A 144,179-nucleotide genomic window follows, 5' to 3' on the forward strand; every position below is an offset into this window, starting at 1 on the left:
AATATCCACCAAATCTAGTTTTTCTATTGTAGTATTTAATTTCTCTGTTGCCTTGTTTATTTTCTGTCTGGAAGATTTGTCTAGTGATGTTAATGCAGTGTTAAAATCTCCAACTATGATTGTATTCCCATCACTATCCCCCTTTATCTCTGTTAGTAATTCTTGTATGAACTTAGGTGCTCCTATATTGGGTGTATATATATTGATGTGTGTAATATCTTCATCTTGTATCACTCCTTTAATCAGTATTAAATGTCCTTCTTTATCTTTCTTTATGGCCTTTGATTTAAAGTTTATTTTGTCTGAAATTAGTACTGCAACACCTGCTTTTTTGGCTTTTCCATTTGCATGGAATATTCTTTACCATCCTTTCACTCTCAATCTATATGTGTCCTTCTCCCTAAATTGGGTTTCTTGTAGGCAGCATTTTGAAGGTTCTTGCTTTATTATCCAGTCTGCCACTCTATATCTTTTGACTGGAGCATTTAGTCCATTAACATTTGCAGTAATTAATGATAGATGTGTGTTTATTGCCATTTTGAACTTATCTTTGCAGTTGAATTGGTATATCCTCTTTGTTCCTTTCTTCTTCCTTTTGTGGTTTGGTAATTTTCCTTTGTATTATCATGGATTTTATTTAATTTTTGTGACTCCCTTGTAAATTTTTGACTTGTGGTTACCCTTTTTTATAAATCTATTAACCTATTATTATAACTGTTTTTATTAAACTGATAGTAACATGATCTCAATCCCATCTTACGCTTTAGAAAATTTAAATAAGAAAGAAAAAATATTCTATATTTCCCTGCCTCTCTCTTCCACTCTCAGTGATTTGTATGTTTTCTTTATTTGTAATTCATGAATTATTACCTTTCCAGTGGTGAGTTTCTCATTTCTGTAGCATCCTGCTGCTTTCCTATTTAGAATAGCCCTTTCAATATTTCTTTTAACGTGGGTTTAGTGTTGCTAAACTCCTGCAGCTTTTTTTTTTTTTTTGTCTGTGAAACTCTTTATTTCTCCTTCTATCCTAAAGGATACCCTTGCTGGATAAAGTATCCTAGACTGCATCATTTTTTCATTCAGGGCTTTGAATATATCTTCCACTCCTTTCTGGCCTGTAGTGTTTTTGTAGAGAAATTAGCTGAGAGCCTTTTGGGGGTTCCCTTGTAATTCACTCTTTGCTTTTCTCTTCCTGCCTTAAGAATCATTTCTTTAACCTTGACTCTGGCCATCTTGATTATGAAATGTCTTGGTGTGGGTCTATTTGGATTCTTCCTCTTTGGGACCCTCTGTGCTTCCTGTACTTGGATATCTGATTCCTTCTTTAAGTTTGGGAAGTTTTCAGTCATGATTTCTTCAAAAACCTTTTCTATCCCCTTTGATTCTTCTTCCCCTTCTGGGAACCCTCTTATGTGAAGATTGGGATTGTTTATATTATCCCATAGGTCCCTTATGCTATTATCATTATTTTTTTTTTTTTGCTTATCTAGTAGTTCTTCTGAATGGGTGCTTTCTATTGCTCTGTCTTCTAGATCACTAATTCGTCCCTCTGCATTAACTACTCAGCATTGCACAGCTATTAGGTCATTCTTTGTCTCTGTCAATGAGTTTACCTATTCTTCTTGGCTCTTCTTTATAGCTTCAATTTCATTTTTGACATATTTTATATCTCTAAACACTATCTCTTTTTATTCCTTCAGCAATTTGATCAATCCTTTTTTGAAATCTTGATCTAGTTGGCTATCAATGTCTAGTTCATTGATCTTTCTTTCAGGGGATTCCTCTTGTTCTTTTAATTGGGAAAGGTTTCTCTGCTTTTTAATCTTGCTCATACCTCTCTGGTATTGTGCTTTATGGAGTATCAGTTGTCTATTTTGGATCTTAAGGATTTTATCTGTCTAGTGCCTATTTAGGAATAGAACTTAGAAAAAAAGAAAAAAAATAAGAGAGAGAGAGAGAAAGATTTTTAAAAGAAGGGAGAGAGAGGGTTTGAAAACAGTGTATAATGAATAATAGAAGAGCAAGGTGAAGAAGAGTATTAATCGGGTTGAGACGTCCTTTTAAAACCTAAAAAAAAAAAAAAGAAGCGGTGGGGAAATGAATAGATGTATTTGAAACCTGTGTCTAATCAATAACAGGACATCAAAACCCAAGAGAAATAGAAATGAATTAAGAAGTAAAAATTAAGGGTGTAATTGAAAATAGAACAGGTAAAAACAGATTTAAAAAAAAGGGGGTTGTCGGTGTTCTCCTGGAGTCTGTGTGCTTTTAATGTGAAGTCTTTCTGTCTTCGTCCTGTTTTGGTAGCTCAGCTTGTTTTCATAAACCCTCTGTTGGCGCCCTCATCTGTGCTGCTCCCAGCACCTGTCAGCAAGCAGATCGCTCCTCCTCCTAACCCAGGGTCAGATGCAGCTTTCCTCTGCTGTGGGCGGGCGGGTCACTGCCCCTCCGGATGCCATAGTCAGATGTTGTAGACAGGACAGGTAGGAGGGCGGGTCGTGCCCCCTCCCAGCACTTCAGTCAGGGGCTGTGTTCTTGCCCGACAGGCGGGGGCTGCTCTCCCTCTACCTGCGCCGCTGGTAGCTCCGCTCCTCTGTGCGGCTGCGCGCTCCGCCCTGGTCGGCGCTCCGTGGGTGGCTCAGGGAAGACTGAGGGACAGCCTCATCCCTGCTCCGAGCCAAGACCCAGCTCCTTGTTTGTCTTTGTGGAGCAAGTTCTCTGAGGGTCCAGGATGGAAGGATCCTATCTGCCCCGGGCTGTAGGCGAGTCTCAGTCTGGCCTTTGAGGCTGCTAAACCCTTCAATGCGGATGAAGGTTTCGCCCCCGCCCCCGCCTGAGGGTTCAGCACCGGAGAATTTGGCGGCTGTGCCTGAGCCCCACCTCTCTTCCCCTGAAAACTTTCTGCGGGTTTTCAGAGATGGGGGTAGGCACCCTTCCCCCGAGAACACATCAATCTTGCCCTTTTAGAGGGCCCAGGTTTTTCTGTCCTGTACACCCACAGCCACGGCCCCCAGCCCCTTGCAGTTCCCAGGGGCTGCCTCCGTGCAGCCGCCCCCGTCCTCCGCCCGGCTTGTGCAGCCTGGCCCTGCCCACCGCTGCCTGCCCGCGTCTCAGGCTGGGTGTCGGGAGAACGCTTTGTGCCCGTTTAACTTAGTTCTGTCAGACAAGGTCTACTCTGTACAGGTCCGAGCCTCAGAGGCTCCCCCTCCGTCCCGCTGGCCTCTCAGTTGGAGAGGGGAGACCCAGTGAGCGAGCTCCTGCCCTCCTTTGCCGCTCCCTCCCCGCGGGACCCGTCCCGTGCTGCTTTGCCTTTTGTTCTTTCTTTTTTCCTTTTCCCCTACCAGATTTTTGGCGTCTATATCTTTTGAAGAGGGCGATGTTCTGTCAGATTTCCTCAGGCACTCTGGTTGGTTGAGTGGGTCTGTAGATGTGGGTATTGCTGTATTTGTGGGAGATGGTGACTTACGAGCGTCCTTCTACTCCGCCATCTTGCCTCTTCTGGGAGTGTTCTAATTTCATTGATTTACATGTAGCTGTCTAGCTTTCTTAACATCACTTGATGATGACTGTCTTTTAGGCATTGTATAATTTTGTTTCCTTTGTCATAGTTTAGTTGACCATAGGTGTGATTTTTATTTCTGTCTCTGTGTTCCATTCCAGTGATATAGATATTTCTTTGTTTTCCAGCATTGTGCTCTTTTGATTACTGTATTTTTGTAATATAGTCTGAGATCTGGGAGGGTTATGGGCTATGCCTCCAACTTTGTTCTTTTCCCTCATTGTTACTTTTGCAGTTCTGGTTCTTTTGCAGTTCCATACAAATCATAGGACTGTTTTTAGTTCTGTGGAAAATATCATGTAGTTCAATCTGAATCTCTATATATGTAGACATCTTTTGTAGTATGAATATTTTAACAATATAAATTCCTTTAAACTAAGACCATGAGATTTTTTTACATTTCTTTGCATCATCTTCAAATTTCTTTATCAGTGTCCTATTGATTTTATTATCTTGGTTTTTTCATAGGTTTATCATTTTTTGATCTGATTTCATATGGATTTTTTAAAATTATGGAATATTTCATTCTTAGTGTAAAGAAATGTGACAGTTATTGTATATTAATCATGAATCATGCTACTTTGCTAAATGTCTTTATTAGTTTTAGTTGTTTTGGTGTGGAGAATCTTTAGGGTTCTCTATATAGATTATCATGTCATCTAAAATAATAACAGACTTACGACATTGAATCCAACATGAATAACTTTTTTTCTTGTCCGAATTCTGTTGCTAGGTCTTCACGTACTGTGTTTAATACAAATGGTGAGAGTGGGCATCCTTATCTTATTCCTTAATTTGGCTTCCAGTATTTCACTTTTGCATGTTATGTTGTCTGTGGGTCTGTAATTAATGACTTTAGTTATGTTGACATATATTTCCTGAATCCTAATTTGCTAAGAGGATTCTGTCGTTTTTAATGTTGTTCTTGTCGTTGTTGGTGTGAGGTGATACCTCACTGTAGTTTTGATTTTCATTTCTCTGATAATCAGTGATATTGAGCATTTTTTGATGTGCCTTTTGATTATTTGTATGTCTTCCTTGGAGAATTGCTTGTTTAGGTTTTCTGCCCATTTTGATTGTTTTTTTTATTTTTTCTTATTCAGTTGGATGAGCTGCATATATACTCTAAAGATCAAGCCTTTGTTGGTTTCATATGCAAATTTTATTTCCCATTCCGTAGGTTGTGTTTTTGTTTTACTTCTGGTTTCATTACTGTGCAGAAGCTTGTAAGTTTCATTAGGTCTCATTTGATTATTCTTGCTTTTATTTTTTCTATGAGAAAATTTTCGAGACTTATATCAGATAGTGTTTTGCCTATATTTCCCTCTAGGAAGTTTATTTATTTAGTCTTATGTTTAAGTCTTTGATCCATTCTGAGATTTTTGTGTATGGTGTTCTAGCTTCATTGAGAGTGTTCTAGCTTCATTGATTTACATACTGCTGTCCAGTTTTCCCAACATCATTTGCTGAAGAGTCTGTCTCCTTTCCATTGTATTTTCTTGCCTCCTTTGTCAAAGATTAATTGACCAAAATTTTGTGGGTTTATTTCTGGACTCTCTGTTCTATTCCATTGGCCTATATGTCTGTTTTCCTACCAATACAGTGCTGTCATGTTGACTGTAGCTCTATAGTATTATCTGAATCATTAGCATAAAGAAATATCACTGATTTTTGAACCTTAATCTTGTAACCTGCTACCTTGCTGAATTATTCCATCAGTTGTAGTAATTTTTGTCTGGATCTTGCAGGGTTTTCGATATATAATAACATATTATCTGCATATAGTTATAATTTTACCACTTCCCTTCCAATTTGCATCCCTTTTACTTCTCTCTCTAGTTTGATTGCTGTGGCTAGGTCTTCCAAGTTTATATTGAGTTGGAGTGGTGTTACTGTGCATCCTTGTCCCAGATTTTAGTGGGAAGTTTTTAACTTTCTCATCATTGAGTACTATACTAGCTGTAGGTTTGTTATCTATAGCTTTCATGATGCTGGGTTATGTTGCCTCTATGCCCACTTTGGTGAGAGTTTTTATCATAAGTGTGTGTTGAATCCTATCAAATGATTTTCCTGCATCTATTGAGATGATCATGTGGATTTGCTACTTTCTTTTGTTGATGCGCTGTGTTCATTGATTAATTTGCATATGTTGAACCACCCCTGTGTCCCTGGCATGATCCCAACTTGGTCATGATGTATAATCTTTTTTCTGTGTTGTTGGATTCTGCTTGCTACTATTTTGGTGAGGATTTTGGTGTCTGTGTTCATCAGTGATATTGACCTATAATTCTCTTGTTTGGTAGTGTCTTTGCCTTGTTGTGGTATCAGGGTGATTGTGGCTTCACAGAATGACTTTGGGTGTACTCCTTCTTTTTCATTATTCTGGAAGAGTTTGGGAAAAACTGGTATGAGTTCTTCTTTCTATATTTGGTAGAATTCCTCGGTGAAGCCATCCGGTCCTGGACTGTTATTTTTAGGGAGGCTTTATATTGCTATTTTGATTTAATTTCTAGTTCTCTGCATTTTCAAGGGATCAGTTATGTCTTGAATCAGTCTTGGTGGACAGTATGTTTCCAGAAAACTTTCCATCTCCTCTAGGTTATCCAGTTTGTTTCCATAAACTTTTCATAATATTCTCGTATGACATACTGTATTTGTATTTTATTTGTTGTAATTTCTCCATTCTATCTTATTTTGATAATTTGTGCTCCCTCTCTTTTCTTCTATTTGAGTTTGGACAGAGGATTGTTGCTTTTACTTACTTTTTCAAAAAACCAGCTTTTGGAATGGTTGATTTTTTTCCAATTATTTTTCGAATCTCTATTTTGTTTATTTCCTCCCTAATATTTATGATTTCCTTCCTTCTGCTGCCCTTTGGGGTTTCTTGTTCTTCTTTTTCTAGTTCATTCTGCTGGTGGGTTAAATTGTTAATTTGTGATTGTTCTTCTTTTTTGAGGAAGGCCTGTATGGCTATAAACTCCCCTCTCAGCACTGCTTCTGCTGTGTCCCATAAATTTTGTGTGGTATTGCTTTCCTTTTCTTTTGTCTCAAGGTTCTTTTTCATTTCAGCTTTGATTTCTTCTTTGACTCATTCGTTTTTTAGTAACATATTGTTAACTCCCCATGTTTTCCGTTTGTTCTCATTTGTTTCTCTGTTGTTGATTTCTAGCTTCATGGCATTGTGTTCAGAAAAGATGCTTGAGGTAATTTCTATCTTCTTAAAATTGCTGAGGATTCTTTTGTGCCCAAGTACATCATGAATCCTGGAATATGTCCCATGTGTACTTGAAAAGATTGTATATACTAATTTGTGGGGGGGCAATGCTCTGAAAATATCCACAAAGTGTAATATTTCTATTGTATTTTTTAACTTCTCTGTTGCCTTATTCATTTTCTGTCTCAGTGATAGGTCCAGTGATGTTAATTCAGTGTTGTAAATTCCAACTATGATTAGATTCCCATCACAATCCCCCTTTACATCTGTTAGTAATTATTTTATGTACTTAGGTGCTCTTCTATTTGGTGCATATGTATTAACGGGTGTGCTATCCTCATCTTGTATCACTCCTTCAATCATTATAAAATGTCCTACTTTATCTTTCTTTATGGCCTATGTTTTAAAGACTCTTTTGTCAGAAATCAGTACTGCAACACCTGCTTTTTTGGCTTTTCCATTTGTATGGAATACCCTTTTCCATCCTTTCACTCTCAATCTATATGTATACTTCTCCCTGAAGTGGGTCTCTTGTATGCAGCATATTGAAGGTTCTTGCTTTATTATGCAGCCTGCCACTCAATGACATTTGACTCGAGCATTTAGTCCATTAAATTTACAATAATCGATGATATGTTTTTATTTATTGCCATTTTGACCTTATCTTTGCAGTTGATTTGATATTTCCTCTTTGTTCGTTTCATCTTCCTTTTATGGTTTGGTCATTTTCCTTTGAATTATCATGAATTTTATTTAGTTTCACTGACTCCCTGATATGTTTTTGTCTTGTTGTTACCCTTTTATAGAAGTCTTTTATACCATTATTATAACTGCTTTTATTAAACTGATAGTAACAAGATCTCAAACCCATTCTACTGAGAAAGAAAAATTTTAAAAGAAAGACAAAAAATTCTTTATTTTCCTGCCTCTCTCTCCCACTCTCAATTATTTATATGTCTTTTTTAAAAATTTTATGTTTAATTTAGTTATGATTAATGAGTTATCACCTTTCCAGCTGTGTGTTTAACATTCCTGCAGTATCCTACTTCTTTTGATTTTAGAGTATACCTTTCAATATTTCTTTTAGCATGGGTCTAGTATTGCTAAAATCTTGTAGCTTTTTCTTGTCTGTGAAATCTTTATATCTCCTTCTACCAGGAAGGATACCATTGCTGGTTAAAGTAGCCTACAATATATCATTTTTTTCATTCAGGACTATGAATATATCTTGCCAGTACCTTCTGGCCTGTAGTATTTCTGTAGTGAAATCAGCTGGGAGCCTTATGGGGATTCCCTTGTAACTCACTCTTTGCTATTCTCTTACTGCCTTTAGGATCATTCCTTTATCCTTTTCTATGGCCAACTTAATTATATGTCTTGGTGTGGGTGTATTTGGGTTCTTCCTTTTTGGGACACTCTGAGCTTCCTATACTTGGATATCTGATTCCTTATTTAAATTTGGGAAGTTCTCGGTCATTATTTCTATGAACACCTTAGCAATACCCTTTAATCTTTCCCCCATTCTGGAACTTGTATCATGCCAAGATTGGCATGCTTTCTATTATCCCATATATTCCTTATGCGTTTTTCATTTTTTTCTCATTGTTTCTCTTGTAGCTCTTCTAATTGGGTGCTGTCAATTGTCCTGTCCTCTAAGTCACTAATTCTTTCCTCTGCATTATCTAGTCAACATTGCAACACCTTTAGATCAATCCTCATCTCAGTCAATGAGTTTACCTATTCTACTCATTTCTTCTTTATAGCTTCCATTTCATTTTTGACATATTTTGTATCTCTAAATACTTTATTTCCTTCAGTCATTTGATCACTCCTCTTCTGAACTCCTGATCTAGTAGGATATCGATGTCTATTTCACTGATCATTCTTTCAGGGAATTTCTTTTGTTCTTTTAATTGGGAATGGTTTCTCTGCTTGTTCATCTTGCTCCTACCTCTCTGGCACTGTGGTGTATGGAGTATCAGTTATCTAATGTGGTCTTAAAGGAGTTTGTCTACCTAATGTCTATGTGGTAATACAACTTAGAAAAAAAAGAGAGAGAGAGACAGAGAATTTTAAAGAAGGGATAAACAAAAGTTTGAAGACATTGTATAATTCATAATAGAAGATCAAGTTGAAGCAGAGTTTTGAAAAACAATAATAATAAAATTATTTTTTAAAAATTTCAAAGGGATTAAAATGGGTGTGTATATAATTGCCTTAGAAGTAAAAATTAAGAGGTTAATAAAAAATGGAACAGTTAAAAACAGATTAAAACTTTGGAGTGGTCCGTGTCCTCCTGGTGACTGTGTATATTTAATGTGAAATCTTTCTGTATTCATCCTGTTTTGGAATCTCATCTTCATTTTATCAGAGGCCCTCCATTGGAGCCCTCACTCTGCTGCTACCAGTGTCTGTCGGCAAGCTGATCGCTCTTACCCCCAACATTGCATCTGGAGCAGCTCTCTTTGACTTGGGCTTGTTTGTCACTCTCCTGCCGGATGCTGCAGTCAGCTGTTCCAGACTGACCAGGCAGAAGTGGGCATCACACCATCTCCTGGCACCATGTTCAGGGGCTGCGGTCCAGCCCAAAAAGTGAGGGGCCACACTCCCCCTCAGGGTGCTGGTCACTTCACTGCTCTGTGTCACTGTACTGTCTGCCTCGGGTTTGCACACCAGAAGTTGGCTCCAGGAAGACAGAGGAACAGCCCTGTCCCTGGTCTGGCCCAAATCCCAGCTCCTTGTTTGTCTTGGTGAATCAAGTTTTCTGAGGAACCAGGACAGGAGTGTCCTATCTGCCTCAGGCTGTAAAGAAGTCTCCGTCTGGCCCTTAAGGTTGCTATGTCCTCAGAGGTGCATGCAGATTTTTCCCCCACTGCTGCCTGGGTGCAAAGTACCAGAGGGTATGGTGGCTGTATCTGATCCCCAGTTATCTTCACCTAGAAACTTTTGTGGGTTTTCAGACATGGTTATGCACCCTTCCCCACACAGGGCACATCTGCCCTATTGTTTTATGGAGGGCCCAGATTTTTCTGCCCTGTGCACCCACAGCCATGGCACACAGCCCCCTCCATTTCCCCTGGCTGCCACAGTGCAGCCATTCCCATCTACCACCCAGCTTGTGCAGCATGGCCCTGCCCGCAGCTTCCGGGCTGCATTTTGATCTGGGTGTCTCTGCTTGTTTAACTTAGTTCTGTCAGCCTACTTATACTCTGTACAGACCCAAGCCTTGGAGGCTCACCCTCCATCCTTCCGAATTCTCAGTTGGAGAGGGGAGACCCAGTGAATGAGCACCAGCCCTTCTTTGCAGCTCCCTCCCTGGGGGACCTGACCCCCTCTGTTTTGCCTTTTCTTCTTTCTTTCTTCCTTTTCTCCTACCAGCTTTTCCACATGTTTACATAGTGAAGAGGACAATGTTCTGGCAGAGTTCTGCATGTTCTCTGCTTAGCTGAGTAGGTCTGTGTGTGTGAGTCTTGGTGCATTTGTGGGAAATGGTGAGTAACGAGCATCCTTCTAATCCACCATCTTGGCCTCTGCCCCCAAAAAGTTTCACTTTATGGTGGAAGATAAACACAGCCTGGAAATAGATGGAAGAGATATTTCATGGAAATTACAAGAAAGTGCATATTGCAATGATAAACTCATACAAAATACGTTTCAAAATAAGGGCCACAATGAAAGATAAATATGAGATTATATAATGAAAAAGAGATCAATATTAAAATAGGGTATTACACTCATTAAATTATATATGGACCCAACACCACAGATCCAAATTATATAAAGACATATTAGTAGACATGAAGGAATTAACTGATTATAAAACAATAATAGTAGATGAATTTAACACCTCTTTATTCTGAAGGCCATTTCAACCAGAAAGAATATCTGTAAGGAAACAGAGGTCTTAATAGTATATTAGATCATTTGAACCTAACTGGTTTATTGGTCATAGCATCAGAAAATCAGAACACATAAACTTTTCAAGTGTGCACAGGATGTTATCTAAGGAATTAACCACAAATTATGTCATGAAAAGTGCCTCAGGAACTTTAAGCAAATATAGATTACAGCAAGTATTTTTTCATACTCATAATTATGAAAAAATGCATCAACTCTAGAAAGAAGAACAGGAAAAGCACAAACATGAGATTAAACCACACCCTTTAAAAAAATAAAACAACGTCAATTATGAAATCAAAGGGGTAATAAAATCATACCTAGAGACAAATTACAATGAAAACACAGCTTCATAAAATGTATGGGATGCAGCAAAGACAAATCTATCAAGTAAGTTTAGAACAATTAAGGCCTTTTACAAGGAACAAGAAAAACCTGACACAAAGGACCAAGCATAACACCCAAAATTACTTGATATAAAAACAAGCAAAACCCAAAGGCATTAGAATAAGAATTCTTTAATGAGTACTTTGAAAATAAATGAAATAAAAATCAAAAAATAAATTAAATGTCCTAAAATCAAGAGTTTTTTTCTTAAAAATATTAACAACCTGGTAAGCATTTAGCCAGGCTTATCAAGAAATACACAGAATGGACCCAAACAAAATAAGAAATGAAAGAGTAGAAATAACATTTGATATTACAGAAATACAAAAAAAGATTATGAAAGCACTGTGAGAAGTTATGTGACAAAAACTGGACGACCTTAAAGAAATGGATACATTTCTAGAAACGTGTAGCCTACAAACACTTTATAAAGACAAAAAAGAAAACTTGAAAAGCAGAATCAGTATAAGTTAAATAAAATCTTTAATTTTAAAAACACCCCTTGAACAAAATGCCTGGGTGCCTTCACTGAAACCTCTTTCCCACCAACTCTTTCAAAAAATGCAGGAGGAAGGAAAATTCCCAGATTTATTCTAAAAGGCCACCATTACCCTGATAACAAAACCAAAGACACTACCAAAAAAAAAATGAAAATCCAATATCCTTGATGAATATACATTCAAAAATCCTCAAAAGAACATCAACAAATTAATCCAGCAATACATAGAAAGGATTATACATGATGATCAGTTGGATTCCTTCCAGAATCACAAGGATGGTTCAACATACACAGGTCAATCAGCATGACACATATCTAACAAAAGAAGGACAAAATTCACAGGACCATGTCAATACACACAGAAAAAGCATTTGACAAATTTCAACATACATTCATGATCAGAACTCTCATGGATGTGAGTATAATGGGAACATCTCCCAGCATAATAAAGGCCATTTAAAACAATTTATAATTCTCAGGGGGAAAAGCTGAAAGCCTTCTGGGTAAATTAGGGTAAAATATAAGGGCTCCTACTCTCACCATTTCTGTTCCACAGTAAAACAATAAAGGAAGAGGAAAAGAAAAGGAAGTAAAAGAAATGCAAAATGGAAAGAAAGAGGCAAAACTGTCGCCAGTACTGATGACATAACAATCTGCATAGAGAGTCCTAATGGATCCACACTGCCAATTATGAATAATAAATAATTTCAACAAAGGAGCAGGGTACAAGATTAATGTAAAGAAGTCTCTTGCATTTCTACACATTAATCATGAGATACCCTAAAATGGACGTTGAAAGCAATACTATTTAAAATCCATCCCCTCGAATATCTTGGAATAAATGTAACCACATATGGGAAAGGTCTACACACTGAAAATTATAAAACATTGACAAAGAAATTAAAAATTATTCAAAGAAATGGAAATATGTCTTGTGCTCTTGGATTGAAAGAGTTTGTATTGTTAACATAGTCGTACTACACAAAGAAACCTGCAGATTTAAGCAAATTCCTGTTAGATAGCTATAGTGTTTTCCGTAGAAGTAGAAAAAAATAACTGTTTTACATGAAACCATTAAAAAATTGCCAAAATGATCTTGAGAAAAACAACAAATCTGTAGATATTACCCTCCAAGATACCTTACTATACTACAAACCTACAGGAATAAAAACAGCATGGAATTGGCACAGAGATATAATCAATAAAAACAGTCTAGAAATAATTCAACACACCTATGAGTAATGAATCTATGATAAAAGAGGCAAGAGTACACAATGGATAAAATGTCACGTCAATGGATGGTGTTGGGAAAGCTGGACATCTACATGTAAAACAGTGAAATTAGAGCATTCCCTGACATCATAAACAAAAATATACTCCAAGTGTATTAAGGACCTAAATATAAGACCTGATACTATAAAACTGCTAGAAGGGAATATAGGTGATACCCTATTGGATATATATCATAGGAATATTTTCTTATATCAGTCTCCATAGGTAAAAGAAATAAAAGCAAACATAAGCAAGTGGGACCTAAACAAACTTGAAAACTTCTGCACAGCTAAGGACACAATCAATGAAATGAAAACGCTGCCTGTGTAATTGGAGAACATATCGGTAAACAATGCAAATGACCAGGGTTTAATAGATGTAGGTAAATAGATGCAACATACATTTAGGTTACACAACTCAATGTGAAAGGCAAAAACCCAATCAAAAACAAGGGCAGAGTAACTGAGCTAATATTTTTCCAATGAAAACATAAAGATGAGCAACAAGCAAGTGATAAAATTGCTCAACATTACTAATTATTAGGTAATTACAAAACAAAACAACAAAGAGGTATCACTTCACACTTCTCAAATGGCTATTATCTAAAAGTCTACAAATAGAAAGTGTTGGAGACCATGTGGAAGTAAGAATTCTCTTGAATTCTCTTGGTAGGAATGTAAATTTGAACAACTTCTATGGAAAACAATAGTCAGATTTCTTTAAACCTAAAAGACAAATACCATATGAAACATTAATAACTCTCCTCAGAAAAATCTGGGGAAAACACCATAAATTGAGAAGAATCAATGTTCAAAACAGCACTGTTTATTATATGCAAGACAGGGAAGCAATCCAAGTGTCCACAGTAGACTATGGAATTAAGAAGATATGATATTTCTATAAATATGCAATGGTATAAAATGCAGCCATGAAATAGTATAACACATTGCTATTTCAACGTCATGAAAGGACCTAGTAAATAATGTGCTTAGTGAAGTAACTTATACAAAGACAAAACTATATAATATAATTTATGTTTGGAATCTAAAGAATAACAGATATCTATGTAAATCTATCTATAGCTATCTATTGATAGATGGCAGATAAATAGATAGAAGGATAATAAATGATAGAGAGATAGATATATAGATAGATGATAGATAGAAAGATAGATAGATAGATAGATAGATAGATAGATAGATAGACAGATAGACAGATTGATTGATTGATTGAATGATTGATAGAGATATGGTAGAAAGAAAGAGAGATTAGATAGACAAGACTGAAGCAGACTGAAATATATGGGAAAACATTTATCTTTACCAAAGTGGAAGGGAAGTGCAATTTTATGGTATGATATTGAGGGATATAATGTAGAATACATAAAGGAGAGAAGCAACAAGATAATCTGTATAGATCAGGGAATTATACACAATAACTTAGAATAATTTAATGTTAAAAATATTGTCATAATTTATAATGCAATATTATCCACAAAGAGGTTGGTATCCCTTAACTGTACATCTGAAACTGCACAATATACTACATCAACTGTACTTCAATTAAAAATAAAACATCTCATGTATAATTTAGCCCTTTTTCCGCTGATAGCAGCTCCTTTAATATTGATTTATTTTTACTCTTTAACTTTTAATATTACTGTCTCAAATTAGTTCATTTATTCTTGTGAAGTTGTTACCAGATTGATGTATATATATTTATTGCCCCTGATTTCCTATTTTTCTTTCTTGAATACATATAGTAGAGAAGCTTTTAAAAACATACCCAAAGAAACAGTTGCAAATTTCTCATGGTGTCTACTTAGCATTTTGTTCAATGTTTTGCATATTTTTGCTCTCTTATTTTTCTTAGTAGAGCTCTTTTCTGCACCCCGTATAAGGTGTCTCAGTTTTGTTTTTTCATCTCATTCAGGTTTTTTTTGTCTGGTAAAGACTTTATTTTCACTTTATACCTAAGTGATAACTGTGCAAGGTAGGGTATTCTTGGGTGAGAGGTTTATTATTTCAGGAGTTTGAAAATGTCATTTTATTTACCCTTGGCCAATGTTTTCTGCTGAGAAATCTGCTGAAAGCCTAATGAGGTTCCTTTGTAGATTATTATAATAATTTTTGGCTGCGTTTAAAATTTTCCTCTGTCATTGAGTTGTCAATTTGCATCTGACGTATCTTGAATGTCTCTTTGCCTTAAAGTTATTGGTGTTTTGTTGGCTCACGGACTTGTATATCAGTTCCTTACACAGGTTTGGGAAGTTATCAACTATTACTTCTTTAAATAAACCATCAGCTACATTCTAACTTTCTTCTCCCTCCAGGATGTCACACTAAAGTGCATTTCCTGAAGAAGTCTGATGGCTATTGTAGAATTTCCTCACTTTTTAATATCTTGTATCTCTGCCCTCTTCTATCATTTCTAGTTTTGTATTGGTCAGCTTGGTAAATTCTCTTCCACATAGGCAGTCTGCTTCCAGTGCTTTCTGTTGCATTCTTCGTCTCAGTTTTTGAGTTCATCTCATCCTCCAATTATGTTTGGTTATTTTATAGTTTCAGTCTCTTTGGTAATGTATTGCTTATCAGCATTTAATTTATTCCTAAGCTCATTAAACTTATATCTGAGTTTTGTTTTATGTATTGAGATTCTGTATGACACCTATTTGGAGTCTAAATTATATGGCAATATACCATGACTTTAAGTTTGCTGCAGGGTTGACATTGTGTGTGTGTGCGTGTGTGTGCTCGTGTGTGACTGTGTCTGTTTTGGTGTCTGTGTCTGTGTATCTGTATGTTACCATGCCCTATAATTTTACTGTGATTGGTCATGGTCTTGGTAATTTACTGCTCTGATGACACTAAATAACAGATTGGGAGTTGAAGACCTTGCTTTTGTTTTCTGGTAGTTTGCAATATTGCACAATTTTTGGTTTTACTTACCTGAGCTACCTCTGATAATATTTCAAAATGGCACTTTCCAGTCGTTACTGTCTGGATAAAAGATGTGCTTTCATTGTCACTTCTTAGAATTCTCCGGTAGTTAATGCCACTCTTGTCACTGGTATGGTGAACACTTCCTTTTATCTGATATGCCTTGAGACTCAGTGTACACATTGAGGAAACATGCAAAGACAGGTGGGTAATTGGAATCAGGCAAGTGCCTTTCCCATGACAAGTTTTGCAAGGTAACTTGTCTCCACCAATATGAATTGGGAGTTAGGACAATGTCATGAATGTCTGAGTGTCTGAAGGATGGAATTCCTGTCTCCATTATGGCTCCCTCCTAGTTACCTGTGACCATGAGTACTGGTGCAGTTTGAGGCTGAAGCTGTGTGAACCACTGAGACCCTGTTTCTACTGGGTTCTCTGAACCTGTAGGCTCAGATACCCTAGTCAGTGGTCCTTGGTTGCAGGCACCAAATCTTCTCTTCCCTCAGTAGAGCCTCCTTTATGTGTTTTAGCCCACCAAACGTCAGCTGTACATATGCGTTCTGGAGTATTGTTTTGTGTTGTAGTTATTTTTGTTGAGATGTGAACCTTTTACTGACTGTAGATTTAAGGGGAGAGACAGAAATAATTTAAACTTATGTCACTTTTTTCAAAGTATATACTTTTTCATTTAAATGCTTAAATTATAATAAGGACATTATAAGAAGAATAAAGAAATTGAACAAATCACCCCCCTTAATGTCATAGTACTACAAAATATTTTATTTTCCTGGGTTCTTTTCTTCAATATTTTTCCCACATACACGCACATTTTACTAAAATATATGCCTATAATTTCTTTAAAATCATTTAAATTATTAAAATATTTCTGTGCTGTAAATATAGCACTGTTGCTCCTCTAATTTATAACTAGTAGCTTGCATATTTCTGTCTTCCCCATCCTTCTTGTCTGTCCCCAAAGGAAACCACTACTTGGAACAGTACACATATATATGTGATTATGTTACTGTTTCTTTATGATTATTACACTTATATCTTTAATTTTCTCATGTAAGTTATAACTTAAAGTGTTTTTGTCTGTATGATTTATTTTCATATATACAACACTCTCTGGGTCCAGTCACATTGTTCCAATTTGAAGAATTTTATTTTTTGATATGGCAATGACTATTTATTATGTTACCTATATCTCACATCTACTTCAGCCAATCATCTCTTGATGGGAAGTTGATTTGTGCATCTATCCTTGGCTATTATAAATGATGATGTAAAGAACATTGGGGGTAAAATATCCTTTAAAGTTAATGTTTTCATGTTTTTACAGATTTATACCAAAAACTGGAATTGCTGCAACATATAATGCTTCTATTTCTAGTTATTTGTGCACTGTTTATACTTTTATATAAGTGGATGCATCAATTTTTATTTCCACCAACAGTGTACCTGGGCTCCATTTTATCCTTTGATGGTTGTCATTTGAAGACTTTTCTAATAGCCATTTTGGTTGCTGTGAGATTATATTTCATTCTGGTTTTGATTTATGATTCCCTTATGAATAGCAAAATTATGTTTCTTTTTATGTGCATGAAAATCATCCACATGTCTGTTTTTGAAAAGTTTACATGAAGACCCTTAAAGTGTTTTTAAGATGGGGCATGTGTTTTAAAATATTGGGTCTAATATGCTACATATATATTATGGCTATTAACACCATCTTGGTCTCATTGTCTGAAGTTTTTCCTTCTATTCTATGTGTTGTCATATTTCTTGTAGAAGGTTTCCTTTGCTCTGAAAACGGTTTTGCACTTCACACTTATACAAGAATTAGAATCCCTGTATCACGTAGAAAATCTAATTTTTCCTTAGTAAACTTAAAACTATTATTAATTTTCCTTTTTTTAATTAGGAGACATATCAAAAATAAATATTGCTATGATTTATCTCAAAGTCAGTTCTCCTCATGTTCTTGGTCAGAAATTGTATAGTTTCAGGTTTTACATTAAGGAAATTAATCCTTTTTTTTGTATTCTATGGAAGGAAATGCTCATACATCTTCTTTTTACATGTACTGTCCTGTTTTCCCAGAACTACTTGTTGAAGGGATTGCCAATTTTCCATTGTATACTCTTGCCTCCTTCATTGTGGACTAATTGACCATATGTGTGTGGGTTTATTTCTGGACTTTTTATATTGTTCCATTGATCTATGTGTGTCTTTTAGTGATAAATTTTGATGTTTTGAATACTGTAGCTTTGTAATATGTTCTAAAGTCAGGGAGGGTAATACCCACAGCTTTGTTCATTTTTCAAAAATAATTTTAGGAAATTTGTGTCTTCTGATTTTGAATATTATTATTTTTCTCCTTGTTTTGTGAAGAAACATATGGATTCTGGGAGAATAGAAATTTTCTAAAGGAAAAAACAAAAGAAAAATACTAAAATTTAGATTATAAATCATACAATATTAAACAACCAATGGATTGCTGTATAAATCAAAGGAAATATATATAAAGAAAATGACAACAAAAACAAAGTCCATGGGGTATAGCAAAAGCAGTATTAATAGGGATGAATATAGCAAAATAATCCCACTTATTCAAATAAGAAATATCTCTCTCTTATAACATAATCGTACAAACAGATGATGTAGCAAAATATGAAACAAACTTGTTAGTAGAAGGAAAGACAGCTGAAAGATCATAAGATACACGAATAAAAAGATTAAAAATAGAACCATTCAATCATACTAAATAATGGCTATTGAAAGATAGATAAAATTGATAAAATTTAACCAGACTCATGAGTAAAACCAGAATACAGATAAATAAGCTCATAAATAAATGGAAGTTACAGTTTATATCAAAGAAATACAAAACATTATAAGAAGATACAACAAATTATATGTCAATAAAATGGAAACCCAAGAAGAAATGGACAATTTCTTAAAAAGACATAATCTCCAGGATGGAATGAGAAAGAGAAAATATGAACAGATTATCACTAATGAATTTGAATAAGTTATTAAACAAAATCTTCCAAGAAACAAAATTCCAGGCCTAGACAGCTTCACAGGTGAATTCTGACAAACAATTAGAGAAGAGCTATCACCTATACTTCTCAGAGAATTCCAAAAATTTGCAGAGGAAGGAAGGCTTCCTACCCCAACTTTCTGTATCACACTACTATTAAAACTGGAACAAATACCTCAAAAAATTACAGGTTAAATACTACTGATAAGCATAGGTGTAAAAATCATCACTAAAATGTTAGCAATGAAAAAAATACAGTAAAAGGATTATACAGTATGATTAGTCCATTTTATTCAAGGGATGCAAAAGCGATTCATTACCCACAAATTAATTAATATGATACACCACACTAACAAATTGAAGAAAAAAATAATATGCTCACATCAAAAGAGTCATAAAATGTTTTGAAATATTCAGTATCTATTTATGAGTAAGTTTCTCCTCAAATTGGGCATGAGGAAACATACCTCAACACAGATAAGATCATATATTACAAGAACTCAGCTAACATGACACTCACTGATTAAAAGCTGAAATCATCTCCTTTATGGACAGGAAAAAGACAAGAATGCACACTCTTTCAACTTTTATTCTGAATAGTATTGGAAATTCTAGCCATAGTTATCCAAAATAAATGTAAATAAAATATGGCTAATTTAGAATAGGAATAAAAGTATCTGATTGCAGATGACATACTTTAAACAGAAATCCTTAAGATGGCACCTCAAAACTACTAGGGCTTATCAATGCATTTGATAAAATTTCATATTGTAAAATTAACATACAGAAATCTTGCATTTCTGCACACTAACAACAAGCTAACAGATAGAGAAAGTGAGGGAACTGTCTCACTTATAGTTGCATTACAAAAAAAAATAAACCTGGAAATATATCCAATCAAGGAGGTAAAAGAACTGTACACAGAAAACTATGAAATATTTATAAAAGAAATTGAAGATAATGCAAACAGATGAAAGTATATATTGTGTTCATTGATGAGGTAATAATATTGTTTCAATGACAGTATTAGCAAAGAAAATACACTAATTAAATTCAGTGCCTATCAAAATACCAAGGGCATTTTCATAATTTACAATAAATAATTCTAAAATTTACATGTAAACACAAAATTGTTGAAATCACTAAAACAAATAACAAAAGAAAAAAACAAACCATAAATACAAATTTATTTTATAAACAACAAAGAGGATGTATCACTTTCCCTGATTTAAAACTATAATACAAAGCTACAGTAATAAAAAGAATTTGGTAGTGGCACAGAACAAAGGGAATAATGGCACACAAAGAATGCCTAAAAATGAAATCAGACAGTTATGGTCATTTAGACCATTACAAAAAATGAATATACAGTGGGGAAAAGGTAACCAACAGGCATATGAAACCGGTCAACATCACTAATCATCAGAAGAATGCAAGTCCAAAACACAATGAGAGTTTATGTCAGCCCTGTCAGAAAGAATATAATCAAAAAGATAACAAATATAAGTGTTGGTGAGTATGTAAGAAAAACAAACCTGATGCACTGCTGGAGTGAATGTAAATTTGTGCTGCCACTGTGGAAAACAGTATGCAGTTTTCTTGAAAAATTAAAAATGAAATATAATCCAACATTTCCATATCTGGATACTTATTCCAAGAAAATAAAAACACTAACCAGAAAAGATAAATTCAAACATATATTCCCTGCAGCATTATATACAATAGACAGGATATAGAAGCAAATTAATTGCTCATCAATAGATGATGGATAAAGATAATGTGTGTTTATAATATATATATCTACACAGCTATATTTTTATCTTTGATTTTATTGATTAATCTATATTTACATGTATATATAAATATATATGTATATATATATGCACACACACAGATAAAATTCCAATGGGTTATTACTCAGCTATAAAAAGAATAATTTTTTCATTTGCAACAAATTTGTAGACCAAAAGGGTAATATGTTAAGTGAAATAATTCAGAAATAGAATGACATATGATATATGATTTTACTCATATTTGTAATTTAAAACAAATGAAAATAACACAGCAGAAAAGGAGATATAGATATACAAAGAAACAGGTTGTTCACAAGAATGGGGGAAATGGGGTGAGGAAAAAGAAATATTTCATGAAAATTAAGAGAGAAAATTTTCCAGTTGCAAATTAAATGAGTCAGGGTCAAGAAATGTGCTGTATGGGGAATAGTAAATAACTACGAAATATCTTTAAATAGCAACATATCATATCTAGATATATTCTGGTTATCAGTTTGAAGTGTACTAAAAGTTGCAAAGAGTTTGATGTTTAAGAGATACTAACACAGTTTATAAATTAATGTTCACTTCGTAAAGAAACATACATTTAGAAAGAAATTAGATTTGTAGTTAACAGGGGCAGGGGTTGGGAAAGGAGAATTTGATTAATGCACTCAAATGCTATAAACCTCCAGCCATAAAATAAACGTGTTCAAGGGATGCCCCGTAGTAATATGAAAATTACAATAAATACTGCTTTATGTTATATATGAATGTTGTTAAGGAAGTAGACAATAAGGTTTTATATCACAACCAAAAGGCAAATCGTATTTCTTTAATATTGAATCTAAATGAGATAATGAATTCTCCCTAATGTTGCTATGATATTTGTTTCAAGATACTTGTTAATCAAGCCAATATCCTGGACACCTAAACTTACACAATGTTCTATGCCATTTATATCTCAATAGATGCAGAAGGAAAAATGGAAAGACAATATTCATTTTTCCCATGATATTTCTCATGATTGTTTCTGCAGCAAGTAAATTTGAGTTATGATATACTTATCCTAGGTAAAGATACTAATAAATATGTGATTCTAATAAATAATACATAAAGATACTAATATAATTAGTTTTACCATGCCTTAAACATTGTTCATGTTAACAGCCCACTGCTTCTGTAGGCATCAAAATTTCACTCTGTGTATTCATCTGAGATTAGGAAATGGATGCTCTTCTGCTGAGTGATAAAGTTCACTGTCTCTGACCAATGGTCTCATCTCCATGACAGCATCAGTAAGAAAGGAACATGCTAGGTTGCTAAAAATCTCAGCATGGGAAAATCTCAGAACCCCTACAATTCTTAACTGTTTTGCAATGGGAAGTCAATACTGACAAAGACTTGATTTTGGATAACAATGTGGTGTTTTCTCATGGTTGCATTAGAGAATGTGAGGATAATCATTGAGACCCACAACAAATATTCTCGCTCAAGAGCTGGGCAAAGAACTGTAAATGTTCTGCATTATTAGGACTGAGGACTGCTTTCAAAATGATGACAATGCAAACTCTACTCCATGTAGTCCAAGGAAAGAAAGATTATTGCAATTTCTAGGTGAACAGGAATAAGTCAGTGGTTCAGTCTCTATAAATTAGTCAACGGGTGTTCAAAGCCAAAATAAGTTGTGACAACAATGAGAATTAAAAGAAAAATAACTTAGATGTAAGCTTAAATTAAAAAGGAGACACAATCCTGTTCTGGGCTCTGTGGACTGAAGAATGTACCTGCCTCAGTCCAATTCAAGGGTTCAGAGGCTTGGCCCTAGCTTCAGCTCGGGATTCAATGAACAGTTAACAATTAGTATACTGGAAGAAATATAATCTACCTCTCCCTGATCGGTAGAAAATCTGGTGGCTCAATGAAACTCTTAATACACAGATATTCTGCCAAATGCAGAGGAATATTTCACTGATGACTCAGCTAAGACAAACTTAACAATCCATCTTCACACACACACAGTGGTAGACAGATTTGTAGTATTTACTGGGAAGAATTCAGTGGGCAGTGCACAGAGAATAGTTTTCAAAGCACCAGCCAACTTTTGTACTTTTGCCAATGGTCTAGATTTTACCAGGGAGAAAACTACAGATGGACAAACAAACAATATTCTTCTTTAGGATTTTGAATTTTGAAAGTAAACTGTAGCTTTTGGCTTATAAGTATAGAACCTTGTTAAGATGATTACGGTAAGACCCACTGTCTGATAAGAGAGCTGGAAACTAGCTGCTGAACCAGCCCATCTGAACCCCAGACTGCTAATGTAAGCAAAAACATAGCCACCATCAGATTTGAGCTGACAAACTTAAAAGCGTGATGTTTCTGTTGTAGGAAAAACCACTGCTGTCAATACACAGATCTCCTACTGCAAGTGGTCTCTTTCTTCTCTTGATAAAGGTCATATTGGTGGGATGTTCCAAGAGCTTACCCTGGACCATTTGCCCATTCTCCAGATAATCAAATACTTTCTTCACAACTGGTGACACATTTTCAGGACTCAATTTTACCATTCCAGTCTTATCAGCTGACACTGGCTGCATGATTATGACCAGAAGCCTTAGACACCCTGACCTTGCCTACAATTTTTCCAGCCTTTCAGGGCATTTCACATTCTGAAAATGCTTCACCTTTTATTTTAAATAAATGGGAAATACTCAAAGTCTTCCAGGAATATATTATATTTCCTAATATCTGCAGAAATTTGGTAATCTTGCAGTTGGACAAATTTTAATTCCACCACCCTCACCTCCTACTATTCCACACATATTAGATTGCAATTTCGTTACTGAATATGACCACCACAACCAAGGGTCTAGTACCTCTTAGATACTTCCTGTGTTAAGGTTAGAAGGGGCACAAATTTTGTGGGGTGTATAAATCTACATTAAAAGTTTGAAATGGCACTGTCTCTTCTGGACAAAGCTCTGATTCTAAGAAGTAAATTAATTAGAAGGCAGTATAGTTATTGGTATGGGGAAGAGAATCAGCTATTTTGGGTGGGTGTGTGATGAAGAGATAGGAAGAAATCCAGCAAATGAGAATGGAATACTTTATGCCTCTTGAGGCATGAATTAAGAAGAAAATAATACTTTGTCTACTTTACCTACTTCCACTTACTGTTTTGAGTGACTAGTCCTTGGGCTATGAAAAGAGCTAGTTTGTGGGGAAGAGTAAACACCATAACGAAATAGTTTGAAAAGCATGAGAGATTTGTTGTTTCAGGAAAGTAGATTTTCCTTAAAGTCAACATGTATCTTTCATTCACTAAATATTAAATTGCATCCTGTGGCATGTGCTGTGCTTACAGTGCTGGTATCCAAGTTAGACAATGAAAGGGGGATAGACAGAAAACATCTGGAGGAGGTGGTTTCATGCTGAGACTGGGAAAGTCTAAGAAGGTAAAAGGAGGATACCTAAAGTTCATGGATGAGCTGGAACAAAAGTGGTAAGGTTGGAGCTTACATTGTTGACAAGCATTTGCCTGGATATATCTCCAGATACTGTGAAACATAAAGATATTCCAAGGAAGTCAGATACCAGATTTATTAAGGAATGACTAAACTAAGTTGAGTTTCTGGGCTTAGAGATGGATAGGCATTAAGTGCCAACCTGAGGACATAAGCTTGTCTTTAGCTGGAACCTAAAAGCAACATAAATTATTGACTTGTTAATATACTGTAGACTCTTTAGTTCAGGAAATGAAACCACCAATTGGAATGTTTTGAGAACAGCACAAAGAAGACCATAGATAAAATTGCTTCTTAAATTCTACCACATGCTTAATATGCCATCTGAGACTACATTATGTGAACTTTATGGTTCCAGGAGTGACACAATAGAGACCATGATCCCTGGGCTTGTCCTACATTTACCTTCTGTTCCAACCTATCCTAACTTAACACTATTAATACTTTCAAGGATGAACCAGAAACCATTTAGTACATTTGTCTCTCTCCATGTGTTAGATTTTTTCCAAATTCTTCCATTTTCTCTTCTTCCTTACAAGAAATTATTTAAATTTACTTACATATTGTTCCATCAAATGATCAAATCAATCAAATATTTTTTTTCTTAAATGGTTACTTAGTCTCACATTTAAATTTTAACTCCATTTAAAACAAATAAGGAAAATACAGGTACAAATCTATGTTTATTGTTCAAATAAGAAATTTGCAGATATTTGTGGACATTTGACAACATCAATTTTAATCTTTGTTATCTTGCATAATCTGGTAGTCCTCTGGTAGATCAGTTTTAATTAGGATGACGTTGATAAACTGAAGATGGTTGATGAGTTGGCTTTGAAAGAGAGGTAGATGATGTATCAGCTATCCCTGGCACTGGAAACCGTGGGTTGCTCCCTGGTTGAAGTTTAGAAAAACGACCTTCACTGGCAGATTTGTTGTGATATCTATTTGGAAAAGTAGAAGGCTCCAACATCAGTCCATAACAATTGCTCTGTATGGGAGACAAGATGCTGTATTGAGAATTAGAAGTTGTAGTTGTAATGAAGTTCACAACAGTGTCATTTGCTTCATTGAAGCTGCTTTGAGAGTGCCCGTGGACAGTGGTAAACTGACTTAAAATAGCACGTTGATCCACTGCAATTTGCACTCGTGGTCTAACTGATATTGATGATGGAGGAGAAAAATCACCTCTGATCGGGGTATTTGTATCACCAATAATGTGGCTAGTAGGGGGCTTACTTATTAGATTCATATTTAAATTTGCAGGAGATAAAAATGGACTTTCTCCACTAGTGTCATCCACAAAACCAGAATTAAGATTATCCACATTACCACCTGATTTAAAGTGCTTCTTTTTGAAATCTTCATCCAATGAAGATACCAGAGAGGCATTTTTAATCCCAACTCTTCTTTTTATTCTCACTAAAAGCTGGGGACAGACTCGTTTAAAATTTGGATAATGATAGAATTGCAGCTACAACCAAAGGAGAAAAATTTTAGTAATATTTTAAACCAAAATACAAGACTACAATAAGCCTAACTAATAAAACCTCAGATTTCACGTTTACTGTGCATAGAAAATATCATCAAAATATAAACAATGCTGATGATATTTTGAAGTTCCTTATTTGGAAAATACAAATTTAAATTTTGTAGTCATCAAATTTAAGAAGTTAACGTTTGCAGCAACGGTGAATTCCAATTTTTAAAGCAACTTTAATACCTTTATTTAGATTTCTGGTGTGATTCATAGTTGCAAGCAAAGTTTCTCATAATCTTGACTACTTAAGGCACTGTCCTCATTTTTTTGAAAAACTAAAGGATTTTAGTCTTAGTAGTTCTATACAATTTTCAAAATCTAGCTTTACATTTATATTACCATAGATTGATGTACAAAATAAACTTTTATATATAAGTTACCAAGTCGTAACTAATATTTCTGAATATCTTGCTTAAAACAGAGACTAATTTTTCTTCTGCCAGAATGTCAGCTAGACAAGCAGATCTTTGAAAATTCTGCCACTCTTTACTAAACCCATAAAGCTTAAGCTCTCTAACTAAACTTTTCATACTTCCAGTTTCAAATATAGTGAAAGGGGACTTTCTTTCCAAAACTTCCTTCTTAAAGACATCTTCATCAATCACTACAGAGGTTCCATTATCATCCCAACAGATGGATTTAAATTGGTCACTCCCAGTCATTTTCCAGAGTATTCTGGGAAATGTCAGAGAACGAAAATTATTATCTTCATCTGGTTCAGAGACACAATGTGTGTAACATGGTCTTTTTATCATGGATTCTTCAGAGAAAGTCTGGAAAATATTTTCCTCAATCATAGACCTCAAGTCCAAGTCCCCAGAGAATGTTTGATCACACAATAGAGATCTACCGGGGTTTCCTGAACCAGTTTGTTCATCTTTATGAGACACATCTTGAATTTCTGAAGAAACATGTGCCATCTCAAATAAATTTTTCCACAGCTACTTTTCTAATCAGCATGATTTTGAGCACTGCAGCTACAAATGCAGCTTTGGCAGTCTTGCACAGATAAACTGCTAGGCCATCACAATGGTTCTCAACCTGAGTAGCTGTCACATCACAAAGCGACTGATCTCCTACCAACCCAAGAGTAACATTCAGCCACTGTTTACTTCTCATTCATCCAGTTAAAATGAAACATATAGGATGCTTATGTTTATAGTGTTATCTGCAAATCTTATTCCCACAAAATCTTTTTAAATAATTTAATTTTGGGGTCTATGAAATAAAACCAATCTCCATCCTTTTGTACACAAATTTATACCAGATTGGTGAACAGAGTATAAATAATGCACAAAATATCTATAGTAATTTTAAAGTTTTGGAATTTAAAGTGAAATTTGTGTAAAAACTGTAAAGAAATGGTATAATGATTTCATCATCATTTGTAATTAAAGTGAAACTTAGTTTGATTTGGAAATGGAAGTAGTTATTTATCTGTGTACTTTACAATATGTATCTCTATATTCAAAACATGTGAAGAATAAATATGTTTATTTTTTATGTTTATAAATAAATGATAAATATTTATGAAATAAAATTAGATTAAAATAATCATTAAAATTTAAGAAATCCCAAAGGGTGGCATTTTTGTTTTAAATTGTAATTCAGTGCTATAAGTAAAACAAATGTAATTTAATATACTACTTTAAAATTACAAGAGAGACAATCTTATTGTATATTTACAAATGTTTGTTTTTGCCATTCTTTCACTCAGAGGTTTCTCAGTGCATAGAACTAATAAATTTTCTTGTCATCTATATAATACATACCCTTGGGGCTTCTGTTATGTGTTCCAAAATGATGTTGATTAATACTCTTATGCACAATATCCTGGGTTCAATAAATGTGCCTCCATTAAGGGGGAAACAAACAATCAAAAAACAAAGAAATAACAGTGTATGTGGGTTGGGGTGGAAAAGACCAGGTAATGCATTTTAGGAAGCAACATATTTCTCAGTCCTGAAACATTTGTCATTGTAAGTATAATACGGCATTTTAAGGCAAGTGTCTTGTGAACTAATTGTAATAATAGCTATGTTCTGTATCAGTAAACTGTAGTAAATCCAGTTCTACCAATACTTATATACTTATTTAGAAATAAATTCCGTTAAACATAAGCCAAATTCAAAATGGGAGATAAAATTTTTAAATAAATAAATGTACCCTCAAGCTACAATGTAAAATTTTCCTTCAGTATCTGTAAATTCCATTCTAAATAAATAATAGCAACCTGAATTTATTGCACGTTATAAGTATTAGAAATTATAGTTAAGTTGGGTTTAGTCCTCATTCATAAATATTACTTAACATATGTAAATGAATATATGTGATACCGTCCATTAGAAAACAAAGAATTCAAAAATAACAATCTGAAAATATGTAGGAAAATTATTCACAGATTGGATATTACCTTTTTTTATAAAAATATTCTTAACAAATTTGCTCTAGATTGAATGTAACTAAACATAATAAAAGCCATATATGGGAAACCCATGACTAACATCAAGTTCAATATTAACATACAGTAATGTTTTCATCTGGCCCAGTAATAAGAAGAAGTAGCTCATTTTCAGAAGTCCTAAATTACAGTACTAGATGTCCTAGCCAGAACAAGTAGTCAAGAAAAATTATAAAAGGCATCCAACTTGTAAAAATGCAGTAAAATTTTTACAGATGACATAATTATGCATAGATAGAAAACTCCATATACTCCTCCAGTGACTGTTAGAAATAATGAACAAACTTAGTAAACTTGCAGAATACAAAATCAATATACAAATATCCGTTGCATTTATGTATACTAAAAACACATTATCAGAAAGAGAAATTAGGGAAACAATTGTGTGTAAATTAATACCAAAAATATTAAAATACGAATAAATTTGATAAGTGAAATAAAAGATCTAAGCATAGATGTATAAATTACAGGTGCAAGAAATAAAAGCAAACAAAATAAATACAAAGATATTCTGTGCTCATGGATTGTATACATTGTGAGGAAATATTCTAATCTATCTTTTACATGTTCAATCTCCCAGCACTAATTATTGAGGAGAATGTCTTTTCTTCATTTTATACTCTTGCTTCCTTTATCATGGGTTAAAAGATCATAGGTGTGAGGGATTATATTTGGTTGCTCTATTCTCTTCAATTCATTGGTGTCTGTTTTTGAGCCAGTATCATGTTGTTTTAAATACTAAAGCTTTGTAGGACTATTTAACGTCAGAGAACTTTACACCATTATATTTAATACACTTTTTGAAGATTATTTTGGCAACTCATGATCTTTGTGGTTACATATAAATTTTGAAATTATTTGTTCTATTAAATGGAAAAATATCATGGGTATTTTGACATGAATCACACTAAATGTAGATTGCTTTGGGTAGTATGGTTGTTGCAACCACATTGTTTCACATTATTAACACAAGAGATTTTTTTCATTTCTTTGGACCAGTTTTAATTTCATTCATCAATATTTTCTGTTTTTTAATGTATAGGTTTTCTCCTTATTTGTTAACTTATTTGTAGGTTTTCTTTACATATATATAATTAAATACATTGTATTTGTGAATACATTTCCTGCACAAATGCAACAGGCAGAAGGCAGTGGCAAGTCATATTCAAAGTCCTGAATGAAAATAGCTGTAATCTAAGATACTTTATCAAGCAAGGATACCTTTTAGTGTAGAAGGCGAGATAAATAGCTTCCACACAAGCAAATACTAAAAGAATTAAGCAAGAGAAAAAGAAATAATGAAAGATCTACTCTAAATAAAAAACAAGCAGGAAGCTATAGAAAAGAGAAAGGTATAATTAGAAAGGAAATAGCTACAATGACTTACAACAGAATAAATATGATGTTGTAAAACAGGACGTCAAAATTTTATGCGTCACTGACTGAAACATGAAAATACAGAGTGTTTTCTTCTTGTTTCTCTTCTCTGCAGGATGGGTTTGAGTTATATTCTTATCAGTTAAAATAAACAGAAATATCATAGGTCAATATAAATATAAAACAATGTAATAATAAGTCAAAAGCTTACAATGAATTCACAAAGCAAAAAAGAAACCAAGATTATAAAAGAATACTTATCAAGCCACAAAAAGAAAAAGAAATGAACATAAAGGAAATACCAATCAACTGGAAAATGAAGTTAAAAATGGAAATAAACACTAGTCTATTAATAATTATCGCAAATGTTAATGGATTTAGTACTTCAATCAAAAGATATATATTGTCAGATGGGATAATATAACAAGACCCTACATTATGACAAATACAAGAGAACCACTTTTGCGAGAGGAACACACATCAAATTTATGTCAGAAGATGGAAAAATATATTCCATTCAAATGTACATATGAAGAATGCAGGACTAGCAGTACTGACTTCACACAATAGAGACTTTACAAGAAAGGCCATAGAGAAAGATAAACAAGGACATGATATAATGATTAAAGGAACAATGCAAAATGGGGGTATTATACTCATTAATGTATATGCACTCAATATAGTAGCCCCTAAATATATAAAGCAAATACAAATAGATAAAAAGACAGAAATCCCTGGGAACACAATCAGAGTTGGAGACTATAACTCCCCATTACATCACTGGACTGGTCTTTCACACAGAAAATTAATAAGGGAACAAAGATACTAAAAGACATTATAAAATAATTGGAGATGGTTGATATTTTTAAAACAGTAATTCTCCCCAAAACAGAATATGCACTCTTTTCTGTGCACATGGAACATCTTCTAGGAAAGATTATGAACTCAGGCTCTGAAAAAGCCTCAACAAATTTAAGAAGATAAAAAATATTTCAAGCATCTTTTCTGAGTATAATACCATGAAACAGAAAAACAGGGAGAAAAAATGACACCATCCAGAATAAAAAACATGGTACTAAAACAAGGGGGAGAGTTGATGAAGTAAAAGAAGAAATTACAAAATATCTTGAGAAATATGACAAAACACAGCAGAAATTCTATGGAAAACTTAAAGCAGGCTTAAGAGGGAAGTTCATAGTGAAAAGGCCTTCGTCAAAGAAGAAGAACAATTTCAAATAAATAATCTAACATTCTATGTAAACTAATCAAGAAAAGAAGAGCAAACAAAACCAAAAGTCAACAGAATGATGTAAAAAATAAAGACCATGGAAGGAAGATTTGGAATAGAGATTAAAAAATAGAAAAAAATTAATCTAATTATTTTTTAAAATAGTAAACAAAATTGACAAATCTCTGTACAGGCTCACCAACAAGAAAAGAGAGAGAACACAAATAATATAAGAAATGAAAATGGAGAAAATACAAAGAGTACAACAAATTTGCAAAATATCATAAGGGATTACCATGAGCAACTGTATGTAAACAAACTGGGCAACCAGGAAGAAATGGAGAAGTTTTTGGAAACATTCAGCCCACCAATATTGCATCAAGAAGAAATTAACCATTTGAACAGACAGATCACCAGAAATCGAATAGAAATATCAATAAAATAAAATTCTCTGCAAACAAAATCCAGACCCCATTACCTTCACTGGGGAATTTGATAAAACATACAAAGAAAAATCCATACCAGTCCTCCTCAAACTCTTCCAAAAGATTGATATGGAGAGAGTACTCCCAAACTGACACCATAGGCCAATATCAAACTGATACCAAAAGCAGAAAAAGACACTACCCCAAAAAGAAAACTATAGGCCAATATCATTGATAAACATAGATGTAAATGTCCTTAAGAAATTATTAATAAACAGAATCCAACAGCATGTAAAAAAAGATCATGCACCATTTACACTTTAGGTTCATCCCAGGAACACAAGGATGGTTTACCATTTGCAAATCAATCAAACAATTGTGATACACCATATCAACAAAAGAGAAGACAAAAATGATATGATCATCTCAGTAGATGCAGAAAAAGCATTTGATAAAATTTAACACCTATTTGTGATAAAAGTTCTTATCACAGTGGGCATAGAAGGACCATATCTCAACATAATGGAAGCTATTTATGACAAATATTTAGCCAGCAAATACTCAATGGTGAAAAACTGGAACCCTTTCCACAAAAACCTGAGACAATACAAGGATGCACATTCTCACAATTTCAATATAGTCTTGGAATTCCTAGCCACAACGATCAAGCAAGAAAAATAAATAAAATGATTCAGACTGTAAAAGAAGAGTTAAAACTGTCATGATATGCAGATATGACACTATATATAGAAAACTGTAAAAGCTTCACAAAAAATACTTAGGGTAAAAAAGGAATTGGGCAAGGTAGCCAGTGTAATGTACAAAAACCAATTAGATTTCATTACACTACCATTGAATCAACAGGAAAAAAAAAGTATAGAAACAACCCCTTTTATAACTGCACCCAAAACTATAAAATGCTTAAAAAAAACTCTGACCAAGTAGGTGAATGACTTATACATGGAGAACAGGAAATCATTGTTTCAGGAAATCAAAAAGGATTTTAAGAATTGAAAAGATAACCAATGGTCTTGTAATGGAAGAAATAATATTGTTAAAATGGCCATACTGCCCAAGGCAATCCCCAGGCTTAATGTGATTTCCTATCAAATTATTCAAAACATTTCTTTTTAGGACTGAAACAAATGATCATAAGAATTATATAGATACACTAAAGATCTATAATTTTCCAAACAATATTGAAGACAAAGAAAGAGGCTGGAGGAATAACCCTCCTGGTCTCCATACACTATTGCAGACCTACAATAATGAAAACGACATGATATTGGTACAGAAACAGACATATGGCCAATGCAACAGAATTGAGAGACTAGGAATAAATCTACAGGCCTATGTTCAATTAATCTTTGACAGAGTAGCCAAGAATATGACTGAGAAAAGACCATCTCTTCACCAACTGGTGTTGGGAAAACAGGATAGCAGCAAGCAGGGCAATGGAGTTAGAACACTCCTTCGCTCCATACACAAGAATAAACTCAAAATGGCTTGAATACTTAAATGTAAGGCAAGACAGAGTAAATCTCCAAGAAGAAAACATAGGCAAAACACTCTGAGATAAATCTCAGCAATGATCTCCTAGTACAGTCTACCCAAGTAATGGATGTAAGAGCAAAATTATTAAAATTGGACCTAATTAAACTTATAAGCTTTTGCACAGCAAAGGGAACCATAAACAAAGCAAAATGACTAACTACAGGATTAAGGAAAATATTTAGAAATGATGCAACTGACAAAGGCTAAATTTCCAAAATATAGAGTTCATACAACCTAATAATAATACAAAACAAAAGAAACCCAATCTGAAAATGCACAGAAGCCCTAAACAATACATTATCCATTAGAGACATACAAATGCCACATAGAAATATGAAAAAAAAATTGCTAACTCTCATTATCAGAGAAGGGCAATTCAAAACTATAATGAATTATCACCTCACATTAGTCACAATGGCCGTCAATAAAAAGTCCAAAAACAATAAATGCTGGGGAAGCTATGATGAAATGGAACCCTCTTACACTGTTGGTAGGAATGTAGTTTGTTGAAGTCATTGTGGAAACCAGGATGGGTATTCCTCAAAAGAATAAAAGTATATTTAACTTATCCAGCAATCCAACTCCTGGGTATATATAAAAGAGGACCCTAATTCAAAATGTCACCTGCACACAAATGTTCTTAGCAGTGCTATATACAAAAGCCATGACATGGAAGCACCCTAAATGTCCATCAACAGATGACAGTATACAGAATTTATGCCTTATTTACAAAATGGAATAATATTCTGCCATAAAAATTGATAAAACAATGACATTTGCAGCAAAATATATCTCCCAAAATGTGTCATTCTAATTGAAGTAAGCCAGAAAGAGAAAGAAAAATTATACATGGCATGACACATGGAGAAACCTAAAAAAAAAATTTGGATGAGAACACTATGATTTCATCTACAACTATGAAACACACTTGCAGATCTACATAATAATCTTATGGTAACTGCCGAAATGGTCAAGGATAGGATATATTTGGGAGCTGTAGATTTATAAATGTTATCCACTATATATAAAAATAAATATTTTCAAAATGTCTATTGTATGACACAGGGCAGTATGTTAAATATCGTGAAGTTAAATTTAATAGGCATGCAAACATATGCATGAAGTGGGTCACTGTGTTATGCACCACAGATTGACACGTTGTAAATGGAAGTAGTTCAATGATAAATAAATGAATATATAAGTAAATAAGAAAATAAATAAGTAAATAAATAGACAAATTAAATAAATAAATAAATAAATAATATTTAATAATGAATGTAATACAAAGATTCACGCTACTTAACTTTACACATCAAGAACCTAGGAGAAAACAGAAAGAATGAAGAAGAAAATTGAATGAATGAGAGTAAGGCAAATAACAAGAGAAATAATTGAAAAGATAACAAAAAATATACCTAAGTGTGATTCTTTTAAACATAAACTGGACAAAAGTTTAGGTTGGCTAAGAAAATAAAGACAAATAAAATTTGAAATAGAAGAGAAGATATTAACACTGATGTTGTAGAGATGCATAGCATCATAAAAAATGACCACTAGATAACAATTTGAATGACCTAGAACAAAAGACAAATTCCCAGAAATATGTCTTCCAATACTGAATCAAGAAGTAATTAGAAAGTTAAATATAGCAAAACTGTGTATGAGCAAATCAGTAATCCAAACCTCTGAAACCAGAAAATATTTACAAAAAGTCTTTACCGGTATATTCTGTCATATATTTGAAGACAATTTTTCACCAATTCTTCCCCAAATCTTCCAAGAATTTGATGGGGTGAAAGTTTCCAAACTAGATTTATGATGCCAGCTATATTTGCATAAAATGCTAGAAAGGACATTATATGCAATATATATAATATAACCCTCATGAACATATAAGCCAAAATTCTCAAGAAAACACAAGCAAAATGGATTCAATAAAACTTTTAATGTATCATACACATAAATGAGTAAAGGGATTTATCCCTGGGTTTAAGGAAACTTCAAAATATTCAAATCAATAAAGATGACATGCCACACTAATAGAATGAGAAATAAAACTCACAGAATCATCTCAATAGTTGCAGAAAGAGTATTGTATATAATGCAACATCTTTTTAAGTTACTCCCAACAAATTAAATTAAACCTGTCAGAGGCACGATATAATATACACACAAACACTGTGTGGAGATAAGCGAAGCAGTTCTCTGTTTATTGATTCTTAGGAAAAGGGTTTATATACATCATGCACAATGCCTCACATATCATCTAAGTTATAACAATGTTAATAATCGTAAGCTATTTATGTCCCCATGCTCCTGCAGTAAGCATAGGATGTTAAATGATCAAGGATTGTTTTAAAGTTCATCACAGAACTTCATTAAGTAGGCCATCTCTTATCCAGCCGGCTCTGCCTGTCTTACGTTGTCCTCCTATGAGTATCTTATCCAGCATAGGCTATCCAGCCAACCATACAGGATACATTGAATAGGCCATTTCTTTTCCAGCCTGGATATGTAACACTCCTCACAGCTTGTTTATAAGTTCAGCCCATGGGCTTATTCTCTAGAGCCTTCAGACAGGGGCCTACGAACCAAACATCCCTTGACAGAAAACTGGATGAAGAAAATTTGATGTTTATATGTTATGGAATCAATACTTTGCATTCCTATCAACAGTTTCCATGGTGTTCCCTTTTCTCCACAATCTCACCAATATCTATTTCTTTTCCTTTTGTTGAGAGCCTTCTGACAAGTGTGAGGTGTTGTCTCATTTTTGGTTTATGACTTTCCTAATAATTTATAACTCTGAACATATTTTCATGTGTCATTTAGCAAACTGTATGTTTTCTACAGAAAATTGATTCAGATCTATCTATTCAGTACCTATGGACTTTTTTTAATTGAATTGTTTGGTCTTTATTTTGTTGTGGTGTATGAGTTTGCCATATATTTTGGATATTAACACTTGATAGGAAAATATCACTTGCATATATTTTCTCCCATTGTCTTGGTTGACTGTTCATTTTATTGATCATTTCTTCTGCAGTGTAAATCTGTTTAGACTGATACAATCATCTTTTGTTAATTTTGCTTCTGCTTCCCCTGCCAGAGGAGACATATGAAAAATCAAATTAAGTCAAGTGTACTTCTTTTGTTTTACCCTAGGATTCGTTGTTTTCAGGTTTTATGTTTTATATGCCCAGGAGTGGGATTACTGTGTCATAAGATAGGTCTATTTTTATTATTAAAAGGAACTTCCGTACTGTTTCCAAAGTGGTTGCACTAATTTTCATTCCCACCAACAGCGTTGGAGAGTCCCTTATTCTCTACAACCTCCACAGTCTTTATTATTTGTAGACATTTTGATGACAACCCTTCTCACTAGTGTGAGGTAAAACATTATTTTATTTTTGTCTTGCCTTTGTATAATGATTAGCAATATGAGCATGTTTTTATGTTCCTGTTGGTCATCTGTGTGTCTTCTTTGGAGAATTGTCTTCTGCTCATTTTCTGGCTGGGTTGTTTGTAGATTTTTGAAATGGAGTTTTATAAACGATGTGTGTATTTTAGAAATTAGCCTCTTGTTGATTGCATTTTTTCCAAATGTTTTCTCCCATATGGAATTTCATGTTTTCATTCTGTTTATTTTGCTGTGTATAAGCTTTTAATTTTAATTCAGACTAATTTGATTATTTTGCTTTTATTGTTTTCAGCTTGGGAGAGTGAGATAAGAAAATCTCAGTACAATTTATCTATTGTTTTCCTTATGTTAGTTTACAGGAGATTTATTGTGTCATGTGTTAGATTCAGATAATTAAATCATTTTGAGTTTATTTTTGTACTGTATGAGGGAGTGTTCAAATTTCATTGATTTACATGTAGCTGTCTAATTGCCTCAACATCACTTGCTGAAAACTGTCTTTTAGGCATTGTATATTTTTGTTTCCTTTGTCATTGTTTAGTTGACCATGGGTGTGATGTTTTATTTCTACCTCTGTGTTCCGTTCCAGTGATATAGATGTTTGTTTTCCAGTATTGTGCTGTTTTGATTACTGTATTTTTGTAATATTGTCTGAGATCTGGGAGGGTTATGGGTTATGCTTCCAACTTTGTTCTTTTCCCACATTGTTCCTTTTGCAGTTCTGGTTCTCTTGCAGTTCCTTACAAATCTTAGGACTGTTTTTATTTCTATGGAAAATATCATGTATTTCGATCTGAATCACTTTATATCTGTAGACATTTTTGTAGTATGTATATTATAGCAATATTATTTCCTCTAAGCTAGGACCTTGAGATTTCTTTCCATTTCTTGCATCATCTTCAATTTTCTTTATCAGTGTCCTAATGATTTTTTATCTTGATTTTTAATAGGTTTTTCATTTTTCATCTGATTTCATATGGTTTTTTAAATTATGGAATATTTCATTGTTAAAGAAATGTGACAGTATTTTATATTAATCATGAATCATGCAACATTGGTAAATGTCTTTATTAGTTTTAGTTGTTCTGATGTGGAGAATCTTTAGAGTTCTCTATATAGATTATTATGTCATCTAAAATAATGACTGTTGTACTACATTCAATCCAATTTGAATACATTTTTTTTCTATTCCAATTGTTGTTGCTAGGGCATCCCATACTGTGTTTAATAGAAATCTTGAGAGTGGGCATCCTTGTCTTATTTCTTATTTTGGCTTTCAGTTTTTCACTTTTACATATTATATTTTCTGTGGGTCTGTAATTAATGACTTTAGTTATGTTGAGATTTATTTCCTGAATCCTACTTTTGTAAGAGGTTTCTGTTGTTGTTGTTGCTGTTGTTGTTGTTGTTGTTGCTGTTGTTGTTGTTGCTGTTGTTGTTGTTTTAATGAATAAATGTTGAATTTTTTGAAATGCTTTTTATGGATTTATTGGGGTGACCACACCATTTTCACTTTTTCTTTTGTTAATTTGGTGTATCAAACTGATTTGTGTATGTTGAACCTCTCTTGTGACCCTGCAATAAATCCAAGTTGATCATAGTGCATGATTCATTTTAGCTATTGTTGCATGCAGTTTGCTAATGATATTTGGTAGAACTTTTGCAACTAAATCAATCAAATATATTGGCTTGAAATTCTCTTTGCCTGTACTTTGTTGGCTTTGCTATCACATTGATGAAGTCTTCATTGAATTAATTTGGGAGTTTCCCACATCTTCACTATGTTTGAATAGTTTGAACAGTATAAGTCCTGTTTTGTATGTTTGTACAGTACTCCACGACAGCTGTTTATATCTGCACTAATGTTTAACGATTTTTTTAAATGAAGATTCTAACTTTCTTCTAGTAATTAGTTTGTTCAAATTATTTGTTTCTCCTTATCTCTGTCTCTTTCTAGACATTTGCCTATTTCTTCTAAGTTGTCCAGGTTATTGGCATGTATGTGTTGACAAAATGATCCTTTTTTTTGTATATCTGAGGTAACAATTATTATTTCTCTTTTTATTTCTTATTTTATTTCTTTGGAGCATCTCTCTTTTCTTCTTGGTGCACCTGGCTAGAGGTTTTTTGATTTTGCTTACCTTAAAAAGAAAACATAAAACAAAATCTGGTGTTTTACTACTCTTTTGCATAGTGTTTTTGCTCTCTAATTTATATTTACACCTGTAATATTTAGGATCATGTTTTCTTCTATTATTAACTTTTTTTATTCGTTTATATTCATTTTACAAAGTTGACTCAAATTCCAGCGAAGAGCACAATCTTTCAGTTACAATGAACATAACACATTTGTTTTCCCATTTTTTCCTCAGTGAGCTGCCGTAAGATGTTTTATATATTTCCCTGTGCTATATAGTACAATCCTGTTTATCAATTCTACAATTTTGAATTCCCAGTCTATCTCTCCCTGCCCTGTGCCCCCTTGGCAACCAAAACATTGTATTCTATATTTATGAGTCTATTTCTGTTTTGAATTTCTGTTTTTTTTTGTTTTTTGTTTTGTTTTGTTTTTAGTTTCCACTGATGAGCCATCTCATATGGTATTTCTCTTTCTATATATGGGTTACTTCACTTAGACTGATTTTCTCCAGGAGCATCCATGTTGCTGATAATGGCATTATGCTGTCAGTTTATAAGCCTGAATAGCATTCCATTGTATAAATATACCACCTCGTCTTTATTCAATAAACTGTTGATGGACATTTTGGACTTTTCCACATCTTGGCTATTGTAAATAATGCTGGCTATGAACATTGGGGTGCAGGTGTCATCCTACAATAGGGTTTTTTCTGGATTTATGCCCAGGAGCGGGATTCCTGTGTCATATGATAAGTCTATTCCTTGGCTTTTGAAGAATCTCCATCCTGTTTTCCACAGTGGCTTCACCATACTGCATTGCCACTAGCAGTGAAGGACTGTTCCCTTTTATCCACAGCTCCTCCAGCATTTGTCATTTGTGGATTTTTGAATGATGGCCATTCTGAGTAGTGTGAGGTGATACCTCACTGTAGTTTTGATTTGCATTTCTCTGATAATCAGAGATATTGAGCATTTTCTGATGTGTCTTTTGGTCATTTGTATGTCTTCCTTGGAGAATCGCTTGTTTAGGTTTTCTGCCCATTTTTGTATTATGTTGTTTATTTTTTCTTATTCAGTTGGATGAACTGCTTATATACTTTGGAGATCAAGCCTTTATAGGTTTCATATGCAAATTATTTTCCCATTCCGTAGGTGGTCTTTTTGTTTCACTTCCGATTTCTAACTGTGCCGAAACTTGTAAGTTTCATTACGTCTCACATGTTTATTCTTGTTTTTATTTCACCTGCAAGAAAATTTTGGAGACGTAAGTTAGATAACGTTTTGCCTATATTTTCCTCTAGGAGGTTTCTTGTATCTTGTCTTATGTTTAAGTCTTTGACCCATTCTGAGTTTATTTTTGTGTATGGTGTTCTAGCTTCATTGGGAGTGTTCTAGCTTCATTGATATTCCTGCTGCTGTCCAGTTTTCCCAACACCATTTCCTGAAGGGACTGTCTCAATTCCATTGTATTTTCTTGCCTCCTTTGTCAAAGATTAATTGACTAAAAGTTTGTGGGTTCATTTCTAGGCTCTCTATAATGTTCCACTGGCCTATATGTCTGTTTTCCTACCAATACAGTGCTGTCATTTTTACTGTAGCTCTTTAGCATTATCTGAATCGTTAGCGTAAAGAAATGTCACTGATTTTTGAACCTTAATCTTGTAAACTGCTACCTTGCTGAATTCTCCGTTCAGCTGTAGTAGTTTTTGGTTGGATCTTGCAGGGTTTTCTCTATATAGTAACATATTATTTGCATATAGTGAGAATTTTACCTCTTCCTTTCCAATTTGCATCCCTTTTACTTCTCTCTCTTGTTTGACTGTTGTGGCTAGGAATTCCATGATTATATTGAGTTGGAGTGGTGATAGTGTGCATCCTTGTCTTGTCTCAGATTTTGGTGGGAAGGTTTAATTTTCTCACCATTCAGTACTATGCTGGCTGTAGGTTTATCTTTAGCTTTCATGATGCTGAGATATGTTGGTGAGATTTTTTATCAAACTTGAGTGTTGAATTTTATCAAATAATTTTCCTGCATCTATTGAGAAGATTATGTGGTTTTGTTCCTTTCTCTTGTTGACGTGCTGTATTACACTGATTGATTTGCATATGTTGAACCACCCCTGTGTCCCTGGCATAATCCCCAATTGGTCATGATGTATAACCTTTCATCTGTGTTGTTGGATTCTATTTGCTACAATTTTTGTGAGGAGTTTTGCATCTGTGTTCATCAGTGATATTGATCTAGAATCCTCTTTTTTGGTAGTGTCTTTGCCTGGTTGTGGTATCAGGGTGATTGTGGCTTCATAGAATGACTTTGGGAGTATTCCTTACTTTTCAATCTTCTGGAAGAGTTTGAGAAGGACTGGTATGAGTTCTTCTTTGTATGTTTGGTAGAATTCTGCAGTGAATCCGTCCTGTCCTGGAGTTTTATTTGTAGGGAGCTTTCATATTGCTATTTTGATTTCATTTCTAGTGCTCTCCTTGTTCAAGGGGTCAGTTTCTTCTTGATTCAGTGTTGGTGGACAGTATGTTTCCAGAAACTTTTCCATCTCGTCTAGGTTATCCATATACTTTTAATAATACTTTCGTATGATATTCTGTATTTTTTATTTGTTGTTATTTCTCTATTCTCCTTCCTTATTTTGCTAATTTGTGGTCTCTCTCTTTCCTTCTTTTCGAGTTTGGACAGAGATTTGTTGAATTTACTTACTTTTTCGAAAAACCAGCTTTTGGATTTGTCGATATTTTTCTATGGTGTTTTTAATGTCTATTTTATTTATTTCCTCCCCAATATTTATTATTTCCTTCTTTCTGCTGCCTTTTGTTGTTTTTTGTTCTTCTTTTTCCAGTGCATTCTGCTGGTGGTTTAAATTTTTTTTGAAATTGTTCTTCGTTTTGTGGAAGGCCTGTATTGCTGTAAACACCCCTCTGAGCACTGCTTTTGATGTGACCCATAAATTATGTGTGGTATTGCTTTCATTTTCTTCTGTCTCAAAGTATTTTTCATTTCAGCTATGATTTCTTCATTGACCCATTGGTTTTTTATTAACATATTTTTTAATCTCCGTGTTTTCCTTTTGTTCCCCTTTGTTTCTCTGTTGTTGATTTCTAGCTTCATGGGTTTGTGGTCTGTAAAGATGCTTGAGATAATTTCTATCTTCTTAAAATTGCTGAGGTTTCTTTTGTTCCCAAGTATATCATGAATCCTGGAAAATGCCCCATGTGCACTTGAAAAGGCTGTATATTCTATTTTTTGTGGTTGCAATGCTCTGAAAATATCCACCAAGTGTAATATTTCTACTGTATTATTTACCTTCTCTGATGCCTTATTCATTTTCTGTCTCAGTGATCTTTCCAGTGATGTTAATGCAGTGTTGAATTCTCCAACTATGATTAGATTCCCATCACTATCCCCCTTTATATCTGTAAGTAATAATTTTATGTACTTAGGTGCTCCTTTTTTTCATGCATATGTATTAACGAGTGGGCTATTCTCATTTTTTAATCACTCCTTCAATCATTATAAAATGTCCTTTTTTATCTTTCTTTATGGCCTTTGTTTTAAAGAATATTTTGTCTGAAATCAGTACTGTAACACCTGCTTTTTTGGATTTCCTATTTGAATGTAATTCCCTGTTCCATCCTTTCACTCTCAATGTATATGTGTCCTTCTATCTGAAGTGGTTCTCTTGTATGCAGCATATTGAAGGTTCGTGCTTCATTATACAGCATGCCACTCTTTGACTTTCTACTGGAGCATTTATTCCATTAACATTTACAGTAATCAATGATAGGTTTCTGTTTATTGCCATTTTTACCTTATCTTTGCTGTTGATTTGTTATTTCCTCTTTGTTCATATCACCTTCCTTTTATGGTTTGGTCATTTTCCTTTGTATTTTCATGAATTTTATTTTGTTTTAGTGACTCCCTGATATGTTTTAGTCTTGTTGTCACCCTTCATTATAAGTCTTTTAGACCATTATTATAACTGCTTTTATTAAACTGATAGTAACATGATCTCAATCCCATTTAACCAAAAACAAAAGAATTTTTAAAGACTAAAAAAAAAAATGTTCTATTTTCCTGCTTCCCTCTCCGACTCTCAATGATTTGGATATCTTATTTTAAAATTTTGTGCATATTTTATTTGTAATTCATGAGTTATCACGTTTCCAGCTGTGAATTTCACATTTCTGAAGCATCCTGCTTCTTTTCTATTTAGAGTAGACTTTTCAATATTTCTTCTAGCATGGGTCTAGTGTTGCTAAACTCTTGAAGCATTTTCTTGTCTGTGAAATTCTTTATGTCTCCTTCTACCAAAAAGGATAGACTTGCTTATTAAAGTATCTTAGGGTATATCTTTTTTCACTCAGGCCTTTGAATATATCTTTCCACTCCCTTCAGGCCTGTAGTACTTGTGTAGTGAAATTAGCTGGGAGAGTTATGGGGATTCCCTTGTATCTCACTCTTTGCTATTTTCCTGCTGCCTTTAGGATCATTTCTTTATCCTTGGCTCTGGCCATCTTAATTATATGTCTTGGTGTGGGTATATTTGTGTTCTTCCTGTTTTGGACACTCTGAGCTTACTGTACCTGAGTATCTGATTCCTTCTTTATGTTTGGGAAGTTCTCAGTCATGAATTCTTCAAACGGCTTTGCAATCACCTTTGATCTTTCCTCCCCTTCTTGGACTTCTATCATACCAAGATTGGCATGCTTTATAATATCCCATAGATCTCATGCATTTTTCATTTGTTTCTCATTGTTTCTCTTGTAGCTATTCTGATTGTGTGCTTTCTATTGTCCTGTCTTCTAAGTCACTAATTCTTTCCTCTGCATTGTCTAGTCAGCTTTGTGATGCTTTTATATCATTCCTCATCTCAGTCAATGGGTTTACTAATTCTACTCGGCTCTTCTTTATACCTTTCATTTCATTTTAAACATATTTTATATCTCTAAACACTATCTTTAATTTCCTTCAGTAATAAGATCACTATTTTTTTGAAATTTTGATCTTGTAGGATATTGATGTCTATTTCACTGATCATTAATTCAGGGGATATCTCTTGTTCTTTTAATTGTGAATGGTTTCTCAGCTTCTTCATCTTGCACCTACCTCTCTGGCACTGTGATTTATGGAGTATCAGTTATCTACTGCGGTCCTAAAAGAGTTTATCTACCTAATACCTATGTAGTAATACAAGTTAGAAAATGGAAAAAAGAGAGAGAGAGATGAAGAATTTTAAAGAAGGGAGAACAAAAGCTTTGAAGACATTGTATAATGAATAATAGAAAAACAAGTTGAAGCAGAAATCTGATAAATAATAATAATAAAAATATTTTTAAAAATTTCAAAGGGATTTAAATGGGGGTATATATAATTGCATAAGAAGTAAAAATTAGGAGGGTAATGGAAAATGGAATAGGTAAAACAGATTAAAACATCGGGGTGGTCAGTGTCCTCCTGGAGACTGTGAAATTTTTCTGTATTCATCCTGTTTTGGAATCTCAGCCTGCTGTTTCCTGAGACCCTCCATTGGAGCCCTCATCTGTGGTGCTCCCAGGGCATGTCGGCAAGCAGATAGCTCCTAAACCCAACACTGGGTCAGGTTCAGCTCTCTTTACTATGGGCTGGCTTATCACTGCCCTGCCTGATGCTGCAGTCAGATGTTGCAGACTGACAAGGCAGGATTGGGCATCACAACCTTTCCCAACACCATGGTCAGGGGCTGCATTCCAGCCCAAAATGTAGGGGGCCACATGCACCCTCAGGGTGCCGGTCACTCTGCTGCACTGTGACACTGTACTTTCTGCCTCGGGTTTGCACAACAGAAGTGGGCTCAGGGTAGACTGAGTATCTGCCCTGTCCCTGTTCTGGGCCAAAATCCAGCTCCTTGTTTGTCTTGGTGGACAAGATCTCTGAGAAACCAGGACAGTAGTATCCTATCTGCTTCAGGCTGTAGGCAAGTCTCCATCTGGCTCTTGAGGCATCTAGGTTCTTAGGTGTAGATGCAGGTTTTGCCCCCACTGTCACCTGGGTGCAAAACACCAGAGGTTATGGTGGCTGTGTCTTAGCCCCAACTCTCTTCACATAGAACTTTTTGCAGATTTCCAGAGATGGGGATAGTACCCTTCCCCCCAAAAGGGCACATCTGCCCTGTCGTTTTATGGAAGGCCCAGGTTGTTCTGCCCTTTGCACCCACAGCAATGGCACAAAGCCTTTTCCATTCCACTGGGATGCCTCAGTGCAGCCATCCCCATCTTCCTCCCAGCTCGGGCAGCAAGGCCCTGCCCCCTGCATCTGGGGTGCATTTTTGGCTGTGTTTCAGAGTGATCCTCTGTGCCTGTTAACTTAGAATTGTCAGTCAAATTATACTTTGTAAAGGTCAAACCTTGGAGGCTCCCCTTCCGTCCTGCCAAACTCTAAGTTGTAGAGGGGAGATACAGTGAATGAGCACCAGTCCTTCTTTGCTGCTCCCTCCCCATGGGATCTGTCCCACTATGTTTTGCCTTTTCTTCTTTCTTTCTTCATTTCTCCTACCAGATTTTTCGCACCTTTATCTATTGAAGAGGACAATGTTCTGGCAGAGTTTTGCAGGTCCTCTGGTTAGCTGAGTGGGTCTGTGGATGTGAGTCTTGGTGCATTTGTGTGAAAGGGTGAGCTACGGGCATCCTTCTGCTCTAACATCTTTGCCTCCCCCCCAAAAATGTCTCACTTTATGGTGGAAGATAAACATAGTCTGGAAATAAATGGAAATGATATTCCCTGGAAATGACAAGAAAGTGCAGATTGCAATGCTCAACTCATAGGAAATACATTTTAAAATAAGGGCCAAAATGAAAGAAACATGAGATTATATAAAGAAAAAGAGATCAATAAAAAAATAGGGTATTACACTCATTAAATTATATATGGACCCAACACCATAGATCCTATGTATAAAAAGAAATTTTAGTAGACAACAAAGAATTAATTCATTATAAAACAATAATAGCAGATGAGTTTAAGATCTTATTATAATGATGGCCAGATCATCCAGAAAGAATATCTGTAAGAAAACAGAGGTCTTAATAGCATATTAGATCATTTGAACCTAACTGAAATGTTAGACACTGCATCAGAAAAGCAGAACACATAAACTTTTCAAGTGTGCACAGGATGTTGTCTAAGGAATTAACCACACATTATGTCATGAAATGAGCCTCAGGAACTTTAAGCAAATATAGATTACAGCAAGTATTTTTACATACACAAAAGTATGAAACTATGAATCAACTGTAGAAAGAAGAATAGGAAAAGCACAAACATGAGGTCAAACCACATCCTTTAAAAAAATAAAATAAAACATGTTCAATGATGAAATCAAAGAGGTAATAAAATCATACCTGGAGACAAATTACAATGACAACACAGCTTCATAAAATGTATGGGTTGCAGCAAAGACAAATCTAAGAGGGAAGTTGAGAAGAAGCCAGGGCTTCTACAAGGAACAAGAAAAACCTCATAGAAAGGACAAAGCATACCACCAAAAATAACAAGAAATAAAAGAAACAAAACCCAAAGGCAATAGAAAGAGAAATCTTTAATGATTAAGTTGAAAATAAATAAAGTAAAAGTTGAAAAATAAATTACAATTCATATCATCAACATCTTTAATTTTTCTTAAAAATTTAACAAACATGTAAGCATTTAGCCAGGCTTATCAAGAAATACAGAGACTGGACCAAAACAAAATAAGAAATGAAAGAGTAGAAATAACATCTGATATTTCAGAAATACAAAAAAAAAAAGGTTATGAAAGCACTATGAGCTTTTACATGACAACAAACTGGACTACCTAAAAGAAATGCACAATTTTCTAGAAATGTACAGCCTGCCAACAGTGAAGTAAGGGAAAACTGAGAACTTGAAAAGAGCAATCAGTATAAGTTAAATAAAATCTGTAATTTTAAAAACACCCCTTGAACAAAATGCCTGGATGCATTCCCTAAAACCACTTTCCCCCCAACTATTTTAAAAAATGAAGATAGAAGGAAAATTCCCAAAGTTATTCTATGAGGCCACCATTACACTGATAACAAAACCAGTCAAAGAAAATACCAAAAAAAAATGAAAATGAAAATCCAATATCCTAGATGAATATATATTCAAAAATCCTCAAAAAACATCAACAAATTAATCCAGCAATACATAGAAAAGATTATACATTATGATCAGTTGGATTCCTTCCAGAGACACAAGGATGGTTCAACATACACAATTCAATCAGTATGACAATTATCTAATAAAGGAAGGACAATATTCACAAGACCATGTCAATACACAAAGAAAAAGCACATGAAAATTCAACATACATTAACCTTCAGAACTCTCATGAAAGTGAGTAAAATGGGAACATCTCTCAACATACTAAAGGCCATTTATAACAATTTATAATACTCAGGGGAAAGGCTGAAAGCCTTCTGGGTAAATTCGGGAACAAGACAAGGGCTCCTACTGTCACCACTTGTGTTCCACACTAATACAAGAAAGGAAGAGGAAAAGAAAAAAAGTAAAAGAAACGCAAAATGGAAAAAGAGGCCAAATTTTCACCAGTACTGATGGCATAAAAATCTACATAGAGTGTCCTAAGGGCTCCACACTGACTATTATGAACAATAAATAATTTCATTAAGGGAGCAGGGTACAAGATTAACGTAAAAAAGTCTCTTGCATTTCTACACATTAATGAAGAGATACCATAAAATGGACATTGAAAGCAATAATGTTTAAAACCCCATTCCCCAGAATATTTTGGATTAAATGTAGCAACATATGTGAAATATCTACACACTGAAAATTACACAACATTGACAAAGAAATTAAAAATGTTTCAAAGAAATGGAAAGATGTCTTGTGCTCTTGGATTGAAATGTTTCAAAGAAATGGAAAGATGTCTTGTGCTCTTGGATTGAAAGATGTCTTGTTAACATGGCCGTACTACACAAAGAAACCTACAGATCAAGTGCAATTCTTGTTACGAAGCTGTAGTATTTTCTACAGGACCAGAAATTAAATAACTCTAAGTTTTACATGAAACCATTAAAAATTGCCAAAATGATCTTGAGGAAAACAACATATCTGGAGGTATAACCCTCCCGGACACCTTACTATACTACAAACCTACAGTAATAAAAACAGTATGGCATTGGGAAAGAGATATAATCAATTAGAAACAGATAGAGAGCCTAGAAATAATTCCACACACCTATGAGCAATGAATCTATGATAAAAGAGGCAAGAGTACACAATGGAGAAAAGACAGTCTCATCAATGGATGGTGTTGGGATAGCTGGACATCTACATGTAAAACAGTGAAATGAGAGCATTCCCTGACATCATATACAAAAATAAACTCCAAGTATATTAAGGACCTAAATATAAGACCTGATAATATAAAACGTCTAGAAGGGAATGTAGGTGAAACCCTATTGGATATATATCATAGGAATATTTTCTTATATCAATCTCCTAAGGCAAAAGAAATAAAAGCAAAAATAAGCAAGTGGGACCTAAACAAACTTGAAAATTTCTGCACAGCTAAGGACAATATCAATGAAATGAAAACACTGCCTGTGTAATAGGAGAACATATTTGCAAACAATGCAAGTGACCAGGGGTTAATAGATGTATGTTAATAGATGTAAGATGTATTTAGATTACACAACACAAGGTGAAAAACAAAAACCCAATCAATAACAAGAGCAGAGTACCTGAGTTAATATTTTTCCAAAGAAAACTTACAGATGAGTAACAGGCAAGTGATAAAATTGCTCAACATAACTAATTATTAGGTAATTGCAAATCAAAACTGAAATGAGTTATCACTTCCCATAGGTCAAATGGCTATTATCAAAAAGTCTACAAATAGTAAGTGTTGGAGATGATGTTGTGGTAACAAATCTCTTGTATACTCTTGGCAGGAATGTAAATTGCTACAACTTCTATGGAAAACAGTATTCAGATTTCTTTAAAACCTAAAAAGTTAACTACCATATGACCCAGTAATGCCTCTCATAGAAAAAATCTGGGGAAACACCCTAAATTGAGAGGAACCAATGTTCCCAATAGCAGTGTTTATAATATACAAGACAGGGAAGCAATCCAAGAGTCCACAGTAGACTATGGACTTAAGAAGATAGGATGTTTCTATAAATATGCCATAGAATATTACTCAGTGATGAAAAAGTATAACACTATGTTATTTCAGCATCATGAATGAACCTAGTAAATATTGTGCTTAGTGAAGTAACTTAGAAAAAGACAAAAGAATATAACATAATTTATATGTGGAATATAAAGAATAACAATTATCAGTTTACATCAATCTATAGTTATCTTTTGATAGATGACAGATAAATAGATGGACAGATACATACATACATGGTAGATAGATAGATAGATAGATAGATAGATAGATAGATAGATAGATAGATAGATACATGGATAAATAGACAGAGACATGATGGAGAGGTAAAGAGATTAGATAGACAAGACTTAAGCAGGCTCAAAGATATGGGAAAATATTTATGTTTACCAAAGCGGAAGGAAAAGAGAATTTAATGGTAGGACATTGACAGATACAAACTAGTATAAATAAAGGAGAGAAGCAACAAGAATAATCTGCATAGGTCAGGGAATTATACACAATGGCTTAAAATAATTGTATGTTACAATCATTTTAATAATTCATAATGCAATAAAATCTACAAACTGGTAAAAATAACTATGCTTTACTTCTGAAACTACACAATATACTACATCTACTGTACTTCAATTAAAAATAAAACATCTCATGTGTAATTTAGTCCTTTATCAGCTGATAGAAGCTTCCTTAAATATTATTTTATTTTTAATCTTTACCTTTTATCATTACTGTTTCAATTTATTTCTTTTACTGCTATGAACATGTAACCAGTTTGAAGTATCTATATTTATTGCAACTGATTTCCTATTTTTCTCTCTTTAATCCATATATTATAGTAGCATTTAAAAACATACCCAAAGAAACAGTTGCAAATTTCTCATGGTCTCTCCTTAGCATTTTGGTCAATGTTTTGCATATTTTTGCCATTTTATATTTCTTGGAAAGCTTCTTTTTTACACCTATTATAAGTTATCTCGGTTGTTTATTTTACCTCATTCAGGTATTGTTTGTCTGTTAAAGTCTTTATTTTCACTGTATCTCTAAGTGATAATTGTGTAAGTATTAATGGGTGAGACATTTTGTATTTTAGTATTTGAAAATGTAATTTTATTTACCCTTGGCCTATGTTTTCTTCTCAGAAATCTGCTGATAGCCTAATGGGGGTTCATTTGTAGATTATCATAACTTTTTTGGATGCTTTTAAAATTTTACTCTGTCATTGACTTGCCAATTTGCATATGACGTATCTTGAAGGAGGTCCCTTTTTCTTATAGTTATTGGTGTTGGCTCACGGACATGTATATCAGCTTCTTACACAGGTTCGGAAAGTTATCAACTATTACTTCTTTAAATAAACCATTAGCTGCCTTCTAAATTTCTTCTCCCTCCAGGATTCCAGTCTAATGTGTACTTCCTGAAGAAGTCTGATGGCTATTGTAGAATTCCCTCACTTTTTAATATCTTGAATCTCTGCCCTCTCCTATCATTTCTAGTTTTGTATTGGTGAGTTTGCTAATCTCTCTTCCACAAAGACAGTCTACTTCCAATGCTTTCTGTTGCTTTCTTCATCTCATTTATTAAATTCTCCTGGTCCTCCAATACTATTTGGTTATTTTATAGATTCAGTCTCTTTGATAATGTATTCCTTATCATCATTTCATTTATTCCTGAGCTCACTAAACTGCTTTCTTAGTTTTGTTTTTTGTATTGAGATTCTGTATGACACCTATTTGGATTCTCTATTAGTAATGTGGCAATATACCATGACTTTAAGTTTGTTTGCTGCAGGGTTGACATTGTGTGTGTGTGTGTGTGCAGTTGCATGTGCGTGTTTGACTGTGTCTGTGTCGGTGACTTTGTGTGTCTATCTGTGTGTGTGCATGCCCTATAATGTTACTGTGATTTGTCATGGTCTTGATAAGTTATTTCTCTGATGACACTAAATAACAGATTTTGAGTTGGAGTCCTTGTTTTTGTTTTCTGGTTCTTTGCAATATTGCACAGATTTTGTTTTACTTACCTGAGCTACCTGTGATAATATTTCAAACTGGCACTTTCCAGTCACTATTTTCTGGATAAAGATATGTTTTCATTGTCACTTCTTAGACTTCTCTGGTACTTAATGCCACTCTTGTCACTGGGACTGTGAACCCTTCCTTTTATTTGATATCCCTTGAAACTCAGTGTACTCAGTGAGGAAACATGTAAAGACAGGTGGGTATTTGGAATCAGGCAAGTGCCTTTGCCATGTCCAGTATTGCAAGGTAACATGTCTCCACCACTGTGAATGGGGAGTAGGGACAGTGTCATGAATGTCTGAGCGTCTGAAGGATGGAAATTCTGTCTTCATTGTGGGTCCCTCCTAATTACATGTGACCATGAGCACTGGTGAAGTTGGAGGTCGAATCTGTGCGAACCACTGTGACTCTGTTTCTACTGGGTTCTCTGAACTTGTGGACTAAGATATCTTAGTCAGTGGGCCTTGGTTGCAGACACCAAATCTGCTCTTCCCTTAGTTCAGCCTCATTTGTGTATTTTAGTCCATCAAACTTTACCTGTTCACATGCCTTCTGGATTATTGCTTTGTGTTGTAGTTATTTTTCTTCAGATGTGAATGCTTTACTGACTGTAGATGTAAGGGGAGAGACAAAAATAATTTAAACTTATGTCACTTTTAAAAGTATATACTTTTTCAAATGAAAGCTTAAATTCTACTAAGGACATTATAAGAACAGTAAAGAAAGTGAACAAATCACATCCCTTAATATCATAGAACTACAAAATATTTTGTTTTTCCTGGGGTTTTTCTTCAATGTTTTTTACACCCACATACACATTTTACTATAATATATCCATATAACATCTTTAAAATCAATTAAATTATTAAAATATTTCTCTGTGCTGTAAATGTAGCCCTTTTGGTTTTCTAATTTATTACCAGTATCTTGCACATTTCTGTCTTCTCCATCGTTCTTCCCTGTCCCCACAGGAAACCACTACTTGGTACACTACACATATATAAGTGATTCTGTTTCTGTTTTTTTATGATTATTTCTCTTATATCTTTATTTTCCTCATTTAAGTGACAACATAGTGTGTTTTTCTCTGTGACTTATTTTACTATGTGCAATAATCTCTGGGTCCACTCACATATTTCCAAATTGTAGAGTTTTATTTTTTAATATGACAATGACTTAGTATTTATTATGTTATCTATATCTCACATCTACTTGAGCCAATCATCTGTTGATAGGCAGTTGAGTTGTGCTTCTATCCTTGGCTACTATAAATGATGATGTTAAGAACTCTGTGGGTAATTTATCCTTTAAAGTTAATGTTTTCATTTTTATCAGATTTATAACAAAAACTGGAATTGTGGCTACATATAATGTTTCTATTTCTAGTTTCCTTAGCACTGTCCACACTTTTATAATAGTGGATGCATCAATTTATATTTCCACCAACAGTGCACCTGGGTTCCCTCTTATTGATATTCTTATTAATATTTGTCATTTGTAGAGTTTTAATTAAAAGCCGTTTTGGTTGTTGTGAGATTATGTTTCATTCTGGTTTTGATTTTTAATTTCCTAATGAATACCAACAATATGTTTCTTTTTATGTGCATGAAAATCATCCACATGTCTGTTTTTGAAAAGTTTCCATGAAGATCCTTCAACTGTTTTTAAGTTGGGGTCTTTGTTTATTAAATATTTTGTCTAATATGCTATATATATATTATGAATATTAACATCTTGTTGGTCTCATTGTCTGAAATTTTTCCTTCTATTCTGTCTGATATCATGTCTTGTTGAAGGTTTCCTTTGCTCTGGAAAAGGTTTTGCACATCACACATATACAAGAATTAGAATCCCTGTGTCACATAATACATCTATTTTTTCCTCAGTAAACTAAAAACTGTAATTGTTAGTTTTCCTTTATGCTTGAAATTTGAAGACAAATCAAAAATAAACATTGCTATGATTTATCTCAGAGTCACTTCTGCTCCTGTTCTTGGTCAGAAATTGTATAAATTTGTGTTTACATTTGGGAAATTAATCCATTTTTACCTCATTTTTTATACTTTGGAAGGAAGTGCTCTTACATCTTCATTTTACATGTACTGTCTACTTTTCTCAGAACTACTTGTTGAAGAGACTGCCTTTTTTCCATTGTATACTCTTGCCTCCTTCATTGTAGACTAATTGACCTTAGGTGTGCGGGTTTATTTTTGGACTCTTTATTTTGTTCTACTGATCTATGTGTTTCTTTAAGTACCATATTTTGATGTATTGATTGCTGTAGCTTTGTAGTAAGTTATAAAGTCAGGGAGGGTAATGCCCACAGTTTTGTTCATTTTTTGAAATACTTTTAGAAAATTTGGGTCTTTCAGATTTATGTATAAATTTTAGTATTATTCTCCTTGTTTTTTGAAGAAACTTATGGATTCTGTGAGAATGAAAATTTGCTAAAAGAAAAAACCTGAGAAAAATACTAAAGTGTGGAGGATAAATCATGCAATATTAACAACAAATGGATTGCTGAATAATTGAAAGAAAAAATATATATAAAACATGACAACCAAAACAAAATCCATGGGGTATAGCACAAGCAGTATTAATAGGGATGCTTATAGCAAAATAATCCCACTTATACAAATAGGAAATATCTCTCTCTTATAAAATATAGTTACCAGCAAATGTTGTAGAAAATAATAAACAAACTTTTTGCTAGAAGGAAAGACAGCTGAAAGGACAGAACATAATTAAATAAAATAAAGATTAAAATAGAAACATATAATCAAACTAAATAATGCCTTTTGAAAGATAAATAAAGTTGATAAACTTTAACCAGACACAAGAGCAAAAAAGATAGTTACAGATTAATAAGCTCAGAGATGAATGAGAAGTTACATCTTATTTCAAAGAAATACAAAGCATCATAAGATGATACAACAAATTATATGCCAATAAAATGGAAAGCCTAGAAGAAATGGACAATTTCTTAGAAAGAACTAATCTCCAGAATGGAATGAGAAAGAAAATATGAACAGATTATCACTAATGAAATTGAAGATGTAATTAAACCAAATCTTCCAAGAAACAAAATTACAGGACTACACAGATTCTCAGGTGATTTCTGCCAAACATTTTGAGAAGAGGTTTCACCTATACTTCACAGAGTATTCCAAAAATTTCGAGAGGAAGGAAGGCTTTCTACCCCACATTTCTGTATCACACCACTAGTAAAACTGGAACAAATACCTCAAAAAATTAGAGATTAAATACTACTGATAAGCATAGATGCAAAATCATCACGAAATTGTTAGCAAATCAAACAATATTTTCAGAGGATTATACAATATGAATAAGTCCATTTTTTTCTAGGGATGCAAAATTGATTAACTACCCACAAATTAATCAGTATGATACACCACACTAACAACCTGAAGAATAAAAATTATATGGTCACATCAATAGAGTCATAAAATGTTTTGACAAATTTGGTATCTTTTTAAGAATATATTTCTCCTCAAAGTGGGTATAAAGAAACATACCTCAACATAGTTAAGGTCATATATGACAAGAACTCAGCTAACATGACACTCACTGATTAAAAGCTGAAAGCATCCCCAATAAGAGAAGGAAGAAGACAAGAATGCTCATTCTTACCACTTTTATTCAGTATAGTACTGGAAATTCTAGCCATAGCTATCCAAAATAAAAGTAAATAAAATATAACTAATTAAGAAAAGGAGTAAAAGTATCTGTTTGCAGATGAAATACTTTAAACAGAAATCCTAAAAATGGTGCCACAAAATTTCTAGGAGTTATCAACGCATTTGGTAAAATTTCCGAATGTAAAATTAACATACAGAAAACTTGCATTTCTACACACTAACAACAAGCTAATAGATAGAGAAAGTGAGAGAAATATCACTTTTACAGGTGGATTACAAAAAACAAAAAAAAATCAAGAAATGTTTCCAACCAAGGAGTTAAAAGATCTGTTCTCAGATAACTGTATAATATTTACAAAAGAAATTGAAGATAATGCAAACAGATGAAAGGATATACTGTGCTGGTAGATGAGAAAATAAATTCTTTAAATGACAGTACTAGCCAAGAAAATAAACAAATTAAATTCAGTGCCTATCAAAATACCAAGGGCATTTTCAGAATTTACAATAAATAAATCTAAAATTTACATGTAAACACAAAATAGTTGAAATCAATTAAAAAAAAGAAAGAAAAGAAAACAAACTAAAAACACAAACGCTTTGACAAAGAACTAAGAGGGTGTATCACTGTCCCTCATTTTAAACTACAATTAAAAGCTACAGAATTAAAAGAATATGGTAGTGGCACAGAACAAACAGAATAATGGAACACAAAGAATGCTTCAAAATGAAATCAGACACTTATGGTCATTTATCCCATTACAAAAATTGAATATACAGTGGGGGAAAGGCAACCAACAGGCATATGAAACCGATCAACATCACTAACCATCAGAAAAATGCAAGTCCAGAACACAATGAGATTTTATGTCACTCCTGTCAGAATGACTATTATCAAAAAGATAACAAACATAAGTGTTCATGAGGATGTAAGAAAAACAACCATGATGCACTGCTGGAGTGAATGTAAATATGTGCTGCCACTGTGGAAAACAACATGGAGATATATCTGAAAATTAAAAATGAAATATATACCAACATTTCCATATCTGGATAATTATTTCAAGAAAATGATAACACTAATTAGAAAAGATAAATTCAAACCTATATTTACTGCAACATTATTCACAATAGACAGGATATAGAAGCATATTTATTGCTCATCAATAGATGATTGATAAAGAACATGTGTGTTTATAGTATATATATCTACCCAACTTAAATGCAGATTTATCAATATTTATATATACATACACACAATATATATTTATATGCACTATATATATGCACACACACACATAAAAATACAATGAGTTATTACTCCGCTCTAAAAAGAATAATTTCTTGTCATTTGCAACAAATTCGTAGATCAAGAGGGTAATATGCTAAGTGAAATAAGTCAGAAACAGAATGACAAATGCTGAATGATTTTACTCATATGTGGAATTTAAAACAAATGAACATAACAACACAGAAAAGGAGTTATAGTTATAGAAAGCAACAGGTTGTTCACAAGAAGGAGGGAAATGGGGTAAGGAAAAGAAAAAGTTGAGGGAAATTAAGAGAGAAAATTTTCCAATTGCAAATTAAATGAGTCAGGGACAAGAAATATACTGTATGGGTATTAGTAATTAACAATAAAACTTCTTTACATAGCAACAAGTCATAACTAGGTATATTCTGGTGAGCAGCTTGAAATGTATTAAAAACTGCAAACAGTATGTTGTGTAAGAGAAACCAACACAGTGTTTAGATTAAAGTACACTTCAAAAACAAGGAAACATTTTTATAGAAAAAAATTAGACTTGCAGTCAACAGAGGCAGAGGTTGGGAAAGGAGAATTTGATTAATGCACTCAAAATCTACAAACCTCCAGCCATAAAATAAACGTGTTGTAAGGATTTCCCATAGTAAAATGAAAATTACAACTAATAGTGCTTTATGTGCTAAATGAATGTTGTTAAGAGAGTAGACCATAATGTTTCTCATCACAACCAAAAGACAAGTTGTATTTCTTTCAAATTGTATCTAAAAGAGATAATGAATTCTCCCTAAAGTTGCTATGATATTTATTTCATGATACTTGTAAATCAAATCACTATCCTGTGCACCTAAACTTACACAATGTTTTATGCCAACTATATCTCAAAAAAAAGTGGAATAAAAAATGGAAAACCAATGGTCATTTTTTCCCATGTCATTTCTCATGATTGTTTTTGCAGCAAGAAATCTTGAGTCATGATAAACTTATCCTAGGTAAAAATACTAATAAATAAGTGATTCTAATAAATTATATATAAAGATACTAATAAAATTAGTGTTTTGTCATGCCTTAAACTTTCTTCATGTTAAAAGCCCACTGCTTCTGTAGGCAACAAAATATCACTCTGTATATTCATCTAAGATTAGAGAATGGAAACAAATGGTAACCCTGGCTGCTTTTGCTGTGAGTGATAAAGTTCACTGTCTCTGACCGATGGTCTCATCTCCACGACAGCATCTGTAATAAAGGAACCTGCTGGGTTGCTAAAAATCTCAGCATGGTAAAATCTCAGAACTCCTACAATTCTTAACTGTTTTGCAATGGGAATGCAATACTGACTAAGACTTGATTTTGGATAACAATGTGGTGTTTTCTCATGGTTGCAACAGGGGATGTGAGTATAATCCCTGTGATCCACAACAAACATTTTCGCTCAAGTGCTGGGCAAAGAACTGTAAAGGTTCTGCATTATTAGGACTGAGGACTGCTTTCAAAATGATGACTACGCTCACTCTATTCCAGGTAGTCCAAGGAAAGAAAGGTTATTGCAATTTCTAGTTGAACGGGAATAAGTCAGTGGCTCAGTTGCTATAAATAAGACAACGGCTGTTCAAAGCCATAATAAATTGTGTCAACAATGAGAATAAGACAAAAAAAATTAGACATAAGCTTAAATTAAAAAGGAGACACAGTCCTGTGCTGGGCTCTGGGGACAGGAAAATGTATATACCTCAGTCCAATTCAAGGGTTCATTATAATGGCCCTAATATCAGCTTGGGATTCAATGAACAGGTAACAATTAGTATACTGGGAGAAATAAAAACTACCTATCCCTGATTGGAAGGAAATCTGGTGGCTCAATGAAACTCTTAACTCACAGAGATTCTGCTAGATGCAGAGGAATAATTCACTGATGACTCAAATAAGACAAGCAGTTGCTGCTTAACAATCCATTTTCACACACACACACACACACAATGGTAGACATATTTGTTGTACTTAGTGGGAAGAATTCAGTGGGCAGGTCTCAGATAATAGTTTTCAAACACCAGACTACTTTTCTACTTTTGCCAATAGTCTAGCTTTTGCAAGGTAGAATACTACAGATGGACAAATAAACAATATTCTTATTTAGGATTTCTAATTTTGAAAGTAAACTGTAGCTTTTCACTTTTCATTATAGAACCTTGCTAATATGATCGTGGTAAGAACCACTGTCTGATAAGAGAGCTGGAAACTAGCTGCTGAACCAGCCCATCTGAACCCCAGACTGCTAATGTAAGCAAAAACATAGCCACCATCAGAGTTGAGCTCACAAACTTAAAAGCTTGAAATTTCTGTTGTAGGAAAAAACCACTGCTGTCCAAAGTTCTCCTGCTGCAAGTGGGCTATTTTCTTCTCTTGGTAAATTTCATATTGGTGGGATGTTGCTACAGCTTACCCTGGCCCATTTGCCTTTTCTCCAGATTATCAAAGGCTTTCTTCACAACTGGTGACGCATTTTCAGGACTGAATCTTGCCATTTCAGTCTTATCAGCTGACACTGACTGCATGATTATGAGCAGAAGCCTTAGGCTCCCTGAACTTGCCTACAATTTTTCCAGCATTTCAGGGCATTTCACATTCTGAAAATGCTTCACCTTTAATTTTAAAATAATGGGAAAAAGTCAGAGTCTTCCATGAATATTTTATATTTCTAATATCTGCAGAAATTTGGTGTTCTTGCAGTTAGATAAATCTTTAATTCCACTAACCTCACTTCCTCCTACTCCACACATTTTAGATTGCAATTGGGTTACTGAATATGACCACTCCAACCAACGGGCTAGTACCTCTAAGATGCTTCCTGTGTGAAAGTTAGAAGGGGAACAATTTATGTGGGGTGTATAAACATACATTAAATATTTGCAATGGCACTGTCTCTTCTGTGTAAATTTCTGATTCTAAGAAGTAAATTAATTAGAAGTCAGTATAGTTATTGGTAAGGGGAAGAGAATCAGCTATTTTGGGGTGGGTGGGTGATGAAGAGACAGGAAAAATTCCAGCAAATGGGAATGGAATGCTTTAGGCCTCTGGAGGCATGAATTAAGAAGAAAATAATACTTTTTCTCCTATACCTACTTCCACTTACTCTCTTGAGTTACTAGTCCTTGGACTATGAAAAGAACTAGTTTGTGGTGAAGAGTAAAGACCATAACGAAATATTTTGAAAACCATGAGAGTTTTGTTGTTTCAGGAAAGTAGATTTTGCTTAAAGTCAACATGTATTTTTCGTTCACTAAATAGTAAAATTCTTCCTTTGGCATGTGCTGTGCTTACTTTGCTGGTATACAAGTTAGACAAGGAAAGTGGGATAGACAGAAAACATCTGGAGGAGGTGGTTTCTGTGCTGAGACTGGAAAAGTGTAAGTAGGTAAAAGGAGGACACACAACTTCCAAGGATGAGCTGGAGCAAAAGTGGTGAGGCTGGAGCTAAAATAGTTGACAAGCATTTGCCTGGATGTATCTCCAGATACAGTGAAACATTAAGATATGCCAAGGTAGTCAGATGCCAATTTATAAAGAACTGACTAAACTAAGTTGAGTTTGTGGGCTTAGAGTTGGAAAAGCATTAAGTGCCACCCTGAGGATGTAAGCTGGCCTTTGGCTGGAACAGAAAAGCAATATAAATTATTGACTAGAAAATATAGTGTAGAATCTTGAGGGCAGGGAATGAAAGCACCCATTCGATTGCTTTGAGAACAGCGCAAAGAAGACCATTGATAAAATTACTTCTTAAATTCTACCACGTGCTGAATGTGCCATCTGAGACTACATCATGTGACCTTTATGATTCCAGGGATGACATAATAGAGACCATGATCCCTGGGCCGATACCTGCATTTATCTACTGTTCCAACCTATCCTAACTTAACACTTTTAATACTTTCCAGTATGAACCAGAAACCATTTAGTACTTTTCCCACTCTCCATGTTTTAGTCTTATTCCAAATTCTTCCATTTTCTCTTCTTCCTTACAAGAAATTATTTAAATTTACTCCCATATTGTTTCATCAAATGATCATATCAAATATCTCTTTTTTTTTAAATGGTAACTTACTCCCCATTTAACTCTTAATTCTATTAAAAAATAAAAGGAAAATACAGCTACACATCTATGTTTATCGTTCAAACAAGAAATTGGCAGATATTTGTCGACATTTTTCAACATCATTTTAATCTTTGTTACCTGTATAATATGGTAATCCTGTGGTAGATCAGTTGTAATTAGGATGACGTTCATAAACTGAAGATGGCTGATGAGTTGGCCTTGAAAGAGAGGTAGCTGATGTATCAGCTATCACTGGCACTAGAATCCGTGGGTTGCTCCCAGGTTGAAGTTTATAAAAACGACCTTCATTGGCAGATATGTTGTGATATCTATTTGGAAAAGTATAAGGCTCCACCATCAGTCCAAAATAATTGCTCTGTATGGGAGACAATATGCTGTACAGAGAAGTAGAATATTTAGTTGTAATGAAGTTCACAACACGGCCATTTGCTTCAGTTTAGCTGCATTGATAGTGCCAGTGGACAGTGGTCAACTCATTTAAAATAGCACGTTGATCCACTGCAATTTGTTCTGTTGGTCTAACTGACCTTGATGATGGAGGAGAAAAATCACCTCTGATAAGGGTAGTTGTATCACCAATTATCTGGGTGGTAGAGGGCCTTCTTATTAGAGGCATGTTAAAATTTGCAGTAGGTTAAAAAGCACTTTCTCCACTAGCGTTAGCCACAAAACCAGAATTATGATTATCCACATTACCCCCTGCTTTAAAGTGCTTCTTTTTGAAATCTTCAGCCAATGAAGATACCAGAGAATCATTTTTAATCCCAACTCTTCTATTTACTCTAAGTAAAATCTGGGGACAGCCTCATTTAAAATTTGGATTATGATAGAACTGCAGCTACAACCAAAGGTGAAAATTTTTAGTAATATTTTAAATCAAAATACAAGTCAAAAATTAGCCTAACCTGTAAATCCTCAGATTTCACGTTTACAATGCAAAGATAATATCATCAAAATATGAACATTGCTGACGATATTTTTAAGTTTCTTGTTTGGAAACTACACATTTAAATAGAATAGTCATCAAATTTAAGAAGGTAGTATTTGCAGTAATGGTTTATGCCACGTTTTAAAAGCAGCATTAATACCTTTATTTTGATTTCTGTTAAGATTCAGAGTTTCAAGCAAAGTTTCTCATAATTTTGACTTCTTAAGGTACTGTCCTCATTTTTTAGAAAAAATAAAGTATTTTAGCCTTAGTAGTTTAATACAATTTTCAAAATCTATCTTAACATTTATATTACCATAGGATGATATACAGAATAAAATTTTATATATAAGTTACCAAGTGGTATCTAAAATTTCTGTATACCTTTCTTAAAACAGAGACTTCTTTTTCTTTTGCCAGAAAGTCAACTAGACAAGCAGATCTTTGAAAATTCTGCTGCACTTTACCAAACCCATAAAGGTTAAGCTGTCTAACTAAACTTTTCATACTTCCAATTTGAAATATTCTGAAAGGGGGCTTTCTTTCCAAAACTTCCTTCTTAAAGACATCTTCATCAATCACTATGGAAGGTCCATTATCACCCCACCAGATGGATTTAAGTTTGTCACTCGCACCTTTTTTCCAGAGTTTTCTTGGAAATGACAGAGAACGAAAATCATTATCTTCATCTGGTTCAGAGACACAATGTATGTAACATGGTCTTTTAATCAAGGATCTTTCAGACAAATACTGAACAGCATTTTCTTCAATCATAGTCTTCAAGTCCAAGTCCACAAGGAATGTTTGATTACACAATAGAGATCTACCGGGGTTTCCTGAACCAATTGGTCCATCTTTATGAGACACAACTTGAATTTCTGAAGAAAAATATGCCATCTAAAGTAACTTTATCTACAGCTACCTTTTTATTCTGCATGATTTTGAGCACTGCATCTTCAAATGCTGCTTTGGTAGGTCTGCACAGATAAACTGCTAGGCCATCACAATGGTTCTCAACCTGAGTAGCTGTGACATCACAAAACGACTGGTCTCCTAGCAACTCAAGTGTAATGTTCAGTCAGTGTTTACTTCTCATTTATCCAGTTAAAATGAAACATGTAGGATGTTTATTTTTATAGTGTGATCTGCAAATATTATCCACACAAAATCTTTTTAATAATTTAATTTTGGGGTCTATGAAATAAAACCAATATCCATCCTTTTGTACATAAATTTACACCAGATTGGGGAACAGAGTATAAATAATGCAGAAAATATATAAAATAATTTTAAATTTTGGAATTTACAGTGAAAACTGTTTAAAACCTCTACATAAAATTTATAACACTTTCATGATCAGTTGTAATTAAGGTGAAAAATAATTTGATTTGGAAATGGAAGTATGTATTTATCTGTGTACTTTACAATAAATAACTCTATATTCAAAATATTAGCAGAATAAATATCTGTTTATTTGGTATGTTTGTAAATAAATGGTAAATATTTCTGAAATAAAATTAGGTTAAAATAAGCAATCAAATTTAAGAAATCCCAAAGGGGGGAATTTTTGTTTTAAATTTCATTTCATTGCTATAAGTAAAAAAAATGTAATTTAATATTCTACTTTAAAATTACAAAAGAGAACATATTATTGTATATTTACAAATGTTTATGTTTGCCATTCTTTCACTCAGAGGTTTTTCAGTCGCTAGAAGAAATAAATTTTTTGTCATGTTTATTATCCATACTCTTGTGGGTTCTGTTATGTGTTCCAAAATGATGTTGATAAATACATTTATGCACAAGATCCTTGGTTCAATAAGCAGTGCCTCCATTAAGGGGCAAAGAAATAAACAATGAAAAACAAAGAAACAACAGTATATGTGGTTTGGGGTGAAAAAGACCAGGCAATTCATTTTAAGTAGCAGTACATTTCTCAGTTCTGGAACAGTTGGCATTGTTAGTATAATACGGCATTTTAAGGCAAGTGTTTTGTTCACTAATTGTAAATAATAGCTATGTTCTGTATCAGTAAACTGAAGTAAATGCTGTTCTACAAAACTTTATATTTTTATTTAGTAATAAATTCCGTTAAACTGAAGCCAAATTCAAAATGAGTGATAAAATTTTTAAATAAATAAATGTACACTCAAGCTACAAAGAAAATTTTTCCTTCAGTATCTATAAATTCCATTCTAAATAAATATTAGCAACCTGAATTCATGGCATATTACAAGTATTATAAACTATAGTTAAGTTGTGTTTAGTCCTGATACATAAATATTATTTAACATACACAAATCAATATATGTGATATCATCCCTTAAAAAACAAAGAACTCAAAAATAACAATCTCAAAAAATGTAGGAAAATTATTGACAGATCTGATCATAACTATTTTATAAAAATATTCTTTACAAATTTGCTCTACAAAGAATGTAACTAAACATAATAAAAGCCATATATGAAAAAACCATGACTAACATTAATTTCAATATTAGCATACAGGAATGTTTTACTCTGGTCCAGTAATAAGAAAAACTAGCTCACTTACACAAGTCCTAAATTACATTACTAGAAGTCCTAGCCAGAACAATCAGTCAAGAAAAATATAAAAGTCATCCTACTTGTAAAAAAGCAGTGAATTCTTACAGATGACATAATTATGCATAGATAGAAAACTCCATAGACACCTCCAGTGACTGTTAGAAATACCCAACAAACTCAGTAAACTTGCAGAATACAAAATCAATATACAAATATTCATTGCATTTTTGTATAGTAACAACACATTATCAGAAAGAGAAATTAGGAAAACAATTGTGTGTTAACTTATATCAAATAGAATAATATAGGAATACATTTGGTATGTGAAATAAAAGATCTTAACATAGATCTATAAATTTCAGGTGCAAGAAATAAAAGAAAACAAAATAAATAGAATGATATTCTTTGCTCATGGATTGTATACAATGTGAGGAAATATTCTAATCAATCTTTTACATGTTCAATCTCTCCAGCACTAATTATTGAGGAGAATGTCTTCATTTTGTACTCTTGCTTACTTTACCATGGGTTAACTGATCATAGGTGTGAGGAATTATATCTGGTTGATCTATTCTCTTCTTTTGATTGGTGTCTGTTTTTGAGCCAGTAACATGTTGTTTTAATTACTAAAGCTTTGTAGGAGTGTTTAACATCAGAGAACTTTACACCATTAAATTTAATACTCTTATTCAAAATTATTTTGTCAACTTATGGTCTTTGTGATTATATATAAATTTTGAAATTATTTGATCTATTTAATGAAAAATTCTCATGGGTATTTTGATATGAATCACACTAAATGTAGATTCCTTTGGGTAGTATGGTTGTTTCAACCACATTGTTTCACATCGTTAACACAAGAGATCTTTTCATTTCTTTGGATAAATTTTAATTTCTTCATCAATGTTTTCTGTTTTTTTATGTATAGGTTTTCACCTTATATATTAACTTCATTTCTAGGTGCTCTTTACATAAATATATATAATTATATATATAAAATTTGTAAACTAGTTTCCTACACAAATACAGCAGGCAGAAGGCAGTGACAAGACATATTCAAAGTCATCAATAAAATAAAACTGGGTTCTAAGATACTTTATGAAGCAAGGCTATCTTTGAGAATTGAAGGAGAGATAAATAACTTGCACACAAGCAAATACTAAAAGAATTTAGCAAGAGAAAAAGAAATAATGAAAGATCTACTCTAAATAAAATAGAAGCAGGACACTATAAAGAAGAGAAAGGCATAATTAGAAAGGCAATAGAGTCAATGACTTACAACAGAATAAATATTATGTTGTAAAACAGGACATTAAAATTTTTAAGTGTCACAGAGTGAAACAGGACAATACAGGGAGTTTTCTTCTTGTTTCTGTTCTCTGTAGGATGGATTTGAGTTTGTGTTCTTTTCAGCTAAAATAAACAGATATAGTACGGGTCAATATAAATACAAAACAATGTAACCATAAATCAAATACTAACAATGAAGTCACAAAGAAAAAAAAAAACCAAAATAGTAAAAGAAAACTTATCAAGCCACAAGGAGAAAAAAAATTAACAAAAAGGAAATACCAAATCACCTGGGAAATGAAGTTCATAATGGAAATAAACACCAGTCTATCAATAATTATCACAAATGTTAATGGACTTAGTGCTTCAATAAAAAGATATATATTGTCAGATGGGATAATATAACAAGACCCTACATTATGAAGCATACAAGAGACCCACATTAGTAAGAGGAACACACATCAATTGAAAATCAGAAGATGGAAAATTATATTCCATGCAAATGCACTTGACAGGAAAGCAGGACTAGCAGTACTGACTTCACACAAAATAGAATTTACAAGAAAGGCCATAGAGAAAGATAAACAAGGACATGACATAATGATTAAAGAAGTAATACAACGTGAGGATATTATACTCATTATGATATATGCACTCAATATAGGAGCACCTAAAAGAAAAGCAAATACTAATAGATAAATAGAGAGAAATCCCTGGGAACACAATCACAGTAGGAGACTACAGCTTCCCATTACCACCACTGGACTGGTCTTTCACACAGAAAATTAATAAGGGAACAAAGATACTAAAAGTCATTATAAAATAATTAGAGATGGTTGACATTTTCAAAACAGTACTTCTCCCCAAAAGAGAATATACATTCTTTTCCTGTGCACATGGAACATTTTCTAGGAAAGATTATGAACTCAGGCACTGAAGAAGCCTCAACAAATTTAAGAAGATAATAATAATTTCAAGCAGCTTTTCTGAGTATAATAGCATGAAACTAGAAATCAATCACGGAAAACCAGGGAGGAAAATAACAGCATCCAGATTAAAAACATGGTACTAAAACAAGGGGGGTAGGTGATGAAATAAAAGAATAAATTAAAAAATATCTTGAAAAATATGACAAAACACTACACAAAGTCTATGGAATACAGTAACAGCACTCTTAAGAGGGAAGTTCAGAGTGACAAGACCCTCCTAAAAGTAGAAGAACATTTTGTAATAAATAATCTAATTTTCTATGTAAACTAATCAAGAAAAGAAGAGCAAACAAAACCAAAAGTCAGCAGAAAGAAGGAAAAAATAAAGATGAAGGGAGGAAGAATAAAATAAAGTTAAAAAATAGAAAAAAAATCAATCAAACTCTTTTTTGAAGTAGTAAACAAAATAGACAAATCTCTGGACAGGCTCACCAGCAAGAAAAGAGAGAGAACAAAAATAATATAAGAAATGAAAATGGAGAAACTACAAAGTGTACAACAAATTTACAATACATCATAAGGGAATACCATAAGCAACTGTATGGAAACAAACTGGATAACCAGGAAGAAATGGAGAAGTTTTTGGAAACATTCATCCCAGCAATATTGCATCAAGAAGAGATTAACCATTTGAATAGACAGATCACCAAAACTGGAATAGAATTATCAATTAAATAAAAAATCTCTGCAAACGAAATTCAGACCCAAATAGCTTCACTGAGGAAATTGACCAAACATAGAAGGAAAAATCCATACAATTCCAACTCAAATTCTTCCAAAAGATTGATATGGAGGAGTACTCCCAATCTCACACCATAAGGTCAAAATCAAACCGATAAGAAAACCAAAGACACTACCCCAAGAAGAATACTATAGGCCAATATCATTGATAAACATAGATGTAAATGTCCTTAAGAAATTATTAACAAACAGAATCCAACAGCATTTAAAAAAAAATCATTCACCATGAACAAGTTGGGTTCATCCCAGGAACACAAGGATGGTTTAACATATGCAAATCAATTAATAAATTATGAAACACCATATCAAAAAAAGAGAAGACAAAAACGATATGATCATCTCAGTAGATGCAGAAAAAGCATTTGATATAATTTAACACCTATTTTCAATAAAAGTTCTTATCACAGTGGGCATAGAGGGACCATATTTCAACATAATGAAAACTATTTACCACAAACTTATAGCCAGCAAAATACTCAATGGTGAAAAACTGGAAAACTTCCCACAAAAACCTGAGACAAGACAAGGATGCCCATTCTCACACTTTCAATTCAATATAGTCTTGGAATTCTTACCCACAACGATCAGGCAAGAAAAAGAAATAAAAATTCAGACTGGGAAAGAAGAGGTAAAATTGTCACGATAATCAGACATGACACTATATATAGAAAATTGTAAAAGCTTCACAAAATATAACTTAGGCAATAAAAGGAAATGGGAAAGGTAGACAGAGTAATGTACAAACCATTTAGATTTCTTTACACTACCATTGAATCAACAGGAAAACAAAGCATAGAAACATCCCCTTTTATAACTTCACCCAAAACTATAAAATGTTTAATCAAAACTCTGACCAAGGAAGCAAATGACTTATACATAGAAAACAAGAAAACATTGATTAAGGTAATCAAGAAAGATTTGAAGAATTGAAAAGATACCCAATGGTCTAATAATTGAAGAAATACTATTGTTTAAATGGCCATACTGCCCAAGGCAATCCACAGACTTAATCGGAGTTCCTATCAAATTATGCAAAACATTTCTTTTTAGGAATGAAACAAATGATTATATGACTTATATATAATCAAAAAAAAATCCATAATTTCCAAAACAATATTGAAGACAAAGAAATAGGCTGGAGGAATAACCCGCCTGGACTCCATACACTTTTGCAGAGCTACAATAATCAAAACGACATGATATTGGTACAGAAACAGGCATATGGACAAATGCAACAGAATAGAGAGCCTAGGAGTAAATCTACAGGCCTATGTTCAATTAATATTTGACAGAGTAGCCAAGAATATGACAGAGAAAATTCCATCTCTTCACCAACTGGTGTTGGGAAAACTGGATAGCAGCATCAGAGCAATGGAGTTGGAACACTCCTTCACTCCATACACAAGTATAAACTCAAAATGACTTGAAGACTTAAACATAAGCCAAGACACAGTAAATCTCCTAGAAGAAAACATACGCAAAACACTCTGAGATGAATCTCAGCAATTATCTTATAGAACAGCCTACCCAGGTAATGGATGTAAGAGCAAATTTAATAAATGGGACCTAATTAAACTTATAAGCTTTTGCACAGTAAAGTGAACCATAAACAAGTCAAAATGACAACCTACAGGATTAAAGAAAATATTTAGAAGTGATGCAACTGAAAAAGGCTAAATTTCTAAAATATAAAGGGTTCATACAACCTAATAATAATAAAAAAAAAACAAGAAACCCAATATGAAAATTTTCAAAAGCCCTAAGCAAGCAAATCTCCATTAGAGACATACAAATACCACATAGAAATATGAAAAAACAATTGCTCACTATCTTTATCAGAGAAGGGAAATTCAAAACTTTAATGAAGTATCAACTCACAATAGTCACAATGGCCATCATTCAAAACTCCACAAACAATAAATGCTGGGGAAGCTGTAGAGAAAGTGACCACTCCTACACTGTTGGTAGGAATAGAGTTTGTTGCAGTCTTTGTGGAAAACAGGACGGTGATTCCTCAAAAGAATAAAACTAGACTTAACATATGATCCAGCAATCCCACATCTGGGTATATATCAAAGAGAACCCTAATTCAAAAAGACACCTGCACCCCAATATTCTTAGCAGTGCTATAGACAAGAGCCACGACATGGAAGCACACTAATTGTCCATCAAGAGATGACAATATGCAGAATTTATGCCATATTTACACAATGGAATTATATTCTGCCATAAAAAATGATAAAACAATGACAAATGCAGCAAAATGGATGTCCCAAATAGTGTCATTCTAATTGAAGTGAGCCAGAAAGAGAAAGAAAAATAATACATGACATCACATATGTAGAACATTAAAAAAATTTTGGATGAGAACACTATGATTCCATTTACAAAAGTGAAACAAACTTGCAGACCTACTTAATAATCTCATGGTTACTGAAGAAAGGGGCTAAGAGACGATGTATTTGGGAGCTGTAGAGTTATATATGTTATCAACTATATATAACAATAGATTTTTTCAAAATGCCTTTTGTATGACACAGGGCTGTATGTAAATATCATGAAGTTTATTTTAATAGGCACAAAAACATATGCATGAATTTGGACATTCTGCTATAAACCATAGATTGACACATTGTAAATGGTAGTACTTCATTGATAAATAAATGAATAAATAAGTAAATAAGTAAATGATTATGTAAGTAAATGAATAAATAATAACTATATAAATAATATTTAATAATAAAAGAAATACAAATATTCACACTACTTATCTTTACACATCAAGAATCTAGGAGAAAACAGAAAGAATAATGAGAAAATTGAATGAATCAGAGTAAGGGAAATAACAAGAGAAATAATTGAAAAGATATAAAATATACATAAGTCTGTTTCTTTTAAACATAAATTGGACAAACATTTAGGTTGGCTAAGAAAATAAAGATTGAAATTAAATTAGAAATAAAAGAGAATATATTGTAGATGTGTAGAGCTACAGAGCATCATAAGAAATTACCACTAGCCAACAATTTGAATGACCTAGAACAAAAGACAAATTCCCAGAATCATATGTCTTCCAATACTGAATCAAGAAAAAATTAGAAATTTAAATAGAGCAAAAGTGTGTATGAGTAAATCAGAAATCCAAACCTCCCAAACAAGAAAATATATACTAGATGACTTTACTGGTGAATTCTGTCATAAATTTGAAGACAATTTTTCACCAAGTCTTCACCAAATCTTCCAAGAATTTGAAGGGGGTGAAAGTTTCCAAACTTATTTTATGGTGCCAGCTTTATTTGCAATACAATGCTAGAAAAGACATTATATGCAAAATATAGAATATTATCCCTGATGAAAATATGTGCCAAAATTCTCAACAAAACACAAGCAAAATGAATTCAACAACACATTTAATGTATCATACACATACATGAGTAAAGGGATTTATCCCTGGGTTTAAGGAGACTTCAAAATATTCAAATCAATAAAGGTGACATGCCACACTAATAGAATGAAAAGCAAAACTCACATAATCATCTCAATAGGTGCAGAAAGAGCATTGTATATAATGCAACATCCTTTTAAGACACTCCCAACAAATTAAATTAACCCTGTCAGTGGCACGATAACATATATACAAAAACACTGTGTGGAGAGAAGCGAAGCAGTTCTCTGTTCATTGATTATTAGAAGAAGGGTTTATATAGGACATGCACAATACCTCATATATCATCTAAGTTATAACAGTGTTAATAATCTTAAGCTATTTATGTCCTGATGCTCCTGCAGAAAGCACAGGATGTTAAATGATCAAGGATTGTTTTCAAGTTCATCACGGAACTTCATTAAGCAGGCCATCTCTTATCCAGCCGGCGGCTGTGCCTGCCGTAGTTTGTCCTCCTCTGAGGAACTTACCCATCATTGGGTATCCAGCCATCTATACTGGATACATTGAGTAGGCCATTTCTTATCCAGCCTGAATATGTGACATTCCTCACAGCTTGTTTATCAGTTCAGCCGATGGGCTTAATCTCTACAGCCTTCAGACAGGGGCCTACAAACCCAACATCCCTTGAAAAAAACTAGATGAAGAAAATTTGATGTTTATATGCAATGGAATTAATACTTTGCATTCTTTGCATACACAGTGTCCTCGGTTATTCTTTTTCTCCACAATCTTTCCAACATCTATTTCTTTACTTTTTGATGAGAGCCTTCTGAGAAGTGTGAGGTCTTGTCTCATTTTTGGTTTATGACTTTCCTAAAAATTTATAACTCTGAACATATTTTCATGTGTCATTTTGCCAACTGTATGTTTTCTTCAGAAAATTGATTCAGATCTATCTATTCAGTTCCTATGGACATTTTTTTAAATTGGATTGTTTGGTCTTTTTTGTTGTTGTGGTGTATGTGTTTGCCATATATTTTGAATATTAACAGTTGATTGGAAAATATCACTTGAAAATATATTCTCCCATTGTTTTGGTTGAATTTTCATTTTATTGATCATTTCCTCTTCAGTGTAAATCTGTTTAGAATGATCTAATCATATTTTGTTACTTTTGCTTCTGCTTCCCTTGCCAGAGGAGACATATAAAGTATCAAATTAAGTCAAGTGTACTTCTTATGTTTTACCCTAGGATTCTTTGTTTTCAGGTTTTATGTTTTATATGCCCAGAACTGGGATTTCTGGGTCATATGATAGGTCTAATTTTATTATTTAAAGGAGCTTCCATACTGTTACCAAAGTTATTGCACCAATTTTCATACCCACCAAGAGCGTTGGAGAGTCCCTTTTTCTCTACAACCTCCACAGTCTTTATTATTTGAGACATTTTGATGACAGCCCTTCTCACTAGTGTGAGGTAAAACATTATTTTATTTTTGTCTTGCCTTTGTATAATGATTAGCAATGTGAACATTTTTTTTTATGTTCCTATTTGTCATCTGTGTGTCTTCTTTAGAGAATTGTCTTCTGCTCATTTTCTGTCTGAGTTGTTTGTAGATTTTTGAAATGTAGTTGAATGAACGATGTGTGTATTTTAGAAATTAGCCTCTTGTTGATTGCGTAGTTTCCTAATGTGTTCTTAGATTTAAGTTCATCTTTTCATTCTGTTTATTTTGCTGTGTAGAAGATTTTAAGTTTATTTTTTTTGCTTTTATTTATTTTGCTTTTATTGTTTTCAGCTTGGAAGAATGACGTAAGAAAATTTTACTACAATTTCTCTCTTGTTTTGCATATGTTAGTTTCCAGGAGTTTTATTGTGTCATGTATTAGATTCAGATAATTAAAACATCTTGAGTTTATTTGTGTACAGTGTGAGGGAGTGTTCTAATTTCATTGATTTACATGTAGCTGTCTAGTTTTATCAATATCACTTGCTGAAGATGGTCTTTTAGGCATTGTATATTTTTGTTTCCTTTGTCATAGTTTAGTTGACCATAGATGTGATGATTCATTTCTGCCTATGTGTTCTGTTCCAGTGATATAGTTGCTTGTATGTTTTCCAGTATTGTGCTGTTTTGATTACTGTATATTTGCAATATATTCTGCGATCTGGGAGGGTTTAGGGTTATACCTCCAAATTTTTCTTTTTCCTCATTGTTACTTTTGCAGTTCTTGTTCTTTTTCAGTGCCATACAAATCTTAGGAGTATTTTTAGTTATGAGGAAAATATCATGTAGTTCGAGCTGAATCACTTTATATCTGTAGACATCTTTTGTAGTATGCATATTTTAACAATATTAATTAATCTCAACTAGACCTTGAGATTTCATTCCATTTCTTTGCATCATCTTCAAATTTATTTATCAGTATCCTATTGATTTTTTTATCTTGGTTTTTCTTAGGTTTTTCATTTTTTGACCTGATTTCATATGAATTTTTTAAAATTATGGAATATTTCACTGTTAGGGTAAAGAAATGTGACAGTTTTTATATATTAATCATGAATCATGCTACTTGGCGAATTGTCTTTATTAGCTTTAGTAGTTTTGTTCTGGAAAATCTTTAGGGTTCTCTATATAGATGATCAGGTCATCTAAGTTAATATAGTAACAGTTTTACTTCATTCTATTCAACTTGAATAACTTTATTTCTTGTCCGAATTCTGTTGCTAGGACTTCCCATACTGTGTTTAATAGAAATGGTGAGAGTGGGCATCATTGACTTGTCCCAGTTTTTAGTGGGAAGATTTTGACTTTCTCACCGTTGAGTACTATGCTGTCTGTAGATTTGTTATCTATAGCTTTCATGATGCAGAAATATGTTGCCTCTATGTCCACTTTGGTTAAAATTTTTATCATACTTTTGTGTTGAATTATAGCAAATGTTTTATCTGCATCTATTGAGATGATCATGCGGTTTTGTTCCTTTCTCTTTTTGATGTGCTGTATTACATTGATTGATTTGCATATGGTGAACCACACCTGTGTCCCTGGCATGATCCCCACTTGGTCAAGATGTATAATCTTTTTTCTGTGTTTTTGGATTCTATTTGCTACTATTTTGGTGAGGATTTTGGCATCTGTGTTCATCAGTGATATTGGCTTTTAATTCTCTTGTTTGGTAGTGTCTTTTCCTGGTTGTGGTATCAGGGTGAATGTGGCTTCATAGAATGACTTTGGGAGTATTCCTTCCTTTTCAATCTTCTGGTAGAGTTTGAGTAAAACTGATATGGGTCCTTCTTTGTATGTTTGGTAGAATTCCTTAGTGAAGCCATCCTGTCCTGGGCTGTTATTCATAGGGAGGTTTTATATTGCTATTTTGATTTCATTTCTAGTGCTCTGCTTGTTCAAGGGGTTAATTTCTTCTAGATTCAGTCTTGGTGGACAGTATGTTTCCAGAAACTTGTCCATCTCGTCTAGGTCATACAGTTTGATTCCATATAGTCTTCAGAATATTCTCATATGATATTCTGTATTTCTATTTTATTTGTTGTAATTTCTCCATTCTCCTATCTTATTTTGCAAATTTGTGCTCTCTCTCTTTTCTTCATTTTGAGTTTTGCCAGAGGTTTGTCGATTTTACTTACTTTTTTAAAAAACCACCTTTTGGATTGGTTTAATTTTTTCCTATGCTCTTTTTAATCTCTATTTTATTTCCTCCCCAGTATTTATGATTTCCTTCTTTTTGCTGTCTTTGGCGATTTTTTGTTCTTATTTTTCTAGTTCATTCAGCTGGTGAGTTAAATTATTTTTTTGTGATTGTCCTTCTTTTTTGAGGAAGGCCTGTATCGCTATAAACTCCCCTATCAGCACTGCTTTTGCTGTGTCCCATAAATTTTGTGCCGTTTTGCTTTCATTTTCTTTTGTCTCAAGGTACTTTTTCATTTCAGCTTTGATTTCTTTATTTTCCCATTGGTTTTTTAATAATATATTTTTTAATCTCCATGTTTTCCTTTTGTTATCATTTGTTTCTCTGTTGTTGATTTATAGCTTCATGGCATTGTGTTCAGTAAACATGCTTGAGGTAATTTCTGTCTTCTTAAAATTGCTGAGGTTTCTTTTGTGCCCAAGTATATCATGAATCCTGGAAAATGTCCCATGTGCACTTGAAAAGAATGTATATACTATTTTGTGGGGGGTGCAATGCTCTGAAAATATCCACCAAGTGTAATATTTCTATTGTATTATTTAACTTCTCTGTTGCCTAATTTATTTTTTATCTCAGTGATCTGTCCTGTGATGTTAATTCAGTGTTGAAATCTCCAAATATGTTTAGATTCCCATTAGTATCCCCATTTATATCTGTTAGTAATTATTTTATGTATTTAGGAGCTCCTCTATTTGGTGCATATATATTAACGTGTGTGCTATCCTCATCTTGTATAACTCCTTCAATCAGAATAAAATGTCCTTCTTTACCTTCCTTTATGGCCTTAGTTTTAAAGACTACTTTATCTGAAATGACTACTGTAACACCTGCTTTTTTGGCTTTTCCATTTGAATGGAATACTCTTTTCCATCCTTTCACTCTCAATCTCTATGTGTCCTTCTCTCTCAATTGGGTCTCTTGTATGTAGCATTTTGAAAGTTCTTGCTTTATTATCCAGCATATCACTCTATGACATTCGACTGGAGCATTTAGTCCATTAACATTTAAAATAATCGATTATAGGTTTGTGTTTATTGCTATTTTGACATTATTTTTGCAGTTGATTTGGTATTTCCTCTTTGTTCCTTTTATCTTCCTTTTATGGTTTGGTCATTTTCCTTTGTATTATCATGTATTTTATTTAGTTTTATTGACACCCTGATAAGTTTTTTCTTGTTGTTACCCTTTTTTATAAGTCTTTTAGACCATTATTATAAGTGATTTTATTAAACTTATAGTAACATGATCTCAAACCCATCCTACAGAGAACAAAATATTTTAAAAAGAAAGAACAAAAAAAAAAAATTCTGTCTTTTCCTGCCTCCCTCTCCCATTCTCAATGATTTGTATCACTTGTTTTAAAATTTTGTGTGTATTTTATTTGTAATTCATGAGTTAGCACTTTTCCTGCTGTGAGTTTCACATATTTGTTGTATCCTGCTGCTTTTCTATTTAGAGTAGACTTTTAAATATTTCTTCTAGCATGGGTCTAGTGTTGCTAAACTCTTGTAGCATTTTCTTGTCTGTGAATTTCTTTATGTATCCTTCTACCATGAAGGATAAACATGCTGATTAAAGTATCCTAGGATACAACTTTTTTTCATTCAGGACATTGAATATATCTTTCCACTCCCTTCAGGCCTTTAGTATTGATGTAGTGAAATCAGCTGGGAGCCTTATGGGGATTCCCTTATAACTCACTCTTTGCTATTCTCTTGCTGCCTTTAGGATCATTTCTTTATTCTTGACTCTGGACATCTTAATTTTATGTCTTGGTGTTGGTATTTGCATTCTTCCTGTTTGGGACACTCTGAGGTTAGTGTACTTGGATATCTGATTCCTTGTATCTGTTTGGGAAGTTTTCAGTCATTATTTCTTCAAACACCTTTGCAATCCCCTTTGATCATTCCTCCCCTTCTGGGATTTCTATCATGCCATGATTGGCATGCTTTTTATTATCCCTTAGGTCTCATGCTTTATTCAATTGTTTCTCTTGTAGACAATCTGATTGGATGCTTTCTATTGTCCTGTCTTCTAAGTCAATAATTCATTCCTCTGCAATGTCTAGTCAGCTTTGTGACCACTTTAGATCATTTCTCATCTCAGTAAATAGGTTTACCTATTCTACTCAGCTTTTCTTTATATCTTCCATTTCATTTTTTACATATTTTATATCTCTAAACTCTATCTTTTATTTCCTTCAATAATTTGATCACTCTTGTTTGAAATCTTGATCTAGTAGGCTATCGATATCTATTTCACTGATCATTCTTTCAGGGGATTTCTCTTGTTTTTTAATTGAGAATGTTTGCTTCTTCATCTTGCTCCTACCTCTCTGGCACTGTGGTTTATGGAGTATCAATTATCTACTGTGCTCTTAAAGGTGTTTATCTACACAATGCCTATGTAGAAATACAACTAAGAAAAGAGAAAAAAGAGAGAGAGAGACATAAAGAATTTTAAAGAAGGGAGAAATAAAAGTTTGAAGACATTGTATAATGACTAATAGAAAAGCAAGTTGGTGCAGAGTTTTGAAAAATAATAATATTAAAAATATTTTTAAAAATTTCAAAGGGATTAATATGGGGGTATATATAATTGACTTAGTAGTAAAAATTAAGAGGGTAATAGAAAATGGAACAGGTAAAAACAGATTAAGACAAGGGGATGGTCAGTGTCCTCCTGGAGACTGTGTACATTTAATGTGAACTCTTTCTGTATTCATCCTGTTTTTGAAGCTGAGCTTGCTTTTTCCAGAGGCCCTCCATTGGAGCCCTCATCTGTGCTGCTCCCAGAGCCTATCAGCAAGTAGATTGCTCCTACACTGAAAACTGGTTCTGGAGCAGCTATCTTTACTGTGAGCTGGCTTCTCACTGCCCTGTCTGAGGCTGCAGTCAAATGTTTCTGACTGAGCAGGCAGGAGTGGGTGTCATGCCCTCTCCCAGCACCATGGCCAGAGGCTGCATTCAACCCCAAAATTTGGTGGGCTGCCAGCCACCTCAGGGTGCCAGTCTCTCCACTGCTCTGTGCCACTGAATGCTCCGCCTCAGGCTTGCACACCGGAATTGGGCTCAGGGTAGACTTAGGAACAGACCTGTCCCTGTTTGGGCCAAAACACATCTCCATGTTTGTCTAGGCAGAGCAAGTATTCTGAGGAAAAATGACAGAAGTATCCTATCTGCCTCGGACTGTAGACAAGCCCCATTTGGCTTTTGAGGCTGCTAAGTCCTTAGGAGAGGATACAGGTTTTGCCCCCACTGCCACCTGGGTGCAAAGCACCAGAGGGTATAGTGGCTGTGGCTGAGCCCCAGCTCTCTTCTCCAAGAAAATTTGTGGAATTTCAGAGATGGGGAATGCACCTTTCCCCTGCCAGGGAACATCTGCCCTGTTGTTTTATGGAGGGCCCAGGTTTTTCTGCCCTGTCCACCCACAGCAATGGCACACAGCCCCATCCATTCCCCTGGTCTGCCTCAGTGCACCCATCCCCATCTTCCAACCAGGTCTTGCAGCATGGCCCTGCCCTCAGCTGCCTGGATGCATCACAGGCTGGCTGTCACAGGGATCCTCTGCCTGTTTAACTTAGTACTGTCAGTCAACTTATAGACTTCAGAGATCCAATCCTTGGAGGCTCCCCGTCCATTCTGCCAACATTTCAGTGGGAGTGGGGAGACCTAGTGAAAGAGCGCCAGTCCTTTTTAGCTGATCCCTCCCTGTGAGACCTGTCACAATCTGCTTTACCTTTTCTTCTTTCTTTCCTCCTTTTCTCCTGCCAGATTTTTTGCATCTTTATCTTTTGAAGAGGACAATGCTCTATCAGAGTTCTGCAGGTTCTCTGGTTAGCTGAGTGGGTCTGTGGATGAGTCTTGGTGCATTTGTGGAAAAGGGTGCGATGCCAGCATCCTTCTCCTCCAACATCTTGGCCTCCACCCAAAAAAATCTTACTCTATGGTGGAAGACATACACAGCCAGGAAATAGATGGAAATTATATTTCATGGAAATGACAAGAATGTGCAGATTGCAAAGCTCAAATCATACAAAATACATTTTAAAATAAGGTTTACAATGAAAGATAAATATGAGATTACATAAAGAAAAAGAGATCAAAATAAAAATAGAGTATTACACTCATTAAATTATATATGTACCCAACAATGTAGATCATAAGTATAAAAAGAAATATTAGTAGACATGAAGTAATTAATTCATTATAAAACAATAATAGATGAGTTTAACACCTCACTTTTCTGATGGCCATATCATCCAGAAAGAGTATCTGTAAGGAAACAGAGGTCTTAATGTCAAATTAGATCATTTGAATCTAAATGAGTTATTGGAAACTGCATCAGAAAAGGAGAACACATAAGATTCTCATGGGTGCACAGGATGATTTCTAAAGAATTAGCCACATATTATGTCATAAAAAGAGCCTCAGGAACATTAAGCTAATATAGTTTACAGCAAGTAATTTTCCATACACAAAATTATGAAACTATGCATCAAATCTGTAGAGAAGAACAGGAAAACCACAAACATGAGATTAAACTACATCCTTTAAAAAAATAAAATAAAACAAGGTCAATGATGAAATCAAAGAGGTAATGAAAACATACGTAGAATCAAATTACAATGAAAAGAGCTTCATAAAATTTATGGGATGCAGCAAAGGCAAATCTAAGGGGGAAGTTTAGAGCAATTCAGGCCTTCTACAAGGAAAAAGGAAACCTCACACAAAGGACCAAGCTTGCCACCCAAAATAAAGTGAAATAAGAGCAAACAAAACCTAAAGGCAGTAGAATGAGAAATCTTTAATGATTAGGTTGAAAATAAATACAATAAAATTAAAAAATAATTTAAAAATCATAAAAAAACCAGCTTTTATTTTCTTAAAAATTTTAACAAATTGATAAAATTTAGCCAAGCTTATCAAGAAATACAGGGAGTGGGCCCCCAAAAAATAATAAATGAAACAGTAGAAATAACATCTGATATTACAGAAATACAAACAAAGATTATGAAAGCACTCTGAGCAGTTACATGACAACCAACTGGACGATCTTAAAGAAATGGATAAATTTCTCAGCCTGCCAACACTGAATAAAGAGAAAACTGAAAACTTGAAAAGAACAATCTGTGCAAGTTAAATAAAATGTATAATTTTAAAAACACCCCTTGAACAAAATGCCTGGATGCCTTCACTAAAACCACTTTCCTCCCAAGTATTTCAAAAAATGAAGGAGGAAAGAAAATTCCCAAAGTTATTCTATTAGGCCACCAATACCATGATAACATAACCAGTCAAAGATACTAACAAAAAAAAAAAAAGAAAATGTAAAGCCAATATTCTTGATGAATATACATTCAAAAATCCTCGAACAACATCAACAAACTAATCCAGCAGTAGATAGGAAGGATAATAAACGATGATCAGTTTGATTCCATCCAGATTCACAAGGATAGTTCAACATACACGAGTCAATCAGCATGACACTTATATAAAAAAGGAAGGACAAAATTCACAGGACCATGTGAATACACACAGAAAAATCATTAGACAAAATTCAACATACATCATGATCCGAAATCTCATTAAAGGGAGTGCATTGGGAACATCTCTCAACATACTAAAGGCCACTTATAACAATTTATAATGCTCAGAGGAAAGGCTGAAAGCCTTCTGAGTAAATTCGGGAACAACACAAGGATTTCTATTCTCAGCACTTCTGTTCCATAGTAAAAGAAGAAAGAAAAAGGAAAGAAAAAGAAGTAAAAGAAATGCAAAATGGAAAGAAAGAGGCAAAATTGTCACCAGTACTGATGACATAACAATCTACATAGAGTCCTAAGGGCTCCACACAGACTATTATGAACAATAAAAATTTCCTCAAGGGAGCAGGGTACAAGATTAATGTAAAGAAGTCTCTTGCATTCCTACATATTAATCATGAGATACCTTAACATGGATGTTGAAAGCAATACTATTTAAATTCACATCACCCCGAATATCTTGGAATAAATGAAAACACATATATGAAAGATCTACACACTGAAAATTAAAAAACATTGACAAAGAAATTAAAAATTATTCAAAGAAATGGAAAGATGTCCTGTGCTCTTTGATTGAAAGAGTTAATATTGTTAACATGGCCGAACAAAGAAACCTACAGATTTAGTGTAATTCCTGTTACGAAGCCGTAGTATTTCCCACAGTACCAGAAAATAAATAACTCTAAGTTTTACATGAAACCATTAAAATTTGCCAAAATGATCTTGAGAAAAAAACAACAAATCTGGAGGTATAATCCTCCCGGATACCTTACTACACTACAACCCTACAGTTATAAAAACAGCATAGGATTGACACAGAAATGTAATCAATAAAAACAGATAGAGAGCCTAGAAATAATTCCACACACCTATGAGTAATGAATCTATGATAAAGGAGGCAAGAGTACACAATGGAGAAAAGACAGTCTCGTCAATGGATGGTGTTGGGAAAGCTGGATATCTACATGTAAAAGTGTGAAATTAGAGCATTCCCTGACATCATATACAAAAATAAACTCCAAGTGTATTAAGGACCTAAATGTAAAACCTGATACTAAAAAACTGCTAGAAGCGGATATAGGAGATACACTATTGTATATATATCATAGGAATATTTTCTTATATCAGTCTACTAAGGCAAAAGAAATAAAAGCAAAAATAAGCAAATGGGACCTAAAGAAACTTGAAAACTTCTGCACAGCTAAGGACACTATGAATGAAATGAAAACACTGCCTGTGTAATTGGAGAATATATTTGCAAACAATGCAAGTGACCAGGGGTTAATAGATGTAGGTTAATAGATGTAACATGGATTTAGGTTACCCAACTCAATGCTAAAAACAAAAACCCAATCAAAAAATAGAACAGAGTTCCTGAGTTAATATTTTTCCAAAATAACTAAAAGATGAGTAACAGGCAAGTGATAAAAATGCTCAACATTACTAATTATTAGGTAATTGCAAATCAAAACCACAATGAGATATCATTTCACACTGCTCAAATGGATAATATCAAAAAGTCTACAAATAGAAAGTGTTGAAGATGATGTGGAGGAAACAAATCTGTTGTATCCTTTGGTAGGAATGTAAAATGTACAACTTCTATGGAAAACAGAATTCAGATATTTTAAAAGTAAAAAGAGAACTACCATATGACCCAGTAATATCTCTCCTAGGAAAAATCTGGGGAAAAACACTAAATTGAGAAAAACCAATGTTCACAACCGCACTGTTTATAATATGCAAGACAGGGAAGCAATCCAAGAGTCCACATTAGACTATGGATTTAAGAAGGTATGATGTTACAATAAATATGCAATGGAATATTACTCAGCCATGAAAAAGTACAACACATTTCTCTTTCAGCATCATGAATGGACCTAGTAAATATTGTGCTTAGTGAAGTAACTTAAACAAAGACAATAGTATATAATATAATTTATTTGTGGAATCTAAAGAATAATAAGTATCTGAGTACATCTATCTATAGCTATTTTTTGATAGATTACAGATAAATAGATAGAAGTATAGATACATAGATACATGATAGATATATAGATTGATAGATAGATAGATAGATAGATAGATAGATAGATAGATAGAGATATGGTAGAGAGATGGAGAGATTAGATAGACAAGACTGAAGCAGACTGAATCATATGGGAAAATATTTATGTTTACCAAAGGGGAAGGGAAAGACAATTTAATGGTAGGATATTGACAGATAAAAATTAGTATATATAAAGGAGAGAAGCAACAAGGATAATCTGTATAGATCAGGGAATTATGCACAATAACATATAATAATTGTATGTTACAATTATTATAATAATTTATAATGCAATATAACCTACAAAGTGGTTGGAATCACTATGCTATACATCTGAAACTACACAAAAGAGTACATCTACTCTATTTCAATTAAAAATAAAATATCTCATGTATAATTTAGTCCTTTTTCTGCTGATAGCATCTTCCTTTAATATTGTATTATTTTTACAAGTTACCTTTTATGAATACTGACTCAAATTATTTCTATTACTGTTGAGAACATCTTACCAGATTGATGTATCTTTATTTATTGCAACTAATTTCCTATTTTACACTATTTTATCCATATAGAATAGCAGCCTTTAAAAACATACCCAAAGAATCAGTTGCAACTTTCTCGTGGTCTCTGCTTAGTATTTTGTTCAATGTTTTGCATAGTTCTGCCATTTTATTTTTCTTAGAATAGCAGTTTTCCTCATATCTTTTAAGGTGTCTTGGTTTTTTTTTTATCTCATTCAGGATTTGTTTTTCTGGTAAAGGCTTTATTTTAATTTTATACTGAAGTGACAACTGTGCGAGGTAGAATATTCTTAGGTGAGGAATTTCTAAATACAGTAGTTTGAAAATGTCATTTTATTTAACCTTGGCACATATTTTCCACTCAGAAATCTGCTGAGAGCCTAATTGGGGTTCTTTGTACATTATCAAAACTTTCTTTGGCTGCCTTTAAAATTTTACTCTGTCATTGACTTGCCAACTTGCATATGATGTATCTTGAAACAGGTCTCTTTGTCTTAAAGTTATTGGTGTTTTGTTGGCTCACAGAGTTGTATATCAGTTCCTCAAATAGGTTCGGGAAATTATCAACTATTTCTTCTTTAAATAAACCATCAGCTGCCGTCTAACTTTCATCTCCCTCCAGGATTTCACTCTTATGTTCACTTCCTGAGGAAGTCTGAAGGCTACTGTAAAATTTCCTCACTTTTTAATATCTTGAATCTCTGCCATCTCCTATCATTTCTAGCTTTGTATTGGTGAGTTTGCTAATCTCTCTTCCACAAAGACAGTCTTCTTCCAATGCTTTCTGTTGCATTCTTCATCTTATTTTCAAAGTTCATCTGGTCCTCATAATGTTGGGTTATTTTATAATTTCAGTCTCTTAGGTAATGTATTCCTTATCAACATTTATTTTAATACTGAGCTCATTAAACTGCTTTCTGAGTTTTGTTTTTTGTATTGAGTTTCTGTATCACAACTGTCTGGATTCTCTATTAGTTATATGGCAATATTCCATGACTTATGTTTCTTTGCTGCAGGGTTGACATTGTGTGTGTGTGTGGGTGCGAGTGTGGGTTTGTGAGTGTGTTCTTGTGTGTCTGCATCTGTGTTGATGTCTGTGTGTGAGTATCTCTGTGTGTGCGTGCCCTACACTGTTACTGTGATTGGTCATGATCATGGTGAATTATTGCCCTGATGACACTAAATAACAGATTGGGAGTTGGAGTCCTTGCTTTTGTTCTCTGGTATTTTGCAATATTGCACAATTTTTGGTTTAACTTACCTGAGCTACCTCTGATAATAATTCAAAATGGCACTTTCCAGTTGCTACTGTCTGGATAAAAGATTGCTTACATTGTCACTTTTTAGACATCTCTGGTAGTTAATGCCACTGTTGTCACTGGGCCAGTGAACCTTTCCTTTTATCTGATATCCCTTGAGACTCAGTGTACACATTGAGGAAAGGTGTAAAGACAGGTGGGCATTTGGAATCACACAAGTGCCTTTGCCATGTCCTATGTTGCAAGGTACCTTGTCTCCACCACTGTGAATGGGGAGTAGGGACTGTGTCATGAATATCTGAGTGTCTGAAGGATGGAATTTCTGTCTCCACTGTGCCAACCTCCTGGTTACCTGTGACCATGAGTAATGGTGCAGTTGGTGGCTGAAGCTGTGTGAACCAATGGGACACTGTTTCTGCTGTGTACTCTGAAGTTCTGGGCTCAGATACCCTTGTCAGTGGGCCTTGGATGCAGGCATCACCTCTGCTCTTCCTTCATTTTAGCCTCCTTTATGTGTTTTAGCCCACCAAACTTCAGCTGTACACATGCGCTCTTGAGTATTGTTTTGTGTTGTAGTTATTTTTGTTGAGATGTGATCCTTTCACTGACTGTAGATTTAAAGGGAGAGACAGGAATAGTTTAAATTTATGTCACTTTTTTAAAAGCATATGCTTTTTCATTTAAAAGGTTAAGTTCTACTAAGGACATTATTAGAACAGTAAAGAAAGTGAACAAATCACCTCCCTTAATATCAGAGTACCACAAACTATTTTGTATTTCCTGGGTTCTTTTCTTCAATGTTTTTCCCACCTACATGCAAATTTTACTATAATATATGCCTATAATTTCTTTAAAATCATTTAAATTATTAAAATATTTTTCTGTGCTGCAAATATGACAGTGTTGCTTCTCTAAATTATATCTAGTTCCTTGCACATTTCTGTCTTCTCCATCCTTCTTACCTGTCGTCACAGGAAACAACTACTTGGTACACTACACATATAAATGTGATTCTGTTTCTCTTTTTTATGATTATTTCTCTTATATCTTTAGTTTCCTTATATAAGTGATAACGTAGATTGTTTCTCTCTGTATGACTTTTTTTAATGTACAACACTCTCTGGGTCCAGTCACATTGCTCCGAATGGCAGAATTTTATTTTTTGATATGACAATGACTAAGTATTTTTTATGTTATCTATATCTCACATCAACTTCAGCCAATCATCTGTTGATGGGGGGGTTGAGTTGTGCATCTCTCCTTGACTATTATATATGAAGATGTTAAGAACATTGGGGGTAATATTTTCTTTAAAGATAATGTTTTCATTTTTTTAAGATTTATATCAAAAACTGGATTTGCTGCAACATATAGTGCTTCTATATCTAGTTTTCTGGGCACTGTCCACTCTTTTATCATAGTGAATGCATCAATTTATATTTCCACCAACAGTGTATCTGGGTTCACTTTTATCGACATTCTTATTAATGTTTGACATTTGAAGACTTTTTTAATAGCCATTTTGGTTGCTGTGAGATTATTTTTCACTCTGGTTTTGATTTACAATTTCCTAATTAATAGCAACATTATGTTTCTTTTTATGTGCATGAAAATCATCCACGTGTCTGTATTTGAAAAGTTTCTTTGAAGATCCTTCAAATGTTTTTAAGTTGGAGTCTTTGGTCTTTAAATATTGAGTCTAGTATGCTATAAATATATTATGGATATTAACAAAATGTTGGTTTCATTGTCTGAAATTCTTCCTTCTATTCTGTGTGTTGCCATATATCTTGCTGAAGGTTTCCTTTGCTCTGCAAAATGTTTTGCACTTCACATTTATACAAGAAGTAGAATCCCTGTATCACATATTACATTTATTTTCTCCTCAGTAAAATTAAAAACTGTTATTGTAAATTTTCCTTTTCTTTTTACTTAGGAGATAGATCAAAAATAAATATTGCTATGATTTATCTCAAAGACAGATCTGCTCCTGTTCTTGGTCAGAAAGTGTTAATTATCAGGTATTACTTTTAGAAAATTATTCCATTTTTATCTTATTTTGTATACTATGGAAGGAAGTGCTCTTACATCTTCCTTTTACATGAACTGTCTAGTTTTCCCAGAACTACTTGTTGAAGAGATTGCCTTTTTTCCATTTTATACTCTTGCCCCCTTCATTGTAGACTTATTGACCATATGAGTGTGGGTTTATTTTAGGACTCTTTATTTTGTGCCATTGTTCTATGTGTCTCTTTTAGTGCCATATTTAGGTGTTTTCATTACTGTAGCTTTGTTGTATGTTCCAAAGTCAGGGAGGATATTACCCACAGCTTTGTTCATTTTTCAAAGATAATTTTAGAAAATTTGGGTCTTTCATATTTTTTATAAATTTTATTATTTTTCTCCTTGTTTTGTGAAGAGACTTACGGATTCTGTAGAACAGAAATTTACTAAAAGAAAAAACCTGGGAAAATTGTAAAGTGTGGAGGATAAATCATACAATATTAAACAAAAAATGGATTTCTGTATAAATCAAAGGAAATATATATAAAGAAATATTACTACAGAAACAAAGTCCATGGGGTAAAGCAGACGCAGTATTAATAGGGAAGCTTATAGCAAAATAATCCCACTTATACAAATAATAATTATCTCTCAATTATAACATAATCTTACAAACAAAATATGTAGCAAAACAATTAAAAAAAACTTGTTAGTAGAAGGAAAGACAGCTGAAAGTTCAGAATATAAATTAATAAAATAAAGATTAAAAATAGAAACATCTAATCAAACTAAATATTATCTTTTGAAAGAATAATGAAATTCATAAAATTTAACCCGACTCATGAGCAAAATAGAGAGTACAGATTTATAAACTCCAAAATAAATGAGAAGTTACAGCTTATATCAAAGTTACACAAAGCATCATAAGAAGATACAACAAATTATATGACAATTAAAATGGAAACCGTAGAAGAAATGGACAATTTCTTAGAAAGACTTAATCTCCAGGATGGAATGATAATTAGAAAATATGAACAGATTATCACTAATGAAATTGAATAAGTAATTAAACAAAATCTCCCAAGAAACAAAATTCCAGGCCTAGGCAGCTTCACAGGTGAATTCTGCCAAACACTTAGAGAAGAGTTATCACCTATACTTCTCAGAGAATTCCATAAATTTGCAGAGGAAGGAAGGCTTCCTACCCCACATTTCTGTATCAGACTGCTACAAAAACAGGAACAAATACCTCATAAAATTACATGTTAAATACTACTAAAAAGCATAGTTGCAAAAATCATCATTAAAATGCTAGCAAACAATACATTAAAAGGGTTATACATTATGATTAAGTCCATTTTATTCCAGGGATGCAAAAGTGATTCATTACCCACAAATTAATTAATATGATACACCACACTAACAAATTGAAAAACAAAAATTATATGGTCACCTCAAAAGAGTCATAAAATGTTTTGACAAATTCAGTATCTATTTATGATTATATTTCTCCTCAAAGTGGGCATAAGTAAACACATCTCAACACATTTAAGGCCATAAATGACACGAAATCAGCAAACATGACACTCACTGATTCAAACCAGAAAACATCACCTTTAAGAGCAGGAAAAAGGCAAGAATGCTTACTCTTACCACTTTTATTCAGTACAGTATTGGAAATTCTTGCCATAGCTATCCAAAATAAATGTAAATATAATATAGCTAATTAAGAAAAGGGGTAAAAGTATCTGTTTTCAGATGACATATTTCAAATTGAAATCCTAAAGAAGATGGCATAAATCCTCTAGGGCTTATCAATGCATTTTGTAAAATTTCAGAATATAAAATTAACATAAAGAAATCTTGCATTTCTACACACTGACAACAAGCTAACAGAGAAAGTGAGGGAACTGTCTCATTTACAGTTGCATCACAAATAAAAGCCAAAAATCAAGTAATGTGTGCAGCCAAGGTGGTAAAAGATCTGTGCTCAGAAACCTATAAAATATTTATAACAGAAAATGAAGATAATGCAAACAAATGAAAGGAGATTCTCTGTTCATAGATTAGGAAAGAAATATTGTTTAAGTGACAGTACTAGACAAGAAAATACACAAATTAAATTCAGTTCCTATTAAAATACCAACGGCATTTTTAGACACTTACAATAAATAATTCTTAAATTTACATGTAAACACAAAAGAGATGAAATCACTAAAATAAAATGAAAACAAAGAAAACAAACTAAAAACAAAAATAACTTTGACAAAGAACTAACAGGATGTAACACAGTCCCTGATTTTCAACTAAAATACAAAGCTACAGTATTAAAAAGAATAAGGTAGTGGCACAGAATGAACAGAATAATGGAACACAGCAAAATCCATAAAAATGAAATCGCACAGTTATGGTCATTTAGCCCATTACAAAAATGAATATACAGTGGGGGAAAGGTAACCAATAGGCACATGAAATCGGTCAACATCACAAATCATCAGTAAAATGCAAGTCCAAAACACAATGAGACTTTATGTCAGTCCTGTCAGAATGACTATTATCAAAAAGATAACAAATATAAGTGTTGGTGGGGATGTAAGAAATAGAACTCTGATACACTGTTTAAGTGAATGTAAATTTTTGCTGCCACTGTGGAAAACAGTATGCAATTTTATCTAAAAATTAAGAATGAAATATTATCCAACATTTCCATATCTGGATATTTATTGCAAGAAAACAAAAACACTAATCAGAAAAGATAAATTCAGCCCTATATTCACTATGGCATTATTTACAATAGCCAGGAAATAGAAGCAAATTAATTGCTTATCAACAGATGATGGATAAAAAGATGTGTTTTTATAGTAAATATATCTACCCATCTATTAACTGCAGATTTGTCTATATTTATACATATATATACAGACACCCTAAATATATATATATTTATATATGCACACAAACAAAAATAAAAGTTCAATGGGTTATTATTCAGCTCTGAAAAGATTAATTTCTTGTCATTTGCAACAAATTGGTAGACCAAGAGGGTAATATGCTAAGTGAAATAAGTCAGAAAGTGAATGACAAATGCTGAATGGTTTTACTCATATTTGGACTTTAAAACAAACGAACATAACAAAACAGAAAAGGAGTTATAGATATAGAAAGAAACAGGTTGTTCACAAGAAGAAGGGAAATGTGATGAAGAAAAAGAAATATATGAGGCAAATTAAGAGAGAAAATTTTCCATTGGCAGATTAAATGAGTCAGGGACAAGAAATGTACTGTATGGGGAAGAGTCAATAACCATGAAATATCTTTAAAAAGCAACATATCAAAACTAGTTTTATATTTGTGATCAGTTTGAAATGTATTAAAGATAGAAAACAGTATGTTGTGTAAGAGAAACTAACACAGTGTTATAGATAAAACTACACTTCAAAAACAAACAAACATACTATAGAAAAAAATTAGATTTGTAGTTAACAGAGGCAGGGGTTAGGAAAGGAGTATTTGATTAATGCACTCAAAAGCTACAAACCTGCAGCCGAAAAATAAACGTGTTCTAGGGATGCCCCGTAGTAACATGAAAATTACAATTAATGCTGCTTTAGGTTCTATATGAATGTTGTTAAGAGAGAAGACCATAAGTTTTCTCATCACAACCAAAAGACAAGTTGTATTTCTTTCAAATTGTATCTAAAAGAGATAATGAATTCTCCCTAAAGTTGCTATGATATTTATTTTATGATACTTGTAAATCAAATCACTATCCTGTGCACCTAAATTTACACAATGGTTTTTGCCAATTATATCTCAATAAGAGCTGAAGGAAAAATGTAAAGTCAATGGTCATTTTTTCCCATGTTATTTCTCATGATTGTTTTTGCAGCAATTAAACTTGAGTCATGATATACTTATCCTAGGTAAAGATACTTATAAATAAGTGATTTTAATATATTTACATAAAGATACTAATAAAATTACTGTTTTACCATGCCTTAAACTTTCTTCATATTAACAGACCACTGCTTCTGTAGGCATCAAATTTTCTCTCTCTGTATTCATCTGAGATTAGGGAATGGATGCAAATTTAAAACTGTCCTTGCTGTAAGTGATAAAGTTCACTGTCTCTGAACGATGTTCTCATTTAACCCCACAGCATCTGTAAGAAATGAACATACTAGGCAGCTAAAAATCTCAGCATGGTAAAATCTCAGAACTCCTACAATACTTAAATCTTTTGCAATGGGAATGCAATACTGACAAAGACTTGATTTTGGATAACAATGTGGTGTTTTCTCATGGTTGCATTAGGGGATGTGAGGATAATCACTGAGATCCACAACAAACATAATTGCTCAATTCCTGGGCAAATAAGTGTAAAATTTCTGCATTATTAGGACTGAGGACTGCTTTCAAAATGATGACTATGCTCACTCTATTCCAGGTAGTCCAAGGAAAAAAAGGTTATGTCAATTTCTAGGTGAATGGGAATAAGTCATAGCTTCAGTCACTATAAATTAGTCAACGGGTGTTCAAAGCCAGAATAAGTTGTGTCAACAATGAGAATTAAAAGAAAAGAAAACTTAGATATAAGCTTAAGTTAAAAAGAGAGACAGTCTTTGCTGGGCTCTGGGGACTGTAGAATTTATATGCCTCAGTCCAATTCAAGGGTTCAGTGGCTTGGCCATAGCATCAGCTCGGGATTCAATGAACAGGTAACAATTAGTATACTGGGAGAATTATAATCTACCTCTCCCTGATCGGAAGAAAATCTGGTGGCTCAATGAAACTCTAAATTCACAGAGATTGTGCCAGATGTAGAGGAATAATTCACTGATGACTCAACTAAGACAAACTTAGTTACTGTTAACAATCCATCTTCACACACACACACAGTGGTAGGCAGATTCGTAGTATTTAGTGGGAAGAATTCAGTGGGCAAAGCTCAGAGTATAGTTTTCAAACACCAGCCAAATTTTGTACTTTTGCCAATAGTCTAGCTTTTACCAGGTAGGAACCTACAGATGGGCAAAGAAATAATATTTTTCCCCAGAATTTCAAGTTTGAAAGTAAACTTTAGCTTTTGAATTATCAGTATAGAACCTTCTTAAAATGATCACGGTAAGACCCACTGAATGATAAGAGAGCTGGAAAATAGCTGCTGAACCAGCCCATCTGAACCCCAGACTGCTAATATAAACAACAACATAGACACCATCTGATTTGAGCTGACAATATTAACAGCTTGATGTTTCTGTTGTAGGAAAAACCACTGCTGTCCAGACACAGATCTCCTGCTGCAAGTGTGCTCTTTTCTTCTCTTGGTAAAGGTCATATTGATGGGATGTTGCTAGAGCTTTCCCTGGCCCATTTGTCATTCTCCAGATTATCAAAGACTTTCTTCCAAACTGGTGACACATTTTCAGAACTCAATATTGCCATTCCACTCTTATCAGCTGACACTGGCTGCATGATTGTAAGCAGAAGTCTTAAGCTCCCTGACCTTGCCTACAATTTTTGCAGCATTCCAGGGCACTTTGCATTCTGAAAATGATTCACCTTTTATTTAAATTTAATGGGAAATTGTCAAAGTCTTCCATGAATATTTTATATTTCTTTATATCTGCAGAAACTTGGTATTCTTGCAGCTGGACAAATTTTTAATTCTACCACCCTCACCTCTTTCTAGTCCACACATTTTAGATTGCAATTTGGTTACTGGATATGACCGCCCCAACCAAGGGGCTATTATCTCTTAGATACTTCCTGTGCGAAGCTTAGAAGTGGCACAAGTTATGTGGGGTGAAAAAACCGACATTAAATATTTGAAATAACACTGTCCCTTCTGGACAAAGCTCTGATTCTAAGAAGTAAATTAATTAGAAGGCAGTATTGTTATTGGTATGGGTAAGAGAATCAGCTATTTTGGGGTTGTTGGGTGATGAAGAGACAGGAAAAATTCCAGCAAATGAGAGTGGAATGCTTTAGACCTCTGGAGGCATGAATAAAGAAGAAAATAATATTTTGTCTCCTGTACCTACCTCCAATTACTGTCTTGACTGAATAGTTCTTGGGCTATGAAAAGATCTAGTTTGTGGTGAAGAGTAAAGAACATAATGAAATAATTTGAAAACCATGAGAGTTTTGTTGATTCAGGAAAGTAGATTTTGCTTAAAGTCAACATGTATTTTTCATTCACTAAATACTAAAATGCATCCGGTGGCATGTGCTATGCTTACTGTGCTGGTATCCAAGTTAGAGAAGGAAACGCGGAAAGACAAAACATCTGGAGGAGTTGGTTTCTGCACTGAGACTGGGAAAGTCTAAGTAGGTAAAAGGAGGACACACAAAGTCAAAGGACGAGCTGGAGCAAAAGTGGTGAGATTGGAGTGAACATAGATGACAAGCATTTGCCTGGATGTATCTCCAGATACAGTAAAACATAAAGACATGCCAAGGTAGTTAGATGTCAGATTTATAGAGAAATGCCAAATCTAAGTTGAGTTTGTGGGCTTAGAGTTGGAAAAGCATTAAATGCCACCCTGAGGACATAAGCTTGACTTTGTCTGGAAAATAATAGCAACATAAATTATTAACTAGAAAATACAGTGTAGAATCTTGAGGGCAGGAAGTAAAAGCACCAATTGGAATGCTTTGAGAGCAGCACAAAAAGGCCATAAATAAAATTACTTCTTACCCTGAACCACATGCTGAATGAGTCATCTGGGACTACATCATGTGACCTTTATGATTCCGGGGATGACATAATAGAGACCATGATCCCTGGGCCGGTTCCTGCATTTATCTCCTGTTTCAACCTATCCTAACTTAACATTTTCCTACTTTCCAGGATGAACCAGAAACCACTTAGTAATTTTCCCTCTCTCCATGTTTTTGTCTTTTTCCAAATTCTTCCATTTACTCTTCTTCCTTACAAGAAATTATTTAAATTTACTCCTATATTTTTCCATCAAATGATCATATCAATCAAATATCACTTTTTTCTTTTAATGGAAACTTACTCTACCATTTACCTCTTAACCATTTTTAAAATATAATAAGGAAATTACAGGTACACATCTATGTTTATTGTTCAAATATGAAAATTGCAGATATTTGTTGGCATTTTCCAACATCAATTTTAATCTTTGCTTCACTGAATAATCTGGTAGTCCTTTGGTAGATCAGTTGTAATTAGGATGACATTCATAAACTGAAGATGGCTGATGAGTTGACCTTGAAAGAATGGTTGCTGATGTATCAGCTATCACTGGCACTGGAATCCGTGGGTTGCTCCCTGGTTGAAGTTTAGAAAAATGACCTTCATTGGCAGATATGTTGTGATACCTATTTGGAAAAGTAGAAGGCTCCGCCATCAGTCCAAATTAGTTGCTCTGTCTCAGAGAAAAGATGTTGCACTGAGAAGTAGATGTTGTAGTTGTAATTAATTTCACAACACGGCCATTTGCTTCAGTGTAGCTGCTTTAAAAGTGCCCATGGACAGAGGTCAACTGATTTAAAATAGCACGTTGATCCACTGCAATTTGTTCTGGTGGTCTAAATGACATTGATGATGGAGGAGAAAAATCATCTCTGATCGGGGTATTTGTATCACCAATTATGTGGCTAACAGAGTGCTTTCTTATTAGAGAGATGTTTAAATTTGCAGAAGGTAAAAATGTACTATCTCCACTAGTGTCAGCCACAAAATCAGAATTATGAATATCCTCATTACTGCCTCCTTTAAATTGCTTCTTCTGAAATCTTGAGCCAATGAAGATACCACAGAGGCATTTTTAATCCCAACTCTCCTTTTTATTCTCAATAAAAGCTGGGGACAGCCTCATTTAAAATTTTGATTATGATAGAACTGCAGCTACAACCAAAGGAGTAAGATTTTATTAATATTTTAAACCAAAATACAACACTAAAATAAGCCTAACCTATAAAACCTGAGATTTCATGTTTACAATGCAAAGATAATATCATCAAAATATGAACATTGCTAATGATATTTTGAAGTTCCTTTTTTGGAAAATACACATTTAAATAGAATAGTCATCAAATTTAAGAAGTTAGCATTTGCAGTAATGGTGAATGCCACTTTTCAAAAGCAGATTTTATATCTTTATTTAGATTTCTGGTAAGAATCATAGTTGCAAGCAAATTTTCTCATAATCTTGAATACATAAGGCACTGTCCTCATTTTTTAGAAAAAATAATGAATTTTAGCTTTAATAATTTTATACAATTTTCAAAATTTAGCTTTACATTTATATTACCATAGATTGATGTACAAAGTAAAATTTTATATATAAGTTACCATGTGGTAACTAAAATTTATGTATACCTTTCTTAAAACAGAGACTTCTTTTTCTTCTGCCAGAAAGTCAACTAGACAAGCAAATCTCTGAAATATTTGCCTCACTTTATTAAACCCATAAAGGTTAAGCTGTCTAACTAAGCTTTTCATAATTCCTGTTTCAAATATACTGAAAGGGGCCTTTCTTTCCAAAACTTCCTTCTTAAAGGCATCTTCATCAATCACTATGGAAGATCCATTATCATCCAACCAGATGGATTTAAATTGGTCACTTCCAGCCATTTTCCAGAGTTTTCTTGGAAATGTCAGGGAACAAAATTCATTATCTTTATGTCATTCAGAAACACAATGTGTGTAACATGGTCTTTTTATCAAGGATTCTTCAGACAAAGTCTGAAAAGCATTTTCTTCAATCATAGACCTCAAGTCCAAGTCCCCAGAGAATGTTTGATCACACAATAGAGATCTACTGGAGATTCCTGAACCAGTTGGTCCATCTTAACTAGACATACCTTGAATTTCGGAAGAAACATGTGCCACATCAAATAGCTTTTTCTACAGTTACTTTTCTAATCTGCATGATTTTGAGCACTGCAGCTTCAAATGCTGTTTTGGCAGGCCTGCACAGATAAACTGCTAGGCCATCAAAATGGTTCTCAACCTAAGTAGCTATGACATAACAAAATGTCAGGTCTCCTAGGAACTCAAGTGAAACATTCAGACAGTGTTTATCTTCATTCATAAAATTAAAATGAAACATAAATGATGCTTATATTTATGGTGTGATCTGCAAATATTATCCCCACAAAATCTTTTTAAATAATATTATTTTGGGGTCTTAAAAATAAAACAAATCTCCATTCTTTTGTACACAAATTTATTCCATATTGGTGAATAGGGTATAAATAATGCACAAAATAAGTAAAATAATTTTAAAGTTTTGGAATTAAAAGTGTAATTTGTGTAAAGGCAGTACAGAAAATGTATAATTATTTCATCATCATTTCTAATTAAAGTGAAAAATAATTTGATTTAGAAATGGAAGTAGGTATTTATCTGTGTACTTTTCAATAAGTAGCTCTATATTCAAAACATGAGAGGAATAAATATCAGTTTATTTGGTAAGTTTATAAATAAATGGTAAATATACATGAAATAAAATTAGATTAAAATAATCAATCAAATTTAAGAAATCCCAAAGGGGGCAATTTTTGTTTTAAAGTATAATTAAGTGCTATAAGTGGAACAAATATAATTTAATATTCTACCTTAAAATTACAAAAGAGACAATCTTATTGTATATTTACAAATGTTTATATTTGCCATTCTTTCACTCAGAGGTTTTTCATTCGCTAAAAGAAAATAAATATTCTGGTCATCTTTATAATCCATACTCTTGGACTTCTGTTTTGTGTTCCAAAATGATGTTGATAAATACATTTATGCATAAGATCCTGGGTTCAAAAAGCAGTGCCTCCATTAAGGGGCAAGCAAACAAATAATCAAAAGACAAAGAAATAACATTATATGTGGTTTGGGGTGGAAAAGACTTGGTAATGCATTTTAGGAAGCAATAAGTTTCTCAGTCCTGAAACTGTTGGCATTGTTAATATAGTATGGCATTATAAGTCATGTGTTTTGTGCTCTAATGGTAAATAATAGTTATGCTCTGTATTAGTAAAATGTAGCAAATCTAGTTCTACCAAAAGTTATATTACTTATTTAAAAATAAATTCCATTAAACATAAGCCAAATTCAAAATGAGTGATAAAATTTTTAAATAAATAAATGTACACTCAAGGTGCAATGCAAATTTTACCTTCAGTATCTGTAAATTCCATTCTAAATAAATACAAGCAACCTGAATTCATGGCATATTATAAGTATTATAAACTATAGTTAAATTGGATTTAGTCCTGGTTCATAAATATTATTTCACATTTGCAAATGAATATATGTGATACTATCCCTTAAAAATAATTCAAAAATAACAGTCTTAAAAAATGTAGGAAATTTATTGACAAATGTGATCTTAACTTTTTTATAAAAATATTCTTACCAAATTCGCTCTAGATAGAAAGTAACTAAACATTATAAAATCCATATAAGAAAAACCCATGAGTAACATCAAGTTCAATGTTAACATACAGGAAGGTTTCCCTCTGGTCCAGTAATAAGAAAAAGTAGTTCATTTTCACAAGCCCTAAATTACATTATCAGAAGTCCTAGCCAGAACAACTAGTCAAGGAAAAGTAAAAAGGCATCCAACTTGTAAAAAAGTAGTAAAGATTTTATAGATGACATAATTATGCAGAGTTAAAACTCCATAGACCCCTCCAGTGACTGTTAGAAATAATGAACAAACTTAGTAAACTTGCAGAATACAAAATCAATACACAAATATCCGTTGCATTTTTATATAGTAACAACATATTATCAGAAATAGAAATTAGGAAAATAATTGTGTGTAAATTTATACCAAAAACAATAAAATAGAAATACATATGATAAGTGAAAAAAAAGATATAAACATAGATCTATAAATTACAGGTGCAAGAAAAATAAGTAAACAAAATAATTAGAAAGATATTCTGTGCTCATAGATTGCATATAATGTGAGGAAATATTCTACTCTCTTTTACATGTTAAATCTCCCCAGCATTAATTATTGAGGACAATGTGCTTTCTTCATATTGTACTCTTGATTCCCTTTTCATGGGCTTACTGATCATAGGTTTGACGGATTATATCTGGTTGCAATATTCTCTTCTATTGATTGGTGTCTGTTTTTGAGCCACTATCATGTTGTTTTAATTACTAAAGCTTTGTAACATCAGATAACTTTACACCATTAGATTTAATACTCTTTTTCAAGATTATTTTGGCAACTCATGATCTTTGTGTTTGCATATTAATTTTGAAATTATTTTTTCTATTTAACAAAAAAGTCTCATGGGTATTCTGACATGAATCACACTAAATGTAAAATCCTTTGGGTAGAATGGTTGTTTCAACCATTGTTTCACATCATTAACATAAGAAATCTTTTCATTTCTTTGGATCAGTCTTAATTTCCTTCATCAAAGTTTTCTGTTTTTAACTTATAGGTTTTCTCCTTAATTGTTAACTTCATTTCTAGGTATTCTTTACATATATATATTATTATATATATTATATTTGTAAACATGTGTCCTACACAAATACAACAGTCAGAAGGAAGTGGCAAGACATACTCAATTCCTGAATGAAAGAAAGCTGTAATCTAAGATAATTTATCAAGCAAGGCTATCTTTTAGAATAGAAGGAGAGGTAAATAACTTCCACAGAAGCAAATACTAAAAGAATTAAGCAAGAGAAAAAGAAATAATGAAAAATCAACTCTATATAAAAAAGAAGCAGGATGCTATAGAAAAGAGAAAGGCATAATTAGAAAGGGAATAGTTACAATGACTTACAGCAGAATAAATATGATGTTGTAAAACAGGACATCAAAAATTTTAAGGGTCACAGAGTGAAACAGGGCAAAAAGAGTGTTTTCTTCTTGTTTCTGTTCTCTGTAGGATGGGTTTGAGTTTGTATTCTTATCAGTTAAAATAAACAGACATAGTACGGGTCAATATAAATACAAAATAGGGTAACCATAATTCAAAAGCGTACAATGAACTCACAAAGCCAAAAAGAAACCAAAATAAAAAAAGAAAACTAATAAAGCCACAAAAAGAAAAAGAAATGAACAAAAAGGAAATACCAAATCAAATGGATAATGAAGTTCAAAATGGAAATAAACACCAGTCTACCAATAATTATCACAAATGTTAATGGACTTAGTGCTTCAATCAAAAGATATATATTGTCTGATTGGATAATATAACAAGACCCTACATTATGAAGCATACAAGAGACCCACTTTTGTAAGAGGAACACACATCAATTGAAATTAAGAAGAACGAAAAATATATTCCATGCAAATGGACATGACAAGAAAGCAGAACAAGCAGTAATGACTTCACCCAAAATAGAGTTACAAGAAAGCCCATAGAGTAAGATAAACAAGGACATGATAAAATGATGAAAGGAGAAATACAAAATGAGGGTATTATACTCATTAAGATATATACACTCAAAATTGGAGCACCGAGATACATAAAGCAAATACTAATAAATAAAAAGAGAGAAATCGCTGGGAACACAATCACAGTAGAAGACTTTAACACCCTGTTACCATCATTGGACAGGTCTTTCACACAGAAAATTAATAAGGGAACAAAGATATTAAAACACATGATAAAATAATTGGAGATGGTTGATACTTCCAAAACAGTACTTCTCCCAAAAACAGGATATACATTCTTTTCCATGTCACTTGGAATATTTTCTAGGAATGATTATGTACTCAGGCACAGAAGAAGCCTCAACTAATTTAAGAAGATAAAATTTATTTCAAGGTTCTATTCTGAGTATTATACCATGAAACTAGAAATCAATCACAGAAAAACAGGCTGAAAAATTGACAGCATGTAGATTAAACAAAATGGTACTAAAACAAGGAGGGGAGGTAATGAAGTAAAAGAAGAAATTAAAAAATATCTTGAGAAATATGACAAAACACTACACAAATTCCATGGAATAAAATTAAAGCAGGCTTAAGAGGGAAGTTCATATTGACAAGGCACTCCTAAATGTAGAAGAGCAATTTCAAATAAATAATCCAATGTTCTATGTAAACTAATCATGAAAAGAAGAGCAAACAAAACCAAAAATCAGCAGAAAGTGGGAAATAATAAAGATCAAGGGAGAAAGAATTGAAATAAATTTTAAAAAATAGAGAAAATCAATCAAAATATTTTTGAAAAATTGACAAAAGTCAGGATAGGCTATCCAACAAGAAAAGACAGAGAACACAAATAATGTAAGAAATGAAAATGGAGAAACTTCAAAGAGTACAACAAATTTGCAAAATATCATAAGGGAATATCATGAGCAACTGCAAGGAAACACACTGGAGTACCTAGAGAAATGGAGAAGTTTCTGGAAACATTCAGCCCACCATTATTGCATCAAGAAGAAATTGATCATTTAAACAGACAGATCACCAGAAATGGAATAGAATTATCAATAAAATAAAAAATCTCTGCAAACAAAATTTCAGAAACAAATAGCTTCACTGGGTAATTTGACCAAACATACTAAGAAAAATCCATACCAGTTCTCTTCTCCTCAAACTCTTCCAAAATATTGATATGGAGAGAGTACACGCAAACTCACACCATAAGGCCAACATCAACTTGATACCAAAACCAGACAAAGACACTACCTCAAAAGAAAACTATATGCCAATATCATTGATAAACATAGATGTAAAGTCTTTAAAAAATTATTAACAAACAGAATCCAACAACATGTAAATAAAGATCATAAACCATGATCAAGTTAGGTTCACCCCATGAACACAAGGATGGTTTAACATTTGCAAATCAATCAATCAACTGTGATACACCATATTAACAAAAGAGAGGACAAAAATCCACATGATCATCTCAGTAGATGCAGAAAAAGCATTTGATAACATTTAACACCTATCTGCAATAAAAGTTCTTATCACAGTGGGTGCAGAGTGACCATATCTCAACATAATGATTGCTATTTATGACAAATATATAGCCAGTAAAATACTCAACGGTGAAAAACTGAAAACCTTTTCAGAAAAACCTGAGACAAGACAAGGTTTCCCATTCTCACAATTTCAATTCAACATAGTCTTGGAAGTCCTAGCCACAAAGATCAGGTAAGAAAATTTGATTTCCTATCAAATTATGCAAAACATTTCTTTATAGGACTTAAACAAATGATCCTACGATTTACAAAGAGTCATAAACTATCCATAGTTTCCAAAGTAATATTAAAGAAAAAGAAACAGGCTAGAATAATAACCCATCAGGTCTACATACACTATTGCAGAGCTACAATAATCAAAATTACATGATATTGGTACAGAAAAAGGCATATGGACCAATGGAACAGAATAGAGGGCCTAGGAATAAATCTACAGGCCTATGTTCAATTAATGTTTGACAGAGTAACCAAGAATATGGCAGAGAAAAGACCATCTCTTCACCAAACGGTGTTGGGAAAACTGGATAGCAGCATCAGAGCAATGGAGTTAGAACACTCCTTCACTCCATACACAAGGATAAACTCAAAATGGCTTGAAGACTTAAATGTAAGGCAAGACACAGTAAATGTCCTGGAAGAAAACATAGGCAAAACACTCTGAGATAAATCTCAGAAATGATCTCCTAGAATAGACTACCCAGGGAAGGGATGTAAGAGCAAAATTAATAAATGGGACCTAATTAAACTTATAAGCTTTTGCACAGCAAAGGGAACCATAAACAAAGCAAAATGAAAATCTACAGGTTTCAAGAAAATATTTAGAACTGATGCAACTGACAAAGTCTTAATTTCCAAAATATAAAGGCTTCATACAACCTAATAATAATAAAAAAAACAAGAAACCCCATCTGAAAATGGGCAAAATCCCTAAAGAAGCAATTCCCCGTTAGAGAAATACAAATTCCACATAGATATATGAAAAAAAATGCTCACTATCATTATCAGGGAAGGGCAAATCAAACTATAATGAAGTGTCACTCACAGTAGTCACAATGGCCATCATTCAAAATTTCACAAACAATAATTTCTGGGAAAGCTTTGGAGAAAGGGAACCCTCCTACACTGTTGGTAGTAATGTAGTTTGGTGCAGTGATTGTGGAAACCAGGATGGGGATTACTCTAAAGAATAAAAATAGAGTTAACATATGATCCAGCAATCCCACTTCTGGGTATATATCAAAAGGAACCCTATTTCAAAAAGTCACCTGCACCACAAAGTTCTTAGCAGTGCTATATACAAAACCCACGACATGGAAGCAACCTAATTGTCCAACAACTGATGACAGTATTCAGAAGTCATGCCATATTTACACAATGGAATAATATTCTGCAACAAAAAATGACAAAACAATGACATTTTCAGCAATATAGATCTCCCCAAAAAGTGTCATTCTAATTGAAGTAATCCAGAAAGAGAAAGAAAAATAATACATGACATGACATATGTGGACCCTTAAAAAAAATTTGGATGAGGAAACTATGATTTCATCTACAAAACTGAGACACACTCACAGATTTACTAAACAATTTTATGGTTACTGCGGAAAGAGTCTGGTAGAGGATATATTTGGGAACTGTTCATTTATAAATGTCATCCATTATATATAAAAATAGATGTTTTCAAAATTTCTTTTCTATGACACAAGGCAGTAAGTTAAATACCGTGAAGTAATATTTAATAGGCACACAAATATATGCATCTTCGGGGACTCCGTGCTCTACACCACAGATTGACACATTCTAAACGGCAGTACTTTAATGATAAATAAATGAATAAATATGTAAATAAAAATAAATAAATAAATAAATAAATATATTTAATGATAAAAGAAATACAAAGATTCACACTACTTAACTTTACCCATCAAGAACCCAGGAGAAAACAGAAGGAATAAAGAAGAAATTGAATCAATGAGAGTAAGGGAAATACAGAAACAATTGAAAAGGGAAAAAAATTATGCCTAAGGTTGTTTCTTTTAAACATAAAGTGGACAAAATTTTAGGTTGGCTAACAAAACAAAGACTCAAATAATATTAGATATAAAAGAGAAGATATTTCCAGTGATGTTGCAGAGATGCATAGCATCATAAGAAATTATCACTAGCTTACGATTTGAATGACCTAGAGCAAAAGACAAATTGCCAGAAACATATGTCTTCCGAAACTGAATCAAGAGGAAATTAGAAAGTTAAATAGTGCAAAAGTGTGTATGAGAAAATCAGTACTCCAAATTTCCCAAATCAGAAAAAATTTACAAGATGAATTTTTCTGGTGAATTCTGTCATACATTTGAAGACAATTTTTCACCAATTCTTCCACAAATCTTCCAAGAATTTGAAGGGTGTGAAAGATTCCAAACTTGTTTTATGATCCCAGCTTTATTTGCATAACAAGGCTAGAAAGGACATTATATTCAAAATATAGAATATTATGCGTGATGAAAATATGTACCAAAATTCTCAACAAAACACAAGCAAAATGAATTCAACAACACATTTAATGTATCATACACATACATGAGTAAAGGTATTTATCCCTGGGTTTAAGAATACTTCAAAATATTGAAATCAATAAAGATGACATGCTGCACTAATAGAATGAGAAATAAATCTCAAATAATCATCTCAATAGGTGCAGAAAGAGCATTGTATATAATGCAACATCCTTTTATGATACTCCCAACAAATTAGTTTAACCCTGTCAGTGGCATGATATCATATACACACAAATACTCTGTGGAGAGAAGTAAGCAGTTTTGTTTATTGATTCTTAGAAAAAGGATTTATATAGGTCATGCACAATGCCTCACATATCATCTAAGTTATAACAATGTTAATATTCTTATGCTATTTATTTCCCCATGCTCCTGCAGTAAGCACAGGAGGCTAAATGATCAAGTATTGTTTTAAAGATCATCCCGGGACTTCATTAAGTAGTCCATCTCTTTATGAGCTGGCTATGCCTGTCTTAGGTTGCCCTTCTCTTAGGATCTTACCCAGCATAGGCTATCCAGACATTCATATTGGATACATTTTGTAGGCCATTTCTTATCCAGCCTGGATATGTGACATTCCTCACAGATTTTTTATCAGTTCGGCACATGGGCTTATTCTCTAGAGCCTTCAGACAGGGGCCTTCAAACACAACATCCCTTGACAGAAAAATAGATGTAGAAAATTTTATGTATATATGCAATTGAATCAATACTTTGCATTCCTATCAACAGTGTCCACGGTGTTCCTTTTTCTCCACAATCTCACCAACATCAATTTTTTTTGATACGAGCCTTCTGACAAGTGTGAGGTCTTGTCTCATTTTTGGTTTATAACTTTCCTAATAATTTATAACTCTGAACATATTTTCATGTGTCATTTAGCCAAATGTATGTTTTCTACAGAAAATTGATTCAGATCTCTCTATTCAGTTCCTACGGACAACTTTTTAAATTAGATTGTTTGGTCTTTTTGTTGTTGTGGGGTAAGATTTTGGCATATATTTCGATATTAAAACTTGATTGGAAAATATCACTTACAAAGATATTCTTCCAATGTGTTGGTTGACTTTTCATTTTATTGATCATTTCTTCTGCAGTGTAAATCTGTTTAAACTGATACAATCATATTTTGTTAGTTTTCCTTCTGCTTCCCTTGCAAGAGGAGACATATGTAGAATCAAGTTAAGTCCAGTCAGTTTGTACTTCTTATATTTTACACTAGGATGGTTTTTTTTTTCCAGTTTTATGTTTTATATGACCAGGAGTGGGATTGCAGTATCATAAGATAGGTCTATTTTTATTTTTTAAAGGAACTTCCATACTGTTTCCAAAGTGGTTGCACCTATTTTCATTCCCATCAACAGCATTGGAGAGTCCCTTTTTCCCCACAATCTCCCCAGTCTTTATTATTTGTAGACATTTGGATGACAGCCCTTCTCAGTAGTTTGAGGTAAAACATTATTTTAATTTTGTCTTGCATTTGTAAAATGATTAGCTATGTGAGCATGTTTTTATGTTCCTGTTTGTCATCTGTGTGTCTTCTTTAGAGAATTGTCTTCCACTGATTTTCTGACTGAGTTGTTTGTAGATTTTTGAAATGGAGCTGTAGGAACGATTTGTGTATTTTATAATTTAGCCTCTTGTTGATTGCATTGTTTTCCTAATGGTTTCTCTCATTTGGAAGTTCATCTTTTCATATTGTTTATTTTCCTGTGTAGAAGCTTTTAAATTTAATTAGGACCTATTTGTTTATTTTGCTTTTAATGTTTTTAATTTGGGAGTGTGACATAAGAATATTTCACTATAAGTTTTATCTTGTTTTGCCTATGTTAGTTTCCAGGACTTTTATTGTGTTATGTATTAGATTGATCTATTTAAAACATTTTGAGTTTATTTTTATACAGTGTGAGGGAGTGTTCTAATTTCATTTATTTACATGTAACTGTTTAGCTTTCTCATCATTACTTGCTGAATACTGCCTTTTATGCATTGTATATTTTTGTTTTCTTTGTCATAGTTTAGTTGACCATACATGTGATGTTTTATTTCTGCCTCTGTGTTCTGTTCCAGTGATATAGATGTTTGTTTGTTTTCTAGTATTGTGCTGTTTTGATTAATGTATTTTTGTAATATATTCTGAGATCTGGGAGGGTTGTGGGTTATGCCTTCAACTTTGTTCTTTTCCCTTATTGTTCCTTTTTCAGTTCTGGTTCTTTAGCAGTTCCATACAAATCTTAGGACTGTTTTTAGTTCTTTGGAAAATATCATTTATTTCGATCTGAATCACTTTATATATGTAGACATCTTTTGTTGTATGTATATTTTAACAATATTAATTCCTCTAAACAAAGACATTGAGATTTCTTTTCATTTATTTGCATCATCTTCAAATTTCTTTATCAGTTTCCTATAGATTTTATTATCTTGGTTTATTCATAGGTTTTTCATTTTTGATCTGATTTCATATGGATTTTTTAAAATTATGGAATATTTCATTGTTAGTGTAAAGTAATATGACAGTTTTTGTATATTAATCATGAATCATGCTACTCTGCTATATGTCTTTATTAGTTTTAGTTGTTTTGGTGTGCAGAATCTTTAGTGTTCTCTGTATAGATTATCAGGTCATCTAAAATAATAACAGTTTTACTTCATTCAATCCAACTTGAATAACTTTTTTTCTTGTCCGAATGCTGTTACTAGGACTTCCCATACTGTGTTTAATAGAAATGGTGAGAGTGGGCATCCTTTTCTTATTCCTTTATTTGGCTTTCAGTTTTGTGCTTTTGCATTTTATGTTTTCTGTGGTTCTGTAATTAATGACTTTATTTATGTTGAGGTATATTTCCTGAATCCTACTTTGGTAATGGTTTCTGTTGTTGTTGTTGCTGCTCTTGTTGTTGTTGTTTTTGTTGTTGTTGTTGCTGTTGTTGCTGTTTTAAAGAATAAATGTTGAATTTTGTGAATTGCTTTTTAAGGATTTATTGGAATGACCATGGCGTTTTTCCTTTTTCTTTTGTTAAAGTGCTGTATCAAACTGATTGATTTCATGTATGTTCAACCTCTCTTATGACACTGCAATGAATTAAAGTTGATCATGGTGTATGATTCATATTTGTTATTGCTGGATTAAGTTTGGTAATAATATTTTGTAAAATTTTTGCATCTAAGTCAATGAAATATATTGGCTTGAATTTCTCTTTGCCCGTACTTTTTTTGTTGGCTTTGCTATCAGGTTGATGAAATCTTCATAGAATCAACTTGGGAGTTTCCCGCATCTTCACTATTTTTGAATAGTTGGAAGAGTATTAGTTCTGCTTTGTATTTTTGTGCAGTTCTCCACGGGAGTTGTTTATATCTGCACTTCAATTTAAAGATTTTTTTAATGCATATTCTATCTTTCTTCTAGTTATCAATTTGTTCAAATTATTTGTTTCTCCTTATCTCTGTCCCTTTCTAGACATTTGTCTATTTCTTCTAATTTGTCCAGTTAATTGGCATGTAAGAGTTGACAAAATGATCCGTTTTTTGTATATCTGAGGGAGCAATTGTAATTTCTCCACTTTTATTTGTGACTTTATTTCTTTGGAGCATCTCTCTTTTCTTCATGATGCACCTGGCTAGAGGTTTTTTGATTATGCTTACCATAAAAGGGAAAAAAAAAAGAACATAATCTTTGGTTTTACTACTCTTTTGCAGAGTTGTTTTTTCTCTCTAATTTATATTTACACCTGTAATATTTAGGATCATGTTTTTTTCTTTTTTTAACTTGTTTTAGTTGGTTTTTAATCATTTTACAAAGTTGTCTCAAATTCCAGTGTAGAGCACAATTTTTTAGTTACCATGAACATATATATATTTGTTGTCAGATTTTTTCCCCTGTGAGCTGCAGCAAGATCTTTTATATATTTCACTGTGCCATACAGTACAATCCTGTTTATCTATTCTACAATTTTGACCTCCCAGCCTATCTCTTACCACCCCCTACCCCCTTGGCTACGAAAAATTTGTATTCTCTGCCTGCGAGTCTATATCTGTTTTGTATTTAGCATTTTTTGTTTGGTTTCTTTTGTTTTTAGATTCCACACATGAGCCATCTCATATGGTATTTTTCTTTCTCTTACTGGCTTACTTCACTTAGACTGATTTTCTCCAGGACCATCAATGTTGCTGAAAATGGCATTATGTTGTCGGTTTATAAGACTGACTATTATTCCATTGAATAAATATACCACCTCTTCTTAATGCAGTCAACTTTCGATGGACATTTAGGCTGTTTCCATGTCTTGATCATTGTAAATAGTGCTAGCTATGAAAATTGGTGTGTATGTGTCATCCTGAATTAGGGTTCCTTGTGGATTTATGCCCAGGAGTGTGATTCCTGGGTCATATGTTAAGTCTATTGCTAGGTTTCTGAGGAATCTCCATCCTGCTTTCCACAGTGGCTGCACCAAACTGCATTGCCACCAGCAGTGAAGGACGGTCCCCTTTTCTCCACAGCCTTCCCAGCATTTGTCAGTTGTGGATTTTTTAATGATGGGCATTCTGACTGGTGTGAGGTGATACCTCACTGCAGTTTTGATTTGCATTTCTCTAATAATCAGTGATATTGAGCATTTTCTGATGTGCCTTTTGATAATATGGATGTCTTCGTTGGAGAATTGCTTGTTTAGGTCTTCTACCCAATTTTGAATTGGGTTGTTTATTTTTTCTTATTCAGTGGATGAGCTGCTTATATACTCTTGAGATCAAGCCTTTCTCGGCTTCATTTGCAAATTTTTTCCCATTCCGTAGGTTGCCTTTTTGTTTTACTTCCGGTTTCTTTACTGTGCAGAAGCTTGTAAGTTTCATTAGTTCTCATTTGTTTATTCTTGCTTTTATTTATTCTACGGGAAAATTTTCGAGACATACGTCAGATAACGTTTTGCCTATATTTTCCTCTAGGCGGTTTATTGTATCTTGTCTTATGTTTAAGTCTTTGGTCCATTCTGAGTTTATGTTTGTGTATGGTGTTCTAGCTTTATTGGGAGTGTTCTAGCTTCATTTATTTACATGTTGCTGTCCAGTTTTCCCAACATCAGTTGCTGAAGGGACTGTCTCTATTCCATTGAAATTTCTTTCCTCCTTTGTCAAAGATTTGTTTCCCAAAAGTTTGTGGGTTCATTTCTGGACACCCTATTCTGTTCCATTGGCCTATATGTATGTTTTTCTCCCAATACAGCGCTGTCATGTTGACTGTAGCTCTATAGTATTATCTGAATCATTAGCGTAAATAAATGCCACTGATATTTGGACCTTAATCTTGTAACCTGCTACCTGGCTGAATTCTTTGATCAGCTGTAGTAAATTTTGTCTGGATCTTGTAGGGTTTTCTATATATAGTAACATATTATCTGCATATAGTAAGACATTATCTCTTCCTTTCCAATTTGCATCCCTTTTACTTATCATCTTCTTTGATTGCTGTGTCTTGAAATTCCAAGGCAATCTTGAGTAGGAGTCATGATAGTGTGCTTCCTTTTATTGTCCCAGATTTTAGTAGGAGGATTTTCACTTTCTCATTGTTGAGTACTCTGCTTGCTGTAGGTTTGTTATCTATAGCTTTCATGATGCTGAGATATGTTCCCTCTATGCCCACTTTGGTGAGAGTTTTTATCATACGTGGGTTTTGAGTTTTATCAAATGATTTTCCTGCATCTGTTAAGATGATCTTGTGGTTTTGGTCCTTTCTCTTGTTGATATGCTGTATTACATTGATAGATTTGCATATGTTGAAACATCCCTGTGTTGCTGGCATGATCCCTAATTACTCATGGTGTATAATCATTTTTCTGTGTTGTTGAATTCTATTTGCTTCTCTTTGGGTGAGGAATTTGTCGTCTGTGTTCATCAGTGATATTGGCCTATAATACTCTTTTTCGGTAGTGTCTTTGCCTGGTTGTTGTATCAGGGTGATTTTGGCTTCATAGAATGAGTTTGGGAGTATTCCTCACTTTTTAATCTTCTGGCAGAATTTGAGGACTAGTATGAGATCTTCTTTTTATGTTTTGTAGAATTTACCAGAGAAGCCGTCCGGTCCTGGACTGTTACTTGTAGGGAGGTTTTATATTGCTATTTTGATTTCCTGTCTAGTGCTCTGCTTATTCAAGGGGTCAGTTTCTTCTTGATTCAGTCTTGGTGGACAGTATGTTTTCAGAAACTTCTACATCTCTTCTAGGTTATACAGTTTGGTTCCATATACTCTTCATAATATTCTCGTATGATATTTTTATTTTTATTTTATTTGTTGTAATTTCTATATTCTCCTTTCTTATTTTGCTTATATGTGCTCACTCTCTTTTCTTCTTTTTGAGTTTTGCCAGAGTTTTTTCGATTTTACAAACTTTTTTGAAAAACCAGCCTTTAGATTGGTTGAATTTTTTCTATGGTCTTTTTAAACTCTATTTTATTTATTTCCTCCCCAATATTTATGATTTCCTTCCTTACACTGCCTTTTGGGGTTTTTTGTTCTTCTTTTTTTAATTCATTCTGCTGGTGGGTTAAATTGTTTATTGGTGATTGTTCTTCTTTATTGAGGTAGGCCTGTATCACTATAAACTCCCCTCTGAGCACTTCTTTTGCTGTGTCCCATAAATTTTGTTGGGTTTTGCCCTCATTTTCTTTTGTCTCAAGGTAATTTTTTATTGCAGCTTTGATTTCTTCATTGACCCATTGGTTTTTTATAAACATATTGTTTAATCTCCATGTTTTCCTTTTATTCTCCTTTGTTTCTCTGTTGTTGATTTCTACCTTAATGGCATTGTGGTCAGTAAAAATTCTTGAGGTAATTTCTATCTTCTTAAAACTGCTGAGGTTTCTTTTGTGCCCAAGTATATCATGAATCCTGGAAAATGTTCCACATGCACTTGAAAAGAATTTATATCCTATTTTCGGTGGGTGCAATGCTTTCAATATATCCACCAAGTGTAAAATTTCTATTGTATTATTTAACTTCTCTGTTGCCTAATTTATTTTCTGTCTCGATGATCTGTCCAGTGATGTTAATGCAGTGTTGAAATCTCCAAATATGAATCCCCATTTATATCTGTTAGCAATTATTTTATATACTTATATGCTCCTGTATTTGTTGCATATGTGTTAATGTGTGTGCTGTCCTCATAATGTATCACTCCTTCAATCATTATAAAATGTCCTTCTTTATCTTTCTTTATGGCCTTTGTTTTAAAGAATATTTTGTCTGAAATCAATACTGCAACACTGGCTTTTTTGGTTTTTCCATTTGTATGGAATACCCTTTTCCATCCATTCACTATCAATCTATATGTTTCCTTCTTCCTGAAGTGCGTCTCTTGTATGCAGCATATTGAAGGTTCTTGCTTTATTATCCAGCCTGCCAGTCTATGACATTTGAGTGGAGAATTTAGTCCATTAACATTTACAATAATTGATGATAGTTCAGTGTTTATTGCAATTTTGACCTTCTCTTTGCAGTTGATTTGTTATTTCCTCTTTGTTCCTTTCATCTTCCTTTTATGGTTTGGTCATTTTCCTTTGTATTATCTTGAATTTTATTTAGTTTTTGTGACTCCCTAATAAGTTTTTATCTTCTTGTTACCGTTTTTTATAAGTCCTTAGACCATTAATATAACTGCTTTTATTAAATGGATAGTAACATGATCTCAAACCCATTCTACTGAGAACAAAATATTTTAAAAGCAAAGACCAAAAAACAAAATTCTCTGTTTTCCTGCCTCCCTCTCCACTGTCAATGATTTGTATATATTTTTTTAAAATTTTATGTTTATTTTATTTATTCTTCATGAGCTATCACCTTTCCAGCTGTGAGTTTCACATTTCTGTAGCATCATGCTTCTTTTCTTTTTAGAGGGGACCTTTCAATATTTCTTTTAGCATGGGTCTAGTGTTTCTAAACACTTGTAGATAGATGTTTCTTGTCTGTGAAATTCTTTTTGTCTCCTTCTACCATAAATGATAGCCTTGCTGATCAATGTATACTATGGAATATCATTTCTATCATTCAGAACTTTGAATATATCTTGCCACTCCCTTCTGGCTTGTAGTATTTGCGTAGTGAAATCAGCTGGGAGCCTTATGGGGATTCCCTTGTAACTCACTCTTTGCTATTCTCATGCTGCCTTTAGGATAATTCCTTTATCCTTGACTCTGGCCAACTTAATTATATGTCCTGGTGTGGGTGTATTTGGGTTCTTCCTGTTTGGGACACTTTGAGCTTCCTGTAGTTGGATATCTGATTCCTTCTTTAAGTTTGGGAAGTTCTCAGTTATGATTTCTACAAAAACCTTTGCAATCCACTTTGATTTTTCTTCCCATTCTGGGACTTCTATCATGCCAAGATTGGCATTCTTTCTATTATCCCATAGATCCCTTTTGTTTTTTTCATTTGTTTCTCATTGTTTCTCCTGTAGCTCTTCTGATTGGATGTTTCTATTTTCCTGTCTTCTAAGTCACTTATTCGTACTTCTGTGTTATCTAGTGAGCTTTGCTACACCTTTAGATCATTCCTGATCTCATTCAACGTGTTTACCTATACTTCTTGTCTCTTCTTTATAGCTTCCATTTCATTTTTGACATATTTTATATCTCTAAACGCTATCTCTTTTATTTCCTTCAGTAATTTGATCACTCCTTTTTTGAAATCTTGATCTAGTATGATATTGATGTCTATTTCACTGATCATTCTTTCAGGGGATTCCTCTCATTCTTTTAATTGGGAATGGTTTCTCTGCTTCTTCATCTTGCTCCTACATCTCTGGCACTGAGGTTTATAGTGTTTCAGTTATGTACTGTCATCCTAATTGAGTTTATCAACCTAATGCCTATGAAGTAATGCAACTTGTAAAAGAGAAAAAAGAAAGAGAGAGATAAAGAATTTTACAGAAGTGATAAATAAAGGTTTCAAGACATTTTATAATGAAAACTAGAAAAGCAATTTGAAGCAGCGTTTTGACAGTTAATAATAATAAAAATATTTTAAAAAATTTAAAAGGCATTAAAATGGGGGTATGTATAATTGCCTAAGAAGTAAAAATTAAGTGTGTAATAGAAAATGGAACAGGTAAAAACTGATTAAAACAATGGAGTGGTCAGTGTCCTCCTGTAAACTCTGTATTTTAATGTGAAGTGTTTCTGTATTCATCTGGTTTTGGAAGCTCATCTTCCTGTTTCCAGAGGCCCTCCATTGGAGCCCTCATCTGTGCTGCTCCCAGGGCATGTCAGCAAGCTGATCGCTCCTACATCCAACACTGGTTCAGGTGCAGCTCTATTTACTCTGGGCTGGCTTGTCACTGCCCTGCCTGGTGCTGCAGTTAGATGTTGCAGACTAACCAGGCAGGATTGGGCATCATGCCCTCTCCCACCAACATGGTCAGGGGCTGTATTCCAGCCCAAAATGTGGGGGGGAATCCACCCCATCAGTGTGCCAATCACTCTATGCTCTGTGCCACTGTACGCTCTGCCTTGGGTTGGCACACTGGAAGTGGACTCAGGGAAGACTGAGGAACAGCCCTGTCCCTGGTCTGGGCCAAAATCCATCTCCTTGTTTGTCTTGGTGGACAAATTCTCTGAGGAACCAGGGCAGTAGGATCCTATCTGCATCATGCTGTAGACAAGTCTCCATCTGGCCCTTGAATCTGCCAAGTCCTTAGGTGTAGATGCAGGTTTTGCCCCCACGGCCACTTGGGTGTAAAGCACCTGAAGGTGTGGTGGCTGTGTCTGAGCCCCAGCTCTCTTCACCTAGAAACTTTTGTGGATTTTCAGAGATGTGAAAGTCAACATTTCCCCCACAGGGCACATCTGCCCTGTTGTTTTATGGAGGGCCTGTGTTGTTCTGCCCTGTTCACTCACAGCCATGGCACAAAGCCCACTCCATTCCCCCAGGCTGCCACAGTGTAGCCATCTGCATCTACCACCCAGCTAGGGAAACATGGCCCTGCACCCTGCATCTGGGCTGCATCTTCACCTGGGTGTCAAAGGGATATTCTGTGCCTGTTTAACAAAGATCTGTAAGTCAACTTATAATTTGTACAGGTCCAAGCCTTGGAGGCTCCCCCTCCGTCCTGCCGACCTCTTAGTTGGAGAGGGGAGACACACTGAATGAGCACCCATCCTTCTTTGCTGCTCCCACCCCATGGGACCTGTCCCACTCTATTTTGCCTTTTCTTCTTTCTTTCTTCCTTTTCTCCTACCAGATATTTCACATCTTTATCTATTGAAGAGGACAATGCTCTGTCAGTGTTCTGAAGGTTTTCTGATTAGCTGAGTGGGTCTGTGGATGTGACCCTTTGTGCAATTGTGGGAATGGTGAGCTACGAGCGTCCTTCTACTCCAACATCATTTCCTCCACCCCAAAGTTTCTCTTTATGGTGGAAGATAAACATAGTCTGGAAATAAATGGAAATGATATTCCCTGGAAATGACAAGAAAGTGCAGATTGCAATGCTCAACTCATAGGAAATACATTTTAAAATAAGGGCCAAAATGAAAGAAACATGAGATTATATAAAGAAAAAGAGATCAATAAAAAAATAGGGTATTACACTCATTAAATTATATATTGACCCAACACCATAGATCCTAAGTATAAAAAGAAATTTTAGTAGACATGAAGGAATTAATTCATAATAAAACAATAATAGTAGATGAGTTTAACACCTCAGTATACTGATGGCTAGATCATCCAGAAAGAATATCTGTAAGGAAACAGAGGTCTTAATAGCATATTAGATCATTTGAACCTAACTGAGCTTTTGGACACTGCATCAGAAAATTAGAACACATAAGCTTTTCCAGTGTGAACAGGGTATTATCTGAGGAATTCACCACATATTATGTCATGAAATGAGACTCAGGAAACTTAAGCGAATATAGATTACAGCAAGTAGTTTCCGATACACAAAATTATGAAACTATGCATCAACTCTAGAAAGAAGGATAGGAAAAGCACAAATATGAAGTCAAACCACATACTTTAAAAAATAAAATAAAACAAGGTCAATGATGAAATCAAAGATGTAATAAAATCATACCTGGAGACAAATTATGATGAAATCACTGTTTCATAAAACATATGGGATGCAGCAAAAACAAAGATGTGTGCGAAGTTGAGAACAAATAAAGCCTTCCACAAGGAACAAGAAAAACCTCATACAAAGGACGCAGCATACCACCCAAAATAACAAGAAATAAGAACAAACAAAACCCAAAGGCAGTAGAATGAGAAATTTTTAATGATCAGGTTGAAAATAAATAAAATACAAGTTGAAAAATAAATTATATATGTAAAATCAACAGCTTTAATTTTTCTTAAAAATATTAACAAATTGATAAGCATTTAGACAGGCTTATGAAAAAATACAGAGAGTGGACCCAAACAAAATAATAAATGGAACAGTAGAAATAACATCTGATATTACAGAAATACAAAAACATTATGAAAGCACTATGAGCTGTTACATGAAAAACAATTGGACAACCTAAAAAAATGGACAAATTTCTAGAAACATACATTCTGCCAACACTGAATAAAGAGAATATGGAGAACTAGAAAAGAGCAATCAGTATAAGTTAAATAAATTCTATAATTTTAAAGCTCCCCTTGAACAAAATGCCTGGATGCATTCCCTAAAACCTCTTTCCCCAACTATTTTAAAAAATGAAGGAAGAGGGAATATTCCCAACGTTATTCTATGAGGCCACCATTACCCATAACAAAACCAGTCAAAGACAATACCAAAAAAAAAAAAGAAAATGAAAATCCAATATCCTTGCTGAATATACTTTGAAATATCCTCGAAAAACATTGACAAATTAATTCAGCAATACATACAAAGTATTATAGATGATGATCTGTTGGATTCTTTCCAGAGTCACTAGAAAGGTTCAACATACAAAAGTCAATCTCCATGACACATGTCTAATAAAGGAAGGACAAAATTCACAAGACCATGTCAATAAACAGAGAAAAAGCATTTGAGAAAATTCAACATACATTCAACATCAGAACTCTCTTGAAAGTTCTGATGGGAACATCTCTCAACATATTAAAAGCCTTTTATAACAAATTATAATACGCTCTCAACATACAAAAGGCCATTTATAACAATTTATAATACTCAGCAGATAGGCTGAAAGCCTTCTTATTAAATTCGGGAAAAAATCATGGATTCCTACTCTCACCACTTCTGTTCAATAGTAATACAAGAAAGGAAAAGGAAAAAAAAAGATGTAAAAGAAACACAAAATGGAAAGAAAGACCCAAAACTGTCACCAGTACTGCTGGCATAAATATCTATACAGAGACTCCTAAGGGCTCCACATTGACTATTATGAACTATAAATAATTTTCTCAAGGGAGCAGGGTACAAGATTTATGTAAAGAAGTCTCTTGCATTTCAACACATTAATCATGACATACCATAAAATGGACGTTGGAAGCAAAAATATTTAAAATACCATTCCCTGAAAATCTTGGAATAAATGTAACCGCTTATGTGGAAGATCTACACAATGAAAATTATAAAACATTGACAAAGAAATTAAAAATGATTTAAAGAAATGGAAAGATGTGTTGGGCTCTTGGATTGAAAGAGTTAACATTGCTAACATGGCCATACTACACAGAGAAACCTACAGATTTAAAGCAATTCATGTTACAAAGCTGTAGTATTTTCCACAGAACCAGAAAATAAATAAATCTAAGTTTTACATGAAACCATTAAAATTTGCCAATCTGATCTTGAGAAAAAACAACAAATCTGGAGGTATAACACTCCCAGATACCTTACGATACTAGATACCTACAGTAATAAAAACAGCATGGCATTGGCACAGAGATATAATCAAGAAAACCAGATAGACAGCCTAGAAATTATTCCACACACCTATGAGCAATGAATCTATGATAAAATAGGCAAGAGTACACAATGGAGAAAAGACAGTCTCGTCAATGGATGGTGTTGGGAAAGTTGGACATCTACATGTAAAACAGTGAAATGAGAGCATTCCCTGACATCATATACAAAAATAAACACCAAGTGTATTAAGGGCCTAAATGAAAGACCTGATACTATAAAACTGCAAGAGGGGAATATAGGTGATACAATATTGAGTATATATCATAGTAATATTTTCTTATATCAGTCTCTTAAGGCAAAAGAAATAAAAGCAAACATAAGCAAGTGGGACCTAAACAAACTTGAAAATTTCTGCACAGCAAAGGACACTATCAATGAAAAGAAAACACTGCCTGTGTAATTGGAGAACATATTGGCAAACAATGCAAGTGACCAGGGGTTAGTAAATGTATGTTAATAGACGTAAGATGGATTTAGGTTAAGCAACTCAATGTGAAAACCAAAAACCCAATCAAAAACAAGAGTAGAGTACCTGAGTTAATATTTTTCCAAAGAAAACATACAGATGAGTAAGAGGGAAATGATAAAATTGCTCAACATTACTAATTAGGTAATTGCAAATCAAAACCACAATGAGGTATCACTTCACACTGCTCAAAAGGCTATTATCAAAAAGTCTTTAAATAGAAAGTGTTGGAGATGATGTGGAGGTAAGAAATCTCTTGTATACTCTTGGTAGGAATGTAAATTGGTGCAATTTCTATGGAAAACAGTATTCAGATTTGTTTAAAAATAAAAAGTTAACTACCACTTGAACCAGTAATAACTCTCCAAGGAAAAATCTGGGGAAAACGCCCTAAATTGAGAAGGACCTAAGTTTACAACAGCACTGTTTTTAATATGTAACACAGGGAAGCAATCCAAGAATCCACAGAAGACTATGGACTTAAAAAGAAATGATGTTTCTATAAATATGAAATTGAATATTACTCAGCCATGAAAAAGTATAACACATTGCAATTTCAGCATCATGAATGGACTTAGTAAATATTATGCTTAGTGAAGTGATTTAGACAAAGACAAAAGTATATAATATAATTTATATGTGGAATATAAAGACTAACAAATATCTGTGTACATCTATCTATAGCTATCTACTGATAGATGACAGATAAGTAGATAGATAGAAGGATAGATACATACATTCATGATAGATAGATAGATAGATAGATAGATAGATAGATAGATAGAGAGATAGATAGGTTGATAGAGACATAATGGAGGGGTAAAGAGATTAGATAGACAAGACTTTAGCAGACTCAAAGATATGGGAAAATATTTATGTTTACCAAAAAGGAAGGGAAAGAAAATTTATTGGTAGGACATTGAGAGATAAAATGTAGCATACATAAAGGAGAGAAGCAACAAGGATAAACTTTATAGATCAGGAAATTATACACAATAGCTTAAAATAATTGTATGTTGCAATTAGTGTAATAATTCATAGTGAAATATAATCTACAAAGTGGTTAGTATAACTATGCTGTACATCTGAAATTACACAATATATTACATCTACTGTACTTCAATTAAAATGAAAACATCTCATGTATAATTTAGTGCTTTTTCTGCTGATAGCATCTTCCTTTAATATTATTTTATTTTTACTCTTTACCTTTTATGATTACTGTTTCAAATTATTTCTTTTACTCTTGTGAACATCTTAACAGATTGATGTTTCTATATTTATTTCCCCTGATTTCACATTTTTCAATCTTTATTCAATATAGTATAGTAGCATTTAAAAACATTCCCAAAGAAATAGTTACAAATTTCTCGTGGTTTCTCCCTAGCATTTTGGTCAATGTTTAGCATATGTTTGCCATTTTATATTTCTTAGAAGATGTCTTTTCTACACCTCTTATAAGGTGACACGGTTTGATTTTTTCATCTCATTCAGGTTATGTTTGTCTGGTAAATTCTTTATTTTCACTTTATATCTAAGTGATAACTGTGTAAGTATTATTGGGTGAGTGATTTCTTTTTTGAGTAGTTTGAAAATGTCAGTTTATTTACCCGTGGCCTGTGTTTTCTGCACAGTTATCTGCCGATAGCCTAATGGGGGTTCTTCTGTAAATTATTATAATTTTTGTTGCTGCCTTTAAAATTTTACTCTGTCATTGAATTCACAATTTGCATATGACGTATCTCGAAAGAGATCCCTTCGTCTTTAAGTTATTGGTGTCTTGTTGGCTCACGGACTTTTATATCAGTTCCTTACACAGGTTCAGGAAGTTATCATCTATTACATTTTAAATACACCATCAGCTGTCTTCTAAATTTCTTCTCCCTCCAGGATTCCACTCTAATGTGAATTTCCTGAGGAAGTCTGATGGCTATTATTTAATTTCCTCACTTGTTAATATCTTGTATCTCTGCCCTCCCTATCATTTCTAGTTTTGCATTTGTGAGTTTGCTAATCAATTCCACAAAGACAGTCTACTTCTAATGCATTCTATTGCATTCTTCATCTCATTTATTAAGTTCTCCTGGTCCACCAACAATATTTGGTTATTTTATAGTTTCAGTCTCTTTGGTAATGTATTGCTTATCAGCATTTAATTTATTCCTAAACTCACTAAACTGCTATCTGAGTTTTGTTTTATGTATTGAGATTCTGTATGACACCTATTTGGATTCTCTATTAGTTATATGGCAATATACCATGACTTTAAGTTTGTTTGCTGCAGGGTTGACATTGTGTGTGTGTGTGTGTATGTGCAGGTGCGTGTGCGTGTGTGTCTGTGTCAGTGGCGGTGTCTGTGTCTGTGTATCTGTGTGTGTGAGTGCCCTATAATGTTACTGTGATTGGTCATGATCTTGATAAATTATTGCTCTGATAACACTAAATAAAAGATTGGGAGTTGGAGTCCTTGCTTCTGTTTTCTGGTAGTTTGCAATATTGCAAAATTTTTGGTTTTACTTACCTGAGCTACCTCTGATAGTATTTCAAAATGGCACTTTCCAGTCGCTACTGTCTGGATAAAAGATGTGCTTTCATTGTCACTTCTTAGACTTCTCTGGTAGTTAATGCCACTGTTGTCACTGGGATGGCAAACCCTTCCTTTTAAATGTTATCCCTTGATAATCAGTGGACACATTGAAGAAAGTTGTAAAGACAGGTCGGTATTTGGAATCAGGCAAGTGACTTTGCAATGTCCAGTGTTGCAAGGTAACTTGTGTCCACCACTGTGAATGGAGAGTAGTTACAGAGTCATGAATGTCTGAGTGTCTGAAAGATGGAAATTCTGTCTCCATTGTGACTCCTTCCTAGTTATATTTGACCATAAGTACTGGTGCAGTTGGTGGCCGAAGCTGTGTGAACCACTGAGACCCTGTTTCTACTGGGTTCTCTGAACTAGTGGACTCAGATATCCTAGTCAGGGGGCCTTGGTAGCAGACACCAAATCTGCTCTTCCCTCAATTCAGCCTCTTTTGTGTGTTTTAGTCCACCAAACTTCACCCATTCACATGCGTTCTGGAGTATTGTTTTGTGTTGTAGTTATTTTTGTTGGGATGTGAAAGTTTTACTGACTGTAGATGTAAGGGGAGAGACAAAAATAGTTTAAACTACTGTCAATATAAAAAGTATATACTTTTTAAAATAAAAGCTTAAATTCTACTAAGGGCATTATAGGAACACTAAAGTAAGTGAACAAATCACCTCCCTTAATATCAGAGTACTACAAAATATTTGATTTTTCTGGGTTCTTTTCTTCAATGTTTTTCCCACCTACATGCACATTTTACTATCATATATGCTTATAATCTCTTTAAAATCATTTAAATTATTAATATATTTCTCTGTGTTGTAAATATAGCCCTTTTGGTTCTCTAATTTACTACTAGTAGCTTGCACATTTCTGTCTTCTTCATCCTTCTTTCCTGTCCCCACAGGAAAACACTACTTGGTACACTACACATATATATGTGATTCTGTTTCTGTTTTTTTATGATTATTTCTATTATATCTTTATTTTCCTCATTTAAGTGACAACATAGGTTGTTTTTCCCTGTATGAGTTATTTTCCTATGTTCAACACTCTCTGGGTCCAGTCACATTTTTCCAAATGGCAGAATTTTATTTTTTGATATGACAATGACTAAGAATTTATTATGTTATCTATATCTCACATCAACTTCAGCCAATCATCTATTGATGGGCAGTTGAGTTGTGCTTCTCTCCTTGGCTACTATAAATGATGATGAACATTGTGTGTAATATATCCTTTAAGTCAATGTTTTCTATTTTTTTCAGATTTATACCCAGAACTGGAATTGCTGCAATATATAATGCTTCTATTTCTAGTTTTCTGAGCACTGTCCACACTTTTATAACAGTGGGTGCATCAATTTATATTTCCACCAGCAGTGTATATTTGTCCCCCCTTATCTACATTCTTATTAATGTTTGTCATTTGTAGACATTTTGTTAATAGCCATTTTGGTTGCTGTGAGATTATATTTCTTTCTGGTTTTGATTTATGATTTCCTAATTAATAGCAACGTTATGTTACTTTTTATGTGCATGAATATCATCCACATCTCGGTTTTTGAAAAATTTCCATGAAGATCCTTCAACTGTTTTAAGTTGGGGCCTTTGCTTTTTAAATATTGAATCTAATATGCTACATATATATTATGGATATTAACATCTTGTTAGTCACATTGTCTGAAATTTTTCCTTCTATTCTGTCTGATATCATATGTCTTGTTGAAGGTTTCCTTTGCTCTGCAGAAGGTTTTGCACTTCACACTTATACAAGAAGAAGAATCCCTGTATCATATAGTACCTCTTTTTTCCTTAGTAAAGTAAAACTGTAAATGTTAGTTTTCCTTTTTTGTTTAATTGGGAGACAAATCAAAAATAAACATTCTTATGATTTATCTCAAATTCAGTTCTGTTCCTGTTCTTGGTCAGAAATTGTATAGTTTCAGGCTTTACATTAAGGGAATTAATCCATTTTTATCTCATTTTTTATACTATGGATGGAAGTGCTCTTACATCTTACTTTTACATGTACTGTCCAGTTTCTCAGAACTACTTCTTGAAGAGACTGCCTTTTCTCCATTGTATACTCTTGCCTCCTTCATTGTAGACTCATTGACCATATGTGTGTGGGTTTATTTAACAACTATTTATTTTGTTCCAATGCTCTATGTGTTTCTCTAAGTGCCATATATTGATGTATTGATTACTGTAGCTTTGTAGTGTGTTATAAAATCAGAGACGGTAATACACAAAGCTTTTTTCATTTTTCAAAATAGTTTTAGAAAATTTGGGTCTTTCAGATGTTTTTATAAGTTTTATTATTTTTCTCTTTATTTTGTGAAGAAAGTTATGGATTTTATGAGAATAGAAATTTACTAAAAGAAAAAACCTGAGAAAAATACTATAGTGTGGAGGATAAATCATACAATATTTACAACAAATGTTTTGCTGTATAAATCAAAGGAAAAATATATAAAGAAAAATGACAACAAATACCAAATCCATGGGGTACATCAAAAGCAGTATTAATAGGGATGCTTATAGCAAAATAATCCCACTTATACAAATAAGAAACATCTCTCTCTTATAACATATTCTTACAACCAAACGTTGTAACAAAATAATAAACAAACTTGTTAGTAGAAGGAAAGACAGCTGAAAGGACAGAACATAATGATATAAAATAAAGATTAAAATAGAAACATTTAATCAAACTAAATAATTGCATTTGAGTGATAAATAAAGTTGATAAAATTTAACGAGACAAATGAGCAATGAAGAGAGTACAGATTAATAAGCTCAGGAATAAATATTAAGTTACAGCTTATATCAAAGAAATACAAAGCATCAAATACAACAAATTATATGCCAATAAAATGGAATCCCTAGAAGAAATGGACAATTTCTTAGAAAGACTTAATCTCCAGAATGGAATGAGAAAGAAAACATGAACAGATTATCACTAATGAAATTGAATAAGTAATTAAACAAAATCTCCCAAGAAACAAAATTCCAGGCCTAGTCAGCTTCACAGGTGATTTCCGCCAAACATTTAGAGAAGAGCTATCACCTATACTTCTCAGAGTATTCCAAATTTTAGAGAGGAAGGGAGGCTTCCTACCCCACATTTCTGTATCACACTACTACTAAAACTGGAAAAAATACCTCAAAAATTATAGGTTAAATATTACTGATAAGCATAGATGCAAAAATCATCACTAAATTGTTAGCAAATCAAACAACACATTAAGAAAATTATACAATATGATTGTCTATTTTATTCCAGGGATGCAAAACAGATTCAATACACACAAACTAATCAGTAAGATACACCACACTAACAAATTGAAGAATCATAATTATATGGTCGATCAATAGAGTCATAAAATATTTTGACAAATTCAGTATCTATTTATGAATATATTTCTCCTCAAAGTGGGCATGAGGAAATATAACTCAGCAGAGTTAAGGTCATATATGACATGAACTCAGCTAACATGGCACTCACTGATTAAAAGCTGAAAGCATCTCCAATAAGAGCAGGAAGAAGACAAGAATGATCACTCTTACCTCTTTTATTCAGTATAGTATTGGAAATTCTTGACATAGCTCTCCAAAATAAAAGTAAATAAAATATACCTATTTCAGAAAATGAGTAAAAGAATCTGTTTGCAGATGACATACTTTAAAAGAAATCCTAATAATGGTGCCACAAATCTACTAGGGCTTATCAATGCATTAGGTAAAATTTCAGAATGTAAAATTAACATACAGAAATCTTGCATTTCTACACACTAACAACAGGCTAACATATAGAGAAAGTGAGGGAACTGTCTCATTTACAGTTGCATTACAAAACAAAAAAAATCAAGAAATTTTTCCAACCAAAGAGGTAAAAGACCTGTACTCAGAAAACTATAAAATATTTATAAAAGAAATTGAAAATAATGCAAACAGATAAAGGATATATTGTGTTCATATATGAGTAAAAAATATTCTTTAAATGACAGTATTGGCCAAGAAATTACACAAATTAAATTCAGTGCCTATCAAAAAGCAAGGGCATTTTCAGACACTTACAATAAATAATTTTAAAATATAAATGTAAACACAAAAGAGTTGAAATCACTAAAAATAAGAAATAAAAGAAAATAAACAAACTGAAAACACAACTTTGAAAAAGAACGAAGAGGATGTTTCACTGTCCCTGATTTTAAAATATAATACAAATCTACAGTAATAAAAAGAATATGGTAGTGGCACAGAACAAACAGAATAATGGAACACAAAGAATACCTGAAAATGAAATCAGTTATGGTCATTTAGCCCATTACAAAAAATGAATATACAGTGGGGGAAAGGTAACCAAGAGGCACGTGAAACCGATCAACATCACTAACCATCAGAAAAATGCAAGTCCAAAACACAATGAGATTTTATGTCAGTCCTGTCAGAATGACTATAATCAAAAAGATAACAAACATAAGTGTTAGTAAGGATGTAAGAAAAACAACCCTGATGCACTGCTGGAGTGTATGTAATTATGTGCTGCCACTGTGGACAAAAACAAGGAGCTTTATCTAAAAATTAAAAATGAAATATAATCCAACATTTCCATATGTGGATACTTATTCCAAAAAAATAAAAACACTAACTAGAAACGGTAATTTCAACCCTATATTCACTGCAGCATAATTCACAATAGACAGGATATAGAAGCAAATTAATTTCTCATTAATAAATAATGGATAATGAAGATGCATGTTTATAGTATATATATCTACCCATCTTAACTAGAGATTTATCTATATTTATAAATATAAATACACACCCAGTATATATATATATATGATCTGTATATATATATATATGATCTGTGTATATATATATATATATATATATATATATATATACACACACACACACAAAAAGATACAATGGGTTATTACTCAGCTCTTAAAAGAATAATTTCTTGTAATGTGCAGGGAATGGGTAGACCAAGAAGGTAAAATGCTAAGTGAAATAAGTCAGAAAGTGAATGACAAATGCAGAATTGCTTTATTCATATTTTGAATTTAAAATAAATGAACAAAACAAAACAGAAAATGAGATATAGATATACAAAGAAACAGGTTGTTCACAAGAAGGATGGTAATGGGGTGAAGAAAAGAAAAGGTTGAGAAAAATTAAGAGAGAAAATTTTCTAGTTGCAAATTAAATGAGTCAGGTACAATAAATGTACGGTATGGGGAATAGTCAATAACTATGAAATATCTTTAAATAGCAACATATCATACCTAGATATATTCTGGTGATCAATTTGAAATGTATTAAAAAGAGCAGTTAGTTGTGTAAGAGAAACTAACACAGTTAATAGATTGAAGAGCACTTCAAAAACAAAAAAACATAGTTATAGGAAAAAAATATATTTGTCGTTAACAGAGGCAGGGTTTGGGAAAAGAGAATTTGATTAATGCACTCAAAAGTTACAAACCTCCAGCCGTAAAATAAACGTGTTCTAGGGATTCCCCGTAGTAACATGAAAATTACAATTAATACTGCTTTATGTTCTATATGAATGTTGTTACGGTAGTAGACCGTAAAGTTTCTCATCACAAGCAAAAGACAAATAGTAATTCTTTAATATTTTATCTAAATGAGATAATGAATTCTCCCAAAAGTTGCTATGAGATTTATTTTATGACACTTGTAATTCAAATCACTGTCCTGTGCACCTAAACTTACACAATGGTTTATGCCAATTATATTTCAATAAAAGCGGAAGGAAAAATGTAAAGTCAATGGTCATTTTTCCCATGTCATTTCCCATGACTGTTTTTGCAGCAAGTAAACTTGAGTCATGACATACTTATTCTAGGTAAAGTTACAAATAAATAAGTAATTCTAATAAATTATACATAAAGATATTAATAAAATTAGTGTTTAACCATGCCCTATGCTTTCTTCTTGTTAAAAGCCCACTGCTTCTGTAGGCATCAAAATTTCTCTCTGTGTATTCATCTGAGATTAGGGAATGGATACAAATGTAAAACTGGCTTCTCTTGCTGTGATTTATAAAGTTCACTGTCTCTGACTGATGGTCTCATCTCCCCGACAGCATCTGTATTTAAAAAACATGTTAGGTTGCTAAAACTGTCAGCATGATAAAATCTCAGAACTCCTACAATTACTAACTGTTTTGCAATGGGAATGCAATACTGACAAAGACTTGATTTTGGATAACAATGTGGTGTTTTCTCACGGTTGCAATAGGAGATGTGAGGAAAATCCATGAGATCCACAACAGTCTTGCTCAAGTGTTGGGCAAAGAAGTGTAAAGGTTCTGCATTATTAGGACTGAGGACTGCTTTCAAAATGATGACTACGCTCACTCTATTGCAGGTAGTCTTAGGACAGAAAGGTTATCACAATATCTAGGTGAACGGGAATAAGTCAGTGATTCAGGCTCTATAAATTAGTCAACGGGTGTTCAAAGCCAAAATAAGTTGTGTCAACAATGAGAATTAAAAGAAAAAAATTGGATATAAGCTTAAATTAAAAGTAGACACAGAACTGTGCTGGGCTCTGGGGACTGGAGAATGTATATGCCTAATTCCAATTCAAGGGTTCAGTGGCTTGACCCTCGCATCTCCTCGGGATTCAATGAAAAGGTAACAATTAGTGTACTGGGAGATATATAATCTACCTCTCCCTGATCGGAAGAAAATCTGGTGGATCAATGAAATTCTTAATTCACAGAGATTCTGCAAGATGCAGAGGAGTAATTCATTGATGACTCAACTTAGACAAACTTAGTTACAGCTTAACAATCCTTCTTCACACACACTCACAGTGGTACACATATATGTAGTATTTAGTGGGAAGAATTCAGTGGGCAGTGCTCAGAGTATGGTTTTCAAAGCACCAGACAACTTTTGTACTTCTGCCAATAGTCTAGATTTTCCCAGGTAGAAAACTACACATGGAGAAACAAACAGTATTCTTCTTTAGGATATTTAATTTTGAAAGTAAACTAGCTTTTGACTTATCAGTATACAACCTTGTTAAGATGATCACGGTAATACCCACTCTCTGATAAGAGAGCTGGAAACAAGCTGCTGAACCAGCCCATCTGAACCCCAGACTGCTAATATAAGCAACAACATAGCCACCATCAGAGTTGAGCTGACAAATTAAAAGCTTGATGTTTCTGTTGTAGGAACAACCACTGCTGTTCAGACACAGTTCTCCATCTGCAAGTGGGCTCTTTTCTTCCCTCGGTAAAGGTCATATTGGTGGAACGTTGCTAGAGTTTACCCTGGCCAATTTGCCCATTCTCCAGATTATCAAAGTCTTTCTTCAAAACTGGTGACATATTCTCAGGACACAATTTTGCCATTCCAATCTTATCAGGTGACACTGGCTGCATGATTGTGAGCAGAAGCCTTAGGATCCCTGATCATGCATACAATTTTTCCAGCATTTGAGGGCATTTCACATTCTGAAATTGGTTCACCTTTATTTTAAATTAATGGGAAATAATCAAAGACTTCCATGACTATTTTATATTTATTAATACTGCAAAAATTTGGTATTCTTGCAGTTGGACAAATTTTTAATTCTACCACACTCCTTCTATTCCACACATTTTAGAATGCAATTTGGTTACTGAATAGAACCTCCCCAACCAAGGGGCAATACCTCATAATTACTTCCTGTGTGAAGGTTACAATGGGCACAAGATTTGTGGGGTGTATAAACCTACATTAAATGTTTGCAATGGCACTGTCTCTTCTGGACAAAACTCTGGTTCTAAGAAGTAAATTAAATAGAAGTTAGTATAGTTATTGGTATTGGGAAGAGAATCAGCGATTTTGGGGTGGGAGGGTGATGAAGAGACAGCAAAAAATTAAGCAAATGAGAATCGAATGCTTTAGGCCTCTGGAGGCATGAATAAAGAAGAAAATAATACTATGTCTCCTGTACCTACCTCCACTATCTGTCTTGTGTGACTAGTCCTTGGGCTATGAAAAGAGCTAGTTTGTGGTGAAGAGTAAAGACCATAACGAAATAGTTTCAAAACCAAGAGAGTTTTGTTGTTTCAGGAAAGTAGATTATGCTTAAAGTCAACATATATTTTTCATTCACTGAATACTAAAATGCATCCTGTGGCATATGCTGTGCTTACTGTTCTGGTATCCAAGTTAGAAAAGAAAAGGGGATTAGACAGAAAACATCTGGAGGAGGTGATTTCTGTGCTGAGACTGGGAAACTCTAAGTAGGTAAAAGGAGGATACACAAAGTCCAAGAATGAGCTGGAGCAAAAGTGGTGAGGTTGCAGCTAACATAGTTGACAAGCATTTGTCTGGATGTGTCTCCAGATACAGTTAAACATAAAGATATGCCAAGGTAGTCAGATGCCAGATTTATAAGAAATGACTAAACTAAGTTGAGTTTGTGGGCTTAGAGTTGGAAAGGCATTAAGTGCCACCCTGAGGATGTAAGTTTGTCTTTGGCTGGAACATAAAAGCAACATAAAGTACTGACTAGAAAATATAGTGTAGACTCTTGAGGACAGGAAATTAAAGCAATTGGAATGATTTGAGAACAGCACAAAGAAGACCACAGATATAATTACTTCTTAAATTCTACCAAATGCTGAATGTGCCATCTGAGACTACATCATGTGACCTTTCTGATTCCAGTGATGGCATAATAGAGACCATGATATCCCTGGGCCAGTTCCTGCATTTAACTCCTGTTCCAACCATTCCTAACTTAACATATTTAATACTTTCCAGGATGAACCAGAAACCACTTAGTACTTTTCTCCTCTCCATGTTTTAGTTTTTTTAAAATTTCTTCCATTTTCTTTTCTTCCTTACAAGAAATTATTTAAATTTACTCCCATTTTGTTCGATCAAATGATCATATCAATCAAATGTCCCTATTTTCTTTAAATGGTAACTTAGTCTGCCATTTAACTCTTAACTCTATTTAAAAAAAATAAGGAAAATACACGTACACATCTATGTTTATTGTTCAAATGAGAAAATTGCAGATATTTGTGGACATTTCACAACATCAATTTTAATCTTTGTTATCCTGCATAATCTGGTAGTCCTCTGGTAGATCAGTTGTGATTAGGATGACGTTCATAATCTGAAGATGGCTGATGAGTTTGCCGTGAAAGAGAGGAAGCTGATGTATCAGCTATCACTGGCACTGGAAATCGTGGGTTGCTCCCTGGTTGAAGTTTAGACAAACGACCTTCATTGGCATATATGTTGTGATATACATTTGGAAATATAGAAGGCTCCAACGTCAGTCCAAAATAATTGCTCTTTATGGGAGACAAGATGCTGTACTGAGAAGTAGAAATTGTTGTTGTAATGAAGTTCACAACACAGCCATTTGCTTCAGTTTAGCTGTTTTGAGAGTGCCCATGGACAGTGGTCAAATGATTTAAAATAGCACGTTGATCCACTGCAATTTGTTCTGGTGGTCTAACTGACATTGATGATGGAGGAGGAATATCATATATGATCGGGGTATTTGTATCACCAAATATGTGGCTAGCAGAGTGCTTTCTTATTAGAGGGATGTTTAAATTTGCAGAAGGTAAAAATGCACTTTCTCCAGTAGTGTCAGACACAAAACCAGACTTATGATAATCCACAATACCCACTGCTTTAAAGTGTTTCTTGTTGAAATCTTCAGCCAATGAAAATACCAGACAGGCATTTTTAATCCCAAGTCTTCTTTTTATTCTCACTAAAAGCTGGGGACAGCCTCATTTAAAATTTGGATTATGATAGAACTGCAGCTACAATCAAAGGAAAAACATTTTAGTAATACTTTAAATCAAAATAAAAGACTACATTAAGCCTAACATATAAAACCTCAGATATTACGTTTGCTATGCAAAGATAATATCATCAAATTATGAACATTACTAACGATATTTTGAAGTTCCGTATTTGGAAAATACATATTTAAATAGTATAGTCATCAAATATAAGAAGTTAGCATTTGCAGTAACGGTGAAAGCCACTTTTCGAAAGCAGCTTTAATATCTTTATTTAGATTTCTGTTAAGATTCATTGTTGCAAGGAAAGTTTCTCATAATCTTGAATACTTAAGGCACTGTCCTCATTTTTTAGAGGAAATAATGGATTTTAGCCTTAGTACTTTTATACAATTTTCAAAATCTAAATTTACATTTATATTACCATAGATTGATGAACAAAATAAAATTTTATATATTAGTTACCAAGTGGTAACTAAAATTTTTGAATACCTTGCTTAAAACAGAGACTTCTTTTTCTTCTGCCAGCAAGTCGGCTAGACAAGCTGATCTTTGAAAATTCTGCCTCAATTTACTAAACCCATAAAATTTAAGCTGTGTAATTTACTTTTCATTCTTCCAGGTTCAAATATTCTGAAAGGGGCCTTTCTTTCCAAAAAGGTCCTTCTTAAAGACACCTTCATCAATCACTATGGAAGTTCCATTATCATCCAACCAGATGGATTTAAATTCATCACTCCCAGCCATTTTCCAGAGTTTTCTTGGAAATGTGAGACAACGAAAATCATTATCTTCATCTGGTTCAGAAACACAATGTGCGTTACATTGCCTTTTAATCAAGGATTCTTCAGACAAATTCTGAAAAGCATTTTCTTCAATTATAGACCTCAAGTCCAAATCCCCAGAGAATGTTTGTTCACAAAATAGATATCTACCAGAGTTTCCTGAACCATTTGGTCCATTTATATGAGACACATCTTGAATTTCTGAAGAAACATGTGTCATCTGAAATAACTATTTCTACAACTACTTTTCTAATCTGCATGATTTTGATCACTACAGTTTCAAATGCTGCTTTGGCAGGCTGCACAGATAAACTGCTATGCCTTCACAATGGTTCTCAACCTGGGTAGCTGTGACATCACAAAACGACTGGTCTCCTAGCAAATCTTGTGTAACATTCAGCCAGTATTTACTTCTCATTCAGCCAGTTAAAATGAAACATATATGATGCTTATTTTTATAGTGTGATCTGCAAATATTATCCAACAAAATCTTTTTAAATAATTTAATTTTGGGGTGTATGAAATAAAACCAATCTCCATCCCTTTGTACACAAATTTATACCAGATTGGTGAACAGAGTATTAATATTGCACAAAATATATAAAATAATTTTAAAGGTTTTGAATTTAAAGTGAAATTTGTGTAAAATCTGTACAGAAAATGTATACCTTTTTCAATATCATTTGTAATTAAAGTGAAACATAATTTGATCTGGAAATGAATGTAGTTATTTACCTGTGTACTTTAAAATAAGTAGCTCTATATTCAAAACATGAGCAGAATAAATATCAGTTTTTCTGGTATGTTTATAAATAAATGTTAAATATTTATGAAATAAATTTAGAATAAAAAAATCAATCAAATTTAAGAAATCTCAAAGGGGGAATTTTTGTTTTAAATTGCAATTGAGTGCTATAATAAAACAAATGTTATTTAATATTCTATTTAAAAATTACAAAAGAGGAAACCTTATAGCATACTTACATAAGTTTATTTTAGCCATTCTTTCACTCAGAGGTTTTTCAGTCCCTAGAAGGAATAAATATTCTTATCATTTTTATAATCCATACCGTTGTGGCTTCTGTTAAGTGTTCCAAAGTTATGTTAATAAATACACTTATGACAAGATTCTGGGTTCAATAATCAGTGCCTCAATTAAGGGGTAAAGAAATAAACAATCAAAAAACAAAGAAATAACAGTATATGTTGGTTGGGGTGGAAAAGACTAGGTAGTGCATTTTAGGAAGAATGTTTCTCAGTCCTAAAACATTTGGCATTGTTAGTAAAATACGGCATTTAAGGCAACGGTTTTGTTCACCAATTGTAAATAATAGCTATTTTCTGTATCAGTAAACTGTAGTAAATCCAGTTCTACCAAAACTTATATTCTTTATTTAGAAATAAATTCAATTAAACATAAGCCAAATTCAAAATAAGAGATTAAATTTTTAATGAGTAAATATATACTCAAATCACAATGTAAATTTTTTCTTCAGTATGTGTATATTCCAATCTAAATAAACATTAGCAACCTGAAATCATTGCATATATTAGTATTATAAAGTATAATTAAGTTGGATTTAGTCCCGATTCATAAATAATATTTAATGTACGCAAATCAATATATGTGATACCATCCCTTAAGAAACCGAGAATTCAAAAATAACAATATCAAATATGTAGGAATATTATTCACAGAACTTATCTTAGCTTTTTAAAAAAATATTCTTAACAAATTCACTTCAGATAAAATGAAACTAAACATAATAAAAGCTATACATGAAAAACCCATGACTAACATCAAGTTCAATGTTAACATACAGGAACGTTTTCCACTTGTTTAGTAATAAGAAAAAGTAGCTCATTCTCACAAGTCCTAAATTACACTACTAGAAGTCCTAGCCAAAACAACTAGACAAGAAAAAATAAAAATGCATCCAACTTGTAAAAAAGCAGTAAAGTTTTTACAGATTATATAATTAAACATAGATAGAAAACTCATAGACTCCTCCAGTGACTGTTACAAATAATGAACAAACTTAGTAAATTTGCAGACTACAAAATCAATATACAAATATCCGTTGCATTTTTATATAGTAACAACATATTATCAGAAAGAGAAATTAGGAATACAATTGTGTGTATATTTATACCAAAAAGAATAAAATAGGAATACAATTGATAAGTGAAATAAAAGATCTAAACATACATCTATAAATTACAGGTGTATGAAATATAAGTAAACAAAATAAATAGAAAGATATTCTGTTTTTATGGATTGTGTACAATGTGAGGAAGTATTCTAATCTATCTTTTACATGTTCAAACTCCCCAGCACTAAATAATGAGGAGTATGTCTTTTCTTCGTTTTATACTCTAGCTTCCTTTTTCATGGGTTAATTGATCATAGGTGTGAGGGATTGTATCTGGTTGCTCTATTCTCTTCTATTGATTGCTGCCTGTTTTTGAGCCAGTATCATGTTGTTTTAATTACTAAAGCTTTGTAGGACTGTTTAACATCAGAGAAATTTACACCATTAGATTTAATACACTTTTTCAAGATTATTAATGCAACTCATGATCTTTATATTTAAATACAAATTTTGAAATTATTTCTTCCTATAAATGGAAAAATCTCATGGGTATTTTGACATGTATCACACTAAATGTAGATTCCTTTGAGTAGTATGGTTGTTTCAACCACATTGTTTCACATCATAAACATAAGAGATATTTTCACTTCTTTGGATCAGTTTTATTTTCATTCATCCATGTTTTCTATTTTTTAACTTATAGGTTTTCTCATTATTTGTTAAATTTATTAACAGGTATTTATTACATATATATATAATTATTTATATTATATTTGTAAACACATTTCCTACACAAATACAAAAGGCAGAAGGCTGTGGTAAGACATATTCAAAGTCCTGAATGAAAGAAAGCTGAAATCTATGGTAATTTATCGAGCAAGGCTATCCTTAACAATAGAAAAAGAAATAAATAACTTCCACACAAGCAAAAACTAAAAGAATTTAGCAACAGAGAAAGACATATTGAAAGATGTACTCTAAGAAAAAAAGAAGCCGGATGGTAGAGAAAGGAGAAAGTCATAATTAAAAAGGCAATAACTACAATGACTTACAATAGAATAAAAATGATGTTGTAAAACAGGACATCAAAATTTTTAAGGGTCAGAGGGTGAAACAGGACAATACAAAGTGTTTTCTTCTTGTTTCTGTTCTCTGTATGATGGGTTACAATTTGTATTTTTATCAGTTAAAAAATACAGTTATATTTATGGGTAAATATACATACAAAACAGGGGAACCATAGGTCAAAAGGTTACAATGAAGTCACAAAGCCAAATAGAAACCAAGATGATAGAAGAAAACTTATCAAGCCACAAAAAGGAACAGAAATGAACAAAAAGGAAATACCAAATCAACTGGAAAATGAAGTTCAAAATGGAAATAAACAGCAGTCTATCAATAATTATCACAAATGTTAATGGACTTAGTGCTTCAATCAAAAGATATATATTGTCAGATGGGATAATATAACAAAACCCTACATTATGAAGCATACAAGAGACCCAATTTAGTAAGATGAACACACATCAATTGAAAGTCAGAAGATGGAAAAATACATTCCATGCAAATGGACATGATAAGAAAGCAGGACTAGCAGTACTGAGTTCACACAAAATAGATTTTACAAAAAAGGCCATAGAGAAAGATAAACAAGACATGATATAATGATGAAAGGAGCATTACAATGTTCTACGCCAATTATATCTCAATAGAAGCAGAAGGAAAAATGGAAAGTCAATGGTCATTTTTTCCCATGTCATTTCTCACGATTGTTAGTGCAGTAAGTAAACTTGAGTCATAATATACTTATCCTTGGTAAAGATACTAATATCTAGGTGAATCTATTAAATAATACATGAAGATACTAATATAATTAGTGTTTGAACATGCCTTAAACTTTATTCATGTTAACAGCCCACTGCGTCTGTAGGCATCAAAATTTCACTCTGTGTATTCATCTGAGATTGGGGAATGGATACAAATGTTAACCCTGGCCACTCTTGCTGTGACTGATAAAGTTCACTGTCTCTAACTGATGGTCTCATCTCCACAACAGCATCGGTAAGAAAGGAGCATGCTATGTTGTTAAGCATCTCAGCATGGTAAAATCTCAGAACTCCTACAATTCTTAACTGGTTTGCAATGGGAATACAATACTGACAAAGACTTTATTTTGGATAACAATGTGGTGTTTTCTCATGGTTGCATTAAGGGATGTGAGGATAATCCCTGAGATCCAAAACAAATATTCTTCTTCAAGTACTGGACAAAGAACTGTAAAGGTTCTGCATTATTAGCACTGAGGACTGCTTTAAAAATGATGACTATGCTCACTCTATTCCAGGTAGTCCAAAGAAAGAAGGTTATTTCAATTTCTAGGTGAATGGGAATAAGTCAGTAGTTCAGTCCCTATAAATTAGTCAACGGGTGTTCAAAGCCAAAATAAGTTGTGTCAACAATGAGAATAAGAAGATAAAAAATTAGACATAAGCTTAAATTGAAAAGGAGACACAGTCCTATGCTGGGCTCCGGGGACTGGAGAATATATATGCCTCAGTCCAATTCAAGTGTTCACTGGCTTGGCCCTAGCATCAGCTTGGGATTCAATGAAAAGGTAACAATTAGTATACTTGGAGAAATATAACCTACCTCTCCCTGATCAGAAGGAAATCTGGTGGCTCAATTAAACTCTTAATTCACAGAAATTCTTCCAAATGCAGGGGAATAATTCATTGATGACTTAACTAAGACAAACTTAGTTACAGCTTAACAATCCATTTCACACACACACACAGTGGTAGACAGATTTGTAGTATTTGGTGGGAAGAATTCAGTGGGCAGAGCTCAGAGAATAGTTTTCAAAGCACCAGCCAACTTTTGTACTTTTGCCAATAGTCTAGATTTTTCCAGGTAGAACACTGCAGATGGACAAACAAATAATATTCTTCCTCAGAAATTCTAATTTTGAAAGTAAACTGTAGATTTTGACTTGTCAATATACAACCCTGTTAAGATGATCATGGTAAGACCCAGTGTCTAATAAGAGAGCTGGAAACTAGCTGCTAAACCAGCCCATCTGAACCCCAGACTGCTAATGTAAGCAACAACATAGCCACCATTAGAGTTGAGCTGACAAACTTAAAAGCTTGATGTTTCTGTTCTAGGAAAATCCACTGCTGTCCAGAAAGTGTTCTCCTGCTGCAAGTGGTCTCATTTCTTCTCTTGGTAATGGTCATATTGGTGGGATGTTGCAAGAGCTCACCCTGACGCATTTGCCCTTTCTCCAGATTATCAATGGCTTTCTTCACAACTGGTGACATATTTTTAGGACTCAATGTTGCCATTCCAGTCTTATCAGCTGACATTGGCTGCATGATTATGAACAGAAGCCTTAGACATCCTGACCTTGCCTACAAATTTTCCAGCATTTCAGGGCATTTCACATTCTGAAAATGCTTCACCATTTATTTTAAACTAATGGGAAATTGTCAAAGTCTTCCATGAGTGTTTTATATTTCCTATTATCTGCAGAAATTTGGTATTCTTGCAGTTAGACAAATTTTTAATTCCACCACCCTCACCTCCTTCTAGTCCACACATTTCAGATTGCAATTAAGTTACTGAATACGACCACCCCAACCAAGGGGCTAGTACCTCTTATATACTACCTGTGTGAAAGTTAGAAGGGGTAGAAGTTATGTGCGATGTATAAAGCTACATTAAATGTTTGCAATGGCACTCTCTATTCTGGACAAAGCTTTGATTCTAAGAAGTAAATTAATTAGAAGTCAGTATAGTTATTGCTATGGGGAAGGAATCAGCTATTTTGGGGTGGGTGTGTGATGAAGAGACAGCAAAATATCCAGCAAATGAGAATGGAATACTTTAGGCCTCTGGAGGCATGAATTAAGAAGAAAATAATACTTTGTCTCCTGTAGCTACCTCCACTTACTGTCTTGATTGAGTGGTCTTTGGGCTATGAAAAGAGCTAGTCTGTGGTGAAGAATAAAGACCATAATTAAATAGTTTGAAAACCATGAGAGTCCTGTTACTCCAGGAAAGTAGATTTTGCTTAAAGTCAACATGTATTTTTCATTCACTAAATACTAAAATGCATCCTGCGGCGTGTGCTTTGCTTAATGTGCTGGTATCCAAGTTAGACAAGGAAAGGTTTAAGAGACACAATGTGTGTAACATGGTGTTTTTATCAAGGATTCTTCAAAGTCTGAAAAGCATTTTCTTCACTCATAGACCTCAAGTCTGAGTCCACAGAAAATGTTTGATCACACAACAGAGTCTACCAGGGTTTCCTGAACCAGTTGGTCCATCTTTACGAGACACATCTTGAATTTCCGAAGAATCATGTGCCATCTCAAATAAATTTTCTACAGCAATTACCCTAATATGCATGGTTTTGAGCACTGCAGCTTCAAATGCTTCTTTGGTAGGCCTGCACAGATAAACTGCTAGGTCTTCTCAATGATTCTCAACTTGAGAAGCTGTGACATCACAAAATGACTGGTCTCCCAGCAACTCAAGTGTAACATTCAGCCAGTGTTTCCTTCTCATTCATCCAGTTAAAATAAAACATATAAGATGTTTATTTTTATAGTGTGATCTGCAAATATTATCCCAATGAAATCTTTTTAAATAATTTAATTTTGAGGTCTATGAAATAAAACAAATCTCTATTCTTTTGTACAGAAATTTGTACCAGATTTGTGAACAGAGAATTAATAAGGCAAAAATATATAAAATAATTTTAAACTTTTGGAATTTAAAGTGAAATTTGTGTAAAACGTGTTCAGAAAATGTATGTCTATTTCAAAATCATTTGTAATTAAAGTGAAACATAATTTCATTTAAAAATGGAAGTAGGTATTTATTTGTTTACTTTATAATAACTAGCTGTATATTCAAAACATGAGCAGAATAAATATCAGTTTATTTGTTTTGCATATAAATAAATGGTAAATTATTATGAATGAAAATTCGATAAAAATAATGAATCAAATTTAAAAAATCCGAAAAGGCGGAATTTTTTTTAAATTGTAATTCAGTTCTATAAGTAAAACAATTGTAATTTAATATTCTACTCTTAAATTACAAAAGAGAAAATCTTATTGTATATTTACAAATGCTTATTATTGCCGTTCTTTCACTGAGAGGTTTTTCAGTCATCTTTATAATCCATACCCTCATGGCTTCTGTTAAGTGTTCCAAGATGATGTTGATAAATACACTTATGCACAAGATCCTGGGTTCAATAAGCAGTGCCTCCATTAAGGGGCAAACAAACAAAACAATCAAAAAACAAATAACACTGTATGTGTGTTCGGGTGGAAAAGACCAGATAATACATTTTAGGAAGCAATATGTATCTCAGCCTGAAACATTTGACATTGTTAGTAAAATATGGCATTTTAAGGCAAGTGCTTTGTTCACTAATTGTAAATAATAGCTATGTTCTGTATCAGTAAACTGCAGTAAATCCAGTTCTACAAAAAGTTATATACTTTATTTAGAAATAAATTCCATTAAACATAAGCCAAATTCAAAATGAAGGATAAAATTTTTAAATAAATAAATGTACACTCAAGCTACAATGTAAATTTCTCTTTCAGTATGTGTACATTCGATTCTAAATAAATATTAGCAAACTGAATTCATTACATATTATAAGTATTATAAACTATAGTTAAGAGGGATTTAGTCCTGATTCATAAATATTACTTAACATATGCAAATCAATATATGTGATACAAACCCTTAAAAAGCAGTGAATGCAAAAACAACAATCTCAAAAAATGTAGGAAAATTATTCACAGATCTGATCTTTACTTTTTTATAAACATATTTTAACAAATTCACTTTAAATAGAATGTAACTAAACATAATAAAAGCCATATATGAAAAACCCATGTCTAACATCAAGTTCAATGTTAACGTACAGTAAGGTTTTCCTTTGGTCCAGTAATAAGAAAAGTTAGCTCATTCTCACAAGTAGTAAATTACACTATTTCCTTCATCAATGTTTTCTATTTTCCATTATATATGTTTTCTCCTTATTTGTTAACTTCATTTCTATATATTCAATTCATATATATATAATTATATATATTATGTTTGTAAACACGCTTCCTACACAAATACAACAGGCAGAAGGCAGTGGCAAGTCATACTCAAATTTCTGAATGAAAGAAAACTGTTATCTGAGATAATTTATCAAGTAAGGCAATCCTTTAGAATAGAAGGAGATATAAATAACTTCCACAAAAGCAAATACTAAAAGAATTTAGCAAAAGAAAAATAAATAATTAAAGATCTACTCTAAATAAAAAAGAAGCAGGATGCTATAGAAAGGAGAAAGCCATAATTAGAAAGGTATAACTACAATGTCTTACAATACAATAAACATGATGTTGTAAAACAGAACATCAAAATTTTTAAGGCTCAGAGAGTGAAACAGAACAATACGGTGTATTTTCTTCTTGTTTCTGTTCTCTATAGGTGGGGTTAGAGTTTGTATTCCTATCAGTTATAATAAAATTTATAGTAATGGGTCAATATACATACAAAACTGGGTAACCATAAGTCAAAATCTTACAATGAAGTAACAAAGCCAAAAAGAAACAAAGATAATAAAGGAAAACTTATCAAGCCACAAAAAGAAAATGAAACGAACAAAAAGGAAATACCAAATCAACTGGAAAATGAAGTTCAAAATGGAAATAAACACCAGTCTATCACAAATTATCACAAATGTTAATGGACTTAGTGCTTCAATCAAAATTATATATTGTCAGATGGGATAATATAACAAGACCCTACATTAAAAACCATACAAGAGTCCCGCTTTAGTAAGAGGAACACACATTAATTGAAAGTCAGAAGATGGAAAAGTATATTCCATACAAATGGACATGACAAGAAAGCAGGACTAGCAGTACTGAGTTCACACAAAATAGACTTTATAACAAAAGGCCATAGAGAAATATAAACAAGGACATGATATAATGATTAAAGGACCAATACAAAATGAGGGTATTAAACTCATTAAAATATATGCGTTTAATATATGAGCATCTAAATACATAAAGCAAATACTAATAGATAGATAGGAAGAAATGGATGGGAGCACAATCACAGTAGGAGACTATAACTCCCCATTACCATCACTAAACTGGTCTTTCTGAAGGAAAATTAATAAGGGAACAAAGATACAAATAGATATGATAAAATAATTGGAGTTGGTTGATATTTTCAAAACAGTACTTCTCCCCAAAACAGAATATACATTCTTTTCCAGTTCACATGGAGTGTTTTCTAGAAAAGATTATGTACTCAGGCTCAGAATAAGCCTCAACAAATTTAAGAAGACAAAAATTATTTCAAGCGTTTTTTTCTGAGTATAATATCATGAAACTTGAAATCCTTCACAGAAAAGCAGGGAGAAAAAATAACAGCAACCACATTAAACAACATGGTACTATAACAAAGGGGGGAGTTGTTGAAGTAAAAGAAGAAATTAAAATATATCTTGAGAAATATGACAAAACAGTACACAATGTCTATGGAATACAGTTAAAGCAGGTTTAAGAGGGAAGTTCATACTGACAAAGCCCTCCTCAAAGTAGAAGTACAATTTCAAATAAATAATCTAATGTTCTATGTAAATTAATCATGAAAAGAAGAGCAAACAAAACCCAAAGTCATCAGAAAGAGGGAAAATTAATGATCAAGGAGGAAAGAATTGAAATACAGATTTAAAAATAGAAAAAAAATTAAATACTTTTTTTGAAATTTTAAACAAAATTGACAAATCTCTGGACAAGATCACTAACAACAAAAAAGACAGAGAACACAAGTGATATAAGAAATGAATATGGAGAAACTACAAAGAATACAACAAATTCACAAAATATCTTAAGGGATTAACATGAGCAACTGTATGGAAAAAAAATGGATAACCAGGAAGAAATGGAGATGTTTTTGGAAACATTCAGCCCACCAATATTGCATCAAGAAGAAATTAACCATTAGAACAGACAGATAACCAGAAATGGAATAGAATTATAAATAAAATAAAAATTCTCCGCAAACAAAATTCAGACCCAAATAGCTTCACTGGGGAATTTGACCAAACATACAAAGAAAAATCCATACCAGTCCTCCTCAAACTCTTCCAAAAGATTGATATGGAGAGAGTACTCCCAAACTCACACCATAAGGCCAAAATCAACCTGATACAAAAACCAAAGACACTACCCCAAAAAGAAAACTATAGGCCAATATCAATGATAAACATAGATGTAAAAGTCCTTAAGAAATTATTAACAAACAGAATCCAACATCATGTGAAAAAAAGATCATGCACCATGAACAAGTTAAGTTCATCCCAGGAACACAAGAATAGTTGAACATATGCAAATCAATCAATCAATTGTGACACACCATATCAATAAAAGAGAAGACAAGAACGATATGATCATCTCAGTAGATGCAGAAAAAGCATTTGATAAAATTTAGCATCTATTTGCAATAAAAGTTCTTATCACAGTGGGCATAGAGGGACCATTTATCAACATAATAATAGCTATTTATGACAGATATATGGCCAGCAATATACTCAATGGTGAAAAACTGAAACCCTTCCCACAGAAACCTGAGACAAGACAAGGATGTCCATTCTCACAATTTCAATTCAATATAGTCTTGGAATTCCTAGCCACAATGATCAGGCAAGGAAAATAAGTAAACTATAGAGAATGGAAAAGAACAGTTCAAATTGTCATGATATGCAGACATGACATTATATATAGAAAACTCTGAAGCTTCACAAAAAAAAATACTTAGGCTAAAAAAGGAAATGGGTAAGGTAGCCAGATTAATTTACAAAAACCAATCTCATTTCTTTACACTACCATTGTATCAACAGGAAATCAAAGTACAGAAACAACCCCTTTTATAACTGCACCCTAAAGGATATAATGATTAAGAATAGCTCTAACCAAGGTGGTGAATGATTTATATATGGAGAAGAAGAAAACATTGATTAAGGAAATCAAGAAAGACTTGAACAATTGAAAAGATACCCAATGGTCTTGTAATGGAAGAAATAATACTGTTTAAATGGCCATACTGCCCAAGGCAATACATAGACTTAAACTGAGTTCCTATCAAATTATGAAAATCATTTCTTTTTAGGGCTGAAACAAATGATCATACGATTTATATAGAATCTAAAAGATCCATAATTTCCAAAACAATTTTGAAGACAAATAAAGAGGCTGGGGCAATAACCCGCCTGTTGTCCCTACAGTATTGCAGAACTACAATAAACAAAATGACATGATATTGGTACCGAAACAGGCATATGGTCCAATGGAACAGAATAGAGAGCCTATGAATAAATCTACAGGCCTATGTTCAATTAAAATTTTAAAGAGTAGCCAAGACTATGACAGAGAAAATATCATCTCTTCACCAACTGGTGTTGGGAAAAATGGATAGCAGCATCAGAGCAATGGAGTTAGAACAATCCTTCACCCCATACACAAGAATAAACTCAAAATGACTTGAAGACTTAAATGTAAAGCAAGACACAGTAAATCTCCTAGAAGAAAACATATGGAAAACACTCTGAGATAAATCTCAGCAATGATCTCCTTGAACAGCCTATCCAGGTAATGGATGTAAGAGCAAAATTAATAAATGGGACCTAATTAAACTTATAAGCTTTTGCACAACAAATGGAACCATAAACAAGACAAAATGACAACCTAGAGGATTAAAGAAAATATTTAGAAATGATGCAACTTACAAAGGCTAAATTTCCAAAATATAAAGACTTCATACAAACTAATAATAATAATAAAAAGAAACCCTATCTGAAAATGGGCCAAAGCCCTAAACAAGCAATTCTCCAATAGAGACATTCAAATGCCACACAGATTTATGAAAAAATAATTGCTCACTATCATTATCAGAGAAGGGCAATTCAAAAGTGTAATGAAGTATCACTTCACAATAGTCACAATGGCCATCATTCAAAAGTCAAAAAACAATAAATGCTGGGGAAGCTGTAGAGAAAGGGAACCCTCCTACACTGTTGGTAGGAATGAAGTTTGGTGTAGTCACTGTGGAATACAGGGTGGGGATTCCTCTAAAGTATAAAAATAGACTTAACATATGATCCAGCAATCCCACTTCTGAGTATATATCAAAGGGAACCTTATTTCAAAAAGACACCTGCACCCCAATGTTCTTAGCAGTGTTATATACAACAGCCAAGACATAGAAGCAACCTAATTGTCCAAAAGAGATGACAGTATACAGACGTTATGCATTATTTACACAATGGAATAATACTCTGCAATAAAAAATGATAAAACAATGACATTTGCAACAAAATGGATGTCCCCAAAAAGTGTCATTCTAATTGAAGTTAGCCAGAAAGAGAAAGAAAAATAACACAGGACATGACATATGTAGAACCTGAAAAAAATAATTTGCATGTGAACACTATGATTTCATCTGCAAAACTGAAACACACTTAAAGATCTACTTAATAATCTTATGGTTACTGCAGAAAGGGACTGGTTGAGGATATATTTGGGAGCTGTAGATTTCTAAATGTTATCCACTATATGTAGAACCTGAAAAAAATAATTTGCATGTGAACAGTATGATTTCATCTGCAAAACTGAAACACACTTAAAGATCTACTTAATAATCTTATGGTTACTGCAGAAAGGGACTGGTTGAGGATATATTTGGGAGCTGTAGATTTCTAAATGTTATCCACTATATATATAAAAATAGATGTTTTCAAAGTTTCTTTTGTATGACACAGGGCAGTAAGTTAAATATCATGAAATAAAGTTTAATAGGCACAGAAATTTATGCATGTACGGGGACACTGTGCTATACACCACAGATTGATACATTGTAAATGGCATATTTCAAAGATAAATAAATGAATATATATGTAAATAAATAAATAAATAAGTAAAAAAAATAATATTTAATAATAAAAGAAATACAATGATTCACACTACTTAACTTTACACATCAAGAAACTAGGAGGAAACAGAAAGAATAAAGAAGAAATTTGAATGAATGAAAGCAAGGCAAATAACAAGAGAAACAAATGAAAAGATAAAAATATTATACCTGGGTCTGTTTCCTTTCAACATAAAGTGGACAAAAGTTTATGTTGGCTAAGAAAATAAAGACTCAAATAAGAGTAGAAATAAAAGAGCTGATATTGCCACTCATGTTGTAGAGATGCATAGCATGATAAGAAATTAACACTAGCCAACGATTTGAATGACCTAGAACAAAAGACATATACCCAGAAACACATGTCTTCCAATACTGAAGCAAGAAGTAATTAGAAAGCTAAATAAAGCAGAAGTGTGTATGAGTAAATCAGTAATCCAAAACTCCCAAACCAGGAATAATTAACAAGATGACTTTTCTGGTGAATTCTATCATACACTTGAAGAAAATTTTTCACCAATTCTTCCCCAAATCTATCAAGAATTTGAAGGGGGTGAAAGATTCCAAAGTTGTTTTATGATGCCAGCTTTATTTGCATAACCAATCTAGAAAGGACATTATACGCAAAATATAGAAGACTATGCCTGATGAATATATGTGCCAAAATTCTCAACAAAACACAAGCAAAATGAATTCAACAACACATTTAATGTATCATAAACATACGTGAGTAAAGGGATTTATCCCTGGGTTTAAGGATACTTCAAAATATTCAAATGAATAAAGGTGACATGCCACACTAATAGAATGAGTAAAAGAACTCACATAATCATCTCAATAGGTGCAGAAATAGCCTTATATATAATGAAACATCCTTTTAATATACTCCCAAAAAATTAAATTAACCCTCTCAGTGACATGATATCATATACACACGAACACTGTGTGGACAGAAGCGAAGTAGTTCACTGTTTATTGATTCATAGAAAAAGGGTTTATATAGGACAGGCACAATGCCTCACATATCATCTAAGTTATAACAATGTAAATAATCTTAAACGATTTATGTCGCCATGGTCCTTAGTAATCACAGGATGTTAAATGATCAAGGATTGTTTTAAAGTTCATCACGGAACTTCATTCAGTAGGCGATCTCTTATCGAGCCGGCTGTGCCTGTCTTAGGTTTTTCTCCTCTAAGGATATTACCCAGCATAGGCTATCCAGCCATCCATACTGGATACATTGAGCAGGTCATTTCTTATCCAGCCTGAATATGTGACATTCCTCACAGTTTGTTTATCAGTTCAGCCCATGGGCTTATTCTCTAGAGCCTTCAGACAGGGGCCTACAAACCCAAGATCCCTTGACAGGAAAATGGATGAAGAAAATTTGATGTATATATGCAACGGTAACAATACTTTGCTTTCCTATCAACAGTGTCCATGGTGTTACTTTTTCTCCACAATCTCACCAACATCTATTTCTTTTCTTTTTGATGAGAGCCTTCTGACAAGTGTGAGGTCTTGTCTCATTTTTGGTTTATGACTTTCCTTATAATTTATAACTCTGAACATATTTTCATGTGTCATTTTGTCAACTGTATGTTTTCTACAAAAAATTGATTCAGATCTATCTATTCAGTTCATACGGATATTTTATTTAATTGGATTGTTTGGTCATTTTTGTTGTTGTTATGGTGTATGAATTTGCCATATATTTGCATATTAACACTTGATTGGAAAATATCACATGCAAATATATTCTTCCAATGTGTTGGTTGACTTTTCATTTTATTGATCATTTTTTTCTTTAGTGTAAATCTGTTTAGAGTGATACAATCATATTTTGTAAGTTTTGCTTCTGCATCCTTTGCCAGAGGAGACATATGTAGAATCAAATTAAGTCCAATGTCAGAGTGTACTTCTTATATTTTACACTAGGATTCATTGTTTTCAGGTTTTATGTTTTATATGCCCAGGAGTGGGATTGCTGTGTCATATGGTAGGTGTATTTTTATTATTGAAAGAACTTCCATACTGTTTCCAATGTGGAAGCACCAATTTTCATTCCCACCAACAGCATTGGAGAGTCCCTTTTTGTCCACATCCTCCCGAGTATTTATTATTTGCAGACATTTTGATGACAGCCCTTCTCAGTAATGTGAGTTAATACATTATTTTATTTTTGTCTTGCATTTGTATAATGATTAGCAATGTGAGCAAGTTTTTATGTTCCTGTTTGTCATCTGCGTGTCTCCTTTAGAGACATGCCTTCTGCTCATTTTCTGGCTGAGTTGTTTGTAGATTTTTGAAATGGAGTTGTATGAACGATGTGTGTATTTTAGAAATTAGCCTCTTGTAGATTGCATTATTTCCAAATGTTTTCTCCTTTTTGGAAGTTCATCTTTACATATTGTAAATTTTGCTGTGTAGAACCTTTTAAGTTTAATTAGGACCTATTTATTTATTTTGCTTTTATAGTTTTCAGCTTGGGAGAGTGACATAAGAAAATTTTGCTTCAATTTTTGTCTTGTTTTGCATATGTTAGTTTCCAGGAGTTATATTGTGTCATGTATTAGATTCAGATATTTAAAACATTTTGAGTTTATTTTTATACAGTGTGAGGGAGTGTTCTAATTTCATTGATTTACATGTAGCTGTTTAGCTTTCTCAACATCTCTTCCTGAAAGCTGTAATTAAGGCATTGTATATTTTTGTTTCCTTTGTCATAGATTAGTTGACCATAGGTGTGATGTTTTATTTCTGCCTCTGTGTTCTGTTCCAGTGATATAGATGTTTGTTTGTTTTCCAGTATTGTGCTGTTTTAATTACTGTTTTTGTAATATAGTCTGAGATAGGAGGGTTGTGGTTTATGCCTCCAAATTTGTTCTTTTTCCTCATTGTTTCTTTTGCAGTTCTGGTTCTTTTGCAGATCCATACAAATCTTAGGACTGTTTTAATTTCTGTGGAAAATATCATGAACTTCGATCTGAATCACTTTATATATGTACACATCTTATGTAGTATGTATATTTTAACAATATTAATTCCTCTAAACTAAGACCTTGAGACTGCTTTCCATTTCTTTGCAACATCTTCAAATTTCTTTATCAGTTTCCTATTGATTGTATTATCTTGGGTTTTTCATAGGTTTTATTTTTGATCTGATTTCATATGGGTTTTTTAAAATTATGGAATATTTCATTGTTAGTGTAAATAAATGTGACAGTTTTTGTATATTAATCATGAATCATGCTACTTTGCTAAATGTCTTTATTAGTTTTAGTTGTTTTGTTGTGGAGAATCTTTAGGGTTCTCTCTATAGATTATCATGTCATCTAAAATAATAACAGTTTAACTTCATTCAATCCAACTTGAATAATTTTTTCTTGTCCGATTGCTGTTGCTAGGACTTCCCATACTGTGTTTAATTGAAAGGGTGAGAGTGGGCATCGTTGCTTTATTCCTCAACTTGGCTTTCAGTTATTCACTTTTGCATATTGTGTTGTCTGTTGTTCTGTAATTAATGAGTTTAGTTATGTTGAGATATATTTCCTGAATCCTACATTTGTAAGTGGTTTCTG

General features: G+C 33.3%; 1 long non-coding RNA gene across 1 annotated transcript; it reads right to left on the minus strand.

The window, feature by feature from the left end:
• Nucleotides 1–24,776: 24,776 nt before the first annotated feature.
• On the minus strand, nt 24,777–61,307 carry LOC140695248 (uncharacterized). Its single transcript, XR_012070940.1, has 4 exons — nt 61,060–61,307; nt 59,614–59,804; nt 51,000–51,070; nt 24,777–25,103 (listed from the first exon to the last, which is right to left on the minus strand). It is a non-coding gene; the product is annotated as an uncharacterized lncRNA (long non-coding RNA).
• Nucleotides 61,308–144,179: the final 82,872 nt, after the last annotated feature.

This window comes from Vicugna pacos, unplaced genomic scaffold, assembly GCF_048564905.1.
Source record: "Vicugna pacos unplaced genomic scaffold, VicPac4 scaffold_192, whole genome shotgun sequence".
Taxonomy (NCBI): Eukaryota; Metazoa; Chordata; class Mammalia; order Artiodactyla; family Camelidae; genus Vicugna; species Vicugna pacos.